This window comes from Panicum hallii, chromosome 9, assembly GCF_002211085.1.
Source record: "Panicum hallii strain FIL2 chromosome 9, PHallii_v3.1, whole genome shotgun sequence".
In the NCBI taxonomy this organism is placed as follows: Eukaryota; Viridiplantae; Streptophyta; class Magnoliopsida; order Poales; family Poaceae; genus Panicum; species Panicum hallii.
Genome location: NC_038050.1, coordinates 68,882,335 through 69,013,813, shown reverse-complemented (window position 1 = coordinate 69,013,813; position 131,479 = coordinate 68,882,335). Strand labels below are relative to the sequence as shown.

The 131,479-nt window shown below is 50.7% G+C and overlaps 14 protein-coding genes and 3 non-coding genes across 21 annotated transcripts; 10 read left to right on the top strand and 7 right to left on the bottom strand.

Moving 5' to 3' along the window:
- Positions 1–6,250: 6,250 nt before the first annotated feature.
- LOC112875961 (putative polyol transporter 1) lies at positions 6,251–8,564 on the top strand. Its single transcript, XM_025939973.1, has 2 exons — positions 6,251–6,634; positions 6,758–8,564. The coding sequence occupies exons 1-2, from the start codon at positions 6,511–6,513 to the stop codon at positions 8,197–8,199; spliced, it is 1,566 nt and encodes a 521-aa protein (XP_025795758.1). The 5' UTR covers positions 6,251–6,510; the 3' UTR covers positions 8,200–8,564.
- Positions 8,565–27,104: 18,540 nt separating this feature from the next.
- Positions 27,105–29,095, top strand: LOC112874528 (polyol transporter 5-like). The gene is made up of 2 exons (XM_025937900.1): positions 27,105–27,341; positions 27,417–29,095. The coding sequence occupies exons 1-2, from the start codon at positions 27,215–27,217 to the stop codon at positions 28,859–28,861; spliced, it is 1,572 nt and encodes a 523-aa protein (XP_025793685.1). The 5' UTR covers positions 27,105–27,214; the 3' UTR covers positions 28,862–29,095.
- Positions 29,096–29,267: 172 nt separating this feature from the next.
- Positions 29,268–32,299, top strand: LOC112874527 (vicilin-like seed storage protein At2g18540). Its single transcript, XM_025937899.1, has 5 exons — positions 29,268–30,057; positions 30,153–30,343; positions 30,442–30,522; positions 30,608–30,955; positions 31,056–32,299. The coding sequence occupies exons 1-5, from the start codon at positions 29,592–29,594 to the stop codon at positions 32,124–32,126; spliced, it is 2,157 nt and encodes a 718-aa protein (XP_025793684.1). The 5' UTR covers positions 29,268–29,591; the 3' UTR covers positions 32,127–32,299.
- Positions 32,300–32,327: 28 nt separating this feature from the next.
- Positions 32,328–37,724, bottom strand: LOC112874529 (COP9 signalosome complex subunit 4). 2 transcript variants are annotated; one of them, XM_025937901.1, is made up of 14 exons: positions 37,406–37,724; positions 37,166–37,317; positions 35,573–35,676; positions 35,420–35,480; positions 35,258–35,350; positions 35,074–35,174; positions 34,667–34,775; positions 34,104–34,148; positions 33,939–34,007; positions 33,764–33,855; positions 33,638–33,680; positions 33,153–33,212; positions 32,959–33,018; positions 32,328–32,767 (listed from the first exon to the last, which is right to left on the bottom strand). In XM_025937901.1, the coding sequence occupies exons 1-14, from the start codon at positions 37,539–37,541 to the stop codon at positions 32,693–32,695; spliced, it is 1,200 nt and encodes a 399-aa protein (XP_025793686.1). In that variant the 5' UTR covers positions 37,542–37,724; the 3' UTR covers positions 32,328–32,692. The 2 variants fall into 2 exon arrangements, 1 of the variants encoding a protein (XP_025793686.1); XR_003225000.1 differs by having other exon boundaries at positions 32,533–32,767; positions 32,959–33,064.
- A 5,047-nt stretch (positions 37,725–42,771) lies between these two features.
- Positions 42,772–45,714, top strand: LOC112878018 (protein indeterminate-domain 2-like). 2 transcript variants are annotated; one of them, XM_025942403.1, is made up of 4 exons: positions 42,772–43,152; positions 43,275–43,671; positions 43,793–44,031; positions 44,607–45,714. In XM_025942403.1, the coding sequence occupies exons 1-4, from the start codon at positions 42,951–42,953 to the stop codon at positions 45,491–45,493; spliced, it is 1,725 nt and encodes a 574-aa protein (XP_025798188.1). In that variant the 5' UTR covers positions 42,772–42,950; the 3' UTR covers positions 45,494–45,714. The 2 variants fall into 2 exon arrangements, with proteins under 2 accessions (XP_025798188.1, XP_025798189.1); XM_025942404.1 differs by having other exon boundaries at positions 42,773–43,199.
- Positions 45,715–49,143: 3,429 nt separating this feature from the next.
- On the top strand, positions 49,144–49,216 carry TRNAF-GAA. The gene has a single exon. It is a non-coding gene; the product is annotated as a tRNA-Phe (tRNA).
- Positions 49,217–51,915: 2,699 nt separating this feature from the next.
- On the bottom strand, positions 51,916–53,640 carry LOC112878158 (transcription repressor OFP7-like). Its single transcript, XM_025942581.1, has 2 exons — positions 52,520–53,640; positions 51,916–52,395 (listed from the first exon to the last, which is right to left on the bottom strand). The coding sequence occupies exon 1, from the start codon at positions 53,638–53,640 to the stop codon at positions 52,735–52,737; it is 906 nt and encodes a 301-aa protein (XP_025798366.1). The 3' UTR covers positions 51,916–52,395; positions 52,520–52,734.
- A 7,202-nt stretch (positions 53,641–60,842) lies between these two features.
- LOC112878431 lies at positions 60,843–60,926 on the bottom strand. Its single transcript, XR_003225756.1, has one exon. It is a non-coding gene; the product is annotated as a small nucleolar RNA R16 (small nucleolar RNA).
- Positions 60,927–60,996: 70 nt separating this feature from the next.
- Positions 60,997–61,088, bottom strand: LOC112878432. Its single transcript, XR_003225757.1, has one exon. It is a non-coding gene; the product is annotated as a small nucleolar RNA R16 (small nucleolar RNA).
- Positions 61,089–62,055: 967 nt separating this feature from the next.
- LOC112875604 (J domain-containing protein required for chloroplast accumulation response 1) lies at positions 62,056–67,035 on the top strand. Its single transcript, XM_025939510.1, has 9 exons — positions 62,056–62,539; positions 62,898–63,499; positions 63,773–64,095; positions 64,257–64,362; positions 64,750–64,835; positions 65,531–65,590; positions 65,682–65,759; positions 65,937–66,113; positions 66,596–67,035. Exons 1-9 carry the CDS (start codon positions 62,196–62,198, stop codon positions 66,632–66,634), a joined length of 1,815 nt encoding a protein of 604 aa, XP_025795295.1. The 5' UTR covers positions 62,056–62,195; the 3' UTR covers positions 66,635–67,035.
- A 1,833-nt stretch (positions 67,036–68,868) lies between these two features.
- LOC112877254 (serine--tRNA ligase) lies at positions 68,869–72,776 on the top strand. Its single transcript, XM_025941496.1, has 10 exons — positions 68,869–69,199; positions 69,290–69,360; positions 69,453–69,620; positions 70,059–70,164; positions 70,781–70,974; positions 71,459–71,562; positions 71,646–71,829; positions 71,922–72,101; positions 72,209–72,430; positions 72,521–72,776. The coding sequence occupies exons 1-10, from the start codon at positions 69,067–69,069 to the stop codon at positions 72,533–72,535; spliced, it is 1,377 nt and encodes a 458-aa protein (XP_025797281.1). The 5' UTR covers positions 68,869–69,066; the 3' UTR covers positions 72,536–72,776.
- Positions 72,777–75,152: 2,376 nt separating this feature from the next.
- On the top strand, positions 75,153–79,435 carry LOC112873756 (deSI-like protein At4g17486). The gene is made up of 4 exons (XM_025936803.1): positions 75,153–75,387; positions 76,620–76,841; positions 78,113–78,400; positions 78,902–79,435. The coding sequence occupies exons 2-4, from the start codon at positions 76,628–76,630 to the stop codon at positions 79,141–79,143; spliced, it is 744 nt and encodes a 247-aa protein (XP_025792588.1). The 5' UTR covers positions 75,153–75,387; positions 76,620–76,627; the 3' UTR covers positions 79,144–79,435.
- A 1,197-nt stretch (positions 79,436–80,632) lies between these two features.
- LOC112873757 (homeobox-leucine zipper protein HOX12-like) lies at positions 80,633–82,341 on the bottom strand. The gene is made up of 3 exons (XM_025936804.1): positions 81,866–82,341; positions 81,392–81,720; positions 80,633–81,243 (listed from the first exon to the last, which is right to left on the bottom strand). Exons 1-3 carry the CDS (start codon positions 81,951–81,953, stop codon positions 80,971–80,973), a joined length of 690 nt encoding a protein of 229 aa, XP_025792589.1. The 5' UTR covers positions 81,954–82,341; the 3' UTR covers positions 80,633–80,970.
- Positions 82,342–91,039: 8,698 nt separating this feature from the next.
- LOC112873391 lies at positions 91,040–99,731 on the bottom strand. Its single transcript, XM_025936355.1, has 14 exons — positions 99,190–99,731; positions 98,721–98,937; positions 98,493–98,623; positions 98,354–98,387; positions 98,177–98,252; positions 97,385–97,562; positions 97,178–97,264; positions 96,972–97,071; positions 96,711–96,846; positions 94,337–94,541; positions 92,862–93,186; positions 92,292–92,433; positions 92,075–92,216; positions 91,040–91,620 (listed from the first exon to the last, which is right to left on the bottom strand). The coding sequence occupies exons 1-14, from the start codon at positions 99,529–99,531 to the stop codon at positions 91,276–91,278; spliced, it is 2,460 nt and encodes an 819-aa protein (XP_025792140.1). The 5' UTR covers positions 99,532–99,731; the 3' UTR covers positions 91,040–91,275.
- LOC112873755 (protein CLT2, chloroplastic-like) lies at positions 99,726–109,053 on the top strand. 2 transcript variants are annotated; one of them, XM_025936800.1, is made up of 12 exons: positions 99,726–99,819; positions 99,855–99,877; positions 105,130–105,506; positions 105,798–105,943; positions 106,081–106,118; positions 106,476–106,591; positions 107,100–107,199; positions 107,279–107,314; positions 107,386–107,460; positions 107,759–107,882; positions 108,171–108,296; positions 108,582–109,053. In XM_025936800.1, the coding sequence occupies exons 3-12, from the start codon at positions 105,136–105,138 to the stop codon at positions 108,737–108,739; spliced, it is 1,290 nt and encodes a 429-aa protein (XP_025792585.1). In that variant the 5' UTR covers positions 99,726–99,819; positions 99,855–99,877; positions 105,130–105,135; the 3' UTR covers positions 108,740–109,053. The 2 variants fall into 2 exon arrangements, with proteins under 2 accessions (XP_025792585.1, XP_025792587.1); XM_025936802.1 differs by lacking the exon at positions 99,726–99,819 and having other exon boundaries at positions 107,410–107,460.
- Positions 109,054–112,329: 3,276 nt separating this feature from the next.
- Positions 112,330–116,459, top strand: LOC112873734 (UPF0496 protein 1). Of its 2 annotated transcripts, none has more exons than XM_025936775.1 (2): positions 112,330–114,175; positions 116,146–116,459. In XM_025936775.1, the coding sequence occupies exon 1, from the start codon at positions 113,009–113,011 to the stop codon at positions 114,152–114,154; it is 1,146 nt and encodes a 381-aa protein (XP_025792560.1). In that variant the 5' UTR covers positions 112,330–113,008; the 3' UTR covers positions 114,155–114,175; positions 116,146–116,459. The 2 variants fall into 2 exon arrangements, with proteins under 2 accessions (XP_025792560.1, XP_025792559.1); XM_025936774.1 differs by having other exon boundaries at positions 112,332–114,180.
- A 5,643-nt stretch (positions 116,460–122,102) lies between these two features.
- Positions 122,103–123,612, bottom strand: LOC112877238. The gene is made up of 4 exons (XM_025941474.1): positions 123,059–123,612; positions 122,860–122,970; positions 122,658–122,741; positions 122,103–122,505 (listed from the first exon to the last, which is right to left on the bottom strand). Exons 1-4 carry the CDS (start codon positions 123,461–123,463, stop codon positions 122,470–122,472), a joined length of 636 nt encoding a protein of 211 aa, XP_025797259.1. The 5' UTR covers positions 123,464–123,612; the 3' UTR covers positions 122,103–122,469.
- Positions 123,613–131,479: the final 7,867 nt, after the last annotated feature.

Sequence of the window (131,479 nt, the reverse complement as noted above, 5' to 3'; positions counted from 1 at the left end):
TGGATTTCTTTAGACGATATCCCATCTTTTCTTTTCCTTCCACGACAAAAACTTTTGGCTGTGCCATGTAAACATTCTCATAAAGGTCCCCGTTGAGGAACGCCGTCTTTACATCCATCTGATGTAACTCTAAATTATAATGTGCCACTAATGCCATTATAATTCTGAAGGAATCCTTGCATTAAACAGGGGAAAATGTTTCATTATAATCTATCCCTTCTCTTTGCGTTAAACCTTTCGCCACAAGTCGCGCTTTATATCTTTCTATATTCTCTTTGGAGTCACATTTTGTCTTGTAGACCCATTTACAGCCTACTATTTTGGCTCCTTTAGGAATTTCTTCTAGATCCCAAACATCGTTGGTACTCATCGATTTCATTTCATCTTTCATAGTTTCCAACCATTCAGATGAATGAACGCTTCTCATGGCTTCTTCAAATGAAGTGGGGTCACCCTCCATCTGAATTTCCTCGCTATTATAGATTTCATAATCGCTCGAAATAGCAGGCTTTCTTATTCTTTGAGACCTTCTCGGTGCCTCAGCTATCGGCACCTCTTCTACCTAGGGCTGCTGTTGCTACCCTTCATGTGCGGCTATCGGTTCTGTCAGATCCTGAAGGACAGGTTCCTGATTCTGACTCGTCGCCGCAGCTGGAGAACTAACAACAGGTGCTGACACCGTAGGTGAAGCAACAACAGGCAACCCGAAAAACGGATCTTGGATCATTTGAGTAGGTACGAAAACCCGCTTCTCCTCAAAGTCAATCTTTCGAGCTACCGTGCTTCCCCTCATCATCTGATCCTCCAAAAAGACAGCGTGTCTCATTTCTACAAACTTTATATGTCCATTAGGACAATAGAAACGATAACCCTTTGACTTTTCTGGATAGCCAATAAAATGGCAACTTACTGTCTTAGGGTCTAACTTTCCAATACTTGGATTAAATACTTTCGCCTCAGCTGGACAGCCCCACACATGTAAATAATTTAGTGTGGGTTTTCTCCCTATCCATAACTCATATGGTGTTTTAGGCACCGACTTACTCGGTACGCGATTAAGAATATGAATAGCAGTTTTTAACGCCTCCATCCATAAATTAATCGGTAACGTGGAGTAGCTTAGCATACTTCTCACCATATCCATTAAGGTACGGTTACGTCTTTCAGCGACTCCATTTTGCTGAGGCTCACCCGGTGTAGAGTACTGAGCTACTATTCTATTTTCCTGCAGAAATCTTGCAAAAGGTCCAGGAATTTGGCCATACGGGGTGTGTCGACCGTAGTACTCACCTCCACGGTCAGATCTTACTATTTTTATCTTAAGGTTTTGCTGATTTTCTACTTCAGCCTTAAAAATCTTGAATTTATCTAACGCCTCCGATCTTTCTTTAATTGGATAAATATAGTCATAACGCGAATAATCATATATAAACGTTATGAACGAATCGTAACCGTCTACAGACTTCATGGGAAATGGACCACAGATATCTGTGTGCACTATCTCCAAAACCCCTGAACTGCGTTTGGCTCCTTTCTTTATTTTCTTAACGTACTTTCCTTTAACGCAATCGATGCAATGTTCTTCATCTGAAAAATCTAACGGATGGAGAATATTTTCTTTAATTAATCTCTCAATTCTCCCCCTCGAAATATGGCCTAAACGACAGTGCCATAATTTCGCTGAATTTTCGTTGTCGCATCGTTTGCGCTTATTACTTGCGTCGTTAGTCGTGCGTTCAATACTCGTAGTATTGCTAACAGAATTCACAGTCTCGTGCATAGGCAACATATAAAGTTTGTCTTGTCGGATGGCAAGACCAACACACTGACTTTTAAATATAATCTCACATTGTTCTTTGCCAAAATGAGAATCATAACCATCATCTGCCAAACATGATACTGAAATTAAGTTTCTAGACAAAGAGGGTACATAAAGAACATTATGCAACTGGAGTTTAAAGCCGTTCTCTAATTCTAACGTGAGTTGACAAACTGCTTCAACGTCAGCTCTAACTCCATTGGCGACTTTCAGCCGTCTATCCTCTCTTTGTAGCATCGTCCTTGTACTTATACCCTGCAAGGAATTAGCAACATGAACAGTTGCACCTGAGTCAATCCACCAAGTAGATTTAGAATAACTTACGTACAGGATCTCATCTATCATCCTCACCTTTCTTAATTAAATGTCTTAGAAAATCTGGGCAATCTTTCTTCTAGTGTCCTGTCTTGTGACACCACATGCATTGATCTTTTTCAATGTATGGTTGATCTTTCTTTGCACCCTTGCCTGGGTGAGTCGAAGAAGAAGAAGAAGAAGAAGTGGGATCTCGTTTGAACTGAGGTTTCCCTTGTGGCCTCGAGTATTTGTCAGAAGAGTTGTTTCTTTTGTTGTGCCTAACATAGTTGAGCGTGTCACCATGCGAGGCTTTAAGTCTTTCCTCTTCTTGCACACACATCGCGATGAGCTTCTCTAGGTCCCATGTCTCTGGGCTGATGTTGTAGTTAACAACAAAAGTCTCAAACTCTTTTGGCAGGGAAGCCAGAACTAAATGGACAACGGAAGCATGAGGAAGCTCCATGTCCATAGGTTTAAGCTTAGATGCCATGTTACTCATCTTCAGTATGTGCTCTCTCACACCACCGCCAGTGTACTTGTCATTTACTAACCTCTGAATCAGAGTTTGTGCATAAGCTTTTGAAGAGCCAACAAATTGACTCTCAACTTTCTTCAAGTACTCAACTGCGGTGGCGCAATCTGGGATTGCTCCCCTGATGCTGTCTATAATGGAACTCTTGATGACCATCAAGCACTTCCTGTTGGAAGAGTTCCATTTTGCTCTCTCAAGATCGTACTTCATTTGAACATTTGCATGTTCTCTCTGACGGGCTTGCCAAGCAGCAGAGGTCTCTTCCGGGTCCCTCACCAGTTCCTCGGGACCAACAGGAAACGGTGAGGTGATGGCTAAGTCGATATCTGACAGTGCGAGAGCCACTTCTAGCTTCTGTGCACATATCCCGTAGTTGGAACCATCCAACGGCGGTATAGCATTAATGAAGGTCATTGCGTTAGATCCTGAAAGTTAAATCAAGAAAAGTGAGAATTGCTTTATAGAATAATAATTGCATATCTTGATTCAACGTTGGTCAATATTAAGACATACAAGTATCTAGCTGCATTATTTCTAAAACACCGTTGGGTAGAATTAGAGCAAATGCATGGAAACTTACTTAAAAGAATTATAATACTGCTATTATCAACGTTGGTCAGAAAATAACAATATTATAACGGAAGAAAAAACCTAAAACTGAATCCTTTAATTATAATATCTCGTTGGTTCTAAAATAATTAAAGGATAGAACTTAATTAAATTTGCAGCGGAAAAGTAAATTATGCTCACTTTCAGAAACTTTCTAACTTACTATCTCTATAGAATTTATCACGTTAGTGAAAATTAAAACAGAGATTAAACCATACAAGAAATGGCTTAAAAAGGTTTCTGAGAAAATACTGAGAATTTACTGTTCATCCAGCCCAAAACGGCCCAATGCAGCCCAGTGCGCCCCGGCCCAGCACGGTCATCCGCGCGCGCGGGGCGCTGACCCGCGCACCAGGCCGCAACCTGGGCCTGGGCCGGGAAAGCCGTCCCCCGCCTGGGCCAAAAGAGGCCCGATGCCCGCGGAGCGATCACGATCGTTCGATCAAGATCGACGGTCACGCGAGGATTGCGATGGATCAAAAAACCCCGGCGCGCCGTTCGCCCGAAACCCTAGCTCATTCTCTCTTCGCTCCCCCGGCGTCTTCTCCTTTCCACGCACGCGAGCGAGAGCGACGGCCGGCGGCTCGAAGCGAGCGGCGCCACGGCGAGCCCCCTCGCTGGCGCGCGCGTTCACCGCAAGGTGAGCGCGCCGCCGTCGAGCGGCGTCACTGTGGCGCCCAGATCTGCGGTGTGGCGAGCTACCCGTGCCGGGTCAACAGCTCGCGCGGCCTCCGTCCACCCGAGGCAGAGGACCTCGCGGGATCTGGTCAAGGCGCCGGCGTCCCGGGCGCGTTGACGGCGGACGGCCAAGGGAAAACCAGGTAAGTTCCCCATGTGCCACCCCTTTCTGTTGTGAGCTAGGGTTAGGGTTAGCGGGTTTGGCTCGGGATGCGTGGGTTCTTTCACCCCGAAGGGTTTGAATCGGTCTGTACTTGCTGACTTTCGAGTTGATTTGAAATCCCCTCCTTCTAATTGCTGTGCGATAGTCTTACCCGAGCCTATTACTGATACCATTGAAAGGCTTAGGAATCGACTAAGTGCTAGATAGCTCGGTGATTAGCTAAACAATGATGGTGCTTAGGACTAATCGAGAGGGTAACAGAGAGAGAGAGATGAACAAGATGGCCATACCCCCAGTTGATGAGCCGGCATCGCCGTTGTTTGCCATGGCGAAGAAGAAACCGAGCCGGAGTCGAAGACGAGGGTGGAAGGGCCGGCGATGATGTCGAGCAGAGGCGGCGGCGCGTGGTGCAGAGGCAGCGGCGCTTGGCGCAGAGGCGGCGGCGCTTCCCGTCGCTTCAGCGCCCCTTAGATCGGATCAGCTAGGGTTTTAGGTGGGCTACAAGCACCGCGGCGAACCTCGTCATGCGTGCCCCGGCCCCCACCTTTCTTTTATATAGCGCTGCGCGACGGAGGCCCACATGCCATCGTCTTGGCTGTGCGCCCCCGATCGGGGCGCGTAACGGACTCCGGATCGGTCGTTGGACCGATCCGAGGTCGAGATCAAGTTAACATGATTAACTTGCACTCAACAAAGTAACTAATAAGATGTGATGGCAGTTATAAGGGAAGAGGACGAGTGCGTGCAGCATCGTTTCATGCTGGTTTGTCGCCGATGAACCAGAGTACAGAAGCTTCGGCTGCCTGCCATGGCCATATAGCCCATAGGCCACAGATGTCCAGCACTGTCTCGACACACAAAGGCTTCTGCAATCTTAAGGCTGGATCATTGGCCGGAAGGTTGCCTCAGTTGGTGGCTACGAGACGAGCAGAGCGTGGCATGGCCGGGAGTCACGAACTCGACGGGTATCTCAAGAGGCGCCATTGACGTGAGCAGCTTGATGATCAGGCCGTTCTTGCAGATCCCGATCACCGTATGGACACAATGAAGGCGCGAGGATTACGCTTGGACGGAGTACGAGTCTGGGATAGATCGGTCGACGTCGCAGCATACAAAAACTGGTGGTAGCCGTGTAACTAGCTAGCAGAGAGGCGGGCTAGGGTAGCTAGGGTGCGTTCCGATGTCAAGATCGACGTGACGACGAGTAGAAAATCGGCGCCACGAGTCCCCATCACAGCTCGCGAGCAACGAGTACTCGAGAGCCCGTGGCGTCCCGGTCGCATGGAAAATCCATCTGCTAAGGAGTCAGGAGCAACCTGTTTTGGTTAACCCCGGGAACAGAGGTAACCCAAGGTGGCGTCGTTTTACCATCTCGGAAGAATCAGAGAGCGATGGATCATCGAGTTCGCGGTGGCGAACTGGCTCGGGACCGGGCGTCGACGGCGGCGACGATGTGGGTGGTGTCTCCATCGACGAGCCGGGAAACTTGGACAGCGACGAGTTGGGTGGCGCGCTGGTGCCGGAGGATGCAAGGGTGACGGCGGCTTCCACGCGGTAGATCGGAGCGACGAGCCGACGAGCGAGCGCGAGCCCGCCGTTCCATCCGGACGCGGAGGTTTCTTCACGGCCGGTCGATAAAAACCTGGAACATGAAGCTGAGCAGCAGAGTGTGACGGGATAATGTGGGTACTGTTCAGCCCGTACAGTACAAATACTCACCTCTTTCAGAACATGTCCGATTGCCTGCTGGTACCAGGCGTGCTAGCAGTTGAGCTACGTACTGTACTAGGATCTGATTGCCTGCTAGCACAGTGATAAATACTCATCTCTTTCAGAACCAGTCTGTTAATCGAACACGTGGAGCTTTCTTCCTTCCACGCTGATGATCCGTCCCGTCCGTACCAATGACAGCTGACCCGGTCGTCGCCGTGACCTGGCTCGACCCGTCGCTGACTTTGTGGGTCCGCTTTCAAAATACTTCCAATGGCTCTCGTATATCGGAGAAAACAGAGAAGTGCAGACCATACATGTACTAGATCGAGCACGTGATCTGCCGAGACACCGAGCGTCCACTGATTGCCATCCACTCTTCTTTCTTTCAATCCTTCCACTACACAGTCATGGATGCTCCCTATATAACAGGGTCAGGGACTAGCCAGCAAGACACCACCGCACGGACCACCCCCGCACTCCTCCTGCACACCACCTCACCTCACCTCGCGCCGGCGGCGAGGAGCGAGCAAGGACTACGGCGCGTGCTCCAGCACTCGCTGGTACACCAATAATCGAGCGCGCGAGAGAGGACAGAGGCCGGCACTCAGGACGGCACGCCCGGTAAAGAACTAGCGCCAAACAGCCGCAGCCAAACTGACACACAGCACCTCAGTCGCGCCTCCGATACGCTTGGCCACCATGAGCACCGACGCGGCCGCCGCCGTCCCGGTCGCCGTGGCGCCGGCGAAGCGCGCGCCCATCAACAAGTATGCCTTCGCCTGCGCCCTGCTCGCCTCCATGAACTCCGTCCTCCTCGGCTACGGTGCGTTCGGTTCTAGCCAGCACGGGCACGCATTCCCACCTCGCACGTTCATGCGAGCTTATTAGCAGATGCTATTATATGATGCTAATAACAACGTTATGCATGTTGATGGTGATGGAGCAGACATCTCGGTGATGAGCGGCGCGCAGCTGTTCATGAAGGAGGACCTCAAGATCACGGACACGCAGATCGAGATCCTGGCGGGGGTCATCAACATCTACTCGCTCTTCGGCTCGCTCGCCGCCGGCTTCACCTCCGATTGGCTCGGCCGCCGCTACACCATGGTGCTCGCGGCCGCCATCTTCTTCACGGGCGCGCTCCTCATGGGCCTCGCCCCGGACTACGCGCTCCTCATGGCCGGCCGCTTCGTCGCCGGCATCGGCGTCGGCTTCGCGCTCATGATCGCGCCCGTCTACACCGCCGAGGTCGCGCCCACCTCTGCGCGCGGGTTCCTCACCTCCTTCCCGGAGGTGTTCAACAACTTCGGCATCCTCCTCGGCTACGTCTCCAACTTCGCTTTCGCGCGCCTCCCCGTCCACCTCAGCTGGCGCGCCATGTTCCTGGTCGGCGCCGTGCCGCCCGTCTTCCTGGGCGTCGCCGTCCTCGCCATGCCGGAGTCGCCCCGGTGGCTCGTCATGCGAGGCCGCATCGACGAAGCGCGCCGCGTCCTGCAGAGGACCTCCGACTCGCCCGCCGAGGCCGAGGAGCGCCTGCTCGATATCAAGAAGGTGGTCGGCATCCCCGAGGGCGTGTCGGACGCCGACGACGTGGCCGCCATCGTCCGCGCCAGCAACAAGAGCTCTCGCAGCGACGGGGTGTGGAAGGAGCTGCTCATCAACCCGTCCCGCCCCGTGCGCCGCATGCTCGTGGCCGGGCTCGGGCTCATGTTCATCCAGCAGGCCACGGGCGTGGACTGCGTGGTGATGTACAGCCCGCGGGTGTTCGAGCGGGCGGGCATCAAGTCCAAGACCAACTCGCTGGGCGCGTCCATGGCGGTGGGCGCGTGCAAGACCTTCTTCATCCCCATCTCGACGCTGCTCCTCGACCGCATCGGGCGGCGGCCGCTGCTCCTGGCGAGCGGCGGCGGGATGGCCATCTTCCTGTTCACGCTGGCCACGTCCCTGCACATGATGGACCGGCGCCCCGAGGGGGAGGCGGCGGCGCTGGGCGCGGTGAGCATCGCGGCGATGCTGTCGTTCGTGGCGTCGTTCGCGTCCGGGCTGGGTCCCGTCGCGTGGGTGTACTGCTCGGAGATCTACCCGCTGCGGCTGCGCGCGCAGGCCGCCGCCATCGGCACGGGGCTGAACCGGATCATGAGCGGGGCCACCACCATGTCCTTCCTCTCCCTCTCCGACGCCATCACCATCGCGGGGAGCTTCTACCTCTACGCCTGCGTCGCGGCGGCCGGGTGGGTGTTCATGTACTTCTTCCTGCCGGAGACGATGGGCAAGAGCCTGGAGGACACCGTGAAGCTCTTCGGCAAGGACGCGGACGACGAGGACGCCGCCGCCGTGGCCGCACGCCATGAGCGCAGAAAGTCATCCACCGAGCTCAGTGCTCAGTAAAGCGCCGCCACTGCATGCGCCACGTGTCCGTACACACATGTCGTCCCGAGTGTGGCCGAAGCTGTCCCGTACAGCTTCGATGATACATATATTTTTTTTGTCTTTGCTGTGGTGAATCTTTTAGAATCGTGCGCGCTTTGTTTGAACACCGTAGATTTTTGCTGATCTCGTGCGCGCATGTAGCAGGGGTCATTGGCATTGCATGGGCAGAGAAAAAAAAAATAGCACCTGATATTTCCACGTGTAAAAACATCTGCTTCGTGCCGAATTACTGACGACCAGTGTACCTACTCTGCTGTACATGCCGTGTAAAAATATCTTCGCGTCATTTGTGTCATTGGTTGTTGAAAGTTGAAACCATCTTCCATTTGGTGTCACTGTTAGGTCTCTTTGGTGTAGCTTTTTTAATGGCTTCAGGACGACGAGCCGTATCAAGTGGGTATTTTTGACCGGCTTCAAGCGTTAAGCCATCCATGTGAGCTTCCACTGGTAGGGTGGAGACACAAAACGTGGTTTCAACCAGCTTTCAAAGGAAAAAGCTATTTCGCTAAATGTTTTTTTTGAACGGTTTCAGCTTCATCAGAAATGCTGCTTCATCAGAAAAACTGCTTCAAGAGCTGTTTTAGGAAAAAGTGAAGTCATGCCGAACGAGACCTTCTTGGGCAGCTTGGACTCGCAATCCATAGGTTTGTTTCTGATGAAATCTTTTGCACACTGTAACGGATATTTTTTGTTGCGGAACTGTGTCTCTCACTCAGACGCGATGGCCGGCCCTCGTCGTCCCTTCTAAATTATTGTACTCGCGGCGTAACGTACCCTGCCTTTATGCTTACCGAATCCAGACAGAGGCATGTGTGTGTCCTGGCTTTGGAGGCGAAAAGCCTAGACAACGAACAATAGCAGTACTGATCGATCAGTACTCCTGCGTACGCATCTCCAGCAGTTCCATCTACGTCAATGATAAATCAGGAACAGCTTTAGCGCAAAATGTCCCTATTGATTTTTTGGACCTCTCTAATCACGCTGATTCCGGACGCCATGCTGAGGTTACGCTTCACCTAATGTGTCTCCGGCAAGATGGCTGCCAGGAGCTGCTTCCCGGGGACACAATCATGACCCAGCTGAACCACCTGATGGCGCTATCGTACCCTTTTTTTCCTGAAAATGTTGCAGGTTTACAGAGTTGTCGAACTGGCTTTCACTGTGGAAACCAACGTGCCCTCTCCGATCTCTTGCCGGCGTCGGTCGGCTTCTCGGACATGGAGCGGCCGACCAGACCGATGACAGAAGTGGGCCGTGTACGGCAGCGCCCGTCTACACACGCTCGGTCCAGTAGTGGAAATTCAGGTGGGCTCCTGGCCCCCACGTTGGTTCCTCAAGAAAAAAGTTTGTTTTGGGCCAACTGCTCATGGCAAAACCGCCATCGGGCCGATTGACTAGGCGCATGGGCCGTAGTGCATGGGTCCGATTCGTTCGATTGAACTAGGCCACACACTTTCTTACTTATGGGCCAGAGGCACACACTTTCTTAGCCCCCTTTGGCACAACTTCGTGGATGGTTTCACGGAAAATTTCACTTAAACTTATGCCAAACGGGTATTTTATTCATCCACGAAGTACCTGGTAAATCTATTTTCTGATTTAGACCTTGTTTGGCGTAACTTCAGCTTCTTCTAAAATAGCTCCTCTAGTGAAGTAACTTCTTTAATGAAGCTGAATCTATTTTTAAAATCGTTTGGCGAAATATATGCTTGCTAGAGAAGCTGGACGAATCTACGATTTCCGACTCCTCCTCCCTAATGTAAGCCGGAAACAGTTTCCCTAGCTGATTCATGGATGAAGCTGCTCCTCCCTAATGTAAGCCGGAAACAGTTTCCCTAGCTGATTCATGGATGAAGCTGCTAGTAAAATACCCATTTGGCACAGCTTCAAATGGAGCTCTCCGTGAAGCCATCTTACGGTGGGTGAGTACCGCAAGTAAAGATTCGTGGGAACCTCTGTTTGGAGATTCGATCACGGGTGTAACGCGCAGTAGGATTCCAGTCGTGTGACGATCAGGAGACCAAGGGGTTTAGACAGGTTCGGGCCGCTGTGAGCGTAACACCCTACGTCATGTGATCCTTTTATACATTGACCGTCTATTCTATTTATAGCTCTAAATAGCCCTCCCCATGGGTCCCAGGAAGAGGCTTACAGTGTGAATGCGCCGCCTGATGAGGGGCGCCGACCTGTGGTGTCCGCCCGCCAGGCAGGGTCTTGCGCCGTGGGCTAGGACTGTCGTCACCCGGGGTCCTCCTCGAGGCACCTCGGGATGCTCCGAGGTCTCTCCCGGGCACTGACATCACCCGGGGTCTTTCTTGTGCGTTGCCCGGGACGCTCCTCTCTATGTCTATCTGATATGACGGAAGGTGTGAGTGACGGGGCCACCCCACCGCCCATCGCCAGACGACGCGACGTGATTCGGGAGGGGAGGCTCCCTTTGTCCCGGTCGCCGCACCGTCTGAGAGTGTGCCTCCCTCGTAATCATGCTATTTTACGGGGAAGGCGCACCGTCCACGGACCTCATCCGGTTGTAGTAGGATGGGCGCATTAAATGCGCCGTCATGCGATCCCTTCGTGGAGGAGGAACCACCCCATCCCGGGGAGGCGAAAGTGTCTCCCACGGTCTCGGATTCTCTAAGAGGCGACTCAGTTTGGCCCATTACTGCTAATGGATCAGAAAGGCCTTTTTAGAACATTTATCCTTGATTTGTTCAGTGTTTGGGGACCCCCGTTCTCGTGGCACTGACACCATCCAACAAGCTGTGCTAAACGGTTGGACCCCGTTTGGCATAGCTTATGCCAAAACAGCGTTGATGTTGGTGAAGCTAGAAAACTAGCTTCGCCTTGCTTCTAGTTTATTTTAGCACGGGCTTATAAAATAGGTTCATGCTACAGTGTCTCGATTTGCATGAAATAGATGAAGCTGAAGCTAAAATAAGTTATGCCAAACGAGGTCTTAGATTGGGGAGGAGAAGCCAGAAATCATGGCTTCAACCGAAATAAGCTATTTCGCCAAATAATTTTAGAAACAATTTCAACTTTACCAGAGAAGCTACTTCTGAAGCCGTTTGAGAACAAACTGAAGCCATGCTAAATGGAATTTACTTTCGTTGTAAAAGCCATTTGTGCTTCCTGTTAAGTTAAACTTCAACTACAAGCTTCTCCCTTGATGATTTAGAGTTATTAAATCAATAAATATGTAATCCACAAGAAGGTAAGATTATCAGCTAAAAATCTCCCTCTACATCCATCGTTTGCATTTTTACCGTGCGAGTCTAGGTCGTGGCATTTTCACGCTGGCATGATGAAGTCCACTATCTTCAGATCAAATTGCACACTAACATGCAACTCTCTTTCCCAATGATGTGCATTTCAGCACTATATTGGGACGTAAGGGCAGAAGACAGTACACGTCCACCCGCCAAATCTGAGGCTGTCGCCCGTGCGCTCTGTCCCAATGAGACGGGAGCTTTGTGTAGTACTGGCACCAGTCAGTGTAGCTGTAGGCCGTATGGGTGATCAGATCACTGTCAGTTCCTCTCACCGGAGCCGGACAGCCGGCGTCGCCGTAGACATGCACTGGTGGATGTGGCCGGATCCGTGCCGTTCTTGTTCTTCCTTTAACCCCGGTGGCACGCGCGGTGGCCGCTCCGCTCCGTTTCCCAATCAGCTTTCGCCTTTCCACGCCAGGAGCGGAGAGGGATGTCCACATGACATGCGGATGTCCTCTCTTGCTTGTTTGCCTCGTGCGCGCGTTGATGACCATGAGGCATTCGCCAGGCATTGCTTGATGGCCTGGATCAGAAAAATATCAGACTTGTTACTCGCCAGCAATCAAGTGAGCTCGTGTAGTAACGCTATCAGAGATTTTTTTTTTCAGAGCTGAATGCATCTTCAGAGATCAATCAACCTAGTTTAAACAGTCGGATTCAGCGAGTATCAAAACTCTTCGTGTTCAATTTCAATACGGGTAGGTACGGGCAGAATTTCTGACGCGAGACCTGAGACTCTGCAACTCCAAAAGACTAGTCGCGCAGACTGGCTGGTCAGCGTTCTGCCGTTCCCGATCCGACTGAATCGACTTGAAAACAACGTCGATCGACAGCGAGCAAGACAGGGCCGGGCATCCTTAATTATTTGCAAATGGACAAAGCCTGCATGTTAAACATAGTGAAGTTTTTTCCATGTCGTTTCCCCGGCCTGTAGCTTTCATTGACGCCGGCGATGCTGCTCCGTTGAACCGGCTGCAGCCATAGCTCACCCATACGCGAGTCACTGTTCATAGTCTCGGCCACGAGCTCAGTCCCTGAGTCAGACCCGGCTCCAGGGTCCCCGCAGCATGTGGCTGCTGCGGCTGCCTTGCAGTTGTAGCAACAGATCGTTTGGTTTTGTTTGGTGAAGAAAAACTGGCACGGAATCTTGGACTCAATTAGCTGTGCTTCGTGTACACCACAGATGCTTCAGACTTCAGAGATTGTGAAAAAGTGACAGTCGTTTTGATTGTCAGAGCACTCGGGAGGCTAGTCAAGTGCCAAGCCGTGGTGGCAGTTTAGCAGTGGTGGCACCGTGACAGTGTGCGATTCATGCAATCAGAAAGATTCATGGACATGATCTCAGCGGCATAATATGAGAGCATGCCGATGCGACAGTCTGTGTTGGGTCAAGAGTTTCGCGCGAATTCAGTGTGCAGCATTGTCCCGCTACAACTACAACTATTCAAAGCTCTTGCGGCCACGTGAGATCCGTACTGGATTTAGCTTCTGATTTGCCAGCAAAGCTTTCTTTGCGCTTCGAGTGAGAAAGTTGGTCAAAACACGTAGCCAAAATGAGATCCGCGGGACGAGGAGCTCGACGAGGGCGAGAAAATAAGCCACCAGCAGCCTCTTTGTTGTGGGTCCAACATGAATCACGGAGCACTACTCTACGGTTGGTGATAGGACGAGGGCGCCGGCATCCGGAAGGGGAACGATTTTCCGCTAGGGATATATATGTAAAGAATCATCTATGTTAAAATGTTGAAGTATGTCCGAGAGATTAAAAAGCTGGATGAGCTAATGTTTTAAGGACCATTGCGTGTACCAAGTTCAATGGTACCATGAACTGATGCGGACGACTGGACCCATAAGAAAACCTAGGCTAGATTTAAAGTCGCGCTTTGCGAATGTATCGTTTGGGAGTTCGTGGATCTAGAATTCTAGATAAGAACGTAAGAATTTTTTTTTGAGCGGAACTACGTAGCCTGAACTTTTATTAAAAAATAGAGTAAGACAGAGAGCGAGGACCTCTAGGAAGAGGAGCACTTAGGCTGATCACAATGGGGTTTCATGGCGAGTTTCATGACATTAATTACTATAACACTTCAGCATTTTTGATGATATGGCACTGATTTAATGAGGGAAGAGAAGGAACCAGTTTCATCCCCACGACACTCTGCTAACTCGTTTCCAAGACGTTGAAAATAGCGTAAAACGACCACTGTTACCACCGTTATTTCATGGGAGATCCTGTGCCATACTAGATTAACTAGCATTTAATTATACTGATTAGCTTTAGAAACAGTGAAATGAAACTCTCTATTGAAGCATAGTATTTTATTCATTCTCTAAGCTGAAACGATGTAGTATTTTTGGAAACGGGGATATAAAACCCTCCATTGTGATGAGCTTGCAGCTCGAACCACGAGCACTACAAATACCCGAAGGCCACAAGGAGGAAAAACTAGAGAGGTTACGTAAGATTACAGAGGAAACTTATCCATTCATCAATACAGAGATGGGCATCCGGGGACTTGCACCAGCAAGACCAGAGACCGAGGTCGTGAGTGCAGCGCCTGAGAATGGTGGCGTTCGATTCCTGCTCCCCTCGGAAGATCATAGCATTCCTGCGCTTCCAAACGTTCCAAAGCAAGGCAGAGAGGATCGTCGACCTGATCCTTTGATGCGGAATCGGGGGGCCAGGTAGCTCCCAAGTCCAAAGAAGTTCCACGTGCGAGATATCAGCAGCGTTTCAGGCCAGAGTGAAGCCAAAAATCCTGCACACGAGAGCAGCGGAGGAACAAGTGCAGCACGTCCTCGACGGCGCCGCAAAAAGGGCAAGTACCACTATTGTTAGCACCTCGCCGGCGAAGACGAGAGTTGGTGTTGAGCTTCAGGTGGTGAGTTTCCCAGAGAAAGAAGCGGCACTTCGGAGGCGCATCGTTTCGCCAAATACACGGAGCAAAAGGATCATCAGGCAAGTGAGCAAAGTAGAGTAACTGATGGCCGTGGTGGGGGAAGTAGAAGGAAGACCTCTGGCGCTGCGCGCATCCTCCAGAGAGGGGTCGGTTACCACTCCAACAAGAGAGTCGATCAGGACGAGGAGCTCAACCTCGGCAGCCAGGGTGAGCCGAGGACGGAGAGGGCAGCGGAGATCTCCCGTACTCAGAGCGGTCGAAACGGGGATGTGTGGCTTAAGAGCGTGAGAAAAGAGTGCCGGAAAAGAAATAGCCAAAGGTTGGGGCCCAAGCTAGTTATCCAGCCAGAAGGCAGTGCGGCAGCCATTGCCAATGGTAACACTAGTGGAGAGGCGGAAATCTTGGAGCCCAGCAAGGATTCCTCGCCAGATAGCAGTGTCAGATCGACGGAAAACGCCCAAGGTGAGAATTGGGACTCCAGCCATACTTCGAAGAGAACCAGTGCTGCCAAGGTAGGGATGGGGGCTCATGAAGTTTGAGGAGGAAATTTTTGAGGAGGCACTTGTTCTGAAGAGCAAGATCTTTATTGCCCAAGCCGCCCTTATCCTTAGGCAGACATTACCAGTTCCCAAAGTGCTTTACACTGAGAGCCAGAGCAATGTTGCTCGCCCGCCCATAGGAAAGCACGACGTTTCTTGTCGATGTGATCAAGCACACCCTGAGGGAGAAGTATAGAGCACATAGCGTAGATGGGGAGGTTCGATTGGACGGCTTGCACAAGGACCACCCTACCGCTCAGATTTAGAAGGTGACCGCACCAACCAGCAAAGTAGTTATCAAAGCGGTCTAGGAGAGGCTGAAGGTCCGAGAGCATGCCTTTGGTTGGAGTGAGAGGAAGGCCTTGGTACGGTTGAGGGAAGCGAGAGATAGGACACCCGAGAATGGCAGCCATATGTGCAGCCACGTCGTGAGGGAGGTTCGTGGGTAGAAAGGTGTTCTTTTCGAAGTTGATATGGAGACCGGAGAAGGCGGAAAAAGTAGAGAGGATGTCCCTAAGACGGGACAGCTGACCTAAATATCCTTGAAGGATGATAAGGGTGTCGTCTGCATATTGAAGGACCGGGCAAGGAAGGGAAGGGTCGAGGGGGTGTCGGATATCCCTGGCATTGGAAGCGGAGAGGATCAGGCGTTGGAGGGTGTCGGCCAGGAGGATGAAAAGGTAGGGGGAGAGAGGGTCCCCTTGGCGGAGGCTGAGGCCCCGGCGGCACTGAATCCAACGGCCAGGCTTGCCGTTGAGGAGGACCGCGGAGTTGATAGTAGAGGAGAGGTCCGGATCCAATTACGCCAACGAGAAGGGAACCCTTTGGCTTCGAGTATGCGATCCAAGGCCAGCCAGTTAACAGAATCAAACGTCTTCCGAAAGTCAAGCTTCAGAATAATGGCGGGGTCTTCCTTTTGTGACAAGTTTAGATAATGTTCGCCGCGTAGACAAAGTTCTCCGAAATGTTGCGGCCTTTGATGAAGCCGGACTGGTCAGCATGGATCAGGCCGGAACAAGGGGCTTTAGTCTGGAAGTGAGAATTTTGGAGGAGATTTTGATAGAAGTGTTTTGCAACGATATCGGTTGGAAGTCGTTTGCTCTGCATGCGCCGGGTTTTTTTGGGATAAGGACGATATAGGATTTGTTCAGGCTGCGGAGGTCGGCCCGGCCATCATGGAAGTCGAGAGGAAGTTCAGAATGTTTTGCCGGGTTAGCTCCCAAAATTTCCTGAAAAAGACGGACCGAAGCCATCAGGTCCCGAGCTGGCATTCTAGTTCATGTCGTGGAGGGCAAGGGTGGCTTCCGAGGGGCTAAACGATTGCACAAGGCTAGCGGCCTGGTGGCCATCGAGGGAGCTGGAAGCAAAGAGACCGTGGAGTCGAAAGAAGCTACAGATTCGCCCAGGCTGTCGGTGTTTAACCGGCTGCCCACCGAGGGATATACCCAAGGTGGTAAGTTTTGGGTGAGGAGACGCCAAGATCAGGAACTCGAAGGTGCAAGGAACACAAGACTTAGACAGGTTCGGGCCGCACGGAGCGTAACACCCTACGTCCTGTATGGTGGTTTGTATTGCCTTTGGTGTAAGATGACCTAATGATCTTCTGTTTTGAGAGGGGTCCCTGACCTCCCTTATATACCCGACCGCGTGCCGAAGGTGACTGGGAGGACCACCCGTACCCAGCGGGTGTGCCGCGTTACCTGGAACGATGCCGTAGAAGGGAGACTTACTGGGAACCAGCATGTCCTTGAAATCCAGGCCCATTTTCTTCAAAGTGCTGACGAAGATGAGATTGAGCCCACTCCCGCCATCGATTAGGACCTTGGTGAGCTTGACCTCCGCCACCACAGGGTCCAGGACCAAGGGGAACTTACCGGGTTCCGAAAAGCTCGTCCACTGGTCATCAAGGGAAAACGAGATGGGGACCTCCGACCAACGGAGTGGTCGTGGTACCGCCGGCTCGATGGACAAAATCTCCCGGAGGAGCAGCTTCTGATTCCGTCTGGAATAAAAATCCTCGTCTCCCCCGAAGATGATGTTGACAACCTTTGACGCGTCTTGAAACTTCGGGTTGCGCCCATGATCCTCCTGATCATCATCCTCGGATTTTTTGTCAGCGGGCTTCTTGTTCTTCTTTCCGCCACCGGAGTTGCTGAACGTCCTCCGAAGGTGATAGCAGTCGATGGCGGCGTGGCTGGCGCCCGGATGCCATGGCCACTTCTTCTGCAGGAGCTTCTCGAACTCCTCATGCGTCATCGACTTCTTGCCCCGCGAAGGACGATCGATAGCCGCGATGACATCATCTGGCTTTCGTTTCCGGGGTGGCCTCGAAAAGTCCCGCTGGCCTTTGTCGTTGCGGTTATCGTTTGGACGCCTTAGGTTGCTATCCTGACGCCGCGTGAACTGCTCCCGCATCTTCTCCTCCTGTTCGGACCAATCGTGCATCATATCACGAAGGCCCGCAACAGTCTTTGGCTTGTTCTGCCCGAAATCCCTGTAGATGCCCAGATCGGTAATGCCGTTGTAGAAGCAATCGATGATGTCGTCGTCTGAAATATTCGCGATAGTAGCACGAACGTCGAAGAAGCGACGCGTGTAGGACCGCAGGAGCTCGTTACGTTCTTGCTTGCACTGGGCAAGATCGTGTCGAGTACCTGCACGGGCAATCGCTCCCTGGAAATTGTCGATGAAGACCTTCTTAAGTCGTTCCCAGGAGTCGATGGAGTTGCTGCCGAGGCTTTCCAGCCAAGTGAGCGGTGCAGGGTCCAAAGCCATCGGAAAGTAGACGACTTTGGTGATGTTTGAACCTCCCGTGACCTCAATAGCCGTGGAGTAGCAACGTAGCCACTGCTGAGGGGCTTGCTTGCCGTCGTACTTGGTGATGCCGATCGGCTTGAAGCCCTCTGGGTACTTGTAGCTGCTGAAACGAGCAGAAAAAGCAGGGAATCGATCGCTACAGTCAGTACCTTCAGTCTCGACTTCTTCGCGGACCTTGCGCCTGGAGGAGATCACGGTCCGTGCGTTGCGACCTTCATTGATGTGCTGGCGCAGGTCCTCCGAAGGAGGTCGGTGATTAGCCTATCGCGAGTGACCCCCTTGCGGTGGCTGTTGCCTCTCGCCAGGGGCCTGGCTCCCACGCGCATTGTCGTTGCTGATCTGGTATCGAGGACGGCCGCCAGCTGTTCGGCTGTGAGCCTGACTTCGACTCTCGCCCACGCGCTCCTCCCGGATGGTGGGCGCCGGGTTGTGTTGATCCAGCTGGATCCAAGCCCTCTGCGTGTAGAGGAGTGCTTGACGTACCTCCGGATCGTGGCTGCGCTCGAGGATGGCCGTCACCCTAGCGATGTTGGCCACCGGGGTCCTGAAACCCCGCTCGCTTACGGCGGTGAACTCAGGGTCAAGCTTGCGATGTATAGATCGTCTACGCTCGTTGGCCCTCCTCCGCCGAATTGTGCGGGCCCTGTTCCTGGCCCTCCGCGCCTCTCGATCGGCGTCGTTCTCGTTGCCGGCGTTGGCCGTGATCTCAGCTTCAGAGATCGCTTCAAAGTTGATGATGGGAAGATCCCCATCGTCCTCGCCTTCTTCGGCCATCAGCACCTGGCGGGAGGAAAGGTCGTGAGAGTTTTCGTCGACTAGTTCAGTCGATCCCTCCACCGCGGTGGCCAATGGCCTGCCCACTTGGAAGGGCAATGGCTCGAGGTGAGCCACGAGTCGACCCTCAGCCTCGAGTAAATCGGAGAGCATCATGCCCCTGCGACGCACAATGCGCCCCTTTGGCAGAGAGGAGATGACCAGATCACCGGAACCGGAACAACCCGAAGCCCCCCAACACGCGATGGCTTCAGGCTTTCCGTCCTGGAGCAGCAAGTCCAGATCCTTCTCTAACATGGAGAGGGACCCAGCGACGTTGGCCTCCTGAAGATCAGTGGCCGGTTTGCATGAGCCGAGTTGAGATCGACCATGCAGATCCCTAGATTGGAACAAGGCCAAACCAGGGGAAGTTGTCGCAACACCAGAAGAAGTCGAGCCTGGAACAGACTCCATCCTGACCTGTGCTGCGGAAGTATGGAGCGGCAAGTTGTCGAGCTCGTCGACGAACTTGTCGAGGCCGCTGCGAGGATCCGCAGCGAGGGTTTTTGGCCTCATGTCGACGAGGAATCGCCGAAAGTTATCCGCACCATCTGCAATGCAGAGCCACAAGCCAAAAATGAATGTCGTACCCTGAGAGGGAACTGACCTGATGAAATTGAAAGACGCCATCGAGCTCGTCGGTGGATCTTCGACGCGCTTCCCTACCTGGCGCGCCAGCTGTTGGTGTTTAACCGGCTGCCCACCGAGGGATATACCCAAGGTGGTAAGTTTTAGGTGAGGAGACGCCAAGATCAAGAACTCGAAGGTGCAAGGAACACAAGACTTAGACAGGTTCGAGCCGCATGGAGCGTAACCCCCTACGTCCTGTATGGTGGTTTGTATTGCCTTTGGTGTAAGATGACCTAATGATCTTCTATTTTGAGATGGGTCCTTGACCTCCCTTATATACCCGAGAGGCCAGAGTTACAAAGATGCTAACCAACCTCCGCTGAGGAATCATACCAGAACATATCTCGAGTAGATCCCCTCCGTGTTGGTCAGCTCTATCTCCTATTTAAACGGGATAAACAAGAGATAAGATTAACTTAATCTCTTAGACCTCTTTAAACTACGTTACGTGCCCAGCCCGGTGACCCCGGGTCTGACACAGGCTACCAAGGAGATCACAGAAGAAGTTGTGAAGGATTTGTTCCTTGCCTGAGTGGCTGGAAACTTGGTCATTCTCATGTTGGAGAGACTTAATCCTGTTGCGCTGCAGGTGGACAGTGGCGCACTGATGGTGATAGGAGGTGTTTTCGTCGCCAAGAAGGCAGTGTCGCACCTTCCCCGCTGGCACCAATAGTAGGCTCGTTGGGAGGAGAGGTGGGGAAGAGACGCCCGAACAAGGGTGTGAAGCTGGAACTCCGGCTAGGAGAGCGGGCGGCGCTCCTCAAGAAGGTCAAGAACCGAGATGACAAGCTCACCGTTCGCGAGGGGAACGTAAAGTTTAGGGACTGTGATGAACTTGATTCTTTTAGTTTTGTGTTGCGTTCTGTAAGCAATGTTGACATATGAACAATTTTTTTAGCAGAGGTAGTTGCATTTTTTTCGTTTTGTTCTCAGAAAAAATTGAGAAAAAAACCACGCATCTACTGATCCCAGTTGATAGTGTTAGACTCACGGATCGACTACCGCGTGATTAGATCGGAAGAAATCGTGTACAACTAACGTAAACCGAGCGATAGAGAGAGAAAAGGAGAAGGGGCACGGGGTTATACCTTCGTGCCCTTGCGTCGCGGGCGATGCCGTCGTGCCCGCCATGGTTGTGCAGCGCAGGTGCTCGCGGTGGCCGAGGCGAAGGCGTGGGTGCTCGCTGTGGCAGAAGATCAGGTCGCGTCCAGGGCTCGGGGTCGAGGCGGAGGCGTGGACGATGGTGGTGCTTCCCGCCGCTACTGTGCTCAATCTAGATCGGCTAGGGTTGCAGTGTCGGTGGGGTGGCGGCGGCGGCGATTCTCGTGTGTCGTGCCGCTGGCCCCCACCTATCCTTTTATAGCGCAGCGCGACGGGGGCCCACCAGCTAGGAACGAGCTGGGCGCCCCCGATCAGGGCGCAGAGGTGAGGAGGCCCATCGGGCCCGTTAGGGTCCGATGGTCTACGGGGAGATCAAACTGACAGTCTCCCCCTTAATCTCACCCTGTACTTTTCTTTCCTTTTACTTTTTCGCGTTTCGTCATAGATTTGTGTATAGAGCATGCCTCATTGTCACGATCATCTGCCGATAGATTTAGCAGCTACAATTCACGCTTCCATTCAGAGACGGATTCTTTAACCTTTTGGGTCCTTGTAGTCCGAAGATCACAGGCTATCCCTTAGCCCCATGCCGGCTACGTGTTCCTTGAACATGCTGGGTGGTAAGCCTTTCGTTAGCGGATCCGCAAGCATTTTCACTGTGCATATATACTCAAGATTTATAATCTGATCTCGGACTTTATCTTTCACAACATAATACTTTATATCAATGTGTTTGGCAGTACCACTTGTCTTGTTGTTGTGTGCATACATTACTGCAGGCTTATTATCGCAGTACAATTTTAATGGTCTAGATATGTCATCAACCATTTTTAGACCGGGTATAAACTTCTTTAGCCAGTTCACCTGCCCCGTAGCCTCATAACATGCAACAAACTCGGCATACATTGTGGATGATGTAGTGACGGTTTGTTTACAACTTTTCCACGATATTGCTCCCCCAGCAAGGGTGAACACGTATCCTGACGTGGATTTTCTATCATCTCCTACATAATCGGAGTCTGAGTATCCTACGATATGCAGAGATTCTGTTTTTCTGTACATTAACGTGAGGCCTTTGGTTCCTTGCAAATAGCGCAGAACATTCTTTACTAACTTCCAGTGTTCTGATCCTGGATTACTCTGGAATCTGCCAAGCAACCGGTAAGGTAAGCTATATCAGGGCGTGTGCACACTTGTGCATACTGTAAGCTTCCCACAGCTGAAGCATATGGTATCATTTTCATTTGATCAATTTCATATTGAGTCTTAGGGCATTGAAATTCCCCATATCTGTCGCGCTTAACTATAGGTGCAGGTGAGGCACTGCATTTATGCATATTAAATTTCTTTAGGACCTTTTCTATATATGTCTTTTGAGACAGTGCTAGTACCCCTTTCAACCTGTCTCGATGAATCTCGATTCCTAGAATGAATCTTACTTCACCGAAATCTTTCATCTCGAAATGTGAGGATAAAACCTTTTTCGTTTCTAGTAGCAGACTGACGTCACTACTTGCCAGTAGGATGTCATCCACATACAAGATTAGGAAGATATACTTTCCATTCTTGAACTTTGTGTAAACGCAATTATCCTCAACATTTTCTTTGAACCCGAATTCTTTTATTGTTTTATCGAACTTCAAGTACCACTGTTTTGAAGCTTGCTTTAGCCCATAAATTGATTTCTTCAGACGACATCCCAATTTTTCTTTACCTTCCACGACAAAACCTTTCGGTTGTGCCATGTAGACAGTTTCATCTAGGTCCCCATTCAGGAATGCTGTCTTCACATCCATCTGATGTAATTCTAGATCATAATGAGCCACGAGAGCTATTATAATTCTGAAAAAATCTTTACATACGACTGGAGAAAAAGTCTCATTGTAATCAATTCCTTCTCTTTGTGTGTATCCTTTTACCACGAGTCGTGCTTTAAATTTATCTATATTCCCTTGGGAGTCATATTTGGTTTTGTAGACCCATTTGCAGCGTACTGTTTTGGCTCCTTTAGAAATTTCCTCTAAGTCCCACACTTCGTTGGTACTCATCGATTTTATTTCATCTTTCATGGCATCAAGCCATTTAGACGAGTATTCACTTCTCATGGCTTCTTCAAATGAAGTGGGATCATCCTCCATTTTAATTTCTTCGCTATTATAAACTTTATAGTCATCAGAAATAGCGGGCTTTCTTGTGCTTTGAGGTCTCCCACGGGCCTGAGCCTGCGGTGCCTCATCTGTTTGGGGCTGCTGTTGCTCCTCTCCATGTGTGTCAACTGGTTCTTCTGGAAACTGATTTACAGGTTCCATATCCTCATTCGTTGTTACCACAGGAGGAGCCACTGCAGGTGTTGGCATCGCAGTGACTTGCACTGGCGGTGCAGTTGCAGCGGGCAGTGAAAAGAATGATTCCTGAATCACGGGATTGGGTGTATACACCCGCTTCTCCTCAAGATCAATCTTCCTAGCAGTGCCGCTCCCCCGGATCATTTGATCTTCAAGGAAGACTGCGTGTCTCGTTTCTACAAATTTTGTGGATCTGTTTGGGCAGTAGAAACGAAAAACCCTTTGATCTTTCTGGATAGCCAATGAAATGGCAAGATACTGTTTTGGAATCTAGTTTCGCAATGGTCGGGTTAAAAACTTTGGCCTCAGCAGGACTCCCCCACACCCACATGTGATTCACTGAGGGCACTCTACGTGTCCACATCTCATACGGTGTTTTCGGCACCGATTTACTGCGGACTCCGTTGAGAATATGAATGGCGGTTTTCAAAGCCTCCACCCATAAACTCACTGGCAACGTAGAGTAGCTGATCATGCTTCGCACTATATCCATCAGGGTACGATTACGTCTTTCAGCCACTCCGTTCTGCTGAGGTTCGCCCGGCATCGAGTACTGGGCCACTATACCTTGCTCCATCAGGAACTTCATAAAAGGTTCTGGAACTTGGCCATATGGGGTATGTCGACCGTAGTATTCCCCTCCACGATCAGATCTTACGATTTTAATCTTTAAATCGTGTTGATTTTCTACTTCGGCCTTGAATATTTTAAAATTATCCAAAGCCTCAGATCTTTCTTTAATTGGATAAATGTATCCGTAACGGGAATAATCATCTGTGAACGTTATGAACGAGTGATAACCATCCACACTCTTTACATTGAACGGACCACAGATATCTGTGTGAATTATCTCTAATACACCCGTGCTCCTCTTAGCATTTTTCTTTATTTTCTTTACGAATTTGCCTTTTATACATTCAATGCATTGCTCTAAGTCAGAGAACTCTAATGGAGGAAGAATTTTATTTTCAACTAATCTCTCTATTCTCCCCCTCGAAATATGGCCTAAACGACAGTGCCATAATTTTGATGACGCATCTTGAGTTCTTTTCCGTTTTCTATTCGCGAGTGTAGACGAGAATACATTCACGTTGTTATCGCATACAGAATTCACACTTTCGTGCAACGATATCAAATAAAGATCATTTTTTCTGAATGCAATGGAAATAACTGTATCATTACATTCGATCAAGCACCTGCCATCTCCAAATATACAGGTATAACCATCTTTATCCAGGCAAGACACACTAATTAAGTTTATGCGTAAAGAAGGTACATATAAATATCTCTAAGAATTATAATAAAGCCAGTGTCGAGTTCCAAATAAACGTCTCCCACTGCTTCAACGTCTGCCTGGGCTCCATTTGCCACTTTAACTTGCCTTTCGCTTCTTTGAGTGGTTCTCGTCGAATGGAATCCCTGCAATGAATTTGCAACAAGAATAGTTGCTCCTGAATCAATCCACCAAGTGGTTTTTGAATATTCCATATACAAGGATTCATTTACGAATGAAATAATGTTCTCACCTCTTTTTTCCATGATCATCTTTAAATATGGGTGACAGTTTTTCTTGTAGTGACACCTTTCTTTGCAATAGAGACACTGATCCTTCTCTACTAGAGCCTGTCCTTCTTGAGGTCTGTGTTGATGAGAGATTTTGCCTTTAGAGGAGAAAGAAAAATTGCCCTTGAAATTGGCATTCTTCTTCTTGTTCACATAATTTAAAGATCCGCCAGTAGTGGATCTTATCCTTTCCTTCTCCTGAACACACATCGCAATGGTCTTTTCTATATCCCAAGTATGTGGTTGGGTGTTGTAATTGACAACAAAAGTGTCAAATTCTTTTGGTAACGAAGCAAAAACCAAATGGACAATGTGATTCTCCTTGAAAGCAATGTCCAATGACTTAAACTTGTTATTCTGGTTGACCATGCGATGAATCTGTTCCCTGATGCCACCACCATTGATCTTTCTGAAACCAGTTGTTTAATGAACTGGGTTGCATAAGTCTTTGAAGAATCAGTGTACTGGTTCTTTAATTTTTCAAGATACTCTGTTACAGTGGCACAATCTATGATTGAGCCCATAATGGCAGGCTCAATCGTGTTCTTTACCACTGCCAAGCACTTCTTGTTGGCAGGGAACCATTTTGTATAAAGCCTCTCATAATCTGCTTTTGCTTTCTTATAAGAAAGCTCGGTTTGCTTCCAAGAAGCATCTGTGTCCTGTCTCACAGGAGGCATAGGCTCTGTGGGAGTCGGTGTAGCTAGAACTCAATCCAATTCACCCATGATGAAATACAAGTCCAGCTTTCTGTACCATTCCTGGTAATTGTCTCCCTTTAATATAGGAATATCATTGATGATCCTCCTGAAAAAATATTCATGAGTGGTGAAAACATTAAAATAAATTCAAATAAATTGTTGCATATGTAAAAATACGACGTTGGTCGGAATTTAAAACATGCAATAACCTTGTGTATTAAGTCTAAAACACCGTTGGGCAGTATTAGAGATAATACATGAAAATTATCTATGAAAATTATCTATCAAAAGGATTAAGGCATAATCTCCTTTTGTATTAAAACTAAAATACCGTTGGGTATAAATAGAAATAATACATGAACAATTATCTATCAAAATTAATACCATAGGAATTGCAATATTGTCATTGTTAACGTTGGTCAAAAAATAACAATATTACAATTAAGAAAAAATATCTATTTGCCTTGTGGGTTTAAATTCTCACGTTGGTTCAAATTTAAATGACAAGACAAGTAAACATTAAAAAAATGTATTTATTTAATCTTTGCAGCGGAAAATTCTATCAAAATTATGTCTATTTTTGTCTTTTAGAAGCAGTGCATCAAGGTTCAATCAAATTTGAATTTGAAATGCATCAAAAACAATGTAATTCTATTGAAAGGCACTCTTAAAATTGAAACAACGATGCACATCACTTCTTTTGAATCCAGCCCATCCATCTGTCACTGTGCGCGACAGCCCAGCAGGAGCCAGGCCCCCGTCGCGCTCACGCGGCCCAAAGGCAGCAGCCTGTTAAGGCCCGGCCCGCGCGCCCCCCGCTCACCCCCGTGCACGCGCTTGCGGCTTCGGGTGAGACAACCTGGGCCCGGGCGCGTTTTCTTCTCCCTGCCTGGGCCAAAAGAGGCCCATTGAAATGCAGCTCAACGTCGACCGTCAGATCTGGACCAACGGCTAAGCGCGCGTTTCGGCCGAACAAAATCCCCCGCTCCGTTCTCCCCCGAAACCCTAGTTCATTTCTTCCTCCGTTCCCCCCGGCGCCTCCTTCTGCCCACCCACGCAAGCAAGCGAGAGTGAGCGGCGACGGCCGGTGCGGAACGAGCGGCGCCACGGCGAGCCCCCTCGCCGGCGCGCGCGTCCACCACAAGGTGAGCGCGCCACCGTCGAGCGGCATCACCGTGGCGCCCAGATCTACGGTGCGGCGAGCGGCCCCACGGTGGCTCGCGCGGCCTCTGTCCACGTGAGGCCCAAGGCCTCGCGGGATCGGGTCGACGCGCCGGCGTCCCGTGCACGCCGACGGTGGGCGGCGCAAGGAGAAAACGGGTAAGTACTTCCTTGACCGCCGCCCCTTTTCTGTTTGAGCTAGGGTTAGGGTTTCGTGGGGTTTGTTCTAGGGATTCTCTCTGGGTTCTTTTCTGGGGTTCTTCCAAAACACTAATCAACGGTAGGTGATTAGGCGTCTGATACCTTTGTTAGACTCACGGATCGACTACCGCGTGATTAGATCGGAAGAAATCATGTACAACTAACGTAAACCGAGCGATAGAGAGAGAAAAGGAGAAGGGACACGGGGTTTACCTTCGTGCCCTTGCGTCGCGGGCGATGCCGTCGTGCCCGCCATGGTTGTGCAGCGCAGGTGCTCGCGGTGGCCGAGGCGAAGGCGTGGGTGCTCGCTGTGGCAGAAGATCAGGTCGCATCCAGGGCTCGGGGTCGAGGCGGAGGCGCGGACGATGGTGGTGCTTCCCGCCGCTACTGCGCTCAATCTAGATCGGCTAGGGTTCAGTGTCGGTGGGGTGGCGGCGGCGGCGATTCTCGTGTGTCGTGCCGCTGGTCCCCACCTATCCTTTTATAGCGCAGCGCGACGGGGGCCCACCAGCTAGGAACGAGCTGGGCGCCCTCGATCAGGGCGCAGAGGTGAGGAGGCCCATCGGGCCCGTTGGTCCACGGGGAGATCAAACTAACAGATAGGTCATCGTACACAAGTTTCAAGTTTCAATCACAGTTGCTCACTCTTTCAGATCCTTTTACAGCCTTTCACGCTACAGTTTCGTACTCTTCTCCGTAACCTGCTGCCATTTGTTTCAAAGTAGGGCCAGATTCCTAGACCACAAGTCAAGACCACCTCGTTGATTGGCACAGCATTTTTCTACTCGCTGTCTCGCTGATAGCAATATATAGCTGGACAGGGAGAGTAGAATATTGCAAGCGAAGACCGGCCGTAACAAGGAGACAGTGGCACCGGACACAGCAAGTGTGTGCCGAGAGCCACACCCCGTGCTTCGTCTCCGTCTCGCCATGTCGAAGCAGGACGCCTCCGACGGCATCCCTGCCGCCGAGGCGCCGGCAAAGCGCCCTCCCCTCAACAAGTACGCTCTCGCCTGCGCCATCCTCGCGTCCATGAACTCCATCCTCCTCGGCTACGGTACGCATACAGAATTCCATGCACACTGAAGTGTGATGCAATCCACCAGTCAGGTTCTGATCGTTCGTTTCGCAGATGTCTCGGTGATGAGCGGGGCGCAGCTGTTCATGAAGCAGGACCTCAAGATCACGGACACGCAGATCGAGATCCTCGCCGGCATCATCAACATCTACTCCCTCGTCGGCTCGCTCGCGGCGGGCCGGACGTCCGACTGGATCGGCCGGCGCTACACCATGGTGCTCGCGGCAGCCATCTTCTTCGCGGGCGCGCTCATCATGGGCCTCGCCCCAAGCTACGCGGTCCTCATGCTCGGGCGCTTCGTGGCCGGCGTGGGCGTCGGCTACGCGCTCATGATCGCGCCCGTGTACACGGCCGAGGTCGCGCCCACGTCCGCGCGCGGCCTGCTCACGTCCTTCCCGGAGGTGTTCATCAACACGGGGGTCCTCCTCGGCTACGTCTCCAACTACGCCTTCCACAGCCTCCCCGTGCACCTCAGCTGGCGCGTCATGTTCCTCGTCGGCGCCGTCCCGCCCGTCTTCCTCGCCCTCGGGGTCCTCGCCATGCCGGAGTCGCCGCGGTGGCTCGTTATGCAGGGGCGCATCGGCGACGCGCGCCGCGTGCTCGCCAAGACCTCCGATTCGCCCGCCGAGGCCGAGGAGCGGCTCGCCGACATCAAGAAGGCCATCGGCATCCCGGAGGGCGTCGGCGATGACAACGACGACGTGGTAGTCGTCGCCAGCAAGAACAAGGGGACCCATGGCGAGGGGGTGTGGCGAGACCTGCTACTCCGCCCCACGCCGCCCGTCCGCCGCATATTGATCGCCTGCCTCGGGCTCCAGTTCTTCCAGCAGGCGTCCGGCATCGACTCCGTGGTGCTGTACAGCCCCCGTGTGTTTCAGAAGGCCGGGCTTCAGTCGGACAGCAACTCCTTGGGCGCCACCATGGCGGTGGGCGCGTGCAAGACGCTGTTCATCCTGGTGGCCACCTTCTTCCTGGACCGCGTGGGGCGGAGGCCGCTGCTTCTGACCAGCGCGGGCGGGATGGTGGTCTCGCTCGTGACGCTGGCCTCGGCGCTGCACGCGATCGACCGGCTCCCCGCGGGGCAGCAGGCGACGCCGCTGGCGGGCGTGAGCATCGCGGCGGTGCTGGTGTTCGTGGGGTCGTTCTCTATCGGCATGGGCCCGATCGCGTGGGTGTACAGCTCGGAGATCTTCCCGCTGCGGCTGCGCGCGCAGGGGTGCGCGCTGGGCACGGCGATGAACCGGGTCATGAGCGGCGCCATCACCATGTCCTTCATCTCGCTCTACAAGGCCATCACCTTCGCCGGGAGCTTCTACGTCTACGCCGGCGTCGCCGCCGCCGGGTGGGTGTTCATGTTCTTCTTCCTGCCGGAGACGAGGGGCAGGAGCTTGGAGGACACCGAGCAGCTCTTCGGCGGCGGCGGCGGCCAGGACAGCAGCAGGGAAGATGAACGTGACGCGCAGAAGAAGTCCGCGGAGTTGACTAGCAGTCAACAGTGACTAGCTACTTGATGAGTGACCCAAACCGCAAGTATAATGTAGTACTCCGTAGTCATCAATAACACGAAATAATGGTGATTTGTGGTCGGATTTGTCAGTGTGGGACGGAACACAAGCTAAGTCTGTCAGCCGGCGAGCTGGGCAAATTGGGCACCTGCGCTGCCCAGAAGGCCTTCGTACAAGTTAGTCCTGAATCTTGAACGGCTGAACCAAACATGCTAAATCTTTGGAGCTCGTGTCGACTCTGCAAACAAATCATGCTTACATTACGAGTATATAAACATCACATGTGCAACAGAGAAACGGTGTGAGGTAGCATGTCCTGTAAAAACTTGGTGTGCTTGCTTGGTGTCTCTTCCATGGCGACGCAGAGCTTGCACGCTCATCCGGCGATGTCAACTCGGGCCGCAACTCTTGGTGAAGACGGTCACGGGCTTAATCCCTGCCAGCCCAAACAGGATACACCACAATCTTCCGCGGGACGGCCCGAAATTTGCTTGCTCTTCCGCTTGGCCTTATTACGTGCACATAGCAAAAAACGCATGTTCTCCAGTTCTGTCGCTCCTCTTTTCCACCGTAGGCGTGCCGGTCCGCCAGACATATCCGAACGCAGCGCGCAGTCCACCTCCCCGCGCAGCCCGGGCCAAGTGGCTGGCGGCCGGGCACACCTCAGGAGCCACGGCGCAGCAGCGTCCACCACCATCCGTCGCGACCTCGCCACGTCTCGCCCATGCACGGAGACACAGTGCCACCGCCCCCACACGTCGCGCGCCCGCAACACCCCAGAGGCCCCGGCCTAGCTGCATATCAAGCGGCCCGAGCGCTCCACTGCCACTCCGCAGACCGGGACCGGCCGGGGGGGGCAGCGAAGATTGTGGCTAGCCAAGCTAGATTGGGGGGCATGGCGGCGGGGGCGACTGCTCGGTGGCTCGTCCTGCTTCTGGTCGCCGTCTCGGCGGCGGCGGCGGCCGGGAAGCACGGGAGATGGAGGAGGATGAGCGGCGCGGTCGGCGGCCGGGTGGTGGAGAAGGAGAGGCGGAGGGTGGTGGCGGACGCCGAGGCCGGGACGGTCACGGCCGTGGACGTGGCCGACGCGGCGGGCGCGGCGTACCGGCTGCACTTCATCGCCATGGATCCCGGCGCGCTGTTCCTGCCCGTGCAGCTGCACGCTGACATGGTGTTCTACGTTCACAGCGGTACGTAGGTGCCGTATCCACAAATGCCGTGCACTTCATAAGTGTGCTATCCATGTGACTAGCATTCTGAAACTGTGATTCTTGCATCGGGACAGGACGGGGTAAGGTGACGTACATAGAAGAAGACAGCGGTGAAAAGAGTTCCCTGGAGGTTGAGCGCGGGGACGTCTACAACCTGGAGCAGGGCAGCATCCTGTACATCCAGAGCTACCCCAACGCCACGAGACAGCGTCTCCGGATCTACGCCATCTTCACCAGCGACGGCATCAACGCCGAGGATCCCTGGGTAAAACCTCCTTCCGCTGCATGATTCTAACTAAACTCTGCCGGAGATGCATCTGCTCATACTTGTGATGATTATTGTACATGTATGCATCAACACAGAAGCCAAAGGTTGAAGCTTATTCCAGCGTCAGTAATCTGCTCAAGGGGTTCGAAACAGAAGTTCTTCGTCGAGGTTTTGGGGTAAGTGAAAAACTGTGATGATGTTTTGCATATGGTACACGTGATCCTGACGATCAGCAAACTAATCGGCGCCATCCTTTGCAAGGTCCAACGAGAGGTGGCGGAAGCGATCAAGTCGGCCAAGACCCCGCCACCGATTATACCCTACAACCCACAGGAGAAGGGGGGCGACGAGAAGGCCAACTGGACTGAGGACCTCGTCGACGCTCTGTTGGGAGTGCGAGACCCGGAGGAGTTCCTGAACAAGAACAAAAAGAAGGACAAGCACAAGGGAAAGAGCAAGGACAAGAAGTCCAAGAGCAAGGCGTTCAACTTCTTCTCCGGCAAGCCCGACGTCCACAACTGCTACGGGTGGAGCCGGACGATGACCAACAAGGACCTCGACGCCCTGCACGGCTCCAACATTGGCATGTTCATGGTGAACCTGACCACGGTAATGAAAAGCACACGAGTAGCTTCAGGTTGCCGCATGCATTTAACAGCACTTCGAATGCAGGCTAATGGCATCGTTTGTCCACCGAATCGATTTGCAGGGCTCGATGGTGGGGCCTCACTGGAACCCGAAGGCGACGGAGATCGCCATCGTGACGGACGGCTCAGGGATCGTGCAGACGGTGTGCCCGAGCAGCAGCAGCAGCAGCCCGCCGTCGGGCGAGAGCAGGAGAGGCCACCGCGGCGACGAGCGCGGCGGGCCGGGCGGGCGCGGCGACGAGGGAGGCGAAGGCGGCGGCGCGCGGTGCAGGAGCTCGGTGTTCCGGGTGAAGGAAGGCGACGTGTTCGTGGTGCCGCGGTTCCACCCGATGGCGCACATGTCGTTCAACAACGACTCGTTCGTGTTCATCGGGTTCAGCACCCACATGGGCGAGAACCACCCGCAGTTCCTGGCCGGGAAGGGGTCGGTGCTGCAGGCCGTCGGCAAGGAGGTGCTGGCCCTGTCGCTGGGGCAGACGAACTCGACCGCCGTGGAGAAGCTGCTGTCCGCGCAGCGGGACTCGACGATCCTGTCGTGCATCTCGTGCGCCGAAGAGCTGGAGGAGAAGGCCGCGGAGGAGAAGAGGCGGCGGGAGGAGGAGGAGGAAGGGGGAGGGAAGGGACCGGGGGAGCGCGAGGAGGAAGAGAGGAGAGAGCAGGAGGAAAGGGAGAGGAGGGAGCGAGAGGAAGAGGAACGGAGGAGAGAGCAGGAGGAACGGGAGAGGAAGGAGAAAGAGGAGGAAGAACGGAGGAGAGAGCAGGAGGAAAAAGAGAGGAAGGAGCGAGAGGAGGAAGAACGGAGGAGAGAGCAGGAGGAAAAAGAGAGGAAGGAGCGAGAGGAGGAAGAACGGAGGAGAGAGCAGGAAGAAAAGGATAGGAGGGAGGAAGAGGAGCGGCAGAGGAGAAAGGAAGAGAAGAGGGCAAGGAAAGAGCAAGAGGAGCGGCAGAGGAGGGAGGAGGAAGAAAGGGCAAGGGAAGAGGAGGAACGGCGGAGGGAGGAGGAAGAGGGTGGGGGCGGACGTGGGGACGAGCCAGAGAGGGAAGAGGAAGAAGAGGGAGGAGACGAGCGGCCGTATCGCTTGTCCAAGAAACTGATGAAGAAGCGCTACCGTGTTGGCACGTTGAGTGGCTGAGCAGTGCTCTAGCCGTTGTCACGTACAAATAAATGGGGTCCTCGCTCGTAGAGGGCCGGCCAGTCGACCTGTAGCCTGCTGTCTGCGTTCACTGCGTTCTTGTTTAGCGGCTTTGGTGTATATGGTAGCCTACTTGCATGTATGAACTGCACACCGTAAAATAAGCAAATAAAGTCTCTCGAGATTATTACTCCTTGCAAGTAATGATATGCTACTTGAGCATAAATCTCTCTCATTTCCAAGGCTCCTGTGCCGTAATTCTACCAGGCATCGCACCGTACGCGAAACAACTGACGAGTAACCGCAAGGTACGGTTGAACGATGCAGTATCCTCCAGAGCCGTATGCCCGTATAGTGTTCACGTTCTGCCTCCGTAACCTACTGAATACCCAGACCATGGAACTTGAACAAGCATTGTACCCCAGCTTTTGCACCAGACGATTGTATGGTAACGATTGGTTCCAAAGGCACATGACAAGCATTTGCAGCAGCAAACTGTACAAAATGTCAATTCTGGAGGCGTGAAAGCAGCTCGGACATCCACCGCCAGGACGAGTAGACTTGACTCACACCGGAATAGCTATTCCCTTGCTTGACATGCTGTCAAGGATGTCGTTCAGGGCTTGGCACAGCCCAGAAATCTGCAGGCATAAAGCAAAAATACCCCATCAGGTTGGATAGTTCTCAAGATAATAATAATTAAATTGGTTGGTGTTGGGTAGTGGATGCAAGCTTGACTTTATGTGGGTACGGGTGAGTGCAAGTGTGCAACTCTGTTTTGTGCATATTCCCATGACATAATATGAGCGAACATCTTGAACAGCAAACTTACCTGCTGGTCCCATTGTTGTAGCTCTTCGGTGTCATCATCAAAATGTATCACAGCTTCAACCTATGTGAACCAACAGAAAAATGTCGGGTTGAGCACAGCTCAATCCCTACAGTGAGTAAAGAATAAATCTGTGGCAAAACCACATGCATCAACATAAAAAAAGAGTCTCAAAGAAAGCAGAATATGCCAAGTACCTGATCAATTGAACCCCGCATTCTATCCTCATAAATCATCCGAGATGCTATCTTCTCAGCCTGACAGTGTCAAAGTATTGGTAATTGAATCAAGTTCAGAAATTTCCAAAACATACACTTTAATCTGGATTCGATGTATGCCCATGACATGAACATCCGTACCAAGACGTTCAATACAGTCTACATATAGTGTTTTTTCTTTAAATAAAAAATAAGTATACATAAGTTACGTAATCAAGCAACTTGAAGGATTCACATCATTTTTTAATTAAGAAAACATGTATATATAAGAGATGTAATCAAGCAATCAGGTAATTATGTATCATCAGATACTGGGACTAGAAGCTTGCTAGGCTAAACAAACATTCTCAGCTTCTTGTAAATGAGAAAATAATACATTTTATAATTTCTAGCTCTTCGCATCAATTTTCTCTTCGGAATCAATCAAACTACAAGGTAACAAACATCTCAGCAAAGGGACCTACCTTCCTTGGATCAATGCCCAATAATGTCCCAAGCTCATCAAAGCTGCAGAAATAAGGTGGGTTGGTTAGCAATTTGGCAAAAATAGATCCTAATTAATCTCAGTACCCATAGGAGAACCAATTCACCTGATATTTGTGTAAAGTTTACTGGCACTAAGGAGATTATGCTCAATCATTGCCCGGTCAAGCACAGTGGACTTATCTGGCAATAAAGCTTTCTGTAGTTTTATGGAAAACAAACTGTCAAGGGCATCATAGATAAGAACTCCTATTCATAAAGAGGGTATAGAGGTTCGCTAACTTGATGTGGCCTCAGCTCCTCTGCAAACGCATCGATTTCTGGTTTCCTCAAAATCCTTTCAAGATAAACCTGAAGTTTGGACAACAGAAAGCACATAGATTATCAGTAAAGTGAAATTACAATCCAAGTTATAATGCCTAGGGAGATAACACTAATATCACAAACCTTCTGCAGTATTGGGTATATCTTCAGCTTTGAGCATCTTTCATCCTGAAAGGGGCATAATAAAGCTATGATGCATCCCAAAGTCACAATTTAAACAAGATTTGCATAAGACGAATAATATGCAAAACAAAACACATTGAGAAAAAAGATAAAAAGATGATAGATACAAGTGTATCCCAGCCTCAAAGTTGTGACTAAAAATATCTACGCATTAAATATACCACAAACCAGATGATAGAATTTTTGTTAGGCCAACACATAGTTACCAGAACAAACCTAAAAACTTGATTAATTGGTATCTTTACCACCCCTTAACGGAGGACAGGTCAGAGGTCAATATTACAATTACACCAGAGTAAGCTAAATCTGCAACACAAGTTGGCTACTAACTGACATAAATAGGCCCAACGCAAATGATATAAGTTGAGTAAAGCACTTACAAACAATGTCTCTAGAAAGTTGTATGCTTGTATTCAGTTATTCACAATTATACAGCACAGCTGAGGTCAGATAGTACTGGCGCACAAACCAAGGACATTGAGATGTGCATACAAAATTAATACCTTGTACAGCGTAGCAAGAACACGGGAGCGTTGTGGACCAGCACCAGCCAATATTGTGCACGTTACAGCAGCACTAAGAGCTTGCTCTAGAGCATTTTCATCAATCTCTCTGACATCACATGCAAATTAGGCCGCATCAGAATGACAACTTATGGCGGGTTTTGAAGAAAATAAGGGAACAACATCACCATCTCATATTGCATAATCAATCAAGCACGACCAATACACAAAACATAGAAACGTTGCTTATATATGAATTAATAAATACATAAATGAAGTAAGACATAAGAATGAAGCTCGAAGTAATAGAAACTAGGAACCGGCAAGACAATGGATAACCATGCACAACAATTTTTTTTAAGATTGCAAAGAACAGAACATATTTCAGTATGGCCAAAAACTCTTACTCGTCTCCAATCTTGCGCTGTTCAATCTGAGAGATATCATAATATCGAAGCGCAGCTTCCAAGAATCTTCTTTTCAGATCCAAAATCCTTGCATAGCAGACCTTGAAAAATGTAGGAAAATATCAAGCAGAATCAGGCTTTGGTCCTCAAATGCAAAAAAAAAAAGGTTCCCAAAATAACAAACCTTGTACTGTAAGTTTAGAACTTCCTGCTGACTGTTGGTGACCAAAAATGAAGCCTTGTTGATAAAAGCCTCAGCATTCACTGCATCATCATCCTAAAAATGCAGAATTAAGAGTTAAGCACACATGACGCACTGACAATTGAACAACCAAATAGGGCTAACCTCTAAATAGAGTCGCGCAATCTGGACACACTTGGATAATTTGTTGGTGTCATCAAGCATCCTGATAAAAAGGAACAGGTTAGAACCACCACTTCAGCATGTAAAACTCTATTCATATCTTTGAAAACAGTAAAGATAAAAGCCAGCTTCTACCTTATCCCTGAGTCCAAGTCAATCCCACTAAGCATTTGCGCTGCTTTTGACCACTGCTGTTCAGACTCATATAGTTCTGCAAGCTTCTCTCTAATCACTACAACCTGTGGATGAATAATCAGCCAAATTAGATATAAAAATTGTTATAGTAAATACCTACAACTCACCAAACAAAGGTCTTTCATATAGTGAGCCACAAGTTATCTCAAAGACACCAAACATATAGAAACAAATATTACGAGTGCTTGTAGAAATCGATAACATATTAGTACAGTAGCACAAAACGACTGGAGAATTTCATTCTATGAATGCTACTAGAATTCTGGACCAAATTATTGATGTTTTTCCACTGCAGATTTTAACATCAAACAGATCTAATGTTTACAAGTTCAAAGCCTAACTTCTTTACATGCAGACAAATTCCATTGACTTCTATCATTGACATTGTGATAGCATAGATCAGGACGTGCCAAGTAAACACCACTTCACAAAAAGATTTCAGTGCAACTTATAGAGGATGATGAACAAAATAAGGTGTCATTGAGGTAAATTTTTTTCGACACGAGGCGCGCCCCATTTCCATTACTTAAAACGGAAATACGGATAGTCCGGCCCAAGGCCAAAGAAAAGAGGGAAACGGGGGATAGCCTAACAGCACGATCTGAACCTGATTCAGGACAACGACCACAGGTTGAGCACCCAGGATTCCTAGGCACACACAGCTAGCAGGGGTTCCCTACCTGGGGGTGGTGTCATTGAGGTAATTGACATCATTCCTTTTCTTTTTCTTTTTGACTTTTATAAAGACACGGTGTGGCTGTTATGGTTAAGCAGGAAATTGATCGCAAAAATAACATCATCCGACAGCTAGACACACATCAGGCTCTTCCATAAAGTATAAATTACAACTTGCACAAGTAGAACAATTTAACAATAACGCAAAAGAGTAATCTACCCATGCATGTATTTCCATATGAATGCACATGAGCATGTATCATGTGATAGCACCAATCTCCTGTGTAGTGCTTACCATAATTGTTAAAAGACACGGTTATGAAGAACAAGAAAACGGATGGATTAATGCAGCAACGAATTTGCAGAAAGTGGAAATGTGGCCACAGAAAACAAAACAAAACCCCAAACGAACACCACAATTTACTATACATCCATTATCTGTATTCCTAAAATTTCACCGTTTACTAGATCAATAAATATGAGTAGATTCACAGAGGATACACCAAGTCAATAGGCCTTTCTATCTATACCTAACATCAACCAAACTATAAAAAATGGCGGGTAAGGCTGGAAAATTTGAGAGCATCCCCCTGGCCCTAAAACTTGTTATATCTTTATTTTGGAAACTAAGAATACAGAAATAATGGTGGCTAGCATAATGGGGCCGCTTCAACTGTTGCGTTAACACTTCACTAACGTTATTCAAATTCCCAAATCATTATAACACATAATTATTTAGCATTCTAAAAGAGTTCAGTCAACCAATTGCAGTAAGCTATCAGTTCGATGTGTAGAAGCTAAAATAGTACTTTCTGGGATTTAAAATAGCATTCGCAGGGTGAAACCAAGTTGTCCTACCTGCTCCTCGAAGGAGACCACGCGCGGTTGGATCTGCGTGAGCGCGTAGTGGGCGACCTCCTTCTGCGCGTCGGACTCCAGCTTCCCAAGGTCCTGCGCAAACGTCTGCAGCAGCTGCCGCGACACCACGAGCGGCACCTCATCCGACACCACTGCAATCACACCAATTCCCACAACTTAAGCCACAAGAGAGCAAAATCTCCAAAAATCTACAGCTAGGGTTAGATCATAGCGCATTACTGTGGTCGAGGAAGCGCTTGGCCTGGGCGATGTCCGGCGGAGAAGACGAGAGGACGGAGGCGAGGATGTGGCGGTACTGCTCGATCTTCTGGCGCTGGTCGGCGATCGCCGCCGCGCTCGCGAGGGCGCTGTCCATGGCTTCGTGCGTCCCCCTGGCGCAGGTAGCCGGAGGGAAGGGGGTTGAAGGGTGTGGCCGGCGACGGAGACGGAGAGGGGGAGCTAGGGTTTTGGGGCTCGATCTGCGGCGATGGTGGCTAGGGAAGGAGGAGTTCTAGAACTGTTGGGTTTTGCGGAAAGAGTCGAGTCGTCGGATGATGGAATTGATGATACGGGCTTCCTTTATATTTGGGCCGGTTTTTTGGCTGGGCCTAGCTTTCGCTCAAATATATTTCTGTTGGGTTCAGATTCGCGCACAAGATGAGCTACTTCCTGGCCCATTCGAACGGCCTGAATCAAGAAACAATTTCCTCCCGAGAAAAAAAAAGAGTTGAATGCGTGAATGCAAAGAGAAAGGAAAAGTTGCATATGTTTCGGCTTGCAGTGATGTTATAGAATTTTCTTTTCTAACTAAAATATTTCTTTCGTTTGAAAACAAATGATTTATTTCGTTTCATTAGAACAAGTCCTTTGTCTAACAAGTACTTTATTTTATCTGACACAAGTTCGATGTCTTTATATCTGTATTCAAATATAAAAACACATTGCCAATGTATTATCCCAACAAAATGGCAGGCGGTATAACAGAAAAAGGTGCCGTAGTGATTAGATCCTTAAATACCATGTGGCCGCTAACACTATAAAACCTGAAGGAACTGAAGTGGCAAATTTAACTGCAGAAATACTACAAGGTTGGAATGTTCCGGGTAGAGTCGGTGTACGATCGCAAAGCCGTCTTCAATCATGTACTACAGCCACCACCAGCGCCGTATAGCTGAACGACGACCGCCGATACGGGCGGCCAACAGGCAGTTAATTCCGGCTGCCGGTACCACCTGCGAGGCTGCGCCCGTGAAGGAATCCGACACACCCACCACCACCACTCCACCTGCTGGCCCGTCGCCGGCCGCCTCATAACTCCTCGGCCCCGATAAAAGCTGCACGCTTCCTTGTCCAGCGCGAAACCGCATCAATGTGCATGCCCACACCCATCTCTAGGCTCTCGCTGGCTTCCTGGACCAGCCGCCCCGTCCAGCACGCGGCGGCAGAAGCAGCGACGGCTCCAATCACCTCGCCGGCGAGTTCAATGCGACCCCCGCCCTGCTCCCGCGCCATCGGCCCGTGGCACGGCCCGAGCCCCCCCTCCCCGCGGGAGCAACTGGCAGACGGGCGCAGGCTAGTGCTCCTACACTACAGTGCCCCCCGGCGGAGACGGCAGCAGCAGCACGCAGAAGCATCTGATGATCGGTGACAACCCAGGCAGGAAATTCAGGCGCGTGCGCGCACCAGAAGCTCAGAGAGTCATCAGTCGAAGCAGCCCGTTGCTCACCAGCAGTCTGCGTACAGTACACTGTAACCGTGCCAGCCAAACATTGGCACAAGGCGAGACCGCTGGGACGGACTGGTGTGCCGTAACAAGTTGCAAACCATTCGTTCAGGGCGAACAAGTTTGCCAAGAACGGTGGCCGTCGGTAGCGCGCCGGAAAGGCCCGGCGAGTGATACCAGCATAGCCAGAGCCAGTGTCTTTCCGGATATGATTGTTTTCGGGTCAAGTTTTTGCAGTAGGTGAGGTGAGGGGGCTATCACTTTGCCACTAATTCAGAACACTGACGAGTCACGAGTGAGGTGGAGTTAATCGAGTTGGTGGATCGGGACCCCCCCCCCCCCCCCCAAGTTATTACGAAATCGTGTCTCTCGATGGACTCGGCTCTCCGCGAGCTCTCCTGCCCCTCCAGCTGAAGCTTTTTCTAAGAACAGAAATGTGGGAAAGAACCCAGGAAAGGCTTTCAGGTACGACCCATCAGTTTTGGCGGACAACTGCAGGCATGGGCGATTGGGCGTGGCAGGCTGCAAGAACAGCGAGGCTACGCGAGGTGTTACCTGAGATGGGAAGGACGCCTTTGCCACCTGACATGATTACGAAAGGTAACCGCACCAAAAAAAAAAACTACGGGCAGCATTACGGTTAACCAAACAAGGTTAATATGAGATCACGCCACCTTATCTTCATGTGTGCACGTTTACAAGTGACAAGCCGACAAGCGCGACGATGCCTGGAATTCGGACACGCTGGCGTACGCTCGCATCAATTGGTCAGAGCAAAACTGCATGCCCAAATTGACGGCATGGGGTGCGTGAGCAACCTGCAAGCGTGCCCATGGGATATGGATTGACATCTGCTATAACTCATTTCGCCAAAAAAAAAGGAAAAAAAGAACATATCCCGTCTACGCTTTGCCGGCCAGACCATTGCACGACGCATCCTGGGACACGAGGATCCATCAGCCGGTGCCCCCGGTACTCCTAAAAAACCCGGGGAGGAGAGTGATGGGCCAAAAAGGCTACAGTCAGAGCTACCACCTTGTTTACGCGCTATGTGATTTACGTAACACGCATGTGCGTCGAGCACTTCCCAAGATTCACCGCACCGTTTCCTCTTTAATTAATCATCAACGCCGCAAATCGCTGAACAGACTCCGAATCCTCCCTGTCCATCCACGATAAACAAACACGCAGACCAAATCAAACGCTTAAAATAAGCAGATGCTGACAAAGGAGCCGGTTCACAATCGCACCACCAAACGAAAAGGCGAACACTTCCAGAACCCTGCTTCTCCCGAACTCCCAACACCACCAGGTGGGCCAGGCCGTCCCTGAGGCCCCACCGGTCAGCGTCGCCGGCGGACGGTGCCGCCGATCAGCGCCGCGCTCTGACGGAGTAGGCAGACAGCAACACGTTAAGAATTAAGATAAGTGGTTACGATAAGCTAACCCGCCTGCCTGCCCCCAACGACACTCTCCCAGAGCGGTTACTGAGCTAAACCCGATAGAGAAATCCAGCTGGAAGGATCGGACGGAGGAAAGGCGAGCCAGCCGCGTTAGTCAATGGGTGGGATGATGGCGACGCCCCGGGAGGAGAGAACCCATGCCGGCCCTTTTGGTCGTATCTGCCTCCTCCGCCGCGTCATCTCAGCCAGCTTCGCGGCGGTGCCAGTGGGGTGCCCAGGCACATCGTCTTCAAGCGCTACGCCGTAGGCTTTGGCCGCTCCGATTATAAAAACTCTGGACGTGTTGGATTCGATCTGTTCTTTTCCTGAAGCTACGAGTGCGAGGTGTGGTTTGTGTCTAAATGGTTGCTGCTTTTTTTTATTTTATACTTTCTAATGATGCAATCATGCAAAGAGACAGAGACTTGATCACTGTAAGGCCCTACTCCGTACTTGATCTCCATCCCAGAACGTGGACTTTTAACGACCTCTATTCTAAAAGGAATGCAACTCTTATTTTCGAAGGAGTCAAATAATTGTAAATTTGATCGGATCTATAAAAAATCAGTAATATTTGTATTTTCAAATAAATTTAGTATAAAAATATATTACATAATTAATCTAATACTATTTATTTTGCAACATAAATAAATACTATTTTGTATAGATTTGATTAAATTTGAAATTATTTATCTTCTCGGTAGGTGAGAGTTGCATTCTTCGGTAGTACCTGCCTAGCTTTCAGTCTGTTCTTTTCTTTTTACAAAAATTCCAGACAGTGACAATCTCACAAGTTGTATTTCTTTATCTTTGCCGACCGCATACTGCAAAAGGACCAAAATAAGCACTATAGACGTTATAGACCATTGACTATTTTTTTTAAAAAAGGATGGGAACTGTTGACACATAAAAACAGCAATGTAGCTTTTCAGATGCAAACACCTATCTTTTACATTCTAGCTTTTAACGATTCAGTTTTTACAATGCAGCAGTTAAACCTGGCTTCGATCGAGGCAGGACCTAACTTGAACGAAACAGTCTGTGTTCGATTTTGAGTTTTTGGCCGTGCAATTTTTAAATGTAGAACTTCATTTTGTGCAAGTGCATGCTCAACATCAAATATGTTTGGACCTGGAGTCAAGATGCGATATGCTGCTTGGACCTTTTGTCTGAAGAGACCGTCCACATGGTATCTGCTAAAGTGAGAGGCCGTATCACAATGAGAAAAAAGATTTGAGACGCCTCTCAGTAGTACAATACGTAAGGTTTTTAGCTTTCACAGGTCGCCTTTCTGCTTTGCTCTTTGCTCTTTTATTTATAACACACCGGCGATGGCGTACGGATATGGAGCACGTACAATACTGAAGCGCCATAAGAAAAGATCAGGAAAGAGAAAAAACTACCCTTACTTTGCTTGCTGCAGAAAGCTATATGCAGTTGAAGCACGGCCCCGACATACTCCAAACAAAAAAGCAGCGGTCATCCAGGCAACCAAGCAGATGAACGCCGTGGAAGTAATAAGATGCCGTTCCCCCAGCGATCCCCTTTGATCGCAGTCCGGCCAAAACCAAAACTCGTGGGAAACGAGACAAAACAGCCGTCCTCTTTGGATGGCGATGCCCAGAACCCCTCGTGCTCTTACGTCAAGATGTCGAGGCTGCCGGGATCCTGGATAAACTTGCGCCATTGTAAGCAACCGTCTTCGCTGGTCCTAGCTATTTGCTGCTGCTGCCCTTCTCCGTCTCTCGGATACTGATGTACCCGGCGGGCGGCGGCGGCGGCGCCCCCGGTAGCCCAGCTTATCCCCATCGTCCGACCCACGTACGTCGTCGTCCTCGACTTGGAAGCACTAGTCTAGTAGTCTTCCGCAGTAGTTGAATGTAAGGCAGATTTGAAAATGACATACCAAACCGAAACCAAATTCAAACATGTTCTCAAGTTGGGAATACGAATCACAAGTGTGGCTATAAGACGGTCGCATCATGCTCTTTCACCAAACCGCACATGGACGCGAGGAGGGGCAAGTAGTTGCTTTACGAGCTGACGGTACACCAGGCACCAGCACAAGCACCAGAATTCCATCACAAGCAACGCAATCAAAGCTGAGGGTGACGCGCGCTCGATCACTCTCCGCAAACAGTGCTCGCCCCCAGCCTTTTCCGCCTGCCCGAAACAACCCTCCCTCAAAAAGAAAAGGAAAAATCGCCGAAAACCCGAGGAATATTAGCCCCCGCGCTACACGACAAGGCGCCTGCCGGGCTGGGCGCCCCGCTTGACTCCACTAGCGGAGATGCCCATCCCGTCCGCCGCCTGCGCCCACGTGTACGGCGGAGATCGCTACACGGCACCCCTCACCGCCCCGGTGAGCTCACCTTCCCAGACTTAATGCCACCGCGCTCTCTCTCTTGGCTTCCCTTCCGTTCCTTATCCCCCGTCTTTTTTAGCGGCTTCTGCGGCTGCTCCCACCCTTCCCCTCCTCTCTCTCTCTCTCTCGCGCGCGCGCTCGCGCTCTCGTCAGCCGCCATCCCTAGCTTGCTTCCCTCACAAGCACCCAGGCGGAGCGAACCAGCCGGCGACGACCGGTGGTTGCCGCCGCGGCCGTCGCCGCCCCGCGCTTTTTATGCTCGCGGCTGCTCGGTTCGTGGGCTCCGGTAGAGTGCGCTGCGATCCTCTCGGCCACGGACCTTTCTGCGGGAGCGAAGATTCCGGTATGGAGGTGGAGGCGACGCCCACGACGGCCGTGTCGGCTTCCGGCGGGGCCGCGCAGCTCCCGCCGCCCGGCCCGCCCGCCAAGAAGAAGCGTGCCCTCCCCGGCATGCCAGGTGATTGATCTTTTCTATTTTGTTTAGTCGTCGTCTAGTGGTCCGAGGTGCGTGCCGGGTCTAGCTCTTTGTCGTGATCGATGGCGACGGCGCCGTGGGTGACGGTGGTGGCGGTGGTGCAGATCCTGACGCGGAGGTGATCGCTCTGTCGCCCAAGACGCTGATGGCGACGAACCGGTTCGTGTGCGAGATCTGCAACAAGGGGTTCCAGCGGGACCAGAACCTGCAGCTCCACCGCCGGGGCCACAACCTGCCGTGGAAGCTGCGGCAGCGGAGCGGCAAGGAGGCCCGGAAGCGGGTGTATGTCTGCCCGGAGCCCAGCTGCGTGCACCACGACCCCTCGCGCGCGCTCGGCGACCTCACCGGCATCAAGAAGCACTTCTGCCGCAAGCACGGCGAGAAGAAGTGGAAGTGCGACAAGTGCTCCAAGAAGTACGCCGTGCAGTCGGACTGGAAGGCGCACGTCAAGACCTGCGGCTCCCGGGAGTACCGCTGCGACTGCGGCACCCTCTTCTCCAGGTCCGTCCGGCCACACCACCTCAATTTGCTCTCCTCTCCGGTCCCCCTCCCTGCTCATCAATTGCTCCTCCACCCACCAATTCCGTTGACTGACTTGGGGTTCGCCGTGCGCACGATGCAGGAGGGACAGCTTCATCACCCACCGCGCCTTCTGCGACGCGCTCGCCGAGGAGAGCGCCAAGGCGCGCGCGGAGGTGCCTCCCGCCGAGGAGGACGGGGGCTCGGCGGCCGCCGTCGGTCCGCCACCGGCTGCGCCGCCAACTCAGGAGGCCGTACCTGCCTCGCCGGCGCCGCTGAGGCAGCAGCCGCCCCCGCCGCCGCCTGCGCCTGCGCCGCCTCACCGTGCGGAGCAACGTAATGGTCAGTCCACTTCTATCCTTATCATCTTCTAGCTGTGCCCTTGTCTTATTGTGGTCAAATTCGATAGTCCTTGTAGCAGTACACCTTCAATGCATGTTTGGGTTTGGAATGTCATGGGGGGGGAGATGGAAGGAGAAGGTCTCTCCGATGGTTTTTGTCAGGATCTGGGAGGGCTAAAAAAAATGCGACCTTGTCCCAGAGCCGGGGTGAAGCACTGCGTTCTTGCACGCGTCTCGGAACTCGATCGCACCATTTCTCACATGCTGCCCCCACGACTTCACACGAGGGAGAAGGCGGCGAAATCTCGGGGCCGCGGGGCTGGATTGTTCTTGGTTTCTTTCTGGGATCATGCAAAGGTTCTTCTGATCACGACATCCACCGCGGCTTTCTGAACATTGAATCAGATGATAAAAAAGTGCGCCCACGAACACATGGAAAAGATCCCATCATGGCGCTCGCTGCTTTCTGCATCTGTCTTTACTGCTCGGGCTTTTAGCGCTTTTTTGCACTAATCAATCCGGTCTGAATCTAGTCCTTGCTCGTGATTTGCTAATGCTTTGTTGCAATGCATGCAGAGCCGGAGACGAATGCGCCTGAGCCCACTCAGTTCGCGCCGCCGCTGCCCTCTCCGGCGGCGGCGGTGCCGGTGCTTTCGCATACTTCGGTCACAGCTACCAATGTCAGCGCCAGCAGCAGCAGCAGCAGCGTCGCGGGGACATCGCAGAGCCTGATGGGCGGCATGTTCGCACCGTCGTCGATGGCCCCATCGCCGCAGTTCCCGGACCTCGGTGGCGGGGTTGGCCGCCCGGAGCGCGCTTTGGCGGCCAAGCCCCCATCACTGTGCCTTGCCACGGACGCGTCGTCCTCAATCTTCTCGGCACCAGTGACCGCTGACCGGCAGCAGTTTGCGCCGCCGCCGCCGCCGTCCCCGTCGCCGCACATGTCCGCCACCGCGCTGCTCCAGAAGGCCGCGCAGATGGGCGCCACGTCGTCAACCTCCTCGTTCCTCCGCGGGCTGGGCCTCGACGCCTCCTCGTCATCGCCGGGGTCCTCGTCGTCCGGCCAGCAGCACCACCACGACGCCATGCAATTGTCGCTCCCGGAGACGTCGCTGCAGCAATGGCCCCCGCGGCTGGAGCAGGAGCCGGCGCCGATGCTCTCGGCCGGGCTCGGCCTCGGCCTGCCGTATGACTCCACCGGCGCTCCGGTGTGCCTGCCGGAGCTCATGATGGGCCAGTCGTCGCTGTTCGGCGGCAAGCCGGCTACCCTGGACTTCCTGGGGCTCGGGATGAGCCCGACTGGCGCGTCGGCAAGCAGAGGGCTCCCCGTGTTCATGCAGCCCATCGGCGGCGCCGTCGGGATGGCCGGGACCGGCGCCGGCGCCGCCGAGACGTTCGTCGGCGGCCGTGGCCCGCAGGCGACGCCGTGGGAGAGGAATCCGAGTACCTCGCCCATCCTGTAGCAACACTAGCTAGCTAGCAAGTAGCGAACCCCAACCCAAGCGCTGTGATTCTGGGCAAAGGAAGGATCGTCGGAGGAAACAACAAACAGTAGAAGCCAGGTTCGATTAGCAGCTAGCAGTCTCTTCCGCTGTCTGTTCTCGCTGTTCTTTTGTTTCTTTTTAGCTTTGGTACCAAGTCACAGCGAGTAAGCTGAAAGGATCATCTTCGTCCCAGTTCTTTCTGTTCTGCTCTCCTCTCGCCCTTGTCGCCCGCCCTTGTCTCTTCCCGGTTGCTTCCATGCGCTTGTCGTCTAGCTGATCACTGCCTCATCGCCTGATCGGCATTTAAGCCCGGCGCTGGGGGCAACCCAAAAGTGGATCGCGAAATTAAATGGGAATCGGTGCCGCCTGGGACACGATTCCGCAACAGGTGATGATGAACATTCAGGCTGGCTCCCCGTGTCATCAGACTGACACCGTTCCTCACGGCACGGTTTCTCCCTATATCAATGACGGTTCTCTGTGGCGGCAGGTGCATGCATGTGTCTCCGGTATCTGCTTTTAATAGGTTATCACATTGGTGTAGCAGTGTATTCTTTCGAGGTGGTTGGCCCCATGACTCCATCGACCGCTGACCGCTTCTTTGTTTAGGCCTCCAGATTCTGATGATTATTGCAGCATCCTAGTACGTTAGTACTACCAGCAGCTTGACTGGCGGTTAACTTCTTTCAGAACAACCGTGGCAGAACACAGACGTCTGAACATTTGGTAAGATTGCTTGGCATGTCATGGTCCGGAGCAGCAACGACTGCGGCAGTGTAGAGAGAAATCAGGGATGAACAACTCTACAGAGACAGGTCGTGCTCACACGGAACAATTAGTGGTTCGACCAGCAGAAATTGCGAGAGGCAGCGAACCATGCGTCGTCTCTGTCATGAAATGACGAGGTTGTATCGCAATCGGCGATGCGCAAGCAAGCGGAGGGAACGGGCGGCGTGTGTGAATCAGCAGAAAATGACGGGGGCACATCGTCTTCATACGACCGCCGCCTCGTGCTGTGCTCATGGACTTCGTTTGCTCTCGTGGCGCTGCTCTTGCTCTTGCCCGTTTGGAATCATGGAGGTAGCTGACTAGCTGCTGGACGGATCGTGGTTCATGGATGCCTTTTGAGTGGCAGGCCACAGCGCTTTCGACCGCCTCTGTAGTCAGTAGTCAGTACTCGTTGGATTGCTTTCAACTAGTGTGTGCGCCGGCCGGAGACGCAGACTTTTCGCGTGCGCCGCATGTGCGAGGCAGGTCGCTGTGCCTGTACTCGGTTCGCGGCCTGTGATCGGCTGCCTACTTTGAATCCCTGCAGTGAGATGCAGACCGGACTGCGCGGGTGGGTGGCTGAAGGAGGCAAAGGTGGGGCGGCGAGTGGCGCGACTCCGACCCGTTGCATTCATGCTCGTTTGCTCGATCTGGCGCGACTCCAATCTGGCTTGTGGTTATGCCGTGGAAGGGAACAATTGTCCGCGGGAGCTCACATCACTGATCAGGTATTCCCGGCATTTCTGCCCAGCAGGAGCAGCCGCACTCAGAGCAATTTATTGTCATGATGTCAGGAGAAGTATTTTTCGGCGCAAGTACTGACAAAGATACTTTCTTTGCAAACCAGCAATTGCGGCAAGACCCATGGCGCGAACAAAAGAATCACACCGAGCAAATAAAGTTTCGGCTGGGTTGCCTTAAATTAAAAATACAAAAAAAGAACCCACCCAATGGCGGATACAATGGTGAAGGCCATGAGAGATGGCTGGAGGCGAGTAGCCATGTACGCTGGCACCAGAGAAAGAGGGAGCGTACATGCGAGCTACACAAAGGGTTGGTACTTCAGTCCTCGTAAATGTTCTGTAAGCAGACCAGCGAGGTATTGTCATATTTACTATTGGTAGGTGTTCCATTATCAGCTCCGAGAGACCAAGAACACTCCGACGGCTGTCAATCTTGTCCGTAAGCGCCCTAGGGCGCGTGACGGGGACCGGAGGTTCCATCAGCGTACAGTCACCGTCGCCCCGGATTTCAGCGCGCGTTGGCCCGCTCCACGGCCAGCCGGCGCGGCGCCTAGTAGAACACGGACCGCGCAGGCGCCGCCACTGGACGGGAGCGGGCGCGAAGTGTTCAGACCTCATCAGACGACTCGGCGCTGCGTTCCGGAACGTGGTCATAAGGCGTGGGTCACCCTGCCGGCGCGTGCCCGTTCCAGACATGCTCACTCAGAGGGCGGTCAGCGACCGGGAGTCAGTTTTTGTGGCCGAGCGCTGAACCCAGGACAGGGGGTACCCCCACGCGCCCTTGTTTGGACGCGCGACAAGGATTGGCCCGGGTCCGGCGATTCGCGAACCGCCGCACTGGTTGCTTGCTAGCCCCAGCGGCCAGGCCCCTACACGACGGTCCCCGTCGCGTGCGGAGACGAACGACTGCTTCAGAGTTCAGATCCGAGCTCCCGGTTTCCCGCTCCGAGTCGGGGACACGGAACGCGCGTAATCCGGCCGCGCTGACGGGAGGATGCTGGAGTGTTGGGCGTTGGCGCACGCGCGCGCACGGCACGGCGCAGACAACCCCGCGGCTCCTCAACTCCATCTGCGGCCAGGCCAGAGGCCACCCTTCGGCGGTCGGCGGTCACCGGAACGCGCGACGTCCTGGCGCGTCGCGGACGCGTGCGCGCTCGGCGCACGGGGCGCTGGCAGCACTCACATGCAGCCTGTGACGTACCAGTACTGGGACTGGGACTGGCCCTCGTCCGGTCAAACGCGTCAGCTCGACGTGAATGCCGTCCCCCCCGTCTGGCCCCTGCCTGCCCGCGACGTCAAGTGGGAGGGGATCGATCGCGTCGAGCGAGCGAGCAGGGGAACAGTACGTGAGAGAACCAGTGAACGCTGGAATCATGCGCCCGGCCGGCAGGCCCACCCGGCCATGCCCACGTGCCGGAGTTATTGCCGTGCGTGCCCGTCTGCGGCCGGCGGCCGGCGCCTCCGGCGACCAGCCGTACGTGCGCGTTTGGTTGGACGTGTAGACGTTACATGTACTGGGCGCCGGGACCTGGACGGACGGATACGTGCGGCGCTGCTGCCGCCGGCTACTGTGGCCTGGTCTTCCGTTCGGCGGGGGCGCTCCGTCGGCGTGCCGGATCAGGGCCGGCAATAGTGACCCGCCGATGTCGCAGCTTCCTGCACTATTTCCTCGCGTGCTCATCGTGGAAACGGCAGGGGGTCTGCACTGGAGGTTCAGTACCTCGTGAAGAGCCCCACCCTCAGTAGTGAGTCCCTAGAATTTCGTCGTCAGGAACGACTTCGGGTGAGAGCGAGACGTACTACTGCGTGCGGAAGTCCGTCAACACAGGCTTACAAGTTACAATAGGAAACACACACACACACACACACACACACACACACACACTCAATATAGATGCATTCTTGCAGATCTGCACTGAAAGCAAGAACGCTAGGCTCCCCACGGCAAAGAAAGCACCGGGCCGTTGGATACCTTGGAGCAATGTACTCTCGTACTAGTTGGATCGATGTCTTGGAACTTGGAGCTACTAGCCTGACCTAAGAGTTCGGCTGAGTGGCCAGTAGGAAGAAGGTCACACTTACCTATTAATAGGTAAGTGTTGTTGAGGTACCCATCAAGCGGGGATAGCTCAGTTGGGAGAGCGTCAGACTGAAGATCTGAAGGTCGCGTGTTCGATCCACGCTCACCGCATGTTTTATCTTTTATCTTTACTTTTTAAGAAACCGGATTTATATTTCACATGAAAATCTTGATGGTTACAGCCCAGATCTTCCTGAGTTTGGGTGGTTCTTTTTTTTTTGCTGGCTGAATAGCTGATGAGTGCGATTTCGTTTTTCTTGGGCCGGGCCGGCCCATGATCGAAGCGAGCTGCAACCGATCCCTTTGTGGGCTTTCTTCCCGTGGACAAACAAGATCCAACGCAAACTGACTAGCAGTTTTCCCAGTTGGGCCAAACACTAAACTGCCGACGAGGAGGAAACGGCGGCAAGCGGCATCAAACGCGGCGTCCTCTCGAGGAGTTTTTAATTGCCGCCAGTGGGAGATCATCAGTGACTCATCACGCACAAACCCACCACCGGCAATCAATCGGTGAACCGCACGCGACGGCGACGCTGAGGCAGAGCAGAGCGCAGATGGACGTACTCGGCCGTCGGCGTTATGTCGAGGCGGTCCCACGAGGCCTCCTCGTGGCGCTGGTGCCGGCAGCAGCGGCGGCGACCATGGCGAACGGCCGGCAGGGAGTGCTCGTGCCCGTCCTTGCCCGCCCCCGGCGCCGCCGCCTTCCGGAGCACCTCGGGGCTGCGGCTGCGGTTGCAAGGCTCGTTTGTGCGTGCCTCTGGGCACTGGTGGTTACATTCGTGACTTTGAGTTCACGGTGTGTCTGAATCTCTTGCCAATCTGTGTCTGTAAAGGGCAGGACATGCCCTCTCTCGGTCTGGCCTCTAGGGCTCTGTAGTCATGTTAATTGTGGAGTCGACATGCGTAGTAGTATTAGCGACAGCGAGGTGTAAGATACAGAGTCTTGTACGCGCCCCTCTTCTTTTGAAGAGATCTTTCCGAGGGATCGCAGTGTTGACAGATGTCGTTAACTCGATCAAAAAAAGCAAATTTCATACAATTGTGTCAGTTTCAAATCTTGCGGGCCTGTTCTGGATGCCTCCGCCACGGTCTTCTTCAGCCGCTTCGCGCCACCCCTGTTCTGGCCTACGGCTGCAAACCACGATGTAATTCCACCCCCTTTTGCCCATTCTCAGCACAACTTTCTTCTTGACCCGGCAAGGTGCTGGCCTTCATGCTGCTGCGCCCCATCCATGATACTTCCACTTCGGAAGCGAGCTCCTGCGCCATGATGCTGCCGCCCCGTCCTGAACGAGTCCCTCAAAATCAGGAGGGCACTCCCACCGTCAAAGGCTTTCTGCGTGCTTATCGCTAATTATGGAAAGCCTCCACGGCCCTAGCGATCGCGTAGCCGCCACCATGGCACCATGCGGTCTAATCCGGCGCGTGGCTCGTGGCACTCCTGCAGCTGCACTGCGGCGGCTCGTGGCTCTACAGCTCCCAGGCTCCCAGCTTTTGCCAACATCTTTAGAACGAGTCGAGCAATCAGCACGTCTGAACGCCAAGGCGCCAAGGCCGTCTGCCGCTCCCGCAGGACAATTGGAACCGCGTCGGCAATGCCAGTGTACCACTGTACTTACAAAAGGGGTAAAGGTGTCTGCCTTGATAATTAAGAAGGTGTTTGGATCCTAGGGTTAAATTTTAGTCCATGTCACTCGTTACTAGGAGTATAAAATATAGAGTAATTATTAAACTAATTGCAAGATAAAGACTAGTTCGAGAGACGAATCTATTAAGCAATTACACGGATGGAGACTAGTTCGAGAGGTGAATCTATTAAGTATAATTAATCTATCATTAGCATATATTTACTTTAACACTATATTATCAAATCGTGAACTAATTAGGCTTAATAGGCCCGTCTCGCAAATTAGTCTCCATATGAACAATTAGTTTTATAATTAGTATACAAGTAACTAAACATTCGATGTGATATAGGTTAAAGTTTAGCCCTTATCCCCTAACAGTAGTAGCAGCATTTCAGTCACCTGTCAGTCGTCCTGCGATGGCAAGATACGCTTCATAAATAGTGTCGATTTCAGAATTCGTAAATTGTAAACAGACGAAGAAAGTGGCTAGCTCTACTGCCTCAGATTTCTAAAGGACACGCGTCAGGTGCTGGAACCGCATGCACGTCCATTGATTAAGCATGCAGGACCATCTAGAATTTATTCAGAAGGACAGAGCACGGAAACGATCGTAGCATGCCCGAGAAAAGGGTGCAAGCGAGGAGCAAAGTCAACTGCCGACGCGACAAAATTCGAATTCGAACTGCAAACCAACATGGGGCCGTTACAAAACATTTGCAGCCGTTCATTTACTGCAGCCAGCACCGTCAGGTGATCGGCGTGCAGTAGTGTCACAAGGTACGTATCTTTCCGGTGAGGACAGACTAAATGCTGAACCGTAGCACTAGTAGTTCCGTACAGCAAGAATTCCATCTTCTTTTTGAAAGACTACAACATTTCAAACTGAATGAACTAGTACTTCCTCACTTGACGAACCTAGCTAGGGCAGAGCTCTAGACCGCATTGCGAAATGAGATTGTAGGCAAAACCAAGAGTTGCGTACTGCCCCTACAGCCCTGGTGCCTCTAGCTCGATCCATGGACCATGGTGTCTCTCTTTCTAGCCGCTGAGAGGAACCGAAGAAACCTGCTAAAAAGCTGTGCAAGAGCAAGAAGAGAATCCAAGCGCCTCTAGGTCAAGGCTGGCGTGAATAAAGACGCTTTGAGATGCTTGAAAAATCCAATTTCACTCGCGAGGCAGGAGTACGTACTAGTCTATCAGTAAATGTATGTCGCATCAAATCATATCACGTCAACTGTTTGCTCTCTTTCTGCACAGCCTTTTCCTGCAAGTGAATCATGCCCAGACGTGGGTGTTTTCTCTCTAGCGTTCCTTAAGAACGATTAAGCAATAAAACTTTCCGGAAAAGACACCAACTTAGCAAATCACTGAAGCGAGCTGATTGTCTTTTGTTTTCTTTGTCTGAATTCTTTGTTATTCCCCCACCAAAATGGAGCCGACGGCGAGCACCAAATGGAAGCCAGTGCTTGTGCGCGCGTCACATCCATGTTTGGTCGCACGGGCCATGGCTGGCTGCCTGCGGTGCTGGAACTCGGAAGAAAATAGTAGCCGAGCAGATACACCGACAAGGAATTCAATGCTTTTCTTCTTCTACCGGCGCTTCAGACCGGCGTGCACGAAATGGCCGGCAAGCAATGCCAATGCTTGACGCGTACGCGAAAACTGTACGGAAATAGAAGTCTGAAGGAGCAGTTCACGTTTCACCACCACTACTGCTACTACTAAAAAAAAAGAGAAAGTGCAGAGGGATTGAGATCGAGAAATAGTGCCATACACTCACACCCACCAGGTCACATCACATCAGGTCAGGCGTCAGGGTCGCGACGCCAATTTCCACAGCTGAAAAAGAGCAGCGGCGCTAGCATGCAGGAGGCGGGAAAGGAGCAGGAGCCGCGAGACCGAGCAAGAAAACGTAATTTACAGACGCCTACATGTACATATTAATCGCATTTTTACCTGATAAGCCTACGTGTGTAATAAGCACGTTGGCCTTCTAGCCGTCTAGGGACGAGTCACGGCTGCAGCCTTGCAGCTCGAAGCGTGGGAGGAGGCGGCGGCAGGGTTGGCGTTGGAGTGGGAGGGCGGCGGGTTGGCGAAGATGGCCTCCCACACGTCGCCGAACGCGGCGACGATGTCCCGGCGGTGGCGCCGGTCGTTGAGCGCCAGGAAGCACCGCAGCAGGCGCTCCAGGCCGTCCGCGTCGTAGATGCCGCGCCCGACGACCATCTCCGCCATGGACCGCCGGAAGTCGCCGCGCGGGTCGTCGGAGCGCTTCACCACCGCGAAGCCCCCGGCCATCGCGGCCGCTGACTTCTCCCGCCTCGCCGGGGCGCGGGCGACGGCGCCGGCGCTGTTCCCGCTCGCGCCCGTCGACGAGGACTCGGTCGTGGTGGTGGACGCCACCTGCAGCGCCGACGACGACGACTCCGCCCCGAACGGCCCGCCGTCGTCGTCGTCGCTGCTGAACCAGCCGCTGTCCCCCGACGACCAGCTCCCGGGTGCCGCCGCCCTGCGGTAGAGCACCCTGCGCCGCCGCCGGCGCGAGTGCCGCACCCGGCGCCGCGCGTCGATCTTCACGCGGGGCGTTTGGTCGCCGTCGCCGTCGGAGGCGTACGCGTCCGCGGCCTCGACGACGTGCCAGCGGGAGCTCTTCAGCCACCGGTACGCGGGCGTGCCACGCGCCGGCGGGAGGTCGTCGGCGCCGTAGTCCACCGCGCAGCCCCCGGCGCCGCAGGCTGACGGGGGCTGTGGCTGGCGCCGCCGAAGAGGGCCGCGGCGCGGGCAGCACGCGCCGCCCGCGGGGGCCGGGACGACGGGCGGGCGCTCGCTGCGGAGGAGGGTGGCTGTCGGGGTGACCGCGGCGGCGGCGGAGGGCGAGCGGCAGGAGTGGAAGAGGCGCTTGGCCATGGGCGGATCGGAGGCGGCGCGACGGGCTCGGCGTGCCGGTGGCGATGGCCAGTGCGGAGGCGTAAATGAGGTGGTGGTTGGGTTGGCGGGTTTATATGGGGAAGCCTGCGGCCCTCGGGGGCTGTAGTGTGGCGGTGTAACTGATCTGGGATGGCGACTGTAATGGTGGTTGGAGTGCTGTGAAGCAATCTGCGATTCTGCAGAAGGATCTTCCGCGTGTTTGATCGTCAGGATTCAGAGCCATATGATGTTTCTGCGTTGACATATTAGGCAGCACGGATTTGTTCGTTATGGCTCCGCATCAGTACAGCAGCGTGAATACAACACACGGTTTTGTCGTATAAGCAAGCCACGCTCTACTGTTTTGTTCGTTCAAAATTCTGAGGCCGACGATGAATGGTTCCATTGGCTCAGATGAAGGGTTGTTCTTGAGGGAGAGGGAGCCTTGACTTGACTTCATCCGCACGGCTCAAGTCCCGACCATCCACAGAGCGTGTTCCACTCCGCATGCGCAGGATCTCAGCCCTAGGCCATCCCCTGGGGTTGCAGGGGGTGTTTGGTTCCCCGCCAGAATTTGCCACACCACAGTTTGGCCAAATTCTACACCGCCGCAGCGGCGGCGCCGCACATGAGGCGCGGGTGGCATTGGCCAGAACCAGACACGCCCGTAATCCGCCTAAAATTACAACCACAATGGATAAAATTATCGAGCCCTGTATAGTGTATACTCTTGCACTACCTCCGAGCTAAGCTAAATGTTGACCATTAAACTGGTGCCTAAATTGACCCGAAGCATTTCTATGGGGCACAACAACCAGTATCCGAGAAAACGAGTTGCATCGATCTAGTTAACCATGGTCCTGGTGGCGCAGAGAATCCCATAAACTGATGCATCCATCCTTCCATGCTTCTTCTCCGAAGGATTAGTTCCCGGCACCCGAGGCTGGGGCCCTGGACGTGCTGATAGTGTTGTGTTGGGTACCTACACCTGCTGTGAATTGTAATTAGTGGCAGCCGTGTGTGCCAGAATTGTGGTGTGGTTGCTTCTGAGTTCTGACGATGCCACACCCGGGACTGACTGCAGCGTTGTGATCCGGCTGCCATGACATGCACTCGAAATGTGGTAGAAATGCTGGACTTTCTGGCAAGAATCTACTGGTAGGTTTTCACGAGATTGAACTCGATGTTTCCGCCCTCCCTTTTTATCCATTGTGGTGCTGCTACTGCTTGGTGTCGCGAATCCGGCGCGTCCGTATCAGTTAACACTTCCTCCGTGTCGCCAACAACAATTCATTTCCACTTTGAAGGCCACTACAGCTTGGTGCTAGCTGCTGCGACAAGGGAAAATCTATTCCTCACGTGCGTGGGTGGGATTGAAGCTATCACAGAAGGGCGCCGCCGCTGCCGTCTATCTTCCCCGTTGAGGGCAGCAATGGTTGGAGTTCGAGGTGGAGGGTTGCCGGGATCCAATGGCCACCGGCGTGTGGTGGGGGAGGGAGTTGCGAGCGGCACGGGAACAATCGGTGGGCTAGAATTAGGAATGGGAAGCTCGGGTCGGAGGTGATTAGCGCTGCCGGCGGCGGAGGCGATGGGTGGCGCTGCAGCCGAAGCTGGCGGGGGAGCAACATTGAAGGGGTGGAAATTTAGATGCGATGCATATGCCGCAAATTGCAGAGAGGGATGAATAGAAGAATAGAAGCCCCTGCGACCGTGCGTTCCATACTTCCATACGACTGGCAAAACCTAGACGTACTCTAGTGCGGGAAAATCGCATCTGAAATTTGACGAGCAACAACACTGTCGCCCGGTGAACTTCGCTGCGCTGCGCCTTTCAGATCACCATCTACTACTTGCATTGGTTGTCTTCCAGCGCACGCAGAACAATTGATTAATGGAGACCAGACCAATGCGAACATTTCTTTAAAAAAAATAAAAATCCAATTGTCAGCTCTCCCTCGCAGTTTTTCCGACACCGGCAGTGTTACCACACGACAATTCCCAACCGCACGCATGCCGACCTGCTCCCTGGCCAGCAAATTATCGTCAGATGCTATCACCAACACGCAACGCATCGCGTACGATTACTAAACAAACGACGGCCTCGCTGGATCCAAGTAGAGCTCCGACGACGGTCGCCATCTACCTCCACGCACGGACGAATGCGTGATCAAGCACGTCCGGCAATCCTTTCCTTCCGAGCACGAGAACACACCGCGACGTCGAGACTTCGTCACCTTTTTTTGCCATGCCGCCCGGGAGCTCGTGACCGCCCGGCGCCGGGTGCAGCGCGGGATGGGCCGGCCGGCGCTCAGGCTCGGGCAGCCCTGCTCCGGCGACCGGAGAGCGACAGTGCGAGCGCCCGTGCGCGCGCAGGCGCAGGCTGCCCGAGACGACGGACGAACTCGACCGGAGAGCACACGTGCACGTGCACGCGGACGCGGCCGGATCCCCGACCTGTCGCGAGCCGCTTGTCCGCGCTCGCTTGTCGGGCGCGGGCGCGCCCACGTCAATGCGCCAGGCCAGCGCGCGCTCGCGGTTCTCCAAGTGGACAGAGCGTTCGACCCGGGGGCCGTGTCCAGGTTTATCGGGCGGGTCGCTTCGCACGTACGCCGGCCGCCGGGGGACGGGGTCAATCCAGATTCCGGGCGGCGGCACCCGGAGAACCACCGTGCGTTCGCGGGTAGCACGACCTTGCCGGGCGTCGATTAGAGTACTCATGGTGTTTTGATTGGGTGTTTTGATTGGCGCGCCCTTCAGTGGAGTTTTGAGGTTAGCTCTCCTGTCAATCAAGGTCTGCCGATCCCGGGCTGGGCTGGCAGCCAGTGCAGGGGGAATAATCTTTCTCCATTCACGAGTCCGTTACGTACCACACGGATGGATGAGAAGGTATTCCCAACTAATAAAATGTGTAACAGTACGTCGAGGGTAGGAAGGAGCCAAAAGCAAAACGCACATTTTGTATTATTCTTATACCAATACGAAGAGCCACGTCACGATGAGGACGAGTTTGATAAAAAATCTCGAAAGTTAAGCAATTAGATTGGCCGATCTAAAAATTGATTACGAAGTTGACCCTCAAGGTAAAGTTGAGAAATAAAAATGTTCAATTTATCCAGACTAACATAAGTAGACTAAACTTACTTCAAATTCTTATAACAACACGTATTTCAAAACAGGAGTAATTTAGATTCATGAGTATCACTTTCTTTTCTCGTTCCTCTAATTCGTAGGATTTTTTTTTGGGGGGTGGGTTGGGGGGGCGGGGGAGGGGTTCGAGATAAAGCCAATAAAATATGTGTCCATCCATCCACAAATATACTCACCCTCTTGACTTTGTTCTCATGGGCACATGGTGAGTGCAAGAGCAGCCACGGCCCGGCGCCGTACCGTGGTTCTTCTGTACTCGAAGGGGGTGGCCCTGATCCACAACCCGGGAAGAAAGGGAAAAAGTTGCACGTGTGACTTGGAGTAACCACATGATGTGTGTTTAGATTTTCCTTGCAAGGTTAAGAAATTCTATTCGAATCGTCTATTTCTGGCGGCCATTGAGACTTCTTAACTCTTTTAATCTGGTAATTAAAAACCATGATGATAATTAATCTGGTTGAATGCTGAGTTAATTATTTCTCTACCATGTGTGATTTGGATAGTTGCTTTCCTAGAAGGGTTATTCAAATAGAATTTGATGCTAAAACTTAAAAGAAAGGAGTCTTAGATGCTTTTTTGGGTAAAAACTACCCTCAGCCAAAAGCCTTGCATGTTTAGGAGTCGGCTAAGTATATACCACTAGTCGAGTAAACCTTGCTGAGTATTATTATACTCAGCCTTGCTTGTGGCTTTGTTTTTCGGTGAGATATTTGAGAATATGGTTGCTAGTTTGACTTGGCCGTGTACTCTTCCTCTTGGTTAGTCGGTGGAATGGGATCCGTCCCCGGCCAATGATGTCAACGCTGAATAATGTCATGTACGGGCTTCATCATGATATCTTGTATCATCGTAAAAACTATCGTTTATTTTCCGCTGCACTATTAAACTCTAAAAATACTTGTTTATGCATGAATTCAAAATTGGTTTTGTCGGAGGAATTCCCCAGCCGGGTGGCGGAAAGCACCCGCCTAATCCTAGTTAAGGATGGGTTTGGAGGAGACTTAGGAGCGCTCGGTCGGTGGGCGGATGAACACAGGAAAGACACGAAGATTTAGAGTGGTTCGGGCCGCCGGAGCGTAATACCCTACATCCACTTTGGTGTTGTATTGGCTGCGTGAGCCTGAATGGAAAGCTTGTGTGTGTGTGACCTGGAACTTTTTTGGCGTGAGTGTTTCTGATCGTTGTCTTCTAACAAGTGCACTCTCCCTTTTATAGTCCAAGGTGAGTGCTTACACTGAGCGGGGCCCCGACATGTGGGTCCGGCCAACAGGAGCTTGTTCTGCGAGAGGTATGGAGATCATCTCCTCGAGTTCCTCTCCGTAGTCCTCTCTATCGGGAAGTTGATGTGTGTATCCACAGTCTGGATACGGCCGTGTACAGCCCTGTCTTGTACAGTATCCGGTGTCAGCGTTGTCCAACAGTGAAGTCGTGCTGTCTCTGTTGGGACGGGACCCCCTGTCAGGCGGTGAAACAGCGCTGTCCCGCTGCGTGCGCACTGTTACAGCGCACGCCTTGGCTCACCTATTACAGGCCATCATCACGCGCGCAGCGCCGTGACGGGACTGTACGCAGTCCGCGCACTGTGCACGATGATACGACGCGCCGCCTTCAGATCAGGCAGGCTTACCGTGGTGTCAGTCTACTTGCCCCGTGCGTCAGTGGCAGGCCGCACGTTTTGACTTGGGCGCGCCCAGCCCAGCTATCGCATTTAATGCTGGTATGTGGGTTGGAGACCCGCGAAGGGCCTTCAGCCGCAGGCACGTGGCAGGGCCAGCCCCGCTCCCTCTACAGGACGGCACGTGGCGGCACCGAACCCCTCCCCGGGGGGAGGAGGGTCCGGGCCCTCAAGGCCGATCGGAGCGGTCTGGCCTGTGATGGTCCGGCCATCACACGTAGCAGCCCCGGACCCCTGGGGAGTCCGGGACCGCGGGGGCAACCCGAGAGCCCTCCTGCCCTCCTGGGTGCGCAAAGGCCCCGGACCCCTTAGAGCTCCGGAGGGTCCGGAGACCGTGGTCCCAGCTGACAGGCTTAGGACGTATGCCACGTCACCCAGAAGGCAAGGGGGAGATTATTGGTTTATGAGACGCCAAGGGCCTGGACACCCTAGCAGGAGGCGCCCCTGTCTGTATGTACCGACAGGTTTATAATAATAATAATTTATGTTGAACTCTATGATATAAAATTTATGGATTATTGTAATCTATAGGCTCCCCTTCGCGTGGGTTATATGTATACACTGTTTCGATTGAAATTCTAGTGGTTGCATCGGGATGTTACCCAAAATATTGCCATTTTACTTTGTTTTAAGTGCGTATTAGTATGGATTGCCTCTATAGTAATGGTTAGTGCACTTAAGCTAGATTAATTCGATCAGTTCTACCACAGACACTCTAAATGTTGGCTTTGATAAAATGACTCTCAAAATATGTGGTTGCTTGATTTTCTGACATCCTAACCTGTTTTCATCTATTTGCTTTCCTTATTCCTGTTTAGGTCATCCAAAATATCATGATATACGTGACGGTCCCTCCTTTTAGAAGCGCATGAACCCAAATATTTCTACGCTAGAGCATCTACATTAGAGCAACACGAGTTCATAAACGAAACAGGATTCACACAAGTAGTTTGGATCCTTGCAAGCACAAGTCTGTCGTACTGACAAGTAATTTGGCAGCCTGAACGGAAGAACAGCGATGCTGTGCTGAGAAGAAAGGAAGATAGGGCAAGGGCATAACTATCATTTCGCATGCCAAATTGATGAAAAAGAACGACAAATATATTAGAAAGGGACAAATGTCATGGGAGTCAAGCGACCGTTTGTAGAGTCATTTTAACGAAGCTAACGTTTACAGTGTCAAAACTGCAAAGCCGTTTCTTTCCAGTGTCAACAGCGCAAATTTCTCATCATCAAGTATCTTGGGTTACCAGCCAACATTACCCCCAATAAATTCTCTACAACCTTTCAATAGCCACAGAAATATCAACAGAAGTCATTACCCGATGCAAGGCTGAAAACAAAAAAGTTGTGTCCTGCAAAAAAGGTAAACAAGAAAAAACCATGCAAATGGTCTCATATAAACATCAAATATTTGGTTCGAGGAAAAAAACTAATTCAGCCTTCTTTGCTTGATCATCAATATCATAGACTCTTTATGTCATCCCTACCTAATTTGTAATTCCCTGTCACCGAATCCCTGCAAAAACCATGGAAAACATGTTCAAAGCTCGCGTTTCATCGCTGCCGCAAAAAGTGGATTTACCATTTCATGAATCAAACGGAAAAAATTTGGGCATGAGCCCAAAACCAGCCCTCTCCATTGATAAAATTAAAAGGCTATGGGTTTCATTTCGTGAGTTGATCTTCTTTGCTAGCCCTCCCAAATGGATTTTTTATAATTTTTAATTTTGCAAAAATATGCTCGCCGTTCTGTTTGGCAGGAAGGCAATAACTAAAGGCCGTTTGGGACCGCTTCGGCCAGCTTCAGCTTCATCCGCTGCGGGAGCTGTTCATCACTGTAGCAATACTGTACAACACTGTTGAACCTGTAGCATGAAGCCAGAACGGGAGCCGAGGGGGAAAAATGAACTAGCACAGTGGTGAAGCCGGAGAAGCTAGGAAACGTGGCTTCGACAGCTTCAGCTTCGTCTCGCTACAGTACTGCTACAGTCTCGCTGCAGTACTGCTACAGAAGCTGACGCTGAAGCAAAGGAACAGGTGCCAAACAGGGCTATGGGCTAATGGGCAGGGAGCTTGCACTGGTCGGCTCTAGTTCCGGTGTAAATAAACTGCTGTCTTCAGGTTCGGATGATCAACTTGTTCCGAAGTGGGAATCGTGTTGTTGCAGGCAAGCCGGAGTGCCACTGCCCACTGCCGGAGAACGTGTTGAGGCGCAGCGCGAGAGTGGATCGGACACGAAAATCTCTGAACGTACTCAGAATCAGATCGGGCTGTACATAACATAAGCAACAGGAGTATTCTGTGTAAGTTTTTGCAATTAGCATTTAGATTTCAGAGTTATGACCAGAGTATTGTCAAAAGGTATTCGTAGCGGAGAAGTGGCATCAGATAATAAGCGGAGTTTTTAGTCCACATATAATTCAGTGTTTAGCATATAAATAATGCCTCATCACTTGCCACTGTCTCCTTTGCATCTAAAAGGATTTAAGAAAAAACTAAAAAGAAAGAAAAGAAAAGTAGCGCTTTAACATCATGCATCAGATAATAAGCGGAGATTATTGTCCACACATGGCAGTAATTCCATTGGGTGTGTAGGATAAAGATTTGCACATCATTTGCCAGCATATCTAAGCGCATGACTCAGAAATCTCAAAATGCAACAAATATTCAGAGCTGAATCGGATATAGACTCAAGAAGAAATTTTGATTAAACCATTTGACTCCAGAGCAATGCGAAAGATGCAAAGGGTTGGTAAGTTAACCATCTCACTCTCCGCACCAGCTTTGTTTTCTCAGATTCCTCGGGTTCAATCAACGACTGAACCCTTCCCAAGAAGCAGTTAAGCTAGGCGCAACAATAAATTGAAGCACGAGAAAAAAAGGTCGAATTGTTCAGGGCTCAGATTGATGCATAAACCAATCACAGATATTGAACTCAGATGTCCAGACATAGAAATAATTAAGCATCTTCATCACAGCACCAATTCTTTGAGGAAAACACAAGTATGAAAATCGAAGGAAAACATTAACAAGCAGATGGGGCGAGATAGTTTTGCCGCTTTCTCTCGGATGCCACCCCAAAGGAAGGCATGAAAGTTGCAGACGAATCAACACGGCATCAGATTCAGACCGCCCGTCTGCTTGGACTCTCTTCACGGAGAAAGAACCAACAGCAAAACCTCCCACACAACTATAAAGAAATAAAAATAGGGGGTGCGAATCGATCGAATAGCAATGGCAAAGACGAGGAACGGAGCGCGCGCCGCTGCGACGAGACGGAGGACGGAGGCGGCTGGAAGGCGTCAGGGAGGCGGGTTGTATGTATATAGAGGTGAGATTAGGGTTTCGTGTGACGGGCCTTTGGAGGCCCAACAGGTTATGCGAAGGATTATGGAGGAGGCCGCGAAGTAGATTAAGCCCACTGCCGAATGGGCCTTTGATTGCCAAAACATCGCGTGCGGAGAAGAAATTTGCGCGGCCGCGCGCTGTCAGCCGCTGAGCCGCAGGTGGCCGTTTCGCCATCCGGCGCTGACGTGACGTCGCAAGGGACAAGCAAATCCGGGCCGCCGATGTGGGCGGCCGAGCGGCCGGGCGCCGCTGCAGGAACGCCAGCCATGCGAAATCCCCAGCGCCGCTCCCCGCCACAAGCCCAAGCAGCTGTCTCGGCCTCGTCCCTCCGTCGGAGGCAGCTCCGCCGCACGTGCTCGAGAACCGCAGCCGCAGCGCCACCATGGCGGGCGCGCCGCCGCTGAGGTCGGACCTCGACTTCGCCGACGTCTTCGGCGGCCCGCCGCGCCGCTCGTCGGGGAACGAGCACCGCTCGAGCCGCGGCTCGCAGGACAGATCGTCGTTCGGGTCGTCCGCGCTCACCAGGGCGCGGAGCGGGGGATCGGAGACGCCCGTGTTCGGGGACCGTGTCAGCTCCGACAGGAGGAGGCAGCTCGGGGAGGAGTTCTACAAGGACATATTCCCCGGGAACGAGGCGGCGTCACCCAGACGGGGCGGCGTCGGGGATTGGGAGGATGTGTTCGGCGGGCCGGCGTCGCCTGGCTACACGGTCCGCCAGCGATCGAGGTAACGAAGCGAGTTTTTTCAGCGAGGTGATGCCAACAATCTACTAGCATGTCTGGGAATGTCGGCATTCTGATTATGAAATGCTTGCCTATATGTGCGTATCTGCGGGTTTTGCTGATGACTCATGAGTGACTGTTTCAACGGAGATTATTTCTTGTCGATCCGTAAAATTTGAACTCAAGAGGGAAGCAATGGAGACGACGAGTCCATCACTAGTAGCTGATCATTTCCTTAAGTCTTTTGTAAACCACATCTTATCTTTGGTTCTGTACAAATGACAGGTCAAGCTCTAACATTTCGAATTCAAATAGTGTTATGTGCGCATTAACTTGACTCTACCCATACCTCCTTCCTGCAGCTTCTCCATGAGGCACAACAGAGGCACAGACAGTTCGATGCCTACTTCTCCCTCTCGGCAAACATCAACCAGAAATGATGATGGGACTTCTTATGATTACAGCGTTCCAACTTCACCGAATGAATCCACGAACAATTATTTAGCACAAGGGGCAGCCCAACAAGATTCAAGGAAGAAGCCCTTTTCATGGCATCACTATTCATTCCTAACTAGGTTCCGTTCTCAAAGTGGAAAAAAGAAAAACACATCTAATTATGTCAGCTCCATGGACAGTGAATGTGAAGGGACTCCTATTAGCTTGGAAAGTATTATGGCCAGTGACAGGTTCCATTTTTCATTCTATAAGTGGGCGGGCAAAGGAGCCTTGTTAGTGCTGCCAGCTACAGCAGGAGAAAAAGCTGGAGACATTATTGGACTGACAAACTTTCCTCAAGTCGTTGTGCAAGGCATTGACCTAGTCGATGACGAAGACAGCATGTCAACTGCCACTGGAGCATCGAAGAGTCAACCAGACTATGAAGATTCCAAATCTGGAAAACATAGTACAAACTCAGCGACCAAGGAAGGAGCTATTCCTTTATTCTTTGATGACTACATGCAAGGTGATAATACGGAAGAAGCATGTGCTCTTTTATTCAGAATGCTGGACACGTTTCATTAATGATCTATGTTTTCAGCAGCTAAGAACACTGAACCTCTCTGTTCTAAGTAATATTTGGTCCCTTTGCATAGTTAGAAAGAGTAGGGTAACAGGATTTCTATTATTAAGCTACAGTAAAAAGTGCATTAAGCTTATCTACCTCTTGCTGTAGCCAAGGGCTTGCCCCTCCCTCCTCATGACTAGATGGAATCCAGCTGATGAGATTTCTGTGCAGGAATGAAACAGGGCAATGATTGTATAAAGAATGATGCTTCATCAGCTAGCCCGAGCGCTAAAAGTTCTCAATCGCCTTCAGGAGATAAAAGTCGTAGTAGCAGGGTAAAGGAAAAGGTGAAGAGTTTCATAAAAATATTTAGCCCTGAGAGTTCACCAAAGCGCAAAAGAGCACCGGAAACACCAGACCAGACATCTGTGGGGAAAAATGGAAGCAAAAGTGAACTGCAAGATAAGTTTAGCATTTCCAATCTGGAGGCCAATGAGAATGTTGAAACAGCCCAAATGAACAATCAGAATGCATTTATACCTGCACCTTATCCAGTATGTCAAATCTGGATTATGTATTATCTGGATACATATATTTCTCCGAACACTAATTTATGAATCTTAAGTTTTAAAATCCTTGAATTTTATCTTTGACAAAACAGAGTGTTTGTCATTAGACAGATATGCATGTTGGATTAATCTCCGGATTATTTCAGGTGAGTGATGTGCAAGAGAGGATGGACAAACCAGTACTGACTGATACTAGTAAAATGGAGACAAAAATGGATACAATTTCAGGGAGAAATGAAGTTGCTTCTAATGGTGAGTCCTGGTAGGGAGGAATGAATAAGGGATTCAGTGTGCTTGCGAACAAGTAGAAATATCCACCTCACTTTCAAGAAGAAACTTTAAAATTAGCTTGACAATGTACTGTTTTCTCTCTACATCAACAGAAAGATCACAGATAACAACATGCTTTTCTTATTGTTGTGTTTATTGTAAACATTTGGTGACCTTGCTGCATAGGTTATCAGTTACACTAGCTATTTGTGCAGAACTGCGTGTTTGTAGATGGGCCATAAGTTACTGAGATTAATTTCCAAGCATATATTTTCTTTTCTATGACGTTCATTTTTTTAATCACAAACTTGTGTTCTCCATCCCAAGAACAAATCACAAATACTGTATTTCTCATTCTTCTGTTTCCAGAGTCAATAAATGATGATACAAAAGACAAAGCAGACACCACAATAGATCAAGATGAAAGACACATGGAAGATCTTGATGTTTGTGTGGTATGTGTAAACAGAAAAATCTTTATATTACTGAGATTGATTATTTTAGCACATAGCGGCAGAGTTCATAACAGCAAGGAACTGGCCTGATTTGATCTCTAAATACTTCAACCCTGGATGATTTGACAAATTCTTTATTTTTGTAATTTATTACTTATCTTAAAACGGCATGAACTCCTAGCCATAGCTCCAGGTCTAGATGATTTGGCCTATTCTGACGTTTTTCCTACCAAGCCTACTGGTGTTTTAATATGCATTGTAGGGGCATTTGGCATTTAGTTGCTACACATCCTATACATGGCGCATGTTTTGAGATTCAGTTGCAGCACCTCTGATATATGCCTCCAGCACCTGAGAATCTACAAATGTGCCCCCCAAGAGTCAAAATTTGCACCCTATATGTGTCATCTACTGCTGTATTAAGCAAATTGACAGAAGGGCACCATAGCAGAGAATTGTAATAGAAACCTACAGTGGTATGTAGTAATAAAAATAGCATGGATATGTTTTTGAAATCTTAGCTAGATTAGTGTTGGTTCGTAGTTTAGAAGATAATTACATACAGTACCTTCCAATGCTTGTAAAGTAGAGACTTTCACTTTGACAAGTGCACCCTTTAACCTGTTCTCTGCTGTATGGAATCCTCTTGTTATGTATTCTTTGCCTAACAAATGTACTATAATTTTACCAACCAGGTTGAGCAAGTCTCTGAATGTCCTGTTCATCATGCTGATCAGGAAAAGGAGCTAATAAAGGTACTGCATGGACAACAACTTGGGGATGCTGTGTGTTGCTCGCCTCACATTGTTTGCATTTTGTCCAATTTTATTGCTTCCTTGAATGTAGACATCTGAATCTAAAATCCGCGAATGGTCAAGGGGAAAAGAAGGAAATATTAGGTCATTGCTTTCGACACTGCAATATGTAAGTGCTAGATTATCAACCATATATTGCTTACTGTATACTATTGCTAACTCCTTTTCTTCCTAATAGGATATAGCAATGCTAAATGCTCGTGTTATTTTATCTATTTGAAGTATATACAAATAATGCCTCCCACTACTTCTGCTTCTATAAATTGAAACTTTTGTGCCTCTTTAGGTCCTGTGGCCTGAGAGTGGATGGAAACCAGTTCCTCTTGTTGATATAATCGAAGGAGCAGCCGTCAAGAAGGCTTACCAGAAAGCATTATTATGCCTCCATCCAGATAAGTTACAGCAACGAGGAGCTGCCACGCATCAGAAGTATATAGCAGAGAAGGTTTTTGACATTCTACAGGTACACTGGATTTATCACAAGCATATTTCTGATTACATAGGAGTTGGATACTGGAATGAGCTGATTTGAGACATACAGTATTTGACAATGGAACTATGGAGGCACACTGCCTCCAGGTCATATCTGGCACCATCTAGTAACATTTTTTTCACTGAACTTCAGTGTATGGACCTTATTTCCTTTTCGAGCAGTATGTAGATGATCCTGAAACCATATTAAATGTGCTGTACATATCCCAGCTACGATAGTTGATAACCATCCAGCTCTTAGTATTAGCATACTTATCTGAATGCTTTTTAGGTGCTATTATCCTTTCCCATGTTGAAATACTCCAGCAGTCTAATTATGGATTCCTAGTCGATATCATGTTGTGACACTCAATTCGTAGTCCTATTGTGCAAATTTGTATTGATGTCTACAATATTGATATCATACATTCCTATCAACAAAAGCAGCTGACATATTTTCTATGATGTCTGCAGGAATCATGGAATGAATTCAATTCAGTCACTTTTGGATAGTAGTAGCTTAATCAATTATTTTATTACAATCTACTCCCATCACACAGACATGTTTTCCCAGTGTCTGCAGCAGTTGGTTGGTTGAAACAACATACGACAATATGTAGCAAAAGGCAACCCAAGAGAGTTGTTGTCGAGCATGGTGAATTTAGATGTTACTGCAGTCACAGGCAATGCTGCCCTCCACCCTTTTGTTGAAAATATCCGATTGTAATAAATATAATATGTATCGGTTAGGTCTATTGTATCCAGAGGACTGAAATATCACACGAGGAATGCTTCATGTGCTGGTTTTTCGATACTGTTGTAGACCGGGCATAAAAATGTTATCGGTACTCTGTTGGTATTTGGGCGTGTTCCATGCTCATTTCTTTGTCAGATAATCAAAGATTAAACTGTAACTGAGGGCTTGCAGGTCATATAATCACAGAAAGTATTGGTATGCTCATCAATTACGTGAATGTAATTGTTGGTTCACCAGAGAGCAATGGAAATGCATAGAACAATTGCCCATATCTTCATTCCACTGAAGAACTGGGAGAATGGGAGGATCATCAAAAGCGAGTAGAGTAACCTCACCTAGTCTGCATGCGGGGGTCCTCGATCTTCACGATCTTCCTTCACCGGATCCCATCTGGATAGGAGCTGCTCCAGCAGCGCGACTGCAACCGCTGCTTTCGTCGTTGATCTCACTGGCGTCGACGGGAGGCGGAAATTGATGACGATTTTGTTAATGCCGTCTGCCGAGGCCCGAGGAGACGGAATGGAGGGCCTCAGCCATGGCTCGATTGGTAGAGTTGGACACCGCCGGCACCAGACCCCGACCGGATTCAGAGCTCACGGACGGAGCCGCCATGGCCAGGCCGAGGAAGCAGGTCGTCGCACTTTACAAAATGCCCCCTAAATTTATATAAACCCCCAAATCGCGATCCAACTATTAAAAAAACCCTAAATTGGATCGCGACTATTAATCGCGATCCGATTGTTTTCAAAATACCCCCTAAATATTACATAAACCTCCCTAACTTCTATCGCAACTTATGAAAACAACCCTTCAATCCTCCTGGCACTTTCCCTTCCCGTTCGGCGCCGGCTAGCGGCAGCAACCTCGTCGCTGCGAATGGATTCCTGCTCCTCCCTTTCCAATCATCCGCTTCCCATTCCTCTCCGATCTCCCCTGCCACCGACGCCACCGCGTCCGTCCTTCCACCCAAGCTCTCCCCTCGTCTCGAGGTGTTGACCGCTCCGTCGGAGGCAGCGCCGCGCTGGCCTGTCCTTGGACTAGTAGGTCGCTCGTGTTTGAGGACGGCGCGGCGAGGCTCGACAGAGCGGCTTCAGGATTGGCAATGGCATGCCATGCCGTGCAGGGCACCCAACTGGGCAGCTCCGGACTTGGCCAGCCTGGCAGACGGATCAGCGAGATGAGCCCAGGCAGTGGGCACGTCGCCCCGTCGGAACTGGAAGAACGGCGCGTAGTGGAACAGAGGCACATGCCTGACCGAATCGAACGACGACGAGAAGCAATACAGAAGCAGCAGCAGCAATCTCTCTCGGCCAGGCAAAAGTCAGGAACTCATGGTTCAGCGAGTTTGAGTTCTTCTCCGTCAGACATGGCAGCTCGATTACAATATGGAGACGGCTGAATTTAAACATTGGTGGACCAGATCACCAGTACACTTCTAATAACCACCTCAATCTTGCGCCCGGCGCCACCCGTTGGTGCTCACTCTCTCCTTGCCAAGCCAGCCCACCGTCCTCACCCGCACGCGAAAATGGTGGGCATCAACCTCGTGCGCACCAACAAGCTGTGCGATTAAGGATGGCAACGGGTACGAAATACCCGCGTACCCGCGGATACTAAACCTGGTGGGCGCGGGTACGGGCCGGCGGGTACAGATCTAAATCCAACAGATAGTTTGTAACGGATTTGAAAAATTAATACCCGAACCCGCAAACCCGCAAACCCGCCAGACCCGCTGACATGTGGGCCCCGAATAGTTATATGTATACAAATTTTAGGGTTTCCCAATTCCCATCCGGCCATCCCAATTGCCAGCCGCCAGCCACCCGTCCGCCCGCCCCCGACCCCCCCGTCTCCCCGACCTGCGCCCAGCGCCCTTCCAATTCCCCGCCGCCGGCCGCCCCGCCCGCCCCCGTCCCGTCCCGCCGCCCCGCCCCGCCCCGCCCCGCCCCGCCGCCGGCCGCCCGCCCACCCCCGTCCGCCCCGCCGCCGCCGGCCGCCCGCCCCCGTCCGCCCCGCCGCCGGCCGCCGGCCCCCGCCCCCGTAAAAGCGAAGGAAAGGGAAACTGCCCTAACCCCTAACCGCTGCGCTCTGCGCCGCCGCCGCTGTTTCCATTGCTCGACTTCCCCAATCCCCCACCTCGTCCAAGTGGCCCGCCATTTCCTCCCCATCGCCGCCGCCGCACGCGACGATGCTCGACATCAACCTCTTCCGCGCCGACAAGGGCGGCAACCCGGACATCATCCGCGAGTCCCAGCGCAGCCGATTCGCGCCCGTCGAGCTCGTCGACGAGGTCATCGCCCTCGACAAGGCATGGCGCGAAAGTAAGTCTACCCCTCATTGCCCTAACCCCTTGAAATTCTACTAGATCCCCGGCCGGTCTCTCACCCCCCAGAGGTTCGTCGCTGCTGCAGGGCAGTTCGAGCTGGACAAGATCCGGCAGGAGCTCAACGCCACCAGCAAGAAGATCGGCAAGCTCAAGGCTGTACGTATCCCTCTCGATTTGCGATGCTCGTTTTGGCCTTCTCGTTTTCGGCGTGCTCGGGTTTCATGTGATGGTGGTCTGCTTCGTTGCAGAGCAAGCAAGAAGAGGAAGCAAAGAAGCTGATGGAGAGCACGGACGAGATCAAGAAGAGGCTGGCTGCCAAGGAAGCTGAGGTGCAGGAGGCCAAGAGCACCCTCGACGCCAAGCTCACCACGATTGGCAACATTGTGCATGCATCCGTGCCCATCAGCGACGACGAGGTGCGCTGGCGGTTCAGTTTGTGATTGTTCTATAGACAATCTAGGCAAATTCCTTTTTTTGACAAAGAAACAACTATTCAGTTATCAGTATAATTACTCTTACCTTTTGAAATTACAAGATTTATTACGTTTAGTCAAGCCTTTGACTAACAGTTTTTTCTATTATTTTTTTGGCAAGCAAGATTGATTTTTTTTCATTTTGTATAATTGTCAGTCAAAGGCTTGTCGTAACGAAAATAAATATGGCTTGTAACAAAACTGAGGGAATGGACTGTAATGTGATAGTCATAGAACTGTTATACAAGGATAAGGAACAACAGTGCATTACTTCAATAGGTCAAAATTGCTTATGACAATGAGTATTTTGGTCCTCTGAATTCCACTTAATGCCTGTAAATTTCAGCTGAACTGATTTAATAGCCGCTTCCTTATTTGCAGGCAAACAATGCAATTGTACGGACATGGGGAGAGAAGAGAGTGGAGGAAAATTTGAAGAATCACGTGGACCTTTGCAGGATGCTTGACATTGTTGCATTGGAGAAGGGTATAAGTCTCTCTACTTTTCTCTATATACGGGTGCTTTCATTCTGCCAATACCCAATAATTACTTATAATTCTCTCAACTTTTCTCTATTTATGAGTGATTTCCTACTGCCAATAATTAATTGTCTAAGCCTGTTTCAAAATTACACACCCATCACCCATATTTCTTTGCTGCCATTCTAGTATGTCTTCACGTGATTGTGTGCTGCCTGTACGTTTTGAATTCAACATGATTCTAACAATGAACCCTGCTTCAACCAATTATGAATAATTCATGCTCTTTGTTTTCTTCACTGCTATGTTTAAGAACTTTTTTTGGAGCATATAATCCTCTGCGGCCATGGAAATGTACTTGTATTTCATCTGCCTATTGTATCTTGAACTTTGAATAATCCAAGCACCCAACATAAATAGAAGTTTCTGTCTGATTCCCTCCAAGAGTGCCTTCATGGACATAGGAATTTGGATCTATACATCATCTATGTATAATTAATATTAATAAGTACGGTTTAGGGATACACAGACCTTTGGGATATAACCTTGGATTGCCGTTGTGTTTTGTTTCTCTTATTCTTCAGGGCGCCTGTCACAATCTTTTGCCTACTCAATTTCTGCAGGTGCTGATGTGGCTGGTGGTAGGGGTTACTATTTGAAGGATGAAGGTGTCCTCCTGAACCTGGCATTGATAAATTTTGGGCTAGCTTTCCTGAGAAAACGGGGCTTTAAGCCAATGCAAACACCTTTTTTCGTGAGAAAGGAAACTATGGGAAAATGTGCCCAGCTGGCACAGTTCGATGAGGAACTTTACAAGGTAAGGCTCATGAAGTATTCCCTACACGCATATCATGCTTTTACCGTGCAACTGTACCTGCACTCGTAGTTTTATGACTTTACATTAAATACGCACTTGTAGTTTTGTTAATTTACATAAATTATGCTTTCTTAGTTTTTTTTTAGGAAAAGATACCACATTCTCTTCCACTATCAATTTAACATATGTGTTCCCTTCACATGATAAATAAGGTTCTATACAAAATAAATGATAAATTCTGTCCTCTGGTAACTATCCTTTCGGCTCTAAGGTTAATTCATGCTATTAAGGAAACATAATTTCTGCATACTGCTGAGGGGTAATAATATCAGCAAGATTACTCCTAACAAGATACATTTTGATTACTGTAGGTATGATGGTTTACTCGTAATTATGTGATGAGTTGGACGAATGTTTCAGCTGTGATCTTTGATAAAAGAATACATTTTGTTACAAGTGCATGACCTTTAGTTTAATTTGACAGGTAACAGGTGACGGTGAGGATAAATACCTCATAGCCACATCTGAACAGCCATTGTGTGCTTATCATTTAGGTGACCGAATTTACCCTGCTGAGCTTCCAATAAAGTGGGTAATTTGTAATTTCAGTTAGTTTTCCTTTAGTTGATAAGCACTAGTAAATTTAACCGTAAATAATTATTTGTGTATAGATATGCTGGTTACTCCACCTGCTTCCGAAAAGAAGCTGGTTCGCATGGAAGGGACACAGCTGGCATCTTCAGAGTCCACCAATTTGAAAAGATTGAACAGTTCTGTGTTACAAGCCCCAATGGCAATGATTCTTGGGAGGTGCATGAAGAGATGTTAAAAAATTCAGAAGATTTTTATCAGGAGGTGTGCATTGGCGCATTGCTAACCTTTGTATTTATCCTGGACTGTTGTCATTAGAAACTTGTATAAACATTCATTTTATGCTCGTCTTGCAGATTGGCCTACCATATCAGGTGGTCTCCATTGTCTCTGGTGCACTTAATGATGCTGCAGCTAAAAAATATGATTTAGAAGCATGGTTCCCTGCATCAAAAACCTTCAGAGAATTGGTGTCCTGTTCAAATTGCACTGACTTTCAAGCGAGGAGGCTTGGAATTGGTTACGGACAGAAAAAGGTAAGATTCTGTGCCACATGGATTTTGTAGATGTTCACACAATGTAGATAAAAATGTTTGACCCAGTTACTAACACTTAACATTACCAATGTATGGAAAACTCACAGAACGACGAGCAGTCCAAGCAGTTTGTTCACATGCTCAATTCTACGTTGACTGCCACTGAGAGAACACTGTGTTGTATTCTGGAAAACTTCCAGAAGGAGGATGGTGTTGAAGTGCCAAAGGCGCTGCAACCTTACATGGGTGGAATAGAGTTCCTTCCTTTCAAGCAACCTCTGGATGCCAAACAAGCTGCTGACTCAAAATCAAACAAGTCTAAATCAAAGGTCTTTATCTGCCTCTGCTGGCCCCTTTCCAAAAAAAACAATTTTTGAAATTTATTTTTTATCTGATCTCTTTGGGCCCCCTCCTGACAGGGAAATGCTGCTTGAGCTGGTCGAGGAACAAAGTCAAATGCACGCACTTGCGGAAGTTATGGACATTGTGCATCCTTGTATTAATTTTTGGGGGTATGAGTATTTATAGCATGACCATGACGCTGCAGTTTTTCTGTACCCATTTTGGTTTCTTGGTTTACCACACTATCTGATGATGTACTTGCACACTGATATTGCATAGGGTTTCTTGCAATCTAGAATGTTTGAGCACCATCATCCCTCCCTGCTGTGTTTATTATTTGTGTTGCCAAAGCACTATGCTGCTGTGCGTCTAGAAGCACTGCTGTGCGTCTTGCCTTTGTAGTGCGCCAGTTCCGGTTTGCCGGTGGATTGATTGCTTTCCCCCCCCCCCCCCCCCCCCTCCCCTTTTTGTTGGCGGTGGTGGGCTTGTGTATTTGATCGATTCTGAATGGTGATGTGTTAGTGGCTTTTAGTGCGGTTGTGGCTGGAGCTGGGAACGCGTTGCGGTGGCGCTTGCCGTCGCATGCGCTTGCTCTTGGATTCTAGCATTGTTTGGGCTACCTGCAACGCGAGGGCACGGCTGCGTAGCGTATGGCCAAATGCTGAATGCTGCTGGCCGTGCTTTTCAGGCTTTCACTGCTCAGCGTGACTGTAGCCCCTTGGATTCGGCAAGCATTCAAACCGAGTACCTGACCGCGTCTCTTTCTTGCTCGCCTCGCCTGCAACAACAGCATTCAAGCTTAGAGAATCCGAGACCCCTGTCCGTCGGTTACGTTTGAATTGCTGTGACGACAGCATTCAAACACTGGCATTTTCCTGCTACTAACGATCCTGCAATATTCTGCATGGCGTGTTAGGCACCGCACTACAGTGGAGCACCCTCTAATGTGTGTCTCTCTCTTTTTTTTTTCAAAAAGATTATCTGCGAGGCTTCTCTAGATTATTCATTTGCGTTGTTACGAACGTACTCGGGACGGTGAGACCTGTCAGGAGCGATCACGAATCGACGAGGTTCCCCGGAAGCAAGGGTAGGCAGCCAGCCGGGCCATGGCAAGAAATTCATGGTTTGCCGACGGGGACAAAGGGACCATCTGGCTGACGCTCCCTTGCAGGCCTGCGCCATTACGGCATGACTAGTAGGTAGCGTACGTAATGGCCTCCTTGATCAGCGATCATAAAACCGCCCATGATTAAGGAGAGATTGGGGGCCTTGGATGATCCCCCCCTCTCTCTCTCTCTCTCGTTCCAATTGGTATGTTGTTAATTCTTTAACGGAAAAGAAATGCTGAGCAAAGCTGAGACAAAAAGAGGGGAGAGGATGTGTGCTATCAAGGCTGGCGGCCAAATTTGATCTTGTGATTTGGGGGGTCCGGGAGCTCGGCAGATGTGCTGGCCACGTTCCGGGATTCCAGTGATGATGAGTAGCTCCCCTCATCAGTCAACTAGGTGGCATTTTAATGGGGGGAAATGGTGGTGTCTGGCTTTTCTAGGCAGAAATGATTTCCGACGGTTCCGTCCCCAATAATTCTGTTTCCTGTTCCATGCTACGAACTTGCAGTTGCAGCTCCTAGGTAAACTGCTTTGTCAGCATCATTTGTACAACGAACTGTACGGTACTAAGACTTGGTGTGCAGATAATTGACTACAAGGGTCTACATATGCAATCAAGTTAAACCAAGTTGAGGGCGAGTTTTCTTTCCTTTTTATTGGTATAGATATGGGTGGCGAGTAATATTCAAGAATTTCCTCTGCTCTGCTCCAAAACAAATTTTTAATTCAAACAACAATAAAGTTTGTTAATTTTTCTGAGGAAAGCTTTATTAATTTTCAGATTCTTTCTTTTTGCAATTATTGAGTTTCACATGGCACTAGTTAGCCGAAGATTCCAAATGGCTTCCCTTGGTTTTTTGTTTCAAAAAGAAAATGTGGGATCAGCCACCGAAGTCCCAAATGGCAGTGACGTTCGCATCACTTCTAGAGACAAAGAGACAATCAGTGGACCAAGGTGCCCAGTCGGCTTCAAGATCATGAAAACTTTTCTCTGCTGTTTGTAGTAGTAATTAACTAGTTTCTGTTTGTATTATACTATTCCCTCCCTCGCAAATTATAATTCGTTTTGGTATTTTTAGATACATAGTTTTTCTATATATCTAGATATAGTGTGTATCTAGATGCATAGTAATATATATATATATATATATTTAGAAAATTCAAAACGAATTGTGGAACGGATTAGATTTCAGTATAACCTTCGGCTTACCTACAATTGAGTTATTTTATTTTAAAATAAAAGGATCGCATGCTCTTTTCGACAAAGCTTTCTTAAATCTCCATTCAAACAAGCCAGTAAATAAAAAAAGAAGAGTCAAGATATTCCGGCACTTTGCGCCACCCCCCCCCCCCCCCCCCCGAAACCCGCCCAAGCACAGCTCTCCATGCCCATGGACCCTGACCACTTGTCCTTTCTCTCACTAGCCACTGCTCTCTCTCTCCCCCCTCGATGTATACAAAATAAAATGCTGCAGAGCTTTCAAAAAAGGGCGAGAAAAGGATAAAATAAAAAAGACAAGGCGATAAATTACAAAACAACCCCACCCCCAACGGGCCCCCCTGTTTCCACGGTGCTTTTCCCCAGCCATCACGAGACCTCCCCCACGCTCGCCGAAACCAACCAACGCCACCACCACCACCACCCCACCACCAGTTACTACTGCTACCTCCCTGCGCCTCGCCTCCCTCCTGGAATCCCTCCACCTTCCTCGGATTCCTTCCCCTCCCCAGCTCCCGGCCCCCCGCTCTGCCGTCCTCCCGCAGCCGCCTGCACTGTGCTGTCGGTTTCGGCAGCGCCGTTCGTCTTCCGAGCTCCGGCAGACTCCGCTCCCGCGGTAAGCCGCTGCTCGCTTTCTTGGCAACAGCAATGCCGCAAGATCTTGACTTGTATCTGCGCTCGCCTCCTTTCTTGGGTTTCATGGCCTGTTTGATTTCTTGGGCTGCTGCTTGGTTCTTGGTTCTGTGGATTGGATCCGGCGGTGGAATTATGGCTTTGTCTTTCGTGTCAACGTCGGCTGTGCTCCGTCTCCCCATCTGGAACGAGTACTGCCGTGGAATTATTTCCGGGGGTTCAGTTCGGTAGCGGTACCAGACGTTGCTTTCGTAGCAATAGTGCGGCTTACCTGCTTGTACTGAAACAGTTGTTCAAGTTTAGGTGGTGCCATGATGTGTACATGTCTTAAGGTTCTCTGCAAGCTTTTGTTCGTGGTACTGGGATGGTATGGTACGTGAATGGCAATTTGGTACCTACTGGCTACTGGCTTCTGGTTAGTTGCATCCTTGCAACCGAATACCCTCATTTTTTTCTCCGGTTGTTTGCTAGACTGAATAAACATGCTGCATTGTCCACAACAAAGATGTAGAGAAGAAAGAATTGTTTAGCAGATGCGTGGAAATAGGCAAACAGATCGGATCTGCTGAGTCTCTTTTAGTTAGCATTATGAAATTTCAAATTTCAAACATAGGAATATCAGCAATTTTCCAAGCTCTTCTGTCAACATTGACTCATTGCAGTGCTGGATTTCGAAATTGCAACTGCGGTGTGACCCTACCTGTATTGGTTTTACTGTCCATTGTTCATTACAAACTGAAGCTGACAGGTTCACATGAGTGTGCAAGGAGCGAATTGTCATCGTTGGGGCAATAACTTTAGAACTTATAGGCTCTTAGCATGTCCTAATACTTTTGGTATTTCACTTGATCGCGATGCATACAGTGTAGTTAATGAGCTAATTAATAGCTGGAGATTATGGTGAACTAATTTGCTTTCGTTTCTTAGAAGGTATAAATCTCTAAGAATATTGATATAACATATACTAAGAACAATTTTTCCAGGGATGTTTTTTGGCATGATCTCATTCTTGGTCTTCGAAATTCTACCAAAATCATTTCTATGTTCACTATTGCTTGTTTATGTATAACAGTTTTAAACTGCTTCCTTGGAAATCAATTTCAGAGAACAACTTTGGCAGCATTCCCTTATTTGATTTTGTTATAATGCTACCATTTCTAGTGGTTGTTGAAGTAGATCGTTCATATGTTTGATATCTCACTTGATTATGTGAAGGGAGGACTATGAAGCTAAGGACAAAACGGCCTGAATGGAAGTCCCTCATGCCGCTACAACTAAGCAGGAAATCTGCCATGCGTTTCTTTTTGTTCCCCAAGGTTCAGTCGGCTGGTCAATCGCCAGATGATACTCCAGTTTATCTTAACGTGTACGATCTGACACCAATGAATGGTTATATATATTGGGCAGGCCTTGGCATATTTCACTCAGGAATCGAAGGTTCTTCTCTTTGCCACTTGTGTCTATCTTTGTTTCCTCCACTTAACATATAATCAAATGCTGGTTCGTTTTCTGGCATTTCGTTGTTCAAGTAATTTTGTCTTGATCTTTGAGAAACTATAGGGCTAGTAATCCAGTAACATGATTATCCATTATTCTTTTTTGCCATGGTTGCTGTCTAGTACTTGACCTATGCTATTTCATTATATGAAGTTGTTACTCACTCAACCATATGTATTGAGAAGACAACTTTTTTACTGCATCAATAATCAATACCTGCATATCAATTTGTTCCGTTCCATATAGTAGTTTCTGTCCATTAGGATGGTTCACAGTTGTAGCCTGCCTCAAAGTATTAAATCCAATTATTGCTGAAAGGGGATTATGTATGCATCGTTTCGCCTAGATGAGCTAGGTATTAAATAGGGACATATGTATACCATATAGAAAAATACGGACAAGATGGTTGGCTTCTATGCTATGTTGGTCCTTTATAAAATAAAAAAACATACGAAATTGGCGAAAAAATTGTTTATAAATTTACCCAACTTGGAAGATGGTTGTTTTTCTTGATTTTGCTGCTTCCAATTTATATCAGGCGCCAAACACTTCTTTATAATCTGAAACAGCTTTTTTAAAAAGATGAAATTAATACCATGGCTGCATCTCATGGACCTTTCGAGTAGAGATCTTTACAGATCCAGGATCCAGTTTTGTTAGGAGGTAGAGTTGTGTCGATCAGATATGGATGAGGAGAGGAAATAATTTAGATGTTTGTTAATACTCTATGGCACTACCAGCTACCCATTAATAAACTTACATCCACATGATGGTCCATTTGGGTTTTAGGTCTAGCCATTTTTCACAATGGGCAGGTTTTTGGGACTAGCCTAGAGCTTTCTTCAGGTTCAACTCTCTTTGGCCTCTGAAACTGTCACATCTAAATGCAGTAGCAGCGTTGTGATTTTTGGACTGTGAACACTTGCCAACTAAAATTTTCTAGTATTCTGGACAGAGAATATTTCTGTAGTTACCTGCTGACCACCTCAAGCATCTGCTTCCAAAATGGTGTGGCAATATACTGAGTAGAATTCAACGCCCCCCACCCACCCACCCACACACATAAACAAAAAGCTGCCACTTAAGTATTGTAGCTGCTGTGCGAATATTATAGATGTTTTCCCAAATATAAGATTTCAGAACTGATTTCTCATATCACTGTCTTTTGATGGCCTCTCTTTTTTCTTTTTTTTTCTTTGTTTTCTTTGTAGTTCATGGTGTTGAATATGCATTTGGAGCGCATGACTTTCCTACAAGTGGAGTATTTGAGGTAGAACCTCGTCAATGCCCTGGTTTCAGATTCAGGAAATCAATATTTCTTGGTACAACATGCTTGGATCCGATCCAAGTTAGGCAGTTCATGGAGCTACAGTCAGTAAACTACAATGGAGATACTTACCATCTTATCACAAAGAACTGCAACCATTTTTGCAAGGATATGTGTTACAAGTTGACCGGTAACAAAATCCCCAAATGGGTGAACCGTCTTGCCAGAATAGGTACCACAGCTTTATACACATGTGCTAATGATTATACTAGTTCAACGATTCGATGTAGCAAAGGTGGTAGTGATTTTAGTGCTACTTATTGTGCATAGTCAGAATGCGTTAAGGAGTTTTAACAGTCATTGGCACAAATTTTTTGCTCTATATAATTGTTTCCACTTTACTTTCTAGAAATGTGGTTTACCCTGGTTAGACTTTATGAATGTCATGTGGTCATTCTGCAAAGTGAAGTACTTTTTCTGTCGCACCATATAACAATGTACTCTGTAACTGTGCATCTGACATGTGCATCCACAAAGAGCAGTACGAAATTTTGCCATATGTTTTCAGCAGGCTGTTGCATTCAGCAGCATGCCAACTAAGGGAACAGTGGCGGTTTTGACCATATAGTTTTATTCCAGGCTTTGTGTTTGTACTTCACTAAGTAGGACTGTTCTCGTTTTGATGTGAACTTTCTGGTATTTGCAACTGATCGTATGCATCTTTTCGTTGTAGGTGCCATTTGCAACTGCCTTCTCCCAGAGTCGCTCAAGATCTCTCCCGTTGGCCATGATCCGAATAGTCAATCTGAAGATTCAGAGAAAAGGCGGCTGAGGAACCCATTTAGCTGTTTCTCTTCAATCTCGAGTCAGAGACAGCTGCCGTCATCTTCTCCTTTCCCACCATCCCCTGTGAAGGAGCGTCTCCCCCACTGCTCATCGAGGAAATCCAGCACCGCTTCCCTGAGAAATAGGTAGCCTGGCCTGGCCCCCCGTGTAACTTCTGATACCAAGTTGTGCTAATTCGTGCGGTGTCAGCATCCGGATCGCACGGTGCGTCCCATGCTTGTAGCTCGCTGTCAGGTACTTCATTTTGGTCCGTAAAAGTCTCTGATGCCTGATGTTGCTGTATCGTGTAAAACCCAACCGACGTGTGTTGATTCGCCTCAAAAAGATCTGTTGGGGGTGAATGCCACTCGATTCTACCCGCCTATGTACTCGGTGATTTGTATATTAATCCATTATTCTTTCAGCTGTTGAAAAAAAAACACCCTGCCATGTTCAACCCTGGAATTCTCACCCTGCTTGTTTTACCATTGCTTTGCTTTGCAGAGTAGCATTATTCGTGCACTGTAAAAGTAACTCAGTTCTGGTTCTCCTCCCCAATCATACAAGTGCATAATTCTGCGACGGCGGGACCAGGTTCGAGTGGACGGTAGCACCGGAATGGGTGCCGAAAATTCTGATGCCTGTTCCAATCCCATAGTACAATTCCAGGCGGGAAGCATACCGGATAAGAATGCCTCCAGGAGTAAGCAAAGGTAGTAGTGGCAGTGGTACTGGTCGCCTGGTGGTGACGGTCCCTTCGGGCTTTGGCTGGTGTTCGCACGCCCTGCGTCCCCCCCGCACCTGTCCCCTGTCAGCCACAGAGCCACTGCACCGGGGCGAGGCGGGGCGCCGGCCCGGCCGCGCCATAAAGCGGCCGACCGCGACGGCTCGTCGTGCCCGCGCGGCGGCGGACGAGGGAGACGTGCGTGCTCCTCTCCGATGGTTGCCCCGGTTCCCGACGAAACGGGACGTCGCCGTCGCGGAACGGATGATTGCTGATGATCGGGTTGAGTTGGGTTGGGTTTTGTTCGCTCCGTCGTCGTCGTCGCCGTGCCGTGTGACGGAAGCCGGGAACGCTTTTGGTCAGGTCATCTCATCTTTGCATCAGGCTTATCTCCGGAGAGAAGGCTTTTCAAGAGAATCATGGCCTTGATGCAATCATTAGCAGCGGATAATGCTCGCCTGGTTTTGAGTTCTTCCAGGCGACACCTCACTTGTTTAAGTGCAGTCAGTTACAACGCCTCTATCAGAGAGTTGTATTAAGCGTGAAACCTTTTGTTACTGTATCTCAACGTCAGCGGTTGTAGGGTATTTTGTTTTCCATTTTTTATGGAATTTGCCATTTTTTAGGAAAGGAATTTACCATTTTGCTTGAGAGCAATACTAGTAGTAGAGAATTGATCGGGGATGTCCAAGTAAGATCAAACGGTTTTCTGCATGCAGACAGGGACATTTTGGAACAGCCCAAAACTCAAAATGAAGCCCAGAGAATTGGGCCACGGCCAACTCAACATCTCAGAGTTCATCACACACACACACACACACACACACACACACACACAGAGAGAGAGAGAGAGAGAGAGAGAGAGAGAGAGAGAGAGAGAGGTAGCAGAACTGCAGAAGAGACCAAACAAGCATATGTACAAAGCAACATTCTGAGTTTCTGATTCCGATTACCTCCCAATATTACATCCCAGAGATCACCAGTCCATGATAAAGCACTTGCACGATAATCCACACATATTCACATAGATTACCAGTTACTAATCTACATGGCTTAACCAGTTACTGAATAGACTTAATTCTCGTCAGGACATTGATGGCTGATAGAACGCACTACTAGTTATACCACTACTGCTGACTTGATTGCTACTGCTGCTGCTGCTGCTGCTGCTACGTGCCCTGCAAATCGATCGATTCATCAACACGAAAATAGCTAGATGATAGCCAGTTAATCCTTCCTGCTCTCCTGGTCGCTCAGTTGAAGTGGTCGTAGACGCCACCGAAGTAGCCGGGCGCGAGGTCCATCATGTTCATATAGCTGTTGTACGCGTACTCGCTCATGTAGGCGAGGTCGGCGGCCTCCTCCGCCTCCACCCCGAACTGCCCCACCAGCGCCGCCGGGTGGTGCGTCACCGTCGAGAACGACGACGAGCTCGGGCTGCTGCTGCCGGCGCCCGCGGCGGCGGCCGCGATGAGCTTCCGCTTCTCCTCCTCCGCCTCCGCCAGCCTCTCCTTCATCCTCAGCAGCTGCACGACGACGCGCATGCATGAAGTTAGCATAGCAGCAGGCAAGATTTTAAGAGAAATCATTCGCCATCGCATCGATCGAGTCGTCAGCAGGCAGCCAGGCCTGTAGGTACGGGTGGCGGGCGCCGTGTGCGGCCCGGTTAATTACCTCGGTCTCGAGGTGGCAGTTCTGGATGACGACGGCGTCGTGCGAGGCGCGGAGCTTGGAGAACTCCTCCTCCATGAGCTTGCTCTTGTGGCGGGCGCGGCGGTTCTGGAACCAGACGGCCACCTGCTTGGCGTCGAGCCCGAGCTCGGCGGCGAGCTGCACCTTGCGGGGCGTCTCCAGCTTCCGCTCCTTCCGGAAGCTGAGCTCCAGGAACCGCGCCTGCTCGTCGCTGAGCCGCCGCTTCTTGGACTGCTCGTCGCCGCCGTCGCCATCCCCCGCCGGCCGCGGCTTCCGCCTCCGCCGCTGCCGCGCCTTCTTCTGCTCGCCGCCTGCCACATCACATGCACATTATATTAGTGCTGCTGCGCGTGAGCTCCCAGTAATCTTTAATTAATCCGCGCTCTGGTTCAGGCAGATCGATGAACCGCTCGCTACTAGTTGCTACACAGGAGGGACGAACGAGCTGCGACTGACCGGAGCCGGGGGTGGCGGCCTCCGCGAAGCTCTCCGCCGGGAAGGCGAAGGACGGGAACAGCAGCCTCTCGTCCTCCTCGCAGCCCATCCTCCAGGCTCCAGCTACCCCAACAAGCAGATCACACTCTAGAACAGCAGAAACGTACAGCAAGGAGATCGAGCTGCACCAGCGCTGTTCCCCGTGCGTAGATCGACTAATGCTCACTCCGATCGGCCGCCTTTCAAAATGGTTGCTTTGCTAGCCAGCTAGAGGGCTTTTGTGCTCGCTCCCTCGTAGCAGTAGCGTGGAAATTTCTATAGGCGTCGGCTGCGCTGGGGTGGGTTGCCCAGTGCGAGCAGCTAGCTAGCTGTGTCGTCCGAGTCTGTGAGCTCGGAGTCCGGCCCCGGGATTTTATAGGCGAGCGGCCGGCCGGCTCGAGCTGAGGGGGAGGAGGACGATAAAAAATTTAGTGCGGAAAGCAGCGAGGCCCGGCCGTGTCATCACTCCCTGTGGTAGCCGGGAAGGATGGCGGAGTGGGTTAGGATAATGGAAAGGGAGACGGGAGTTGGTGATGGCTCGCTCGGCGAAGCGAGCCGCAGCTTAATCGCCAGTCAGCAGCTAACCCGTCGCCGTCTCGCGATTAGGATAACAGCAGCCGAAGTGGCCGCCTTTCGTCGACAGGGACGCGCGCGCGCGCACGAACTGCCACGCCCGGCCGGCCGCTGGAGACGGAGCCGATCGATCCGTGGGTTCTCGTGACGGAAACTACCTGCTGCCTGTGATGAGTCCCGTTCCGCTGCTACCACCACCTTTTCTGCTGGGCGATGCCGATGGCGGCCGGCCGGGAACTGGAACTGGAACTGTGCGGGAGCTCGCAGTGTTTCAGATGCACAAGTTACCATCGCAGCGCGCGCGCGTGGCCGCGAAGCGCTTTGTCGGCTTCCGGGGCCCGGGAGGCACAACGCAGAAGCGACCACGCGACCCGCCTAGCAGCTCCAAAAACCCAATTGACGTCAACCGCAGCATGCACGGCTGCGCTGTATGGACGGACCTTTCTTACAAACACACGCCTTGACGCCTAGCTACATTTCCATTCTTCCCAAATTGATGGTTGTCTATGTAAGCTTACGTTGCACATGCCAAGCGCTCACGCTGCAATTAAGAAGTACAAAAGCCGAGAGATCGAGCACGTGGATTGAAGCATTGCGAATTCAGATGGATCGACGACCCGCCATGTAAACGAACGTTTGACCGCGACGTCGTGTTACGTTCTCGGACGGACGGATATGTCGGATCGGATGGACGAAGAGGAGGATGGTTCCTTGCGGCCTCTTCTCTCCCTCCCTCGACGTAACCAGAGCTTACTCGCTGGAGCTGACACGTCGCTTTCCCCTAGCTCGATCATCGAGTTGGGTGCACGCACACCACGCCAGGCCACCAGCCCGGCCGCACAGAGATCGTCTGAACAGTGCCGCACGCTTTCCTTCCCTTTCCTTCCCTTCCCGCGACGCGATCCATGGCGGGCGAAAAAGGTAGACGAGACGGGCCGGCCACACCTTTTGGAACACCGCCGCCCCCCCCCCCCCCCCCCCCCCCGGGGCGCCCGGGGCACGGTTCGCGCGCCTCTACAGTCTACTCCCTCCCATAAAGCACGTAACGCCAAGCCGGAGCTACGGCTGGGCGCGCAGGATTCTCCTGTTCGGAGAGCGAGGAGCCCAAGTCGTGCACCAACACTCTGGCCGTCCGCCCGGGCACTGCCTGCGTCCGTACCCCTGCGAAAGCGGTTGGGGATCGGGCACGCACGCACACTGCTCCAGTGCTCCTTATCCACGGCGTCGCCGCGCATGTGGTCAAATATTATTTATGCGCGGGATCGGATCGGAGCTGCACAAGCACAACCACTCCCTGGTCGGGGTTGAACAGTAGTACGTGTGGAGGGCAGGGCTGGGAGGCGGGAGGAGTGAGCAACCGGCTCACTGCAAGGACGACGAACGAAAGGGGGGCTAGGCCGGAGCCTCGACTAGCTAGCTCGGTCCTGATCTCGCTCGCCCGGTCGTCGTCAGGCTCAGCGACCGGCTGAACGACTCGATCGTAAAGAGCTACTAGCACCTCGCCGTCCTCCAAAAGCCGCTAGGTTAGGTACGAGCATCACCTGTGTGTGAGCGAGTGTGTAGCCTAGCTAGGCTACGGCACATACGGCTCATGATTTGAGAGGGTTAGTTCCCCGTCTCGCAGAGGGAGCGCCTGCGAGGGAGAGACGTGCACTGTTTACCTTGCAGCTAGCGCACAGCTGCCGAGGGAGAAAGTTCTCCCCATGCTTTCCTTGCAAGCATAGCCTGCGTCCGCACTTGTACGTGCAACTGCTCTTCCGTGTGCTAGCTGCAGTTCGATCAGGGGGTTTTCTTTTCAACAAAATGAAAATCAAATGGGGAGTTGTTCATCAAGGCTCCGTCCACACGGGTGACTGGTCAACATTGTACTTACGACGTTAGAAGCATGCAGCCAGGACGCACGTGACGATCGGAGCTAGTGTCAAATCAACCTGTTGTAAAAAAAAAACCCGGCTACTAACACATGCGTAATGTTAGTTAAAGAAACATTATTCATGATGTTCCAAGCTTCAGCCCCTGAGTAAAAGAATAGCATTTTGGAGGTCACGGGCAAACAAAAATTATCGAAACATGGTTTATATATGTTTTTTTACCAGTGTCAGTAGTTAAGCTGAAAAACTAGCTTTATCATCAGTGATTTCTATCGAAAATGTTTCCCTGGCTAGTAGGTCCTGAAAGTCCTATTGTCCCAACAAAATGCTTTCTTTCAGATTTTTCACAAATAGCCAAAGGTCCTTCTAACGTGATTTGTTCATTTACCTAGGTTGCAAGCAAATTAATCGCAAAAGCAATGCCAATAGGAAACTGGATATCAATAGCAAGCATGAGTCTCGTAGCCTCCATTTGTAGCCTTTATATGTGCTTATTAGCATATGCTACTCTAGCCCTGTGCTAAAGAAAGAGACAAATACACCTTTGGTTGTTTTTCCCACGGGAAGGTCTTGTTCGGTTAATCTGGACTGCAGTAGATTGGGAGGAACGACTAATTCCCATCACATCTTCATTTCCCCTCGATTCCCTCCAACCTTCTTAGAGGAGGATTAACCGAACAAGACCTACGCATCTGAGGCCCTTGCTGACGACGCTATATATGAAGTCATGGCGACTATATCATATCATCGAGTTTTAGCCAAGTGCCATGTTGATGATGTGAGGTTCTCTGTTTATAGATGCTTATTGCTCGATCAGTTCTCTAGTCAGCCTTTACTTCACTGTTATCCTCTTTTGGTCGAGTGACAGATTTGGACGTGCGGACATTCGCGGCGTGTGCATGAAGTGGCCAGGGTGGTGGACGACAACGACGCGCGCGCAGCAGATCACCTGAGCAGGAGGGAACTAACTGTATACATGTACATCCGCTGTGCAGTCAAAGTGTAAACTTGCGTTGCGTCATCTTCTGGTGACCAACAAGATCTTAAACCATCGTTACAGCCAGTTAAGCATCAATCAAATTTGCTTAATTTGGTTGATGGTCGGTTACCGGACGAAATCTGAAGGATCCGTTGGATCCAATCATGCATGCATGTAAACCTGCAGCTTCCGGGAACCTAATCCCCGCATCCCCATTTCTAGCAGCAGCAAGATTTGACGCCTCTGCTTGACAGGGTCCCTGGTGGCCCGGAAACCCTTGTGCTCAGCGCGCCAGTGGCCGCCGGCCAATGGAGAAAGGAAACTAACCATAAGTGCCGTGCGTGCCCACTGACCAGAGAGAGAAGAGACGGTGGTAGGGAATATTGAATGGCCGGGCCGGTGATGCGTCGCGTGCATGGATAGGAGGGGGGCTAGGGCTACGCCTACACGAGGATGCCTGCCTGCAGACTGGTGCTGCTGCCCGGTCGTGCACGGCCGGCGGAGGGGCAGGCCGTGGAAAGATCAGAGACGAGGAGGAGGGCAAAGGCAGCAGCATCCAGCAGGTGGCGCGGACCCAGCCTCGCCTCGACCGATCGGTCTCGCTGTCTCGTCGCGCGCACATGGGACGCCTCGAACGTGTCGCGGCCCCCGCCGCGAGCCCGGCGCCCCGGGGCCGTGCGCCCGCCGCGCCGCCACGCGTCTCTCCGGCCTCCCGTGCGCGCGCGTCCAAAGCCGATGGGATGGAAAGCCTGCGCCGCGCACCAGGGGCAGGGCAGACCTATCCTATCCGCGCCAGGCTTTCGAGGGAAAGCGACCGCGCGGCCGGGCGGGCGCGCCCACCGCGCCCCACCCTACCCGCCGCGACGGACTCTAGTCAAGCCGATGATGCCTGCTGCCCATGGTCCATGGATGATGCCCCGGCGCGCTGCTGAGCTCGGCGGCACCGCCAGGCGAGTGAGCAGGACATGCTGTCCTGCGGCCGGCGCCGGTGCTCTGGCGCCTGGCTGCCCCGACAGCTGCGCGCGTACGCTGCACCTGGACCGAGCTGGGGCGGGGAGTGGAGGGCAACTCGGATGCATCGCGGGAAAGAAAAGTAAGCGCGGGGCGGGCGCGTCGTGTCGTGGGTGATGGATAACTGACCCGTCGTACGTGCGACGACGAGTGCGCCAGCCAAATGGCCGTGACCCGGGCCCCGGCCGGCCGTGCCGCGCTCGATCCATTGGCCGGCCAGCCGTGCTGCTTCTCTCTCTAGCCCCCCTCTCTCTATCATCACCCATGCATGGCGTACGTGACCGAGAGACTACCAGAGCCAGTTAGCCGGACACCTAGCTACAGGGGCTATACGGAGCGAGGCGCGTTTGATTTGGGCGGGTGAACAGCACCCATGCCGTTGCCGCACCCGCCCGCCCTTTCTATTTCCCGGAAAGAACAAGCGTGGCTACTCTAGGGAGAGGTAGCCCTGCCTCTGGCTGGCTGGGTGGTAGACGAAGCTGTTGCGTCAGGGCAGGGAGAACTGACCGGCCGGGGGTGGTTGCGTTGGGTTGGGCTCCGGAGGTGACGGTGGAGCCCCAGTGGGCAGTGGCAGTCATCGACCGATCACTCATCAGGGGTGCGCCGTGCGCGTACGGTGCGAGCGTAGCTAGCTGCATGTGGGCATGTGGCGATGCCGCGGCCGCGTCGTAGCTGCTCCGATCCGCCGAGTGGGCGGCAGGCGCCTTTCCGTCATCCGGTAAACTTACGTACTGATGGTCGACCAGTGGCAGGCTTGACTTTGCGGCCGGTACCTATAGCTATAGGTTTATAGCCACGTTGAACAGGTGCCCCAAAAGTTCGAAAATTCTATCCCAGAAAAAAAAATCATTCTACACGTGCTTCTAACTACTCCTACGTATGTATCTCATTATCATATATATATATATATATATATATATACACACACACTTCTTTAATTTCTCATGGGATAAAAAGGATGAAAAATATACCCAATGGAGAACAAAATATCTATGATTCACCCCTGTAGTTGAATTGTAGCTACATATATAGGCCTCTTAAACTAGGCAAAACCTTCAAGTACTCCGTACATGGAGTAGTCCACATATATAATACTACTATTACTGCACATGTACGGGATGAAATCCATGAGCATTCTTTATTTGCACCTAATTAAATTATCAGGTAGTATTGATGAACAATTGCCTGCACAAAAGACAAGCTTATTGATCGAATGAACCTCCATCTGAGCGTGTTCTGCCGCACTGCTTATTTTTGGAACTCACGTCCACAACCGTAACTCCTCACGCCCCAGTTTCGGCAAGAGGATAAGGCGTAGATACGTGCTGCGCAGGCAACTGATCCATCCACTGACCGCATGCATGCACGGAAAAGAAAATGCCGAGAACACGATGTGCAAACGGAATATGTACGATCCATCAGCATGTAGATTGATCATCAGCTAAAACTTTCTCTACCCTCTTTACCTCTTTGCCTTCAGTTCAGGCGTAGGACGACGACACGCGCGCGCGCGCACACACACACTAGCGCAAATCTAGGCATCCTCGCTTTAACACACCAGGTTAAGGCGCTAAACAAACGGCGCCGTGGTACGACTAGCTTTGGACCTATCCGGCCTGGCCTGACCGGCGCGTACGACTCGCCCGCCCTTCACGTGCGTCCATGATCCAACCCAACCCCTGTAGTCACCAACCTCGCCGGGGCCGGCCAATCGGGCGTCCCCCGCGCCGTGGAGACCGGATAAGGATCGTCGCTTTTGTTTAGGGCACGGCAAACCGCGCAGTAAGCTCCCAACAACTACCCATTGCAATGCATCCTTTACAAACCCCAGCGAGCTTAATGAGCTCTTAAGCATGCACCCAGCTTTTGACTTCAGTGCAGTTTCGCCTCCTTGGCTGGCCCCGCGTGCGTGCTGTCCTTTTCTCGCCTGTTTGCTCTTTTCATCTTGCTGACTACTCCCTGGCCTGGAATCACGCGAAAATCTAGGTTTTTTTTGCAGGGTCTGTTGCGGTGCCAGTAAACAAAAGTTTGGCAGTAGTAAAAAAAAGATGCCAAGTGTAGAGCACCCCGGGTGTGCGCATGATTCCCTGTCACATGCCTAGTAGCTACCAAAGCTACTACTAGCAAGTGAGGCCCCCTTTGGCACGGCACGGGGCTGATGCGCATGGCGCCTCACGCACCACACGCGCAGCGCAGTTTGGCAATTGATTAGTCATCCAGTCTGAACCCTCCCCCCCCCCCCCCCCCAAGTGGCCGTTGATTAGTACTGCGAGAGAGAGAGCCGGCGCTTAAACTATGCGAGTGCCATCCTTATCTCAGACACCTCCCCGCCCTGTTTCCCCATCTCCAACTCGTGGAATCCCGACGCCATTTATTTATAGTAAATTAATAACAGTCCCTCCCCAATCACCAGCATAATCCGCCAACCCACCAAACCTAATCTCCTCGGGCCTCGCCCCCTTTGGTTAGCGGCCTAATCAAGCTAGCTAGTATCAAATGTTTAGTGGGGGAGCGAGGATCTCTCCGCGGCCGCGCCCGGATTGGGCGGCAGCCCGGCGCGGTGTCGTCGTGGGCGCCGGGGAGGGCGACAGCGACGGCGAGCTGAGCCGGCCGGCCGCGCGCGCACGCGAAACGGAGGGGGAAAGCGGCAAGGGACGCCTCGGGGTGCGTACTGGGGGATTCGGTGATCTCCCTCGCTCGCCTCCCGGGCTTTGCGTGATCGGCTCGACGACGACCATGACCGCGGCTCGGTTAAGATTAGAGTAGAGGAGGGTGGAGCGCTCGCTGGTTGCTGCTAATACCGATGATACTAGAGCGAGCGAGCCCTCGTCGTGACGCGCGCGTGCAGCTAATTTCGCGCCTGCCTTAACTGACCAGATCGTCAGCTTTCGGACGTGTTGGGTAGCCCTTAACTGTCGTGTGGGTCAATGGGGTCAAGGTAGCATTCAGAGGACACGTCAAGCTGCCCTTCTTTGATTTAATCCCCAGCTAGCCTTAGTTAAGTAAGCGCTGTCCACTGCTTCTTCACCGAGTGTACAACGCATGCCGCAGAAAACATTCTTGCAGGGCTGCCATCATCAGTCTGTAAAAGCAAGCATTTTGAAGTTAAACTTAGCTTGTCACTACTCCGTACTAAGTAATTTGCTTCGTCCATACATGTAAGGCACATTTTGGTTGATCGTGCTGCTCAAGTTACCTATAGATGAAGTAACCATGTTTTTGATCCGTCCTGTTTAGTGTTGGTTTATCATTGGTGATTACTGACAGTATAAGAGACATCCAGGGGTTTCGGCTATGAGCTCCTCCACTCACCGAGCGACACGTGCTCAACAATGACAGTACCTGGGCTCGCGCCATCGTAGCAACAAGTGTAAACTCGAGGCTTTGTTTTTTTACTAATGCCACGTTAAACCGGAATCATGCATGGCCCCGGCTTTCCCCCGAAAGGTGCCAAGTTTCGTGCCACATTTTAAGGAGGCGGATTAATATAATTGGCTGGCAAGCAAGCTTCAACCCCAAGGCTGCCGCACACTTGGTCCATGGTTTTGCAGGGTTTGTTAGGACGATCCTTCTTTCCCATGCTAACACCTTCGCCACACTTGCTCCCTAGCTAAACTAATCCCCAGTTGCACGGTAAAGCAGCTTAACCACCCAGCCACACAAGCAAATAAAGGGTGGCCTGGCTTTGCTTGCTAGCCTAGGGTTAGGGTGTAGGGGCCCTCCGGACCTGGGGGACCTTGGAACATTCACACAAATTAAAGGCGAAAGGCTAACGTTAATCGCCACTAAACAACTCGCTAACCTTTGCGGACATATGCTCCGTCCACACGGCCAAGCTCACACGGGTGCTGATCTGGCATGACGTGGGCGAGCATCGCTGACTTGGCGTCTCCTCGGATGCGACACGTGCGGGCCGGGTTCGGGCGACGGCGTCGCCGGAGCAAAGGGCCCGGTGCGGATGCCGAGGCGCCCTCGAGGAGGGTGATATGAATTGTGAATGTGAGGGGGGAAATGATGGGATTCCAAGCTTAAATATGACCATGTGTTAACGCTAAACAAAAGGGTTTTGCGAGTGTGCTTTGAGGAGAACACGGCCATGGCGAGGCGAAACGTGGCCATCGTGTCGTCATTAGTTTATGGGCCCGTTTTAATTAGGTGTCCGATTAACCGTATCGGGCGCTTGAAAGGTGCGAGAACTTTCTTGCGATCACTTTGTTTTGGGGGCTCACTTCTCAAGGCAAAACTTTATCGTGCGATTTGCTATACAAGGCAAGTATGTGACATAAGGGCTGACGCATCATAACCATGTCAACACAACACTCTTATGTTTCTGCAGATGTAATCAGCAGCCTACGATCTATCTTTTGGAGTTGCGTGTTAATAGGTTTGCAAATGCAAGGTGAAAACAACATTAGGTACTTGCATTGCTAGGTTTATGCAAAGATCAACTTGTTTGTCTAAAAGTATAGCATCTATTACATATAAAGATTGCCAAAGTGTCAGCTAATCCTGGATTAGCAGGAAAAGTAGAGGAAGATCAGTAGTAACTTGATATTCCCATCTATACTCAATCATATCCACTCACCGTTTTAATTGACACTTGCTAATTGTTCTTGGAATAAAGAAACTTATGGTAGGTAGTAATCAGATGCAAGGTTCTTTTGTTGGGGAATAAAAGAACAGACATGAAATGGCAAACTGCTAGAACATTGTATCCGGCAATGTCTGTACATGCACACCAGAGACCAGACACCGTACAACAGGAGTCTCTTTACATCAAGGCCAATCAAAGTGCATTCTGCAATACCAATATGATACATGTGGGAAGGCACACAGCACCATAAAGCCGCCCAATCTTATACACTACTTGCTGCTCTGTAGCATCCCAATGCACTGTCAAACTGTACGTCGTGACTATCACAGATAAAATAATTCAGGCTAACTTCAGTACTGACGAACTACACCCCCCTGATATTTGAATCTTCTGAAGATGGTGAACTCAAACTTTCAGGCAATGCTGGTTCTGCTCCGACATTGTTTTCGCTGGCCTTGTGTTGGCTGCAAGCCTTGAATCTGAAGCAACATGATAAATGGTCGTTAACGATTCCGGCAACCTGCATGAAGGAGTAGATCGTTGTAGGGCCAACACACTGGAACCCGCGGCGCATCAAGTCCTTGCTTACGGCTTCAGCTTTCGGCGTCTTTGTAGGTACTTGGCGGGCATAGCGGAAGCAGTTCGTGATGGGCTTGTGGTTCACAAAGCTCCAGCAGTAGTTGCTGAATGATCCGAATTCCTGAACCACCTACAGGTGAGCATTTCCAAAGTTTAACACAACAAATACAGAGTTTATGGAGCATATGATGAGCTGTTTGATCAAATACGGTGAACTTGAGAAATCATGCGCAGAAGAACGAAGCCCATGTATCACATTGTTCAGATTCTTAAAGGGTACAACAAGATTTGGCCCATGCAAAAAAGGTCTCGGCCTTTGGGCTTTCTCTGTATGGATAGAAGGAAGTGGCTGCAGTGCTGTGCTGGTCAGCTGGTCTTTTATGCATTTGGCAAATGGTCAGAATTTCTCATGTTGACAAATTTCTGATGCCTATTTTCTTCCCAACTGTTAATGCCAAATTAGAAAACAGCAAAATATTGGCATTCAGCCTGATCAGAAGTGCAATCCTGTGCCCTCGTCCATCAGAGTCAACAAAAAAAACTCAATGGAAGTGCGAATAACTGCAAGTATACAGACTCTGTACCTTCTGCATTTGCTTGGCATTCGTTGCAACAGCTCGTATCTTTTGCTCTGACAGCAGCATACTTCCATTTGATCTCAACAGGTTTATCTTCTTCTCCGTAAATTCAGATACGGACGCAAAGTTGAAGCCATCAAACATCTCCCTGTTACATAGCTGAAGTATCGGTGGCCATTCTAAGATATCTTCAATGAACAGAGTTTCAGTTGTGGAAAAACACCTGAATTCCTCCCTCTTACTCAAAATAGCAGGCCAGGTGAGTTCAGCTAAGGCTTGTGATAGCGTGAGCAACTCGAAGAGCGTACGATTGTCATGAACTGGAACTCCCCATTCTTCGTCGTGGAATGCAACGTAGAGGGGATCTGAAGAAATGGAGGTACCTCAAAAGCATAATATCAGTTGACAACTGTGGGCCTATAATTTCATGAAGCTGAAAAATTCAGGTGTTTCTTGTTGCAGCAGAATGGATATCTGTAGCCTGTACTAAAGATACATGATCGCCTGATCGGCAATTCCAGAATGTTCATGGATAACAATTACGGAGTTAATTAAAACACAGGATATCCAGTATTACTCATTCACTAACGTACAATAGTCAACACAATGACCCTGGTCCGTTTTTCTTTTTTTGCATGTAATGACAATCTAACAAAGGCAGAGCACAAAATAAAAGGTTTCAACCGTAGCGGAAACAGAAGGCAATTTCTTTCACTTACCGTAAGAACCAACTGCTTGGTGAAGCAAAACAAATAAAAAGAAGGGAGGAATCAGAAAACAGTGAAGAACTCACCCGAGTTTGCGGTGATCCAGGAACACCTCACCCTCCCGCCGTCCGGGCTGACTGGCGGCGGCGGCGGCGGCGAGTTCCTACGCCTCCCTGACGGGATAACCCTGCCATTCCCCCATCTACCACTCTTGCCCCGCTTCTCATGATCATCCGGCCCCCTCGCCTTCGAATTGGCCGGCGACTTGGCTCTCTCAACTAGCTTGGCCCTGGCACTGGCTACCTTGGAGGAAGCCGAGGGTAGGGCCGTCCGGACGCGGCGGAGCTCGGGCGAGGGGAACTCTGACCTGACGCCCGGCATTTGCAGTTGCAGAGTCAAAGCTCTCTCAAGCTTTGCCGCAGTGGTTGCTCAATGTTCAGTTCGGCAGGGACGAGCGGTTTATTAACGCTGTTTTGAAACGGGCGCGCAAGGACGGAGTTACCCCTGACGCGAGTAGCAGGCCTAGCAGCCGAGAGCAGGGACAGAGACGTCATTTGGTCCTGCCGTGGTGGTGTCGGACAGGCGGCCAGGGCGGCCTCGTCGGGCTGGGCGTCGCCGTCGGCTGCGGGTGCAACGGCCTCGGCACCAGGGATTGGCGTCGCCACGACGCCACGTGCCGTTACGCACAAGCATCGCCATACGCCGCCCGAGTCCCAACACGTAGTCGGTCTCCGCCGCCCCGTCCAATTTGCACGGCCGCCGGGGCTTCGTGAGTTTGCTTGCGGCAGCCGGCAGGGTTCTCGTCGGCAAAGACCGTCTTCCCATGAACATTCGACAAGTACTCTGCAGTCTGCATATGTATTGTACCTTGCAAACGTAGCTATGCAAGGAACACGACAAGACGAAAGAACACAGAACTGAGGGCCTGTTTGGATCCATCCCCAAATAGCAAAAGAGTAAATGTAAAATTTTTGCTCCTGTCACATCAGATGTTTGGACGCTAATTAGAAGTATTAAATATAGTTTAATTAAAAAACTAATTACATAGATAAGGACTAAATGACGAGACGAATCTATTAAGCCTAATTAATCCATAATTAGCAAAATTACGGTAGCATTTGCCTTTTTGCACTTTGGGGTGTTTGGATCCAAAAGTGCAAAAAAAATGTAAAAGAGCAAAAGTTTTGCACTTTCTATTTCTCTTTCCGTTGGATCCAAACAGACCCTGATACTGAAGAATGTGACAGGAGCAACCGAATCAGCATTGGAGCCCGTTTGGAAGGGCTCCTGCTTTGTCGGGAGGAGTCGGAGCCCTTCCAAACGGACTCTTGGATGTGGCAAAAGCTCATGATGGATTGATGGAGCATGCCTCCAACCATTGTCTTCAAAGCAGTGGTATTCTCCACTGTTATACATGCACAGGAAGAACAGAGGACCCTAACCAGGATAATAACTCCAGCAATAGTTGCGAGTTCTTGAGCTGAACTGTAATGCTGTGAAAAGAAAAATATCTCTGACGGCCCGCTCAAGATCGCTCAGAGGAGGAGTCGGATGGCGTTACCTGGAACTCCTCATCGGCGGCGAGCGCGTTCTCGACCTCGGTGAGCGCGTGCATCAGCGTCTCCGTCACGTACTTCCCGCCAAACTTACCGAACCTCACCATCGCGTCGGGCCTCGCCATCCCCGCGACCGCCGCGCCGTTCCCCGTCTCCACCGCGGATACCGCCGAAGCCGCCTCCACGGCCACCGCCTTCCGCCTTCGCCGGCTGCATTGCCGCCGCGGCCACCGCGCCACTCCTCGAACCGGAGGACGCGGACTGCGGCAACTACACCCTACGGCGCGCGAGGGGACGGTCCCGGCGGCGGCGCGGCTAGGACTTCCCGATTGCGGCGACCATGGGTGTGGTAGGAGCTTTTGGTCCTTGCCGCGGGGGCGGGTGGGTGAAGAGCTTGTGCTAGGGCTTGAGGATGGGGAGGGCATGGATTGGTCGAGTCTTGCACTTGCAGTGAACAGAGGACGGCGGCCATCGCCGGCGGCGGCTCGCCGATAGGGGAGAAGAAGCGGCTGCCCAGGGGATTTTCATAAAACTACTACAGATCATTTTACATAAAACTCCCTAATTTGGATCGCGACCCATAATCACGATCCACCGTAGGGGTCTAACTGCAAAATAGTAAAATAGTGGTCCAATGTTTGTAAAAACCCTCTAATTTGGATCGCGTTAAGAATCGCAATCCAAATCAGGAGGTTATTTGAAAACTATGTATGCCGGCCGGCGAGGCGGCGAGTCCGCCGCCGGTTGTTGCGGTGCGATGCGTCAGGCGCCATCGGCCGTCGACAAGCACACTCAGCTGCGGCTCCAGCGCGGCACCGTTCAGCCACACACGCGCTGCTGCCTCCGGCACCAGGCCGCCGCCTTCAACTAGCGGCGCCCGCTCGCACCTGGACGCCGGCACCACCATGGACGGAAATCTAAGGAAGTGGTGGCCATGCGGAGCGCGCATGCCTGCCTGATCCCCGGATGTTCTTCGATGATACGATCCCCGGTGGAACTGAGTAGGTTCAGACAGTAAAGCAACAACCTGTAGTCGGGCTGCAGCTTGTAGCATTGTGAGCAAGTCAGACAATCTAATTTCCTCCACAATCACTGATTCGCATCACAAACGACTCCAGAAGCAAGCGGTGCTGCTCTGCTTTGTTCCTTCTTTTCCCATGGAAATCAAAAGGAGGTTTGATACTCAGCAACTCTTCATTTGCAATACTGAACACGTGCAACAAAATTGTAATGTTTTGCTGCAGCCATTATCTTGACTACCAGGTGGTATCTTGACCAGCCAATCTTTTCTTTCATCAATTTCAAATCTGACTACAAAACTATTGTCAATCAAGAATCTTGAGCTGAACATGATTGCATCTGAATTGTACTAAGAGCATCCGCTAATTGTTCTTCCAATTAAGAAAACTATGGTGGGTAATCAGATGCAAGGTTCTTTTGTTGGGGAACAAAAGAACATCCATGAAGTCGTGAACTGCTAGAATACTGCAATTCTGTACATGCACACCGGAGACTAGGCACCGTACAATCAGAAAACAACATAACAGGAGTCGCTTTACATCAAGGCAAATCAATGTACATTCTGCAATACCAATATGATACTCCCTCTGTTCTAAATTATAGGTCGTTTTCGCATTTCTAGGTGCATAATTTTTGCTATGCACCTAGATATGCACTATGTCTAGATACATAGCAAATATTATGCATTTAGAAATGCAAAAACAACCTACAATTTGGAACGGATACAATTTGGAACGGAGGGAGTACATGTGAGAAAGCACACACCACACCAGAAAGCTCCCGATCTTATACACTGTATATGCCACTTGCTATGATGTACTGTAAAACTGTTATGAGTTATTAATCTATCATAAATAAAAAAAATCAGGCTGAGTTCAGTGGTTAACTACATCTCCTTGATATCTGAATCCTCTGAAGATGGTGAGCTCAACCTTTTATCAGGCAATGCTGGTTCTGCGCCATCCCTAGGACTGCCTGTTACTGCTTGCTCAGAGTTTCCCATAAGCACGGATTACATCAATGCAGGGAACTGCACGGTGTTGAACTAAGGATGTAATTGCATTCAACAAATCCACCAGCTTTTTACCAAAATAATTGGACCTAGGACAGCACTTGCAGATGGCAAGTTTATCTGGAGTGTTCATCAGCACCTGAAGAAAGACACAGCATGGTGTTATAAGTCCATAACAGTCAGCAAGAGAAGCTATATACAACAATTTATACATCAGTCATGAAGGGACAAAAATAACTACTTACTGAAAAACACAAGATATAGTGCTAATGCAAAAGCACTTGCCACATGTGGCAGTTGCATCAACAATTCGGACGCTCAAATCATGCTCCTGTTAATCAAATTACTTCTCTGCGAAGTACATGGAATCCTGAAAATGCAGCGGCTCATTTCCCCAAGAGGTCCATCCAGGAAACAACTCTCTGGAAAAAAGCTCAATGCATCTTGGAGGTTTAGGACCTGGAATATATTCTGAAAGTAATTCTTTTACAGGTTAAGGATTTAGTTATTGACCACCTGTTATATTCAGCTAAAAAGAACCACATTGCATTAGTGTCTTTTCCAAGCTATAAAGAGAAGGGACGACGAAGTATTGCAGGGAAGGATACTCTCGAGGGGAGGTTTCCTGGAGTGAGCACCCGGAACACTCATAATTACTTGGGTTCCTTCTAACAACTTGAAGTTTGATCCTTGCTTAGCATCTGTGTTCTACATGAACAAACCAGGAGAATTAAATACATGAATTTTAGAATACACCTGCAGAAAAAAGTCACAGTCAAGACAAGGGACAAGTAACCAGGTGGGATAAACTTACGACATTTATGTAGCCAATGAGGAGGCATTCATAAGGCCTGTGATGGAACAAGTCTAGATCGCCAATTAGAGAACCATCATGTTTCACCTATGATTTGCTGAGAATTTTAGAATCAAATTGCAGGGGGAAAAACATATCACTATAAAATTAGCAAATCTAACAGTGAAAATGCTGCGTCAGCAAGTGCCAAATGAGTATAAGATAAACCTTCAGCCAATAAAATACAGTGGGATCTTTCACCCCCCAAGAAGGAAGCAACTCTTTCTCAACAAACATCCGCAATTTCTCCCGATTTGTAATCCATAAAACGAGAAGGGCTCCGGCCGGATGAGCAAGTTCTTGCACTGGAAGATACAACAAATATTTGTTGGGAAGTGTAGGATACCTGCAGCATAAACTGTTGAATGAAATGATTTTTCACTCTACAAGGTTCCTAACACAAAATCTGCAGATATTGAAATTACAATTAAGGAGATGGTGGATAGTGACAAGCATGACCTCATTTTAACCACAGATGGTTTAGTTTTGCTGACACAGCCAACTCATACTTTACTATTTTACAGAAAGAAGAAGAAGACAGCATAAACATTATATGGTCAGCTAAGGGTACTGATATCCCGACTACATTGGACTATTGGAGATCACATTCTGACTTGAATATCAGCTAAAGAGGGTACCTAAAACGAAGTAGTTAAAACCAAGGGCATGCATTTCTTTTCAAAAAAAAGGGAACATATCTGAAGCAAAAATAGAATTTAGTGGTTTCAGAATCTGACAGATGTAAAGGGTAAAGCAATATCTGATGAGACTGCTCTCTAAGGACTGAAAGAATGCAAAGCCATGCTGCATAATGTGGACCAAGATTAAGTCATAAGGTCCATCTAGCGCTCTAGGCACTCAAGCTTCTATTTACTTGACAAAGAAAAAAGTGTACGGAAATTGTTATTAAATACTTACTCACTTCATAGACAAATCAAATCCAAAAAACAGTGAACTTACGCTTCTTTCTGACGAACACATCCATTCTCCCAAGGTGGGTCAACGACTATAAGATTATACCCTTGATTTGAACTACCTGGAGAAAAAAGGGCAGCAAACAACAAAATAAGGAATCCTTCATAAGCAACAAAAGATGTGTGCATATTTAGCCATCTTTGGTGGTACATTCTAGCATACCAGGAATGAGATCTCGAACACGTTTGAAGTCGCTCTTTATGTCAATGGGTCACCCAGAGCATGAAAAGGCATTTCAAAATTAAGGGCGGATCATTCAGTAAGCTGAAGCTATATGTAACAAAGAAGAATATTTACTTACCATCAAGAAGCAACTTCCTCTTGGTAAAATGTAGTGCCTGTTCTGGAAGTCTCCCTCCGCCTCGTCAATCGCTTCAACACTGATTATGCTATTAAATAGTGGAAAGGATGTCTTTTGGGCATTAAAGGAACCTAAGATATCAGAATGAACACAATAGTGCTTCAGTACTCCATCATGTACCTCCAAACATGGTCATCAAGAAATGAATCATATGTAACGTTATTTTACCTTCCCCATTGCCCAGAACATGGGGTTTGCGAAAGCAAATAGTGATCTCATAGAAAGGTGCGCGCCATGAGGTTCCAAGCTCGACGAAATTATTCTCGAAACCACTTCCCACATCAAGTTTGTGCTCCTTGCCCTCGATCATCTTGGAAATGTGCTCCAGTAGATATTTATCCTTAATGAGAGATTCATGTGCACTCAAGAGTAAAGGCCTCGCTTCCTAGTAAGAGGTAACAACAAACAATTCAGTAATTAAAACACTATCACTAAACCTGAAAAACACACTTCAGAATTCTCCACAGCCTCCAAACAAACATTCTGTCTCCACTTTCGACTACCTAAAATTCAAAAATCATCTGGCACGCAGTCAAAGCCTGCCAATAATCATAGTAACTCCAGTGTATCAATGCTATCAGTTTAAACCAGTGTTTCAGCGACGCCGCAGTCACAGCAAAGCAGTATTACAGATCACCTGGTGCCGCGCTTCAGCGATCCGCTCCATGGCATTGAGCCCCCTGGGCTTTGGCTTCTGGTTACGCTTGCGCTTTCTCCGTTTCTCGGGCGGCTCGGTCTCTGTGTCGCCTACCTGACGCGGTGGCTCGAAGCTTCTGGAATAGTAGGCAGAAGGGATGATGCGGAAGCGCTGGTAGGACCCGTTGAGGAGGCGGACCGGGTCGAGGAAGGCGGCTCCGGTGCTGGTACCGGTGACGTTGAGGCGGTAGACGCCGGTGGCCTCGAACGACCGCAGCTCGTCGCTGATTTCCATCTGCGGCAGCAGGGGCAAGGGTTTGGGAGGGCGTTCGTTACCCTCCATCCGAACTCTGAATCGCTGGGTCTTCCTTCCTTCGGGCCAGCGCAGCCGGCCGAGCGACGCCGCCGCCGCCGGGGGAGTGTATGGGCAGCCTCCCTCCACCTCAGGTAAGCGGCGCCGCCAATTAGCCCCCAGGCCGGGAGCAAGCGCGCGGGTGTGGAGCCAGGTCAGGGAGGCACGCGCCGCCGGTTGGGGTTCAACTGTCAAGCGGGCCCCACCAGTCAGAGCCGTGAACTGGAACGCGCCGCGTCGGCACACCAGTGGTCGCCGTCCACAGAAGCGAAGCGAACCCAACCGCCACCCCCCCCCCCCCCCCACCCCCAGCGAAATCTTCAAACCCATACGCCATTGCGCCATGGGCAGTGTATCCGCTGCTCACGAGCAGAAGGTGCTCAGATGCGCACATTAAATCTCACGCGTCCATCTCTCATCCAAGGGTGGGTTACGTTTTTTTATCTACCCCCTCCCGCACATAGGACTTGGCAGTTCATTTTATGGCATATTCCCCAATCGATTGAGGAGGGCAGGCAGGCGGGCGAGCACGCGTGGCGCGGCGGCGGGCGAGCATGCGCGGCGCGGCGGCGGGCGAGCACGCGCGGCGCGGCGGCGGGCCAGGCTCGGCGCGGCGGCGGGCGAGCACGCGGCGCGGCGGCGGGCCAGGCGCGGCGGCGGGGCAGCACGCGCGGCGGCGGGCCAGCTCGGCGCGGCGGCGGGCGAGCACGCGCGGCGCGGCGTCGGGGCAGCACGCGCGGCGCGGCGGCGGGCCAGGCACGGCGGCGGGCCAGGCGCGGCGGCGGGCCAGGACGCGCGGCGCGGCGGAGGGCCAGGACGCGCGGCGGCGGGCCAGCAGGCGCGGCGGCGGGCCAGGCTCGGCGCGGCGGCGGGCCAGCACAGATCTTCTCTCCTTCCTGGTATTGAGGAGTTAGAGCCTCTTTCAGATTTCACAGACATCGGATGAACATAGATGAGCAAAATTGTTCCTGATGGCATGTCCCTGCTATCAAGAGGAGAGAAGATTGCCTCTGGCAGGAGCCGAAGGATATAGATCGAGTTGCTCAGCCGAGCACGAGCACAGATGTGCTGGAAGCTTGATCATGGTTGGCTGGAGCAAAGCTGTTGGCTTGGTGAGGTCACATTGATCCGACAAGCTTGGGGGATGGGTTTGCACTAATGGCGGCATTGGGTAATTTCCATACATGTATGTATATTGCTAGTCTAGAATCTTAGATGTAGAAATGTCTCCCTCATTTGTGTTTGAGGGCAGACCTTGTAACTCGACCACATGGAAATTTTGTTGAGCAGGTACAGACAGAGAAGGGGAAAGAGGAGGCCCTCAGCATCACCCATTCGTTGCTGTTTCTCATGTTTTGATCATTCTCTATTTTATTCAGGGCTGGGTTCCACCTCTATATCAGAAATGTATGATGTGTCAATGTAGCTGCAAAAGAATGATCAGAGTCAAATGCAGCTTATGTGAAGAGAGATGGACGCGTGAGTTTTAATGTGCGCATCTGAGCGACGAACGACCGTGCGCAGCGGATACACTGCCTCGTTTCTAAACTTGAAACTTGAAAGGTTGGTTCTTAGGGTTCGGATTCGATCAGGGACAAGATGATTAGCTGCAATGCCTAGTTTAGTGTGTACATGGTGTCTGCATTCTAGTCTGTACTTTTTCAAGGTGAAATTTCTGCAACTTGATCTGGATAAGAAAAGGAATTGGCTTTCAGAGATTCTGCCTGGTGTAATTCTATACTGTGCAGTACTGCATCTTGCATTGCAGCTAGTAGGCTATACTACTAATTTATAAAACAACTAAAGCAATCAAGTAAAGAACCATGACTTATAATTTACATGCCCAATCAAGGAATATTAACAGCTTATAATTTACATGCCCAAAAGGATTCTTATAATTCTGGTAATGTGAATTAACACAACACCATGACTTATTAAAGCTTTGGAGCATAGCTAGGTACCCTCAGTTCCCAAAATCCTCCTGTCCCATTATCCTAGCCTAGCAACGCTGTCAAAACACTATTTTCATTCTTGCACAAAATGCAGCAACCTACTGAGCCGGTGGATCCTGTTTGACATTCTTTCGCTTCCGTGGCTTGGACAATTCTTTAGCTTTCTTGATTCTTTTACAACCTCCCTTGGACCGAACATTAGTTGGTGGATGTATCTCTATTTTTTCTAGAATTTGGCATCCAATGAAACCCTCGTACTCTTGTTGTCTAGTTTGAACTATGTTAGGTATAATGGAACCAAGAGAAGCTTCTATGTTCATCACACTTGAAACTAAAAAATCCATGCCTTCTTTTGAACTCTTCGCGTGTTGAATCAAATCTTCCACTTTATTTCGCACCGTGGCTATCTTTTTTCTTTTCTCCAATTCATCAACATCTATGGGCTTCTCATCCAAAAGGTTGCCTTCCTCATCGTACACGTGATCTCTAAAAGAACAAGTAAATAATAAGCTTTAGAATGGTAGTAAAATAATATGACGACATGAAAAGCATAATGTTTTTACCTTTTGCATCTTTTTTGAAATCTCTTTAGAATGTAAGCTTCAGGAAGTTCACGAAGCTTTTCACCTCTCGCCACTGAAATGATATGACGACAAGGAATTCCCATCGTCTCAAATAACATGCATGAGCAATTACCAAATATACTTGTTGTGCACCAGCGAACCACCCTATCCCTTTTACTCTCATCATTAATGAACACCATTTTTATACTCTCAAATGGTGTTATACTTACAACAGAGCAGCGGTCTCTAGCAGCTATCACCTCTGTTTGGAATCTTTTAAACACATTACGTGTGTATAGAATGCTACCTTGTTTCTCCATAGGCCACGGTGTAATCCATTGAGGTGTGGTATGTAGGCTCACATGATCCTCCTTTAACTCCTCTTGCCGTTGGCATTCCAAGGCTGTATCAAACCTAAGCCAAAACTCAACCAAAGACAACTTACGATGGATAAAGCGTTTGAAAAATGAATTTGCGCTTTCAGATCTCGAGGTGGTCCTGAGGATTCCTGAAAGCGGTATATGTTTCAAGTATGCTGGAACCCATGACTCACGGATGGCATACCTATTAGCCATCCACTCATTCCTCTCGAGAGCATACTTAGCTATGAAAGCATTCCATCGCGTCTCAAATTCATCTTCATTTTCTGAACCCCACACACATGCATTCAGAAGAGGCCAAAATTCCTCTTGATTACTTCTTGCATGCCCAACCTTTTCAGGAACCTTCTCCAATATGTGCCACATGCATAACCTGTGAACTGTTTCCGGAAAAGTAGAGTCAATTGCTACTTTCATGCTTGCATCTTCATCAGTCACAATAAGGCTCGGTGCTTTGCCCCCCATTGCCGAGAGAAATGTTTTGAACAACCACTCATAGGACTCGATCTTCTCATTCAATAGAAATCCAGCTCCAAAGAAGACACTTTGCGTATGATGATTCACACCAGTAAAAGGTGTAAACTTCACGCCATATTGATTTGTGCTAAATGTTGCATCAAATGATACTAGATCACCAAAATGACTGTAGTTTTTCCTACTTGTTGCATCAGCCCAAAATACATAAACCAACTTTCCCTCCTCATCCACAACAAAATCATAGAAAAAGGCTGAGTTTGCTTCTTTTTTTCTCTCAAGCTGTGCAATGAATAATTGTGCATCTGCATCCTTTATCTTCTCCCTAAGTCCTCGATAGTAGTTCTGAAAGTCACGTTTTGTGCATCCAATAGTGTTGAATCCACCGTCCGTGACTTGTAGAAGTCTATATGCAAGAGAGGTTCCTATGCTTGCTTTATGGCATGTAAACAATGTATTCTTGGCTCTTTGACTAACTGATCGGTTTGAATGAAGAAAAGGTGTTTTACTAGGCGAGGCGAGTGCATGATTATGTTCTTCCACCATTGAAGAGATATAATATTTCTTATCTGCACCTAACTTCACGTATATATGCGCATCGCATCCACATCTTTTCACCACACGCTTCTTTTTCTTTTTAGAGGGCTCATCTGTCTCGTTGTCTTTGCTCTTGTTGAAACCGTTCCTCGAGCACAAAAACCTCTTATTTGTAATTTGACCATCAAGTGACAGATTACGAGAACCAACGCGAACTTCAAACCCTCCATCATGTGCATATGCCTTATAAAACTTTTCCACATCATCCATATTATCAAATGACATTCCAACAACAGGCTTCATTTCATCCGCACATATAGGCTTAAACGGCGAGTACTGCAATATAAGATAATGAATAATTATTATACACTACCTTACAATCCTTTCAAAAATAAAAAATTCAAACTTACCGTTGGAGGAATGTACGGTTTCTTTGTTGGTGTACTGAAACTAACAGAGGATGATCCAACGGGTTGCCCGTATCCATGACCATCGTGCCCCTGCAGAAGGGGATCCTCGCCACTGCCAAATGCTCCCTGCGTAAATAAAAGACATCACAATGCATGGCCAAGTTTCCACCGTGGTGCTCAAGAGGAGAAGGGATCGTCGTACCATGGAGAGGACACTGTGAGCCTCTTCCCATTGTGGAGAGGCCGAGATGTCGACGGCAGCCATACTATGGTCGGCAGCCGCGCCCTCCTCTAGCTCGCCCGCCATCGCCATGCCCTGCTCGCCCCGCCCGCCCAGCCCTGCATGGCCGAGCGCCGCTCCGTCCATGCATTGCTCGCCAGTCACGGCGTCCTCGACCTCGCTCGTCGTCGCCATTCCCTCCCTGCTCGCCCCGCGCAGCCCTGGTCGGCCTGCCGTCCGCCCGCCACGCCGCCACGCCGCGCCACGCCCTCCCCTTGCAGACCGCCCCTGATGCCCAGTGCCACCGCCTACGAACAGAGCAGGGACTGCCCGCCGCCGCCCCCCGCCGGCCGCGCCGTCCGCCGTCCGCGCCGTCCGCTCGCGCTCGCCCCCCGCCGGCCGCGCCGTCCGCCGCGCCGACCGCCCGCCGCGCCGTCCGCTCGCGCTCGCCCCCGCCGGCGCGCCGCCCGCGCTCCCACCGTCCGCCCGCCGTCCGCCCCGCCGTCCCCCAGCGTCCGCCGCGCCGTCCGTCCGCCCGCCGTCCCCCAGCGTCCGCCGCGCCGTCCGCCCGCCGTCCCCCACCGTCCGCCGCGCCGCCGTCCGCCCGCCCTCCCCCACCGTCCGCCGCGCCGTCCGCCCGCCCTCCCCCACCGTCCGCCGCGCCGTCCGCCCGCCCTCCCCCACCGTCCGCCGCGACATCCGCCCGCCGCCACCCCCCCCCCCCGCCGTCCGCCCGGCGCGCCGTGCAGCTCGCGCCGCCCGCCCCGCCGTCCGCCTGCGCGCCGTGCAGCTCGCGCTCGCCCGCCGCCGATCGCGCTCGGACCCCGCCGACCGCCCGCCCCGTCGTCCCGCGCGCCGGTCCGTTCTTGCGCGGGAACGGGAGGGCAGGGAGATCCTTCGCGGGAGACGAGAAGCCCGACAGTTTGGTTCGGTCCCTGTGTGCGGAGGGGCTAAAACGAAAAAACGGCTCGCACCTTTGGATGGGAGTTGGACAGCGGGATATCAATGTGCGCATTTGAGCACCTTCTGCTCGTGAGCAGCGGATAATGTCCCTGCGCCATGCCCATCTCGCACCTCCTCTCGCCGCCTTCCCTCCCATCCCTGCCGCCGCCTCACCTCCGCAACGGAGCGGCACGGCAGTGCCCGACGCCACTGCGTGCCGCCCTAGCGCTCCCGCCCCAGCGCCACGTGGGGCTCGCCGCGGCCCGTGGCGATGGTGGGACGCTGGGCTCCAGTAGAGCGCGGGCGGTTGGGGCCGTTAGGGTTTCTGCGGTCCCCGGAGACGGCGGTGCCGTTGCTGGTGGTACGGGGATCGCGGCGGCAGCGGCGGCAACGGTGGTATTCGCGGTGATGAACCGGGTGCTGTACAAGCTGGCGCTTGTGCCAATGAAGAATTACCCCTTCTTCCTCGCCCAATTCGCCACATTTGGGTAATTGAAATACTTTAATAACTTCGCATCGACTGCTGCGGAATTGTACATAGTTTGTGCTACGGAATACGTACTGCACTAGTTCTGTACTTGTGGTTTCCTGGACTGATCAAACGTAGACGTACATTGATGGTTTTGTCTTGTCAAAATTAATTTTCCAAGGACTTACGATGTGCAATGCTTCGATTGAATTTAGTGTTGGTAGAATGCACGTGTTCTTTATATGCCTCAATGTTTCCTTTTCACAAACTGATTTCTACGAGCAATGAACTACTCATTTGTTATTTGCAGGTATGTGCTAGTGTATTTCTCTATTCTCTTCATAAGATTTCGCGCTGGAATTGTCACTAGAGAAATGTTAGCACTTCCAAAGGCACAGTTCATGCTAATTGGCTTGCTAGAAGCACTAGGTGTTGCTTCAGGCATGGCTTCTGCTGGTAATTGATAATGTTCCTACTTTGCTGTTACAATTCATTGTTTCAAGTGTGTGCATTTTAAACATTTTCAGTAGTTCAGTATGGTTTCTTCAGATCATTACTAAATGGAATTATATCGATGTTGTCTATCCTCGCAGCTATGTTGCCTGGGCCATCTATTCCAGTATTGTCGCAGGTAAAATGTCTACATGTACCACTGGGTCACTTCTGATTACTTCATAGATAAAGCTTTGATCGCGGGATGTATGTATGCATTGTTTATATATAACCCTGTAAAAAATGCTGGTCACATGTATGCTGTTTTTGCTATTTATTTTTTCCCCTTAGCATTTCTCTTTAGATTTCTGTATTCATTCTAAGTGCTAGATCAACACTTCTATAATTGTTCTAGCCACAATGTTGGGTTCATATTCGCATGCTCGCTTGTATATTCGTTTTTAGTGATCATATCAGCTATATCGACCTTTTTCACGACCACTTTCCATTTTACCTTCCTGTGAATACTCTAACATGCACTGTCATCTTTTTGTAGTCTTTTCTGGTTTGGCAGCTTATCTTATCTGTCCTCATCTTGGGAAGGAAATATAGAACAAACCAAATTCTTGGCTGTATGCTTGTCACCGCTGGGGTAATTTTAGCAGTGGCTAGGTGTGTATCAGAATAGTTAGCCTTCTACTTTTGCTTAATCTTCTGTTGTACTTCCATATTGGACACTAAACAATAGTTACATGCTGTCTGTTTTATTCAACACCATGCTTGTTTATCGGGCTTGCTCGTGTAAAGATCATACTGGATATTATCAAAGCACCTTGGTTCATCCTAGATACTACTGGTCCCATTTTAGGATGTGCAGGCAATAAGAGAATTTGTGCTAATTTTTTCATAAAAGTTAGTGACACAAATATTGACCACTATGTAGAAATTTAACAGATTGCTTGTGTTTTCCAAGTTTTCAGTGGCATAGTACTGAGAATGAACCTGATATTCCCACAAGACATAACATATATGCTAAACCAAGAGCTTGGAAAAATACAAGCTGAGAAATTTTTATGGTGGATCAGTTGTATGCTCATGATTTTTTTAGTGGTATTGTGCTCATGACTTGATTAACTTTTGTGTGTCTCTTTGTCATGATTTTTTTTCTTTATGAATGCAGTGGAGCCAATGGTGGTCCATTTCTATCTGAACTCAATTTTTTCTGGCCAGTAGTAATGATGGCTTCAGCTGCATTTCAAGCTGCTGCTTCCATTATCAAGGTTGAGTTTCCTCATCAGTAGTGTTGTGGTGGAATTTTCAGGTTACTCAGCTCCATAATTCTTTTTTGCACTACTACAGGAGTTTGTTTTCATCGATGGAGCGAAACGCCTTGAGGTTTTGTATAATTCCATTAACAGTTTGTTTATTTATGTCATTCATTTTTCTGATACTGAAATCATGATTAGTTTTGGTTTTTGGTGTTTACACAGGGAAAACGGCCTGATATATTTATAGTCAACTCTTTTGGTTCAGGGTTCCAGGTAAATAACTGAGTTCTTTTCTTTTTGTTAACTGTATATTACAGTCAATACTGAAAACAGGAATGATACTAAGTTTAAGATCTTCTTTTGTACTCTATGATGCGTTAAAAATTTATTGTGGTTTCTGGTTTGCTTATGAATCATAGAATTTTGTTCTTTTTGTTCGTTGAAAATCTGCTATCTTGAATCCTACAGGCTTATGATGCGTTAAAAATTTATTGTGGTTTCTGGTTTGCTTATGAATCATAGAATTTTGTTCCTTTTGTTCGTTGAAAATCTGCTATCTTGAATCCTACAGGCTCTTTTCGTTTTCCTACTCCTTCCATTTCTCTCTAGCTTGAAAGGGATACCTTTTGCTGAACTCCCTGCGTACCTAAACCATGGTGCTGCATGCTTTCTGAATATTGGAGGGAATCTGAAGGGTAAGTAGTGTACCTTCAGATGGTAAATAAGCATTATCTCATATTTTGTAACTTCAAATCTGTGGTGATCGGAGAAAAAAAGTTTTTTTTGTGGAATCTTCGAGGAGTGAATAATATCCATTTTTTTGGTTTGCTCAGTGTAATTGTTCGGTTATGCATGTCACAGGAATATATTTACAGCACTTTGCTGACCATTTCAAACTCAAGACACTTTAGTCCATTAATGTTGATCACTGATTACCTGTAATCTATGATGCCGGATTCTTTATTAAATGTTTCAATTTTCAGATTGCCATGGAGCTCCTCTGCTACCACTACTCTACATGACTCTGAACATAGCCTTCAACATTTCTGCGCTTAATCTGGTGAAGATGTCTACTGCTGTGGTTGCTTCACTAACATCAACTTTGGCAGGTTATGCAACAGTTTATTCTCCCTATTCATATTTTGATGCTAAACCAATGTAGTAGTGCCAGCCAATCAGGCAAGAGTATATACTAAAGCTTAAGTTTCTAAAACAATAAAATTTGAGGTACCATCCAATCATTTTGTGCAGTTGTGTTGGAACAGATTCCTATAAGAGTATATGATTTGCAACCAAGTTTGAGGAAACAGGCCCTTTTTAATCTGAAGTGTTTGTGACATGTTTCTCCCATTTGCTCTGTTTTATATCTTTTCTAACTATATACTTCCCTGCAGTACCTCTTACCATCTATGTCCTGTCACTGCCTCTGCCATATCTACCTGAAGGGACAAATTTGAGCACATCTTTTATAATTGGTGCTGCCACCTTAGTGCTCGGGCTGCTTCTATACAATCTTCCTCAAACATCAGCTGATCAAGTGAAGAAAGATTAATCTAAACCAATATCGTATATGAGGATGACAGGAAGCTATAGCTACTGGTGCTCCTTCATACAAGAAAAAAAAGAACTGCATGAAGTGAGCGGCACAATTTGATGCAGAACTTCTGCTGTCAGTTCCTTTTTGAGCGAATGTAAGTATCAACTACTTCATAAATTCCTTGGTTGTATAGTAGTTCTTTCTCGCCTTTCTTGTCTGCGTGTGTGAGTTGGGGGAGGGGTGTAAAACAAGAATGTCATGAGTTCCTTTGTCTCATATCTGTTGCTCGGTTCTCCTTTATATCAACGTGAACTTGTTTTTAGTATTTATCTATGTGCTCCTTACTAATTGCTTAGCTTGATGATAAGCATAACACTGTTACCTGTTTTTAGTAGATATCTGTTTAGCACTTTTAGCTTGATGATAGGCATAATACTGTGATTTGCACAGCCGTATCTCCACATGGGGGATAGGGAGTTTCTACCCTCACGGCTGTTGCCAGGTTTAAACTGCCGAAGCACATGCTTGGTTCATGATTCCTGCGAGCCGTCAGCAATTCCGAAACAGGCAAGTTTTGCCTTGCAGGCTTGCATTTTCTGGCACCGTGACCACAGAACAGAAACTTGTCGGACAAAGCTCCTAACACCGACAAGTAACAGAGAATGTCGACAAGTCGGAGTCCGTTGCTTGGCCCGGTACCCAAGTCCAAGTCCAAATCCAAGTGGCATCCATGGTCATACGTACGCGCCCCGCGCCCCTGTCCTGATCCCACACGTCCGCATCGACATCTCTAAAGATCTTCTAGCCGCCGATGACGCTCGCGGAAGAGAGGTATGCGTGGCAGTAGCTTCACATCACTTCGGCAGCACGCATGAGTTTTAGCCCCGGCTGAGTGTTCCAGCAAGGAACCCCTTTAACGAATTGGACAGCCAAACGGTTCCAGCGTTGTTTGCCAATCCGTGGCGGCCTTTTGTTTAATGGTGACAGTTTTGGCACGAGGGCAATTTTCGGAGCTGCATCGCTGTATTGGTGGTTGGGTACTGCATTTTGTCCTGGATCCCTGTTCGTTGGACCCAGCATCGTGTTGCCAAAACATAGGTGTGGCAGGCCGTGGTTTGGTCAGATACTTCCTCGAACGGAACGAACTCATGCCGATGTGTATTATCAGATGAAACTTGTTAGCGGACAGGCACTACTGACGACACACCAGAGTCTCTCTCAGCTCAGCTGTGAACGCAAGTACGCAACAGGACTGGGCCTCGCGGTCCTGACCGCCCTGACCACCCACACGAGACCATGCATGTAGGCACAGCGCTGACATAAGTTTGAGCTCATCTTCCGGAAGAAAGAAGTTGGAGCACAACACTGTGATCTAGCCAATCCATGGAGACTCGACATTTGAAAAAACCCATCGTATTGGAATCACCCTTCGTCGCTCACGATCGGCGGCGCACAGCACAGGTTGCCAGTTGCCAGTTTGCCACCCAGCAGCGGCCAGCACACAGGCCTGAGGCTTGCCTGCACGTTCTCATCAGGAGATCACGCACGGGATCCAGACCTCTCTCTGGAGGAGGAGGAGAGAAAAAAAATGAATTTGTTTGGCGATGCAATGCAAGCCAAGCAACCTGGTCTGTGGATGGATCGACCACCCGTGGCGAGCAATGGTGTCGCAAGGCAAGCAAGGGCGAACCGTTAAGCGAGCGTGTCCGCCCAGACGGGGCACACACGCCCAATGCAAACCGCCGGTGGTGGCCTACATACCGTGCGCCGCCACCCATCGACACGTGTCGTCGGACTGTCGGGTCGGCGAGGGAGCTGGCTGCGGATGGCGGCGCGTGCGGATCGCCTGGCTTGAGTGAGATCTCTCAACGTGGGCACGATCGATGTGAGACCACGTACGCGGCGTGGTTGATGGGCAGCGCCGTGTGCAGGTCGACACGCAAAGCAAGCACGATCAGCGATCGGACCGGCCGGGTCCGTCCATCATCTCCCTGGTCGTCGTCTGGCGCACCCTGGTCCGACCAGAGTACGCAGTGTGAATGTGGAAGCAACTGGAAGACGACAAGCTGCGCGAGGGACGCCATGGCCTCCGTGCCATGGTTTTAAACTATCGGCTAAAACGTTTAACGGTTGGGCTGTCGTTACGATATTTAGCGGGTTATAACCGATTTTAATGGACTAAATATCATAGCGGCTGCTCTTTCTAACAGATATAGTCGGATTTAGTGGTAGCTCTACCCGGCTATTTAAAATCTTGCTCCGTGCACATGTTGTGAACGCGTGAACACGACCAGCCTTTTGCAGCAGTGTTCCACGTGTACAATCTTCTGAGAATTGATTTTCAACTTTTGACCGCCCATTCTACCAATCGGTAAAGACTCAGCATTATTGCAGTTGCAGATGCTGTAAGTTTCTATACGGCCGACAGCGTAGATTCAAAACGAATCAATGTCATTCAAAAGTAGCGCGATCGATTAAAAGAAATTTATTCAGAAAACTTTTGAAACCACATGCATTGTCGAGCTAAAACAAGGGTGTGTACGGGAATGCTCAAACAGATCGCAGTAAGTCATGACGCGTGCTGGCCAGGCTTTGGAACGTGGTCAGCCAGCCACCATGTGACCAAGCCGAGCATGGGCCCGCATGTCAGCGACGTCTGCCGGGAAAGGAAAACGGAGCCCTTTCCCACGCACCGTCGTCCTTCACTGAAGATTCCTGGGCCAACCACGTGGTCGCGCCCGTTCGCGCCGGCCGGCTTTGTTCTTGTTCCTCTGGTCTTTTCTGCTGCGCGTCCGCTTGTTCACACTTTGTCAAACCGGGTCCTGCTTAAGCTTAGCTTAACCCCGATGCCATTTCCTCTAGAAACATTACGCTTCCTTCCTAATCACAGCTTAATTAATCACAGCACAATGGCCGTGGACTGACTGCTCCGCTGCGTCTTGCCCTTGCCATTGCCATGATGCTGCTGCACCCAAAAGCTTCACACAAGGGAAATGGACACAAAGTTTGTTGAGACTTGGCGATCACACAAAGAAAACTGAGAAGAAATAACGGCCACACTTGGGCTGACGCTAGCCCAAAGTCCGGGATCCTGCATCCGTCAGACAGCAGAGGATGGAGCGATCAACATGCAGAGATGCCTTTGGTCACTGGATTTCCTTCAGATGTGGATATATCGTATATGGTACTACGTATTATGAGTTGGATTAGTGTAAGTTATGCTTACTCCTGATCTCACCCCGCACGCCTCGTGATTGGACACATGCGTAATGTGGCTAATTAGTGGGAAGTGATGAGCTCTAACGGAGTGCCTTGAGGAATTCAGACGCTCCACTCGCCGGTTTCAGCTCGGAAACTTTCAGGGATTTCAGCAGAAAAAAAAAGAACAAGCTCAGCATGTCGGCTAACGCCACGAAACCTGACCGGAAGCTCATCGGAAACGCACAAGATATGGCAGCAGAACTTTGGTTTGCAGATCGCCAAACTCTTTTCTCGACCCACACCGATTGGCATTGGCCTTTCCGCCTTTTTTTGTCGTGAGCCCGACAAAGCACCATGCCAAACAAACACGCGCACGCGGCACGCTCTTTCTCTCTCCCCTCGCCACTGGTTGCTTTGCTTGCTTCCACCAGGCGGCAAAGCTCCTCCCCAAGCAGCTGAGCCGCCTCCGTCCTCCCCGAGGAGAGAGAAACGGGAAGGGGCAGCACGAGCACGCGCAATCGCTGAGTTGCTACACACATTGCAGCAGTGCACACCACATCCACACGCGCGCGCGCCGGGGGGATGGAGTGACAAGCATCGGGTTGCTTCCGGCGATGGCCATGGCCAACCCCGCCCCATCCCCTTCGTCATGCGTACAAGCCATCCCCACATCAACCCTCCACCACCGCCTGCTCGCCTGACGGCACCCGCGCCGGCACCGCACCGCGGCCACTCCACAAATCCATCCCCCCTCTTCCCGGCCCCTGCATTCATTCTGCTTGCTTCCCCGAAATGTCGCCCTTGGTCTGACGCAACGCGCCTTCGATCCCCGAGATAAAGCTCGCCGCTTTCCGCCCGTTCCGCCAAATCCACTTCTTGATTTTTTTTCCTGAGCTCTCGGAATTTCTCTCTCGTTTCGGTTGCTAGAATCCTTGGGTTCTCCCAATGCTCGCTGGTTTGATCCGTTCTAATTGCTGAAACGTCTCTTGATTGGTCCTAGATTTCATTAGCCCAAAGGGGGGAATCTCTTCTTTTTGGGGGGTTCCTGATTTGAGTGTGCCACCACCGTCTTTGCTTCCGGCAATGGGGAACAGCAGCAGCAGCAGCGGGAGCCACAGGCGTCCGGAGGCCTCGGAGCCGGCGCTGCCGCCTGATGCGGCGCCGGCGGAGGAGCTGAGCTCGTACGAGGCGGCGTGCCGGTCGGACCCGGAGCTGCGCACGTTCGACACGACGCTGCAGCGGCGCACGAGCCGCGCCATCTCGACGCTGGCGGTGGGCGTCGAGGTGCGGTCGTTGTCGCTGGACTCCCTCCGCGAGGTCACCGGCTGCCTCCTCGACATGAACCAGGAGGTGGTGCGCGTCATCCTCGACTGCAAGAAGGACATCTGGAAGAGCCCCGACCTGTTCGACCTCGTCGAGGACTACTTCGAGTGCAGCCTCCACACCCTCGACTTCTGCACTGCACTCGACAAGTGCCTCAAGCGCGCCCGCGACTCCCAGCTCCTCCTCCACGTCGCGCTCCAGCGCTTCGACGACGAGGATGACGCCGCCGCCACCGCCGCCCCCTCCGCCCGGTACGCGCGCACGTTGCACGAGCTGCGCCAGTTCAAGGCAGCCGGGGACCCTTTCACGGACGAGTTCTTCGCCGCCTTCCAGGCCGTGTACCGGCAGCAGCTGACCATGCTGGAGAAGCTGCAGCAGCGCAAGCACCGGCTCGACAAGAAGATCAAGACCATCAAGGCGTGGCGCCGGGTGTCAAGCATCATCTTCGCAACCACGTTCGCAGCCGTGCTCATCTGTTCGGTGGTTGCCGCGGCCATTGCTGCCCCACCTGTCGCTGCAGCATTGGCCGCGGCTGCTGCAATCCCGCTGGGGTCTATGGGGAAGTGGATCGATTCGTTGCTGAAAGGGTATCAGGACGCGCTCCGTGGACAAAAGGATGTGGTGAGCGCAATGCAGGTCGGCACCTTCATTGCCATCAAGGATTTGGACAGTATCAAAGTCCTAATCAACCGGGTGGAGGTGGAGATCAGCTCAATGATCGACTGCGTAGAGTTTGCTGAGCGGGATGAGGAGGCAGTGAAATTTGGGGTGGAGGAGATCAAGAAGAAGCTGGAAAATTTCATGAAGAGTGTTGAGGATCTTGGGGAGCAGGCGGACCGGTGCAGCCGAGATATCCGTCGAGCAAGGACCGTCGTGCTGCAAAGGATCATTCGGAATCCAAACTGAAAAAAAAAGAAGTGGAATAATGTAAGGTATGAATGTCTTCAGATACCGTCATGTACTCTGGATAATATTGTGATGGAATATTATGTACATAAGAGATACACCTTGTAGAAATATGTAGATGAATCAAATTATTTCATCATCCTGATTCATGTTATCTTTGCTTTCATACTTGGTATCTCTTTTCTCCCCTTTGTACTGTGCAACATTTTTGTTCGCGTTACTATAAGTTCCCTACGTGTTTTGTTTTGATCAGTTATTCAATTCTAGGTATAAGTAAATATATTATAAAACTCTACTCTTTGTATTGCTAGTGTTAGACGCAATTTGAATCATGATTATGATCCAAAGAGGTCATCTGAATTAGCACTTAACAGTCAAACTATTGCATTTAACTTCCACTTTTCTTGAATTATCCATAAATCCAGATTTTCAAGTCTCTTGAGAAAGAAAAAATGAGAAGGTTGTTGTCTAGGCCACCTGGTTGTTGCCATGTTCCAGACGTGTAGGTGTTGTTGCCTCTGTTCTTTCCTCAAGTCATCTATGCTTCTAAGTGAAGGGAAATTTTTAATTCAGAAGTTCTGTGATCTAAGAGAACTTCTCAGTAGTGGCCCCCTTGTCTTTCTTTAATGCAAAACGGTGGTTAAAATGCTATGATCCTAAAACGCATTGAAATGTTAGAAAATTATTTTTAGAAAAGTCATCCGCTAACCAAAAAAAATCTATCTTCTCTCAGGTTTATGTAAATTTATTTAACTCATTGCCCAATTACAACATGCTTTTCTTTCCATTACTTTTCTTTTTTCCCCCTTTTGAGGAAGCAAGTTTCACCCCTTTTCCATTGTTGAAACAAGAGAAACACAGAATCATGTCTTACAGTCACAGAACTAGATAGGGCAGCAGAGAGACTAGAAATCTTGAGATGATCTGTGTAACCAATTACAACATTCATGCTTAACTATGTACACTCCTTGCTAATTCTGTCCACATTATTTTTAATGTAGTACATTTTAATTTCTTGCTTTTAAATTATTTTGTACTTGTTTCTTTAGAACACATTATTGTTCCCAGTGATGCCATTTTATAGCACTCGAAGTATCTGCACTTATTCCCCCCCCCCCCCTAAATTCTGAATATCTGCACGTGCTCCATGATGTCTTGTATAATTGAATAACTAGCAATTATTTCATGATCTATGCAGTTCATTTGAAAGATAGCACCCATTTTCAGAAATGTAACAATTGTCATAACAGTGGTCCCGAAAAGCTGCTCTACAGTTCTTTGAAAATTTGCAACCATGTTATACAGTTGATGACTGATTGTTGTGGTCAGAATAGCAACTTTTTTTCGTCCTTAGATAGCACAATGAGGTCACCTTCTATGGGTGTGTTCGTTTGCTGGGGTTTAAAGTTTAAAAGGGTCACATCAAAGAGAATCTTGTCATTTAGAAGGGTTACATAAAGTCTAATTACAAAACTAATTGCAGAACCCAGTGCTAATTCGCGAGACGAATCTAATGAGGTATATTAGTCCATGATTAGTGGATGATTACTGCAGCATCACTGTGGCAAATTATGGATTAATTAGGCTCATTAAATTTGTCTCGCGAATTAGCACCCAGCTGTGCAAAAAGTTTTATAAACAGATTTTATTTAATACTTCTAAATAGTAAGATTCTCTTTGATGTGATAGGTCTAAAGTTTAGACGGTAGGAAACGAACGGGCCCTATGTTGGCTTACCTGTTACCTCCTCATAGCATAGGACTGCATGGAATTTGTTGTCCATTTACTATTTATCTTGGAAGTCGTGTGGATCAGAATTCAGAACTGCTAATAAGTTTTGTTTGAAATGGTTTGAAATCTTGCATCACTCAAAATTATTTTCAAGATATATATTTGGTCGTTTTTGTGGTTTTGCCATGTACAGTTTCCTATGAAATTAGTGATCAATGAGGAAAGTCTTTGAACTCATTATGTTTCCCATGGTTTTGCAGGGATTGGTGACAGTGATGTGCATGAAAGGGTCTGTGGCTTAGACGAGGAAGCAAACAAAGTGATGATTGTCCTAAAGCAACAAATAATGCTCGTGGACTTCTGTGAACAAGAATCAGCATAACTAACTTATATGTTCCCTTTCATCAAAAAAAAATCTTATATGTTCCCTATCCAAATTGTGGTTAGAACACCGGCATGGTTCTTTGTTTCCTTTATACCTTATTTTTAGGACGCACTCTACTATTCTCTGGCCTCTGGGCCGTATCCCTATATCTGTCGCTTAATACCCGCCGTGGGAGTTGTGGATGTGTCACCGGGAGTGCTGCTGCCTGTTTCTTTCACCTCTGACATTCAGTTGAAGCCAAAGAGGTTTTACTTGTGGACCGTTTCCTTCGCGTCATGCTTCGGCTGGATGGATAACCATAGTGAAAATGAAGCCGGAGGGCCGGTAAAAATTTGCTTATGGTTGTATGCTTGCATCACATCAACAACTTATCAGTTGGGAAATACAGAGGAGTAACTCTAGAGGGGAGGTTGGCCCGGGCCCGGTCGGTAGTCGCGTGTTGGCCCAGCTCCGCGACGCGCTAACCCGTTTGTGTGTGAGCGGATGTGATGGGCTGGCAATGCTGCGTTGGGGCATCAATCAGCCCTGCCCGATTTGTTCTTGCGCAGAGTACTTTTATATTATATGAACCCCTGGGCTTGAGCTAGCCCCTAGCCTGTTAGCTGGAACTCTAGCAACTCGAACCGCATGTGGCCTGTCACGTGCCGCACTAATTAAGGGTGTGTTCGTTTTCTGGGGTCTAAAGTTTAGAGGGTCACATCAAAAAAATCTTATCATTTATAAGTATTAAATAAAGTCTAATTATAAAACTAATTGCAGAACCCCAGTGCTAATTCGCGAGACGAATCTAATGAGGTATATTAGTCTATGATTAGCGGATAATTACTGTAGCATCACTGTTGCAAATTATGGATTAATTAGGCTCATTAAATTTGTCTCGCGAATTAGCACCCAGCTGTGAAAAAGTTTTATAAATAGATTTTATTTAATATTTTTAAATAGTAAAATTCTCTTTGATATGATGGGTCTAAAATTTAGAGTGCTGGAAACTAGCGGGCCCTAAACGCCCGAGTCTTTTTGTTTTGCCGATTGACTCCTAGCCTTCCTCCTAGGGCTCGACTCGCCGTGCCGCACGCCCTCCTACCCCCAAGCCGTGGCCGCAGCCGCGCATTTGCCGCCCGGGCCTCTCTCTGCCCGCGGCCCTCGATGCGGAACAGCAGCAGCGTAGGGCCGCGCCTGCGCGACGCCCCGTGCACACATGCGATGCCACGCTCGGTCCCCGCATGTGGCTGGCTGGCTACAGGAGCCCGCGATGGTGGCGCGCACGTGCCCGCCGATATGGGCTACACGCCTACGCGCGGTCCGTGCTCGTCTGGCCCGACGCGTCCACGCCCCGCCTCTGTTTGGTCTGTGAACCCGAGGAGGATGAGGTCAAACCTTGCGCCGATGGATCCTAGTCTACTCTCTGCTGCTGCGAGAGGGAGCACGACGTGCGATCCAAGCACAACCCCAGCACTGCCGCTGAGGGAATCAACAAATCCATGAACGGGTTACAGTATCCTGAACACGGGAACTGAACATCTCCTCCGGCCAAGCATCTGCAGTGCCGTTGAGCCAGGCAACGCTGACACGGCAACGGCTGTCATCTGGGGCAGCGTGGAAACGTTCGGGCAAATATATTGCTACACGTCAGTAATTTTATAGCTTATCTTATGCAGATCTATTTATAATTTTTGATGATGCGGAGGAGAAAGAGGAGGAAAGAGAATGAGATGGTTGCTTCGCGAAACAACCGTCTTATAGGTTAAAATTAAGAACTATGAGAGCACTCACTCACCATTATACAAGTTCACGAGTTGTTGTTATACTACTCATGATATTCCCTTTTTCCATTCCACAAATTAAAAAATACGGTATACTATAAGATAACACAAATGATAATTTATTATACAGCTTGTCTATTCAGTTGAGATGATATGTCAGTGCATGATATCACCTATAGGTTCAATGTACTTCCCTTGTGCGACGACACTGGTCGGATCACGAACTCTGCTCGACTACTCCGCTCTCCAAGCAGGGCGAAGCCATTCAGGGCGCTATCAGTATCAGCTAATCAACTCCAAGGAGACGTGCGAACAGTCGCAAACACAGAAGCCTGGACCACTCCACCTATAGAGAAGCATCTTTTCGTTTGCTACTAGGCCATTACCCTGGGCGGCTGATCGCAATCTATCCAGCTAGCCAAGTGAACCCTCGACCTTTTCAGGTATCAAAGCGGGGAGCATCGCGTTCACTGTGCCGGTACAGTTTCTGAACTCTCCTGCGATGGACGCACATGCGGGGCATCAGAACCGGATATCGGGGGCGCGAGCAGGGGGAGGTTTGGGTTCCGTCTCCAATCTCCAATGATGGGCATAAAGCTGCCGCCACTCGGCATGATGGCACGGCCGGCGGCAGCTGTTGCATTGCATTGCCTTGCGTCCTCCCCATGCCTTGTGCTCATCTCCACACAACACGCATGTGTGCGTGCTCGTTGAGTGCGCGTGAGATGATTCTGTCCGCGGTTCGGATAGGCCCCGGAATTGACGATTCACAATTCAGAAAAGGCAGTGCTGGATGGGGGGAACCGTATTGTCCCCCCGGAACACTTCAGAGAACTGTGTGGAAAGGCTTTGGGTTTGGGATGCAGCTGGTCGGGAGGCCTGATCACGAAGGAGATTCAACCAACCCAATGGTGCCGGTGAGTTTTCAGGCTCCTATATCTTGGGTCTGACGACCCAACCCAACACTGGATTATTGGGAGATGGAGCAAGCGCAATGACAGAATCAGCAGGTTGGAGCAGACTACAGAGCCCCAAAACCAGATGCCGCAGCCGCAGCCGATCCGAGCCTGTTCCGTATCTGCGTAGCGGCCGTGCCGGTTTTCCGCTTCTAGGGGACAGGGATTGACTTTGCCTGTCATAGTTTAGTGCGTGTTGCCTGGCCTACTATGAATGCAAAGCAGCTTATTATTACACCAGGATGGATCCAAGGGGGACAGCCCTGGATGTGGCCGCGCATTGTAAATTGGTGAGGCATTGGCGGGAATGTGGCGGGAATCTTGCCTCACTGTGCAAAGGATGTCTTGATCCATCCTTGGGAGAGCTTCACCAGTTGCTCCCTCTCACCGCACTGTAACCTTTTGTCTACATTTCTGAACCGCGTCATTTTCAGCTGCAATGAACCGTGAAAATGAAGCGCTGGCTAGGATAAACACCTTGCATCGCGAAGCGATTAAACTGTTACAGTGAGTCCAATAACTTTCTGTCAGCGCATGTATGAGCCCAGATGTACACAGAGAGGCGCTGCGTGCCTTTACGCAGAACGAACGGCTCCATCCGCGCATTAACGCGACGCTGCCAGATGGCCACCGCTCATCATAAGTTGATCGCATGCCCCTGCCTGCCGCGATCGGCGGCGGCGGCACCACCACCAGCAGCAGCCGCCGCCGCCCCAGCCGCGGTGTATGGCGAGGCACCCCTCTTGAATACCGCACGTCGACCGTATCGATCAGATCGACGAGGCGACCGATTCAGCGCCCCACAGTACGTGTGCTGGTCGTATAAATACTCTCCTATACTAGTACTATACGTGTGCAGGCAGGCAGGCAGGCATGTACAGTGTCGTTGCAGCTAGTAGGCGTGTACAGCGGCAGGAGTACACTCCTCGCTAGGGTTACTGTGCGCAGGGTGTGTGGGTGGGCATCGCTGCTGCCTCCTGCCGCTTGAGCGCGGGCACGGCCAGCGCGCTGGCGGAGTAAATGAAGCCGGAGTGACAACCGTGTCCTCAGATTCACGGACAGCGACGCTAGCTGCCCCCGGCGGCATCCGCGGCGAGACCAGGCTACCGGCGATAAAGACAGTCGGCGCGGCCTTGTTTATTTACCGCGCGGCCGCGCCCCCGTCCAGGTGTACCGCGGCAGTCTAGCGAGGACGAGGGAGGAATCACCGGGCTCCAAGCGGCGCGCGCACGGATCCCGGCGCGTGACCGCGGTACGGCGGCGCAGGGATGGATCGATGCCCGCTGGCGCGCCATCACCGCCAGCGCGGCGAGGCTGGCCCGGCAGGCGGCAGCGGGCAGTACAGGCGGCCTCGCTGGCGGAGCGCGCATGATGCGCGCCGATGCGAACAATCCCGCGCCCATCCTTTCCTGACGCCACGGGGCCGGCACCCCCCGTTCCGGAAACCGCCACCTCATCAGGGGCGGCGCCCCCCTGACGCCACCGTGATCCGCCCGCGCCATCTCGTCCCGTCCCGTCGCCCTGCCGCCCGGTGCTTGCCTTGCCGGGCTCTCGTTGGCCTCGGGCCACCCTGGCTCCGAGAGCGACCACGCCTGCGGGCGCATCACGCGAATGGCGGTAGGGCACCCTACGGCAATCCCCTCCTCTCCTTTGCCGACTCGCCGTCGTCACCTGAACGCACTTCCTACCCGGCCGTCCGTCCTTCTGGGCAAAACCGGAAAGAGAGATGGGTAGAGGGAAGAGGACGAGAAACAAGAACAGCATCGCCAGCCAGCCACCATACCAACCAGTGCGTCACTTCATGTCACCATAGGCTGTGCCCCATATACAAATATATATATACTCTAGTCTATCTAGTTACAAATAGCAAAACTGCAAATATATTCCCCCAGCGACAGGATAGCAGATGGGTGCGTAGCAGGAAGCAGCAGGGGTATGTCCCTGAATCCCCAACTGTAGTAGCGGGCATAACGAGAGATGCTTACCACTTCCTGCAAAGGCGCTGCGATTTTCAAGCCTGCTCGCTCACCGTGAACCGGGGCATCGGCCGCGAGGGCGCATCGGTCCCGCCGTAAAACTATCGGTCGTCGCCGGGTGTCTGACTGAGGGTAGTACATTGGTTTTGCGAACCAGCTGGTGCAAAATGTTCGGAGCCGGGCGGCGGGACGGGCCGGCCTCGTCGCCGGGCGTCGCGGCAGGTGGCGCCGCGCGGTTCGAGCTGCCGCTGGCCGGAGCTGGCGACGGCCAGTGGGGGGCAGGCAGGGCTCGCAGTTACGCTGCCCCGCGCCTGCCGCCGCTTTGTATCTTACCGCAACCGTGCACTAAACCAAGGGACCCCCCTCCCGGCCGGCGCGCGGACACAAGTACTCGCCGCGCACATGCCGCTCCCCCGCCGCTTTAAAGAATTGGCCAGAGAGATCTTGTGCTGGAGCAGTACGCGCCCCCATGAGCCACGCACGCTCGCTCTCAGCTACCACCACCACTGGTCACTGGACTGGAGCTGGAGCCTCCTCCCCCTCTCCCTGGATCGTCCTCTTCGGCTCTTCCAGCTTGGCAACCACGCTGGGGCCTCGAGCCCTCGCCCCGGCGTCTTGAATACGGTGAGTCGTGCCGCTTCCTTTTGGGCGGATCACACACGACAAAGACACGCATGGCCGCTGCCCAGCCATCTGTTCTAGCTCCACGCGGAATAAAAAAGAAAAAAATTGCAGCGCGTACGTACGAAATCTGGAAGCTTTGTTGTTTAGTGGACGGGGGGCTTGGAGGTCCAGGTTGGTCCTAAGATTATTTCGCGGATGATGACACTCGCGTTGGTTGGTTGGCCGGCATTCATGGCGGCGAGCTGCGCGCTGAATCTTCTGTTGCAAATATCTAGAAGTGAGCAGTGGACGGTTCCATCCGCCGGACCGGAGCCGGTTGACGTCAACGTTCGCCATCGCCCAACAGGGGCAGCCCCAGCCCAGGCGCCCCCAGAAAGAGATGGGTATGCTCCTCCCTACCACTGAGGCACTGACTGGAGAGGAGAGGGGAGGGAGCATGCTCACACACAGTGACAAAGCGGCAGCGTGTGACCGCGAGGAGCAAAAGGGTTCTCGTTTCACGTTGGCGCGCTTGCTTTTGTTTTGTTTTGTTTTGTTTTGCCTCAGGTTGCTGTTTCCCACTGCAATGACAGCTAAAAGAGTGGGCAGAGACTCGCTAACTGCAGATGGGGAGGAACAGGACAGGGGCTCACAGTTCAGAGTGAAAACACACACCAGGGGCAGAGAGAGAGAGAGAGGTGGCAAAACAGATGGGGGATTACTGGATAGGAGGAGAGGATCTCTTGGAGATCTGAAGAAGATTTGCAAACGCACTCGAGCCAGTCTGCCCATCTCCTCGTGCTCCCTGGAACACGGCAGAGCGGAGCGAGCCATGGCCCATGGACATCCTTCGCTCCAGCCGGCACCGGCGAAAGCTCCTCGATCAAGCAGCACTCGGCAGTCACCACATCTTCTTCTCCGGCGCGTCTCTGCACACCTGCGAAAATGTCACACCGGCCATTTTTCTTCTGGTAAGATAAAGACTAGGGTGCAAAGCGCAACAAGGATAGATACTACTACTATATTTGACTGTTTGTCTGAACAAGAAACAGAGCAGCATGCTGGGAGGAATGCTCAATGCTCACTCACTTGTCTCGTGGGCATCGGCTTGGCAGGAGCCGGGGAGTACTGCATTTGCATGTAGCCACCGAAAGCAGCTCCATTTAAGGGAGACTGTTGGAAGAGGAAAATGCAGAACCAAATTAGTCATCGCCATGGGCGCAAAGGAACGGTGTCAGACGTTCACGTTCATCGCTTGATGCCAAGAGCCGGTGAGTGAGCGACGACGCACCTTGAAGCCCGTCGTGGTGGAGAAGGCGTAGGAGAAGTCTGCCGCATTGCCGATCTCCATCATCTGGGCGTCCGCGACGCCACAGCCAGTGGCCTCTCCCGAGCCCATCGCCTGCAAATTAAATCACGAAACTTTGCATCAGCAATCATGGATGAGGATGACCAACGTGCAGCCGGCAAGGCATGGGCCAGGCACGTACCTTGGAGTATCCGAAGAAGGCCGGCGAGCTGGCCGTGTCCTCGAGCAGGGACGCCGCGGCGGTCCTCTTGCTCTGCCGCCTGTCCGCGGCGGCCGCCTCCCGCCTCCCTCTCCTCTCCGCATTGGCGTGCGCCTCGGCGGCGGCGGCACCACCACCGCCTTCGACGTCGTTGCCGGCGGAGCTCTGCTGGCGCGGGCCGGAGGAGGCGTCGGAGATCATGGACAGGTCGTCCTCCTCCGAATAGTCGCAGTAGTACGGCTGCCGCGCCTTGCCGTGGAACCGCGCGCTGCCACAGGAGTAGGAGGAGGAGTGGTCGTCGAGGTACGTGGTCCAGCCGGACTGGCAGCCGCTGCTGCACTCGGAGCTCGCCGCCGCCGCCATCGCCATCGCCAGCTCCTCGTCCATTTCCCTCACCCGCACAGCTGCCCGCCCTCGAACAACGCCACGGCTTGCGTCCCTGTCTGTCTACGGCTCTCCTCCCACCCGTCCACCGCTAACGAATCCCCTCACGAGCGAGCTCAGCTGCAGTGGTCAAGTAGACTGATTAGAGTAGCGGGGCAGTACACGGGCGCGTGGTTGTGCTTAGCGCGGCGGTACTGCTAAGTAGCGGCGCGGAGGAGAGCGGCCTGCGGGAGACGGTGGATCCGACCCCTCCCGCCGCGCGTGGCGGCCTCGCCGACAGGTGGGGGATACGCGGGCGTGGGGCCGCGGCGTCGGCGGCCAGCGGGAGGCGGAGCCGGGAGCCACCACGTGCGGGACAGCGAGGCTGACCCCGTCGCGGGGCGTACGCAACTGTGACGCGGTGGGGGCGGGGCGCCTCGCCACGCGGGCCTCGGCCTCGGCCTCGTCTGACTCCTCCGCCCCAGCCGTACGTACGCCATCCACCGCGCCCGTCGCCACGCTGGTGGGAGGCATACGGGGATGGGCCGCCGGCCGGGTCGCGCCGCGCCTGCGGGATTTTGGAGGGCGATCCGGGGGCAACGCGCGGCGCGGCGCGGGTGGTTGGTGCCAGCTCCACAGTGCCGGGATTGTCGCGCGCCGTGGCGCACAGCCGCCTGCGCGCCCGTGTCGGCCATTTTCACCTGAGCGAGCCGTGCGGCGCGCGGTGGCCGGCCGGCGCCGGTTGATTTCGTTGGGGAATGGGGGGTACTTTGGTGGTGGCTGGGGCGTTGCTGTCCACGTACGTCCGGCGTATCTCCTACCGGTCATCAGGTGATTTTTGTGGCCGGTTTGTTCGGCGCCCGCACGACTACGGGCACGGGACGGATCCGCCCTGTGGCGTGACGTGATCCCGTCCGGCCGGCGATGTGCGTTCTAGCTGGGCGGAGTTAGTTCGCTGTGAGCTGGCGCGTGTTAGTGTGATCGCGATCGATTTGGTGATGATGCCATGTCGCAATGCAAGCAGCAGTTTCTGGTCTCAAGAAGAGAGGAAGCGTGTGTGAAAAATGGAGCTATTGACTCGGATCCTGCGGCGACAACGCGCCCGTGCGCGGCTGAAAGCCCGAAGTGAGGTGACACGCATCAACTCCAGGTGACATGGTAAATTCTGGCGGTTGGTGCGCATCAACACCGACTTTTATGAACCGCTGCGTCCTAGCCTAGAGAGCGTACGCACTACTCCGTCGCGACTCGATAAAAAAGCACGGGGCGCCAGCTGCTAGTGCTGCTGCTAGCTCGATCCATCAGCGGTCGATCGCTCAGCTGGTGGACAGGGGTCAGGAGATGGATGGCGAGAGAGGAACACGACAAGGAGAAAACGCCCGCGCGTGCAGCGAGGGGAACAGATTGGACCCTCTCGGCCGGTCCGACCTGGCGCAGGCGCGCAGCGTTTAGGACCTGGCCAGGGCTTTAGCGTTTAAATCACGCGACGGAAAAGCCGCGCCCAGGACGGGCTAGCGGAGCGATAGCGTTTCAGTTCATCCTCTCTTTTTACGCAGGCTGACCTGATCCAGCTTGTCCTTTCTTTAGATACAGCTTCTTTTACAGCTAACCGGATTAGCCCGGGCGTAATTGACAGATTTAATGCATGCGAAAGTGCTCAGGTTAGGGGTGTTTGGATCCAAGTGCTAATGCGTAAAAGTGCTAAAGTTTAACGCTACCGCATCCAAATAGGAGTGCTAATAGGGATGGGCTAAATTTTAGCAAATACTCAAAAACTTTAGAATAGGTATAAATGCTAATAGATGCTAAAGTTTAGCACTAAATTTTAACCCATCCAAATAGACCCTTAAGATAGGGCAACCATACTGATTAATGCACATAAAAATACTTAGAAAACGAAATACTCCATCCTTTCAAGTCAGAGGTCACATCAACTCCGTCCTAAGTCGGAATTATACCACTATAATTAAATTTATAGAAAAATAACATTAAAAGCATCTTCAAGAGTCTTTCTAAAATCTACTCTCTAAATCATTATTTAGAGAGTTATTTGAGTAAAAATTATTTTCTATATCTTTGTACTCTCCAACGGCTTTTCTATATCTTATGCGTAGTTTAGAGAGCAATTCTCGCTCTCCATCTTTGGCTACCGAGATATCCAGAATAGAGGGGGTCTATATTTAGATATCCAATTAAAGAAGAGACTGTTGGAGGATAAATTTTTAACAAAATCTCTATTCTAAAGATATAAAGAGTCTCGTAGATATGCTCTGACAATATTGAGCTAGCATCAGTAAATCCATCAAGAAATATGAATTGAATTGTTTATTTCTTTGGCACTACATATGTTAATATTTTTTTAAAAAAAAACTCGGTAAGAGTCGAAGTGAACTAAATATTGATTCTTTAACTAATATGATCTAGCCGGAGGACATAGTATTCTGAATGTGCTGATGTCCGTTGTACCCTGATTGTCGGTACAAAAAAACACATTCGAGTCATACAGAATATTTACAATCACTATAACTTTGCATTTTCGCACAATCCTCGTTAATCAGCACACTATAGGTCTATAGCTACATTCCTATTTCGTTATTTATTTCTACGAATAAGTCTTATGTGCATGCAGCTGGTAATTATACAACTATTCAAAACTTTAGCTATGCATTATGGATTTTTTTTTTGTGATATAATTTTCCCCATTCTTTTACGTGTCAAATTCGGACATTAGAAGATGGTACTTTTAGATTTATTTCAAAGAGTGGTTTTATAATATTTATACATTTTGTATATAAAATAATAGTCCATACTGATTTCACACAAAGACTTCGCTCCTTCGTGAGAAGCGACTACATTTTTTTTTTGCGGTGTCCTGTGTGCATGCGCATTGCATTCGCATCCATGGTTTTTGAACCCCGGCCCATGCAGGGGCACGACGACAGGCAGGGTAAAACCTCCGCATCTGCTGCTCGCGCGTAGCGGGCACGACACGAGGGACAGCTGGGCGTACGCGCATCGACACCGAGCGGAGGAACAGTCGCGCCGATCATTGCTGCCTGCGGCTAGATCAGATGCAGGCCAAGGACGTACGCGAACGCGACGACAGGGCGCAGCCGCGTACATATGCGCTGCATGCGTGTGCGCTGCTGGAGCCACCCACGCAGTACGAAACCGGGCACATGCATGCATGCAGGTTCATATTGCTGTAGCTAGCACGCACGCCGCAGCTGCCGCCCGCCCGGCCGCATGCTCGACGACGCCTGGGACTGGACCAGAACAGCCGGGCGCGATTAATAGGCGTACAACGCAAGCGCGGGCATCGACCAGATCACGCCGAGGTTCGATCAGTACGCCCGGCGCCATCGCCATGGCTGCTAGCTCGTTCCAGAGCTTTGCACAGGCGCCCCTGGTTACACTCCAACTTCAACCTCGCCCACTCTACGCCTGCAACCATCGAGAGGATCACCCGAAGAGATCGAGGACACCACCAACCCCACTGCGCCAGCAAATTATCTGCAGCGCAGGGACGCTGCGTGCTCAGTCGCCAGGTAGTAAACTACTAAACTGTAGACGAATGAACTCGCTCGATGGGGCTGACGTGTACCGCCGCCTGTCTGATCGGCTAGCTTTAATTGACACGGCACGCTGCGCACGCGCCGTCGATCCACGCATGCATGGGGGACTGGGATCTGGCGGGACGGCACAGTGGCTCCAGCACAGCTGGGCAGCCGTCCAGCGCGGCGGGGGGCGAGCGTCGCGACACCGCGCCGGCCGGCCCGATCCGACACTGTTCCGGCGTTAAGGGGGCGGGCAGCTAGCGTCTGCATGCAGCGAGCGGCAACTGACACGGACGGGACAGTTGGGCAGCCAGCGCGCGCGCCCGGCCGGGCCAGCCGCCGAGCTAGCTCGCTAGCCCGGTGGCCGTCGGCGGGCGACGGCACGGCCCGGCCCCGCCCCCGCTCGCCGCCGGGCACGCAGGCGTAATTGAATGGCTCCGCATGCGGCGTGCGTGCAGGACGCGCGCGGGGCGGCCGGCCGGCCGGCCATGCTATGCTATGCTACGTGCTCTACCGCGCCGCATTAAACCCGCACGTGCGACGTCGTACGGCCCCCGTGGAGCGGCTCGATCGCTGGCTGCGGGCTGGCCGGCTCTCGGCTCTCGCCCCCTCCGATGGACACCGCCTTTTGGTTGCATGCATGGGTCGCACGTACGCTGTACAGTGCGCGGACAGTAGCAGCGCGCGTCCAGGTACGTGCGGGCTACGCGCGTACTCACACGTAGAGGGACTGAGGGACACTTGGAACAGTCATATGTGCTGACGTGCGTGTAATTAATGAACATCGAAACATGCGTGCATGTGCGAGGGCTAGCTCCATCTTCACACATGCGGTTGCTGCTGTGCCCTGCCGCTGTACATGCAGGTTAATATATAGCTGGCCGTGGTAAAACGGGTGTGTTACTTTTTGTGCATGCGTTCTGATTTCTTTGATTTTTCTTTATTTATGTCACGAACGTGATTGAACTTAAAAGGATAGAAGTTCAAAATGATTAACCTCATGTAGCCTGATAAAATACAATATATAGTACCCCTATTCTCACAGTGACGATGCGCGTGGAGCAGACACCAGATAAGCATGCATGCCAGCGAGCTAGGCATAAATATCGCAAAGATACTCGCTGCCGTAGCTCGCGACGTCGACTGATCGTGAACCTCAATGTCTCATCATGGCTGCCCGGCCGCCTTTCTGTAGACATCATGCAGTAGGTTTGTGTTACAACCAGGTAGTGGTCTTCCGACACCGCGATTCGTGGCCGATTCGCGTGCAAGTACGAGGGCATCTTCTCATCATCATCTCATGAGGTACGTTAGTCCCCTCGATCCCGGGCTATTGGATCGTCGTGGTGTAATTAGTTGACTCGCGCGCGCATCTGCTACGCACGCCTTATGCATCGCTGCAGCTGTGTACACAGTAGTCAGTAGATGCAGCGTGGTATTCATCAAATGTACAGTAGTGGTGCAGCTTCCGTGTGAGCCGTCGCATACGAACTTAGAAAAATTAAAATAACCTATAATTTTAAACGGAGGGAACATCTGAATTTCCCACCATATAGTTAAGTGTTCAGTTAGTACAGTGGTATTACGATACAGTACATCATAACAATTCATATAGCCGGTAATAAGAAAACCAAAGAGAAAAGGATGGGAAAAAAAGGGTCTCGAAGATATTTCGTTCTCGCCACAGCCCACACGTACACCAAAGCACAATCATGAGCTTTTAGCGCCGATAAGTAAAGCTCACATGTCGACTTGTATCTAGTGTCTGCTAGCTGCTGCTACTCGATTGCTGGGGCAAAATATCTCGAGGTCTCGATCAAATAATGCCATCATCGATCGACAGGAGATACATGCACGCCCCTCTCGCTGTCGCCAAATTCTTGTGCCGCCCACGTTCTGGACGCTTCCTACACGTCTGGTTGGAACACTTCGCTAGCGTACGCATAGCTACGCCGCGCAACGGACGTCCAGCTAGCTAGGCAGAGAAACGAGAACCTTTCTCTCTTTTGCGACGACGGAGGATCGATCGGATAATCGTCGCTCGTCAGAGGATTTGCATACATGAAGAGGCAGGTCTAGCTGGCTGTCCGTAACGGATTCGCGGGACCAGGCGGCGGCGGCGTCCGTGCTAGAGGAGTACTTGTTGGGATGGATGGGCAAGTTGTTAGAAATGGCATGAGTGCTCGCTCTTAGAGATAATATTCTAGAAATTTCTCTGCATGTAATATTCAACCAACCGAATCCACTACCGGACTCGGCAAAGCCCCGATTACACTCGGCAAAGGTTTTGCCGCAAAGGGTACTCGGTAGCGATTGCACTCGGCAAAGCCTTTGCCGAGTGCCAAAAAACACTCGGCAAAGAGAAGCACTCGGCAAAATGTAAATCGAAAAAAACCAAAAAAATGAAACAGGAAAAAAAATTATTAGGGAAGGCATGCACGTCTAGCCAGTGACCCATCTAATGGGTTGCACATTTTTTTCAGCAATTTTTCATAATTTGTTGATGATAGGTTTCGAACTCACGACCTCCTGCACAGAAACAACTCCCTCTACCACTGCACCATTGGACCAAGTGTGTCAACATTACATTTTTATTCTCCACATATTATAATTAACCGAGTGTAAATTATTTATTTGAGATAGTAAATAAATTCAAATAAAAAAGTTATAAACTACAAAGTGGCATAACTTTTTGAGATCTACAACTTTTATTTTGATAGTTTCTTCATCCGAGATCGTTTACAAAATTTGAATTTCAAATTTGAAAACTTCAAACGTATTTTAATATGACACAATGATTTCAAATCAAAAAATTGTCAACTACAAACTTTCATAACTTTTTGAGATCTACAACTATAATTCTGATGGTTTTTCCATTCAAGGTCATTTGCAAAATTTGAATTTTAAATTTTCTATATTCAGACGTAGTTTTTGTTGACAAGATGACTTCAAATTAAAATATTGTCAACTGTAAAATCTTATAACTTCTCAAGATCTACAAAGTTTATTTTGATTGTATTGTCATTTCTTCATCTGACATGATAATTCTAATATTGTTCACAAATCTTATATATCTCTCTTCTAGTTTCATAAATTACGAGAGAGATATATATGTTTTGTGAACAAATATATATTTATTTTATCAAATGAAGAAATGTCCAAAATAAGAATTGTGCATCTTGATGAGTTATACAACTTTATAGTTGAAAATATTTTTATTTGAATTAATTTACTACTTCAAAATATGATTTGAAAATTATCTTTGCCGAGTGTCTAAAAAAGGCACTCGGCAAAGACCAGCACTCGGCAAAGGCACTCGGCAAAGACCGGCGCTCGGCAAAGAAGCTCTTTGCCGAGTGCTCGAAAAAAAACACTCGGCAAAATATTTGACACTCGGCAAAGATTTTTTTTCCGGTAGTGATCAATCTCCTGTAGATAGCAAAGATATATTCTAGGTTGGAGTACAAATAGAACTCTAATAGATTGATTCGGGTTGCCTTATTTGTATAAGCTATTGCGTCCAGTCTTAGCGTATATATAAACACGCAATCCGCGGCCACCCAAGGGTGGTAGAAACGCTTTAACCTGTTCCATTTTACATGGTAACAGAGCCAACCTCTGAAACATCTCATCTAGCCATGGCGTTTGACTCCAATTCAACCACCACCATCCCTTCCTCCTCCTAGATCCCAATTGCTGAGAAACTCAACAAAACCAATTGCATGCTCTGGAAAGTCCAAATCCTGCCGCCAATCAGAGCGGCGCAGCTGGAGGGACTACTCACTGGAGCCGAGGCAATGCCGGCCCAGACCATCGTCGTCAGGACAGGCGACACCACATCCGCACAACCCAACCCGGAGTATGCTCGCTGGGTCTCCCGTGATCAGGCCGTTCTCGGGTATCTCCTCTCGTCATTGACGAGGGAGGTGCTCATGGGAGTCACCCTGCTCACGTCTGCTGTCTGGCGCACGCTGGACGGGATGTACGCCACCGTACCCGTGCTCGCTCCGTCAATACGCACATCGCGCTTGCCACAACCAGAAAAGGTGCGTCCACAATGACCGAATTCTATTCCAAGATGAAGAGCTACGCAGATGAGATGACTGCGTCCGGCCAAACCCTCGGTGACGAGGAGTTTGTTGGGTACGTGCTCACTGGCCTTGATGAAGAGATCTATAATTCCTTTGTGTCCTCCATTGTTACCCGGGTCGAGCCAATTTCGCCCACTGAGCTGTATTCACAGATGCTGGCCTTTGAACACCGGTTAACAAAACAAGCTGCCAACACCTCCTATACCTCGTCCTCCGCCAACGCAGCGTCATGGGGTCATCGTGCTCCCTAGACTCGCGGTGGACCTCCCTCCCGTGGCCGAGGGCGGTCCTCTGGCCCCGGCCGTGGCTCCTCTTCAAGCGGGTCACGTAGCGGCTCCTACAACAACAACAACAATTACCGCCGTTCTGCTGGTGGTGTGCCATCAGATGCT

Excerpts from the sequence above, each read along its gene's own strand:
- LOC112875961 (XM_025939973.1), top strand. The coding sequence starts at position 6,511 with ATGAGCACCGACGCGGCCGCCGCCGTCCCGGTCGCCGTGGCGCCGGCG. Across the intron at positions 6,635-6,757 it reads CTCCGTCCTCCTCGGCTACG|ACATCTCGGTGATGAGCGGC; the intron begins GTGCGTTCGGTT and ends GTGATGGAGCAG.
- LOC112874528 (XM_025937900.1), top strand. The coding sequence starts at position 27,215 with ATGTCGAAGCAGGACGCCTCCGACGGCATCCCTGCCGCCGAGGCGCCG. Across the intron at positions 27,342-27,416 it reads CTCCATCCTCCTCGGCTACG|ATGTCTCGGTGATGAGCGGG; the intron begins GTACGCATACAG and ends TTCGTTTCGCAG.
- LOC112874527 (XM_025937899.1), top strand. The coding sequence starts at position 29,592 with ATGCACGGAGACACAGTGCCACCGCCCCCACACGTCGCGCGCCCGCAA. Across the intron at positions 30,058-30,152 it reads GGTGTTCTACGTTCACAGCG|GACGGGGTAAGGTGACGTAC; the intron begins GTACGTAGGTGC and ends GCATCGGGACAG. Across the intron at positions 30,956-31,055 it reads TCATGGTGAACCTGACCACG|GGCTCGATGGTGGGGCCTCA; the intron begins GTAATGAAAAGC and ends ATCGATTTGCAG.
- LOC112874529 (XM_025937901.1), bottom strand. The coding sequence starts at position 37,541 with ATGGACAGCGCCCTCGCGAGCGCGGCGGCGATCGCCGACCAGCGCCAG. Across the intron at positions 35,677-37,165 it reads TGGTCTCCTTCGAGGAGCAG|GTTGTAGTGATTAGAGAGAA; the intron begins GTAGGACAACTT and ends ATTCATCCACAG. Across the intron at positions 35,175-35,257 it reads TTCTAAACTTACAGTACAAG|GTCTGCTATGCAAGGATTTT; the intron begins GTTTGTTATTTT and ends ACATTTTTCAAG.
- LOC112878018 (XM_025942403.1), top strand. The coding sequence starts at position 42,951 with ATGCTCGCGGCTGCTCGGTTCGTGGGCTCCGGTAGAGTGCGCTGCGAT. Across the intron at positions 43,153-43,274 it reads TGCCCTCCCCGGCATGCCAG|ATCCTGACGCGGAGGTGATC; the intron begins GTGATTGATCTT and ends GCGGTGGTGCAG. Across the intron at positions 43,672-43,792 it reads TGCGGCACCCTCTTCTCCAG|GAGGGACAGCTTCATCACCC; the intron begins GTCCGTCCGGCC and ends CGCACGATGCAG.
- LOC112878158 (XM_025942581.1), bottom strand. The coding sequence starts at position 53,640 with ATGGCCAAGCGCCTCTTCCACTCCTGCCGCTCGCCCTCCGCCGCCGCC.
- LOC112875604 (XM_025939510.1), top strand. The coding sequence starts at position 62,196 with ATGGCGGGCGCGCCGCCGCTGAGGTCGGACCTCGACTTCGCCGACGTC. Across the intron at positions 64,096-64,256 it reads TTATACCTGCACCTTATCCA|GTGAGTGATGTGCAAGAGAG; the intron begins GTATGTCAAATC and ends GGATTATTTCAG. Across the intron at positions 66,114-66,595 it reads AGGTTTTTGACATTCTACAG|GAATCATGGAATGAATTCAA; the intron begins GTACACTGGATT and ends TGATGTCTGCAG.
- LOC112877254 (XM_025941496.1), top strand. The coding sequence starts at position 69,067 with ATGCTCGACATCAACCTCTTCCGCGCCGACAAGGGCGGCAACCCGGAC. Across the intron at positions 69,361-69,452 it reads AGATCGGCAAGCTCAAGGCT|AGCAAGCAAGAAGAGGAAGC; the intron begins GTACGTATCCCT and ends GCTTCGTTGCAG. Across the intron at positions 71,830-71,921 it reads CAGAAGATTTTTATCAGGAG|ATTGGCCTACCATATCAGGT; the intron begins GTGTGCATTGGC and ends CTCGTCTTGCAG.
- LOC112873756 (XM_025936803.1), top strand. The coding sequence starts at position 76,628 with ATGAAGCTAAGGACAAAACGGCCTGAATGGAAGTCCCTCATGCCGCTA. Across the intron at positions 76,842-78,112 it reads ATTTCACTCAGGAATCGAAG|TTCATGGTGTTGAATATGCA; the intron begins GTTCTTCTCTTT and ends TTTTCTTTGTAG. Across the intron at positions 78,401-78,901 it reads GAACCGTCTTGCCAGAATAG|GTGCCATTTGCAACTGCCTT; the intron begins GTACCACAGCTT and ends TTTTCGTTGTAG.
- LOC112873757 (XM_025936804.1), bottom strand. The coding sequence starts at position 81,953 with ATGGGCTGCGAGGAGGACGAGAGGCTGCTGTTCCCGTCCTTCGCCTTC. Across the intron at positions 81,721-81,865 it reads GGCCGCCACCCCCGGCTCCG|GCGGCGAGCAGAAGAAGGCG; the intron begins GTCAGTCGCAGC and ends GTGATGTGGCAG. Across the intron at positions 81,244-81,391 it reads ACTGCCACCTCGAGACCGAG|CTGCTGAGGATGAAGGAGAG; the intron begins GTAATTAACCGG and ends GTCGTCGTGCAG.
- LOC112873391 (XM_025936355.1), bottom strand. The coding sequence starts at position 99,531 with ATGGAGGGTAACGAACGCCCTCCCAAACCCTTGCCCCTGCTGCCGCAG. Across the intron at positions 97,563-98,176 it reads TGTGTTCGTCAGAAAGAAGC|GTATCCTACACTTCCCAACA; the intron begins GTAAGTTCACTG and ends TTTATGCTGCAG. Across the intron at positions 92,434-92,861 it reads CTGGATCACCGCAAACTCGG|ATCCCCTCTACGTTGCATTC; the intron begins GTGAGTTCTTCA and ends CCATTTCTTCAG.
- LOC112873755 (XM_025936800.1), top strand. The coding sequence starts at position 105,136 with ATGCCCATCTCGCACCTCCTCTCGCCGCCTTCCCTCCCATCCCTGCCG. Across the intron at positions 106,119-106,475 it reads CTATTCCAGTATTGTCGCAG|TCTTTTCTGGTTTGGCAGCT; the intron begins GTAAAATGTCTA and ends ATCTTTTTGTAG. Across the intron at positions 107,200-107,278 it reads CTGCTGCTTCCATTATCAAG|GAGTTTGTTTTCATCGATGG; the intron begins GTTGAGTTTCCT and ends GCACTACTACAG.
- LOC112873734 (XM_025936775.1), top strand. The coding sequence starts at position 113,009 with ATGGGGAACAGCAGCAGCAGCAGCGGGAGCCACAGGCGTCCGGAGGCC.
- LOC112877238 (XM_025941474.1), bottom strand. The coding sequence starts at position 123,463 with ATGGACGAGGAGCTGGCGATGGCGATGGCGGCGGCGGCGAGCTCCGAG. Across the intron at positions 122,742-122,859 it reads CCACCACGACGGGCTTCAAG|TCTCCCTTAAATGGAGCTGC; the intron begins GTGCGTCGTCGC and ends CTCTTCCAACAG. Across the intron at positions 122,506-122,657 it reads AGCCGATGCCCACGAGACAA|GTGTGCAGAGACGCGCCGGA; the intron begins GTGAGTGAGCAT and ends ACATTTTCGCAG.